The sequence below is a fragment of the Odontesthes bonariensis genome, chromosome 16 (genome assembly GCF_027942865.1).
Source record: "Odontesthes bonariensis isolate fOdoBon6 chromosome 16, fOdoBon6.hap1, whole genome shotgun sequence".
Lineage (NCBI taxonomy): Eukaryota > Metazoa > Chordata > Actinopteri > Atheriniformes > Atherinopsidae > Odontesthes > Odontesthes bonariensis.
The window spans coordinates 25,819,437-25,963,615 of NC_134521.1; the positions used below are offsets into that span (position 1 = coordinate 25,819,437).

At 40.2% G+C, this 144,179-nt stretch overlaps 1 protein-coding gene across 4 annotated transcripts; it reads left to right on the forward strand.

Annotated features, from left to right (window-relative positions):
- Window positions 1-16,044: 16,044 nt before the first annotated feature.
- Window positions 16,045-79,129, forward strand: gabrg2 (gamma-aminobutyric acid type A receptor subunit gamma2). Of its 4 annotated transcripts, none has more exons than XM_075486702.1 (10): window positions 16,045-16,489; window positions 27,381-27,520; window positions 33,104-33,171; window positions 36,073-36,293; window positions 40,102-40,184; window positions 44,253-44,390; window positions 63,670-63,822; window positions 66,490-66,695; window positions 72,208-72,231; window positions 75,318-79,129. In XM_075486702.1, the coding sequence occupies exons 1-10, from the start codon at window positions 16,374-16,376 to the stop codon at window positions 75,597-75,599; spliced, it is 1,431 nt and encodes a 476-aa protein (XP_075342817.1). In that variant the 5' UTR covers window positions 16,045-16,373; the 3' UTR covers window positions 75,600-79,129. The 4 variants fall into 4 exon arrangements, with proteins under 4 accessions (XP_075342817.1, XP_075342818.1, XP_075342819.1 ...); XM_075486703.1 differs by having other exon boundaries at window positions 75,321-79,129; XM_075486704.1 differs by lacking the exon at window positions 72,208-72,231.
- The last annotated feature ends 65,050 nt before the right edge of the window (window positions 79,130-144,179 follow it).

Here is a 144,179-nt window from a genome sequence, read left to right on the forward strand (position 1 = left end):
TGGGCCTCATATATTAAAAAACACTGCCCTAAACCAAATACTGGATGCGTCCCCAAACAAAATGCCAGAATTAGATCGCTTTCTGTTGACTCTTTTGGTGTTTTTTTCTTTATGAGGGGCTCAAGAATTTGAACACAAAGAGACAAACCAGGTTCATATGGCAAGCATGGCCGGATCCTGGGCTACCACCAAGGGTTTAGAGACTGCTAAGCAGATGAGGAACACCAAGGAATAAGTATCCACGTAGTCCCAACTGACTACTATTTCATTCACTTCAGAGTGAGTCTCCCGAGAAGACCCTCTGCTTCCACCCCTATGGTTTCCATCCGCCGCAACCTGTCGCCCACCCGCTTCTCCTACATTGTAGCCTCCGCTCTTCCAACCAATGATGCCATTGAGTACCTCTGCTCTACTACATTGACAAGATTCACAGTAGTACTGACTCCCAAAAACTTTTTTCCACCTTCAGAACTCTACTTAACCCTCCGTCTCCGCGACCTGCTACCAATCTGACAGTAGACATCTTTGCCTCATTCTTTACCGACAAAGGGGCAGCTATAAGCAAACAGTTTACCGAACTGCCCACACCCGAACCTTGTGCAACAAACTCGGCAGGTCCTACTTTTCTTAATTCACCCCTCTCGCTGAGAGCTGTGTATCTAAACTTAACCCTGAACCCTGTTCCTACTAATCTATTCCAATCCATCGCTCCTACTGTAACTACGGCAATCACACATGTGATTAATGCTTCACTGACATCGGGCAAATTTCCTACCACATTCAAGCAAGCTTGGGTTACACCGCTGTTCAAGAAACCTTCCCTTCCTCCAACTCATGTGTAGAACTAGGCCAGTCTCTCTCCTCCCGTTTCTGTCCACCAAGGCTCAGTACTGGGATCTCTTTGCCATATACACCTCCCATATTTGCCTGCCTTCATATCAATGTGTTCAGTCACCTGCCGATAGCATAGATTGCGGTGTTTACTGCTCGGAAGCAGGGAACTGCTCGGTCTGCACTGCAGTCTGCAAGGTTTACACAGCCCGTAGTGATACGAAGGTAAGAGAAATAGCGCCAAGCGATTGTGAGGTCTGACTTTTTCTGGACGGATGATTTTGTGATGCGAATGTATTACTCTTTTGAACGCATATTGTTTTGAGAAGCAAAACACTTTATTTTCGGGACCCCAGCCAACTAGCCGGACTACCTTCATCAACGCCAAAACGAGGCTGGAACTCGGCTCACAGGACGCAGCCGGGGGTAAGTCAATGTTCATAAATGATATTGCTAATATGGGATGTCAAACAGCCTCATGTCAAAAGAGGTGAACTATCCTTTTAATTTTTAGTGGCTCTGGAAACACATCTGACATTAAGGACAAGTTCATGATCAGTAACAGGTCTGACTCCAAAATCTTTGAGACCCTTTTGAAAAAACCTGTTGGCAGGATGTCTCAACAGCAAGAGGAGTTCAGCTGACGTAAGATGTCCTCTAGGTCTTTGCTTATAATGGGTTGAAACTGTGCAATGGTGTTTAAACCGGTTTTCGGTGGACACGGTACATATGCTGAACCTGCTGCTGATGTACCAACTGCTTGACTGCGGAGACAGAACATGATGGTGTGGAGGGACATGGGGGCTGGGCGCCCGCGCTTCGGCTGCTCTGGTAGGGGTGGGGCTTGGCGGCGGCGGGACAAAAAGTGATTGGGCTGGGGGGTTGATCTGAGCCCATCGTTGACCCACTCCATCATCTGCTCAGTGAATTTCAGGTGAGAGGAGGAGGGAGAAAGGGAGGGTGAGGAGCGTGATGACCTGTCAGGGGTTTGGGGGGCTGGGGAAGGTCCTGGTCCCTTGTCCTGGTCATTGGTGCTGTTGAGAGGGTCGGGGGGAAATAAGTACCCCTCTTCTTGCCTCTGATGTCTCTCCTTTCCGAAGCTCTTCTCGGGTGGGGGCAGATGGAGTTCCTCTTCAAAATTTCTGCTGGGCTTTGTTTGTTCTTCTCCATGAGATAACTCCTCGTTTATCTCAGCCTTGGCACTGAGTGCAGATGGATGACGTAGGAAATAAAATATGTTGGAGGTGAACAGTTTCACCCCTGACTTGTTAAAATGAAATCCACTTGCCTTAAAAAGATGCCTGTGTTCCCAATTTTTTTTTTTAAATTATTAATTAAATGCACTGAGTGGTCAGCACATGCCAATAAAAGCCATTTATTCAGTGCCAACACCCTGCTGAATCTTTCCTCTCCTCCTCTGACGGGTGGTACAGGTCCACTGATGAATACAGCTGCATTCAGCGAGCTCACTGTGTTTAATAATCCAATAAAGTCCCGTTTCAGAACCTCAGATTGTTTCTTGGACACATCGTTTGACCCTGTATGCAGAATGATGTTTGTCAAAGTTGGATATTCATCTGCAATTTCAAGAATTCTCTCCTTCAGATTGTTGACCATATCCAGGAAAGCAGAGGACTTTACCGCACATCCTTTGTACATCCTTTATGGCAGAGTCACCCACAATCAGAGTTTCAGGCCCAGCCTTTAGCTTTCCCTGTGGCCTTTTACCTTTTGACAGGTTTTCAGTCCTTGCCTTGCTGCTTTGGGATGGATGGTCATCCAACAGAGATCCAGAGTCCTTCGATAGTGGAGACAATCTGTTCTGCAGTTTCACACTCGGTTGTTTTGGAGGTTTGTTGTTAACCTGCCCATTCACGGATGTCCAGTCCTGTTTCCTCCCATGGACAGGGGTAGAAGAGCTCCTCTGTCTCGTAGGAAGTGAAGGCCAGTCGGTTTCACATATTTCAGCTCGCTCTGCCCTGCCTTTGATACGTCCTCCCACTTCCAGGAGACATGATTTACTTTTTGGTTTTTCACCAAGACAGTTCCAGGGAGGATTATTATCCAATGATTTATATAGTTGTGTGTCAGCTTGCTCATCTCCACTGATTTGAATCAATGTCAAGGTAGTTTCATTTCCACACAGTCCATTTACCTCCACATTTACTTCTAAGCAATTAGTTTTCGTCTCCAGTTCTGCAATCTTCTGCAGGAGGCTGTAGTAGTCATCTGTGGAGAAGGGAGGCATCTTGATGCTAGTTAGCCTAACGGTTAGCACCTTTCCAGGCTATTTAGCTTTAGCTGAGTGCTAGGTGCCCAGACACTGTAAATCAGGCTTCAGCTGTGTGTAGGAGCTGAAGATAAAACTATAAAAAAAAATTGCGTTTTCTGTTAAAAACACTTTAATCCCAGATATTAATAAGTGTCCAGAAGCTATCTGTCAAGGTTTGACAATGGAGACGAATGAGGAGGAGGAGGACCCACATGCAGACACGGGACGGTACCCAGAAGGAAACTTAAAGGGGTCTATTATGAATAAATGAAAATCACAGCAACCACTGGAGAACCATAAAACTAAACTAGAAAAACAACAACACCTAAAGAAGAAACAAAAACCAGACTGTAAATTATGCAGGACCAAGACAGACGGGGAAAAACCATGGGAATAACGATGGGAAAAATCATGGGCAGTTTGACGGAGGATCTGACAATGACTGAAAGGAACTGGGAGACTAAATACTGTAGGGAGAGTGATTAGTGAATGGGTACAGCTGAGGACGATTGATTCAGGTGAAGGGAGTGGAGCTGATGATCGGCAGGAGGGAACTGAAGGAAGGTGAGGAAATGGGAAGGCTAAATTAATAGGGAAACTAAACAGACAAACCAGAAAAACACACAAAAAATGACATGGATCGTGACACTATCGCAGGTAGGCTCACATGGAAAAAAGGGAAAAAAAATCAGCATAAAATCATTAAAATGAGCAGAGGAAGCGTCCACAGCACTGCCCTTAGCCTCAGAAAGCTGAGATCAGATAACCCAGATGTTCGATGTCCAATCCTGATTACATGCTGGGTGGGGCAACTTAGGGCAGTCTAAAGGGCGGATTATAGTTCTGCGTCTATCGTCTTGACGTGTTGCTTTGCTCTGGTTGCGAACCACTTTTCATGTTATGGTTCTGCAACCTCGGTCTGGAATTTCTCGGGACGCACAGCAGTTTCCCCTTGCGAGAATTTCGGTGGGCGGTGACGAGAACTTCGGGGGCGCCGGCGGAAGTGTTTATCTTTCAAAAAAAAAAAAAGTGTATGCAAGATATGGATCTGGAGTTGCTCGACATCGAAGAAGAACAGCTTCTTTTATTGGAGTTGGCGAAAATGCAAAGGAGGTAGCCACACAGACAACCGGAAAGGCACACCGAGGACCAATCACAGCCGCTTTTGTCTGCGCACTTCCGTTGGTGGTCTGCGTGCGTCCGACGTGTAGTCAGGATTTTTCTGAGGTGCACGACAACGCGTGCAGAGCCTCTGCGTGGGGGATTGGTCAAGATTTTGACGCTCGCAGAGGCTCTGCGTCCGAGCGTCAGAGGCTTTGCGTCTGAAGCATAAATCAGGCTTAACTCCAGTGAGGGTTGAGTGTAATAGCATGAAATCCAATTCTGTAAGCCTCAATGACTTATCCAAAGATGTTAAACTACAGCAAAAGTGGATTGAGTTTATTTGGAGACATTGCAGTCTTCCATCATAAATATAGGACAGGACACAGGTATGCAATCTTAATTTTTTTAAAAGCAGATTCACAAATTAATCCATAAAGCGTAGGGGTTTGCAACTAAACTAACTATAAAGTGTGATGATGTTCTGAACATTTATCGGAAAGAAACTAAATACGAAGAGAAACGTTCAATACGTGCATGCTTTTTTCATGTATTTTCTCATCAGACATTTGGGCAGAAAGTCCTCCACTAAAAGAGGTTCTCCTCTGCGGCCACTAGTTCTAGCTGACTGGAGCAAACTTTCTCTCTCAGAAGAAGAAAGAGACAGTTCTCTTGCAGACAGTAACTCCTTTCCCCCCATATCTTTTGACCCAAATAACAACTGGATGTCCCACTCAACATACTATGAAAACTGATGCCATTGGAGGCATTTATCAAGAGAAACTGCAAGTGTAAGAGGCCATGCCATCAAGTTTATTATTTTTTTCTAGTGTGTTTTGTTTCTGTCCCATTCTCGTTTTCCACAAGCAGCACAATAGCAGCCCACCCCCAATCTGGCTCTATTTCCATGCTGTGTCTATTCACACAACTGCCTTGTGAGAAATGAGATCCAAGCATATTGTCTCTATTCCCAGCAAAAAATGAAATCATTGTACCATGTACAATGTAGCTGAAGCCAAAAAATGAACTAAGTGGTTGTTGCTTGTCATGATAAACCTATGATTCTAGCTTAATGAATAAGTGTTAGCAGCTCTGATAATTTTTTGTTGTTGTCTGTTCTTTACAATATGAAGGTAGCAGAATGAGTCTTGCGGAGTTTTAGGAGACTATAGCCCCTTTCACACTGCCGAATAACCCGCGTTTAATTCACGAATTTAGCGTGTCCGCTGTTGCGTTCACACTGCCGACCCGGGCTGCCGCGTAATCTCGACTCGCCTTTCGACCCGCGTCGGACCCTAGTCTTTTTGCCGAGCCGAGTTTGGTGTGAACGCAATCGACGCGGGTCGGACGTGGGCTTGGCGTGACGTGAGGAGTTTAAAAGACAGAATGGACAGCTGATTCAGAACAACAGCGACAGATGAGGACAAGTTTCACTTTGTTTTAGCCTACATCAAGTTGGAGACATTTTTTAATATGGCCAACTGGGGAGACAAGGAGGTCCGCGAGCTCCTCAGCCTCCGAGCAGAGGACGTTATTTAGCGCCACATGTCGGGGACAGTGAAGGATGGACATCTGCTGGAAGGGCTGGCGAGAAAGATGGGAGAGCACGGTTTCCCACGCACCGTAAAGTAACATCTCCATGAACTGCATCGTTTGTTTGAAAAATTTGATGCAGACAGGTGTATTTAACCCTACCTCCAACGCATGGCTTGTGCCTACGTCATTGTACACGCCCAGCATTTTATGTGTTTCTTGTGGCGCTCTGCCACTAGGCAACGCCCCCTGAACTCGGCTTCAGGCGACACGGGTCACCAACGCGCCAAGCGTTCACAATGCTCGACGCGGGTCGAAGGTGCAATTTGGACTCGCTAAGGTAGCGGGTCGCAGTGTGAAAGGGGCTTTTGATGAAGGTGTGAGAGCTGGAGTTGAGGGTGGAACTCATGGTATGTCTATGAATCCCCACATACTGATTGTGGCATAAGTTTGACAGTCATGCCCTATGCAGTATTAGGGCAATTGTTTTTCACGGCAAAACCCTAAAAGTATACAATTTTCAGGGACAGATCAGTTGTTAGGCCATCAGGAACGGGTTGAGCAGAACTTTAACAAGGAAAAAATGTTTACAAGCTCCAGAAGATAGCTATTTCCTGTAAAACAAACTGGATTAACCAAGTCAATGTCATCCACCAAACAACACTGGGGAGCCATGGTTCAGTGGGAAGAGTGGTCAATGACATTTCCATTGGTAAGACACTGAACCCCTCTTTGCAACCAATGTGTGAATATAGACCAAAAAAATGCTGTACATATAGAGGACATACAAGTATATATCAAATAATAAGTGTTGCATGAGTGAATGGGTTGAAGAGAAATATTAATATTAAATAATATATTTTTTTGCTTTTTAATTGTTCAAATTTTGGAACAAACCCTAGGTGAACATGAAGAACTGTGCAAAAGCTATAAAAGCCACATGTTGACCTGTAGAGCTGGTGGATATCAAATTCTTACCCCAAGGTTTTTTTTTCAGTTCGGTTTGACAGATCCAGTTTTGGTTATTCCTCATGAAATCTATAAATAACCTAGTTAGTAGCACTAAAGTTGCAGCTTATAGTTTGCAAGCCATAGGTAGTGGTAAAAAATGCAGTGTCCTCCACTGTGAGCACAGCGCTGAGTAAATTATCAACTGTTGGTGTGAATAACCAATGTGCCAGGTTTGCACAATGGGGCAGAGTGCTATGGCCTTCGGTTGAACATGATGTTACATAAGCGTCCCAATGGAGACACGGTGAAGAGTGATGAGCATTGAATAAAGCCTTCTCCTACGCATTGAATTTAAATCAAAACCACTGAGGTAAGTGACGATGAGCTGCACTGATAAGGCGAGGTGTGCTCCATATTTATAAAGTCACATGATTAGGCTGAAATACAGAGACTCTCTTCTATTCCCATCTCTTGAATGTCATTGTGAAGTAAAGGTGATTCTCATCAATGCCATACTTATATATCCATGTTCATTTCAGGCAGGTCATATGATTAGTCATCACAGTATGTGTTAAGTAGCCCTGCTGTGAGTTCCAATAAAACATTTTTTTGTTGGTTGAAATCTTACTTTTGATAGAATTGTCTTTTCTTTTTCTTTTTATCCATGCACAATTTTTCTACTTTTACACCACAGAGTGGTCGCAATGCAAAATGACAACTAAATATATGTTTCTCGCATCTTTCATTAGTAGTTTGAGTCACAACCTCTGGCTAACACACAGTGTTATTAAGGTAAGATACAAAAATATTTTCTTGAGTCAAACCTCCTGCAGCTTTCTTAATGGCTTAGGTGGCAGGTGTTGCATGTAAAGAGGAAACAAAAAAGTAAATGGATAAAGTGGCTCTTTCTCTGGTTTTGGTCCTTGGATACCATTAACACAGAAAAAAAAGGATTTACGGCTGATATAATAAGTGAAGTGATCCTAGGGGACTGTCCATTTAATGAAAACAAGTTTTTTCTCTCCAACACATATAAGGATACATAAAGGCTTTATTTTCTATCTGGGATCAAACAAATATGTCTTTATTGCTGTTTTAATCTCAACGAAAAATGGACTGACAAGATGATATGGTTTCTAAAACTAAGCTTATGAATTGGGGAGAAAGTAAGGCCAGCTTGAATGTAAAAACACTGAATTTGATGTGGCAAACAATTTCATTGTAGAATCATTGAGCTGTGAGGAAGGTTATGATCCAAAAATTATTAGTTTTTTTACAAAAAAGTTTTGCTCTTAAGCAGTTAAAGGTTGCTGGAATTCTCAGGGACATTAGTATTCTGCCAGGGGAACAGCTAGTCTTGATGGGAACTGTTGTGTAATAATAGGCGATTTACATTTGAGAGAAAAAAACATCACACAGCACTGTAAGCTTATCTCAAAGCAGATAAATATTCTGGCATTTTACATGCACCAAAGAGGCTTTGGAAAACAATATGGACTAATTCCTAGGGGCCAAACATAGAAATTTTCTAAAAACAATCCACATACATTATTCCAGTATCCCTCTGAGTTAGTAGTATCCTGCCTGGAATTTGTACCCCTCATCCATTATGGATTTTTTTTCTCCCCTATTTGCATTCTACAGTATCTACATCAGTGACTTTGGGCTCACTCGTGGTTTGTGTTTTTAATACAACTGTGACCTGAAATGACCCTAAAACATCCGATATACAGTAATGCCAGAGCTGAAAGCAGAAACTCCATGTGATCTACCTTTGGGAGTAGAGATTATACCTGCTTAACGTCAAGGAGGCCAAATATCATATAAAGAGGCCATGAAATCAGCCAGCTAAATTTCCTCCTATAATCACAATGGAGAGGTTAAAAGCTAACAGACACTTCACAAACATCTGGTCAGGACCATTTGTGAAAGCTTCAGAGAAAGTAGATGACTAAGTAATGGATTTATGACAAAATTTCTAAATATTCCCTTGGATCGGTTGATTGGTTGACTCCATACACAATGAATGGTTTTGAGGATCAAAATAATTCAGACTGAGCATTTTAGTTTTTTTTTTCCATTTCACCAAAACAAGTTTGAAAATCTACACAGACCCTTAAGAACAATACATACATACATACTTTAAGAACAATACAATGAAAATAGATTATTAATGGAACAATTTACTTTGTTTCACTCCTTTAAATTATGTACTGAATCTTCCACAACTGATCAGAAATCTTATATTAACATGAAAATATTATATTGAATTTGTTCATTCACAGAGGTATTTCTTTTAAAGACACGTAAAAGAAAGTATAGTTTGCCAGATAAAATGCAAACAGCCTCAGAGTAAAAAGCTCTCTCATGCCTGTGTGTTCAGTGTGGATTGATTGTGGCATGAGGCAGCAGCTGCCTGATCGCTGTGATAGGGCTGTTACGGATACCAATACTTTTCTACAGGTATTGATCTCCATATTGATAACATGTAGTTGCTCAATTCCTCAGCTCTGAGGACAAAAACTACAGTGCTCAGCATAGATGAGTACACCCCACCAGATTTGTCAGAAAACCTTTAGTTTCCTTTCAGAATCAACATTTTCTATGGGATACTATACTACAAAATACTCCCACAGTTGATTGCATTGATTGCAAACAAGAAAAGTGATTGCAAAATGATTTTCCTAACGAATTCATTCAAGCCCATGTTGCAAAAATGGGCAGACCCCAATTAAAGTCTCAGGAGAAAAAACAATCTTTAGGGACACTAATAAAAGTCTCTACAACAGCCCGGTTGATCAAAGCAGATAAATCCTTGACAGTTGTGAGACAGTAATTTCTGGAGACATCCAGACGTGTGTCTCCCGGCCTCAAATTCCACTCGGAGCAACAAAGGCATTCCTCCTCTGTTGGCATAATTAAACATCGTCCACAAAAACACCACCAGTTAGCATTGATTCACGGATGTACAGCGGTCTGTTGTTCTCTTGCCAGCTGTTCCTCTCTCTGCTTCGGCAACCTCCTTTCCAGGAGCTCCTCATCAAACAAAAACAAACAAAAACACTAGGCATGGCATAGAATATATAAATACTTATCATGGGCAAAAACTGGTTGCATGGGTGAGTAGACAAGGCAGGCATGAATGGCAACAAAGCTCCGGCCAACAGAGAGGGGAGACTGGAGACTAAATAGGGAGTGAGAGTGATTGGGGAGTGAGTGCAGCTGAGGGAAAAAACACAGGTGAAGTGAGTGAAACTAATGAACTGGTAAGTGACGTGAGGGGAAACGCAATGGCAAAAACTAAAAACCAAGACATGAACACAAAAACGTAACCTAAAACATAAAACTAAAAATGAGAGTCCATGGGCGTGACAAATGCAATAGTACGCGTTCATTCATTCATTCATTCATTCATTCATTCATTCATTCGTCTTAAAGTATTGGTGAAATAAAGACAGATAATGCCTTATTTAGAGGTATTGTCTATGCCCTGTTCTCTCCCTTTATACGCAGATCTCGAGAAATGTAAATAGGGTCCGAAGGACGGCGACTTTCAACAAACTGTTATCGGTGAGTAGATGAACATATTTTATGCCAGAGATAAGGTCCAGGTTTAAAAAAAAAACAAAAAACTTCCTCTTTAAGAACTACAAAGGTCCACTTAACAAGAATATAACCTATCTATACTCTGGAGTGATGAGACAAAGATCACTGTTTTTGGAACTGAAGGCTTCAAAACTGTATGGGGTCGCAAAGAAGAAAATTTCAAAGTAAAATGCATGGTGTCTCCATTGAAACATGGTGGTGGCAGTGTCCTTATGTGGGGCTGCATGAGTGCTGCTGGTGTCGAGGAGCTGCATTTCATTGTTGGTATTGTGAACTCACAACACGATAATGATCCAAAACAAACATCTAAATCTACTGTTGCATTTCTGAAGAAGAACAGGGTGAAGGTGATGGCCAATATGTCTCCTGATCCATTCAAACACCTCTGGGGAATTCTGCAGAGACAAGTTGAGCATCACTCTCCATCCAGCATCCGGGCTCTAAAAGAAAAAAAAAAGACAGTTGTTGCATGTCACCAACTTGATGCTGTCCTTAAAAATCACGGCAGTCATACAAAATACTAGATGTTGTAGTTTTTGTGTCGGGGTTTATTAATTTTTGCTTCAACTAATTTGAGTAAAACTGAAGATTTTGTGATCTAAGTTTTCACGTTATGGAGTTACACAAGTGTTCTATAAAACTCAGCCTTGTGAAAATTTTTGAAATTATTCTTGTTTTTATTTGAGATATTGATTAAAATCTTTCTTTTCAAACGGGGTGTACTCATTTTTGCTGAGCATTGTATAATGTATGTTTCAGGTTTGGCATAACAATTTAAGAGGGCAAGATCTTTTCTTGTGTTGTGGAAGCAATAGTATCAAAGAAAAGCATCAGACCGTTATGTTTCTAAATTGTCGTCAGCATGAAAAGCAAACTGCAACAAAGGAAGAGCTGCAGAGATGTCACATTTAGTCCCAAAGTGTGTTATCTGTTTTTTTAGTTTCTTTATTTTCTTCTGTGGTTACATCACTTTGACTTAACGCCAGACTGTTTCTCATATCCAATAGTGCTTACAGGAGATCATTCTGCTCCCACAGCGTGATGCTAACCGAGTGGGGCTGTGACGGCATATGTGTGGGTAGTAAAACTGGAATGATAGTGGAACTGGGCATCTGTGCGTTTGATGTTGCCATTATAGAAGGCCTTACCTCCCCCAGCTCTTATCTAAAGATGACACAACATATTATCACAGCCAGACTTGTACATATCACTCACAGAGAAAATGAGTACCAGTATAGATGAGGTCATTATGGACATTTTCTAAACAGATATGTCCCTAAACTAAGCTTTCTGACACAAATGTTGTCACTTCCCATTATTGAATCTGTCTGATTATAGAAATTAAAATCCTGAATGCTTTTAAACAGGCTGCTATTTATATTAACCTGTGCTGGAATTATACTATTCAATACAATTCACATGAGACTAAAGTAAGATTCTCAGTTCTATTTACTATAATCCAACCACAAGTTTTGTGTTATACTACATGGCAGAACACTGACTTCATATATCAGTCAAGGGTGCAGTGATATAAGGATTATAATTTGATATCGATACTAGAACTACCTGTGTGCAAATTCATAATAGTATAAGCACACAGTGATGAATAGGTTTTTCGAGGCCGGTCAGTGCATGAGAGCCCAGGTGCACCTGGGATTTTGGGATGTGTCAATTTGGTACAAATTTCTGCTGTGACTACTGAACCAAGTCAATTGAAACTGACATCTTTGTCTGTTTGAGAGACAGTGTGAAAAGGAGAAGCAGGGATATTAACTGACTGCTGTATGTCGCTTAAAAAAGAGTCAACATAAGTCGTACATTGTTATTAAAACTAAAATATATATTTTTTGAGAGAAACCGAACTATTTATAGATAAATTTAAATAAATCAATAGTCCACTGTTTTGTTCCTTCGCCATTTCATCATTGATTTAATTATCAACCAAGTGTGAAGATCTTCTGTTCGTAAAACGTATCCACCTGCCTCTGTGTTGATCAAATCTTAAACTTTAGTGGCCATTAGGTATATAAACGTTTATCTTAATTACCTTTTCCATCTCAACTAGGTCAATACCTACTAAACTGCTCACCAGTATCTCTGCTGCTGCCGTTTACGGATGGAGCTGCATGGTCAGTCTACAGCTGCAGTGGCATGGCTACAGGGCAGAGGGGGATACCTGTCTCTGAGAGCCAAATGATGTTAAGATTAAGATTAAGATCCGATTTATTGGTCATGCATACATGCATACACATGAAATTTGTCCTCGACTTTTAACCCATCCAGGTTGGCACCTGTTAACACACACATACACATGCACATGCACAAACACTCGGAGACAAATGCTATTAAAGATAAAAATCCACATTGGAATAACTTAGCAGCACATTAAAGGGATAGTTCGCCTCTTTTGACATGAAGCTGTATGACATCCTATATTAGCAATATCATTTATGAACATTGACTTACCCCCCGCTGCGTCCTGTGAGCCGATATGTGTTCAAAAGAGTAATACATTTGCATCACAAAATCGTTCTCCAGGAAAAAGTCAGACCTCACATCGCTTGGCGCTATTTTTGCCTCCCTTGATATCAATGCGTCCAATGTAAACTGTGCAGACCGAAGAGCAGACTGAGCAGTCCCCTGCTTCCGAGCAGCAAACACTGTAACAGGTGTGGCCATTGCTAGGTGGCTGGACGCATTGATATCAAGGGAGGCAAAAATAGCGCCAAGCGATGCGAGGTCTGACTTTTTCCTGGAGAACGATTTTGTGATGCAAATGTATTACTCTTTTGAATGCATATTGTTTTGAGAAGCAAGACGCTTTATTTTTTTAGCCCCAGCCAACTAGCCGCACTACCTTCGTCAACGCCAAAACTCGGCTGGAACTCGGCTCACAGGATGCAGTGAGACACTGTCTCACTGCACGCGCTGACTACTACCACTACTAACACACACAAGACAGCGACAATGGCGACGAGCCAGGGAAGTTCAAAGGTAGCGTTCTGTAACTGGAATTACCGGCACTACTTCTCACTCGTGAAGATAAAAGGCAAGAATGTGTATGTAACATGCACGCTATGCCCAGGGAAAAAAACTTTATCCACGTCTGCCTCAAGTAACTCAAATCTAATGAAGCACCTTACATCAACCCATGCGAATATGAAGCACTTGTTGCTTCTGCAGCTGCTAACCCAACCCCAAGCCCAAATGCAGCTAGCGTTAGCCCCAACGAAGGAGACGGAGCCACTCGAAAACAAACAACACTCGATTTTTTGGGTCAGAATTTATTTATTAATCTATTTCCCTATGCATCATATGGCATGCTCCAATCTATTGAGTTCAAATAAATACTGAATGTTCTAAATTACTGTATGTAGTGTTTTTATTCTTCAATCAGTTAATATAAACATATTTGATGTTGAAGATGTTATAGAACGTAACAGCGTTATAGAACATAAAAAATAACGCCACAGTTACTTTGCTGAGTTACTAATTACTTTTACAATGTGGTAACTGAGTTACTAACTCACTAGTAACTATAACTAATTATTTTTAAAAGTAACTTGACCAACACTGGTTATGACTCTTTGAAGCTGTTATGGGAACACGATCTGGAGGTGGCGTTCAATCCTGTTGACTGGGACAAGATCTGTAGCGGGGTTTTCCCTAAATGCACCTCAATCTCTATACATGAACATAACTTTAAAAAATCTTTTAGAACCTATTACACACCTGTTCGCCTCCAGAAAATGTTTCCTGTTACCTCTAACCATTGTTATAAATATAAAATACATAAAGGGACATTTATTCATTTGTTTTGGTCATGTGACCATATCCAGACTTTCTGGAAGGGGGTACACTCCGTAATCCAGGAGGTCACTGGTAAAAAAATTTTGCTGACTTCTTCTTTCTGTCTCCTCAGTCATACCCCAGACAATCTCTTTGATGCAGATACCAAGTCTTTGTTGATAATTATTTTATTTCTGGCTAAAAAATGTATTTTGCTGAGGTGGTCAACTCCCCGGGTCCCTACCGTCGACATGTGGTTGACACAGATTTCTGCTCTTATTCCTCTTGAAGTTGACTCATGACCTTAACCATAAATCAGACAAGTTTTGGAGGATCTGGGAACCATTGAATTCCTTCTTAGATTAACTATAACTGATCATCTGTCCCTGGAAGAGGAGGGCTGACTGCTTTTCACTTTTGTTTCATTTTGTTTATTTCAAACACACGATTTACTCACCTGTGTCCTGTCATTTTGCTGATTTTGTACGTGTATGTATGTGTATATATTGGTGTATGCATGGATATATATTTATTATATATATGTAGAGATACATATTGCAGCGCTCGTGTTAGTTTGGGGTGGGATTTTATTTTTTTGTTTTTTGTTTTGTATGTTTTGTTGTCGGTTTTGTTTTTCTAATGTTTGTACACTTACAACTGAAAAAACAATAAAAAGAGTGTTAATAACAAAGTTAACCAGTTAAAACCAGTTAAATATGTCCCAAAGAGATAAGAAACATGGAGGTCAACCACGCTGTGTTTCTTTTTTTTTCTTTGTACATTCAAGAAGATTTAAGACTTTTCATTTTTAGCAATGTGTATGTGTAATCAGATGCCAACTGTCTGACATAGTGAGGGATGTTACTAAGTACAACATGACTACCAACTCAGTGTAAGATCCAGAGAGAAGCCACGATTTTCTATTTCAGATTCTAAACACATATTTTCCCTTCAAACTTCTTCTCCAAGGAGTCCTTGAGAAGAAGTTACACCCTCCCAAGACAGGTACATTAGCATACTTATATAAGGATATTGAAATGGACAATGGAGCACTTTACCAATGGCAACAAAAAACTACAGGGTACGACCTGGATTGGTTTCAAAATATGACAAAATTCTTGGAAAACAACATACATCATTGAACAGTTGTGCACACTGCCAAAATAAATCCCCTGGCATGGACTGCATTCATATAGCACCTCATTCACTCAAACAATAAGTAATCAATGCACAATATAAACTGCATAGTATAGTAATCAGATTCTTAGAGTCCATTTTGCAAATTGCAGTATTTATTTATTTATTTGCTCAATAAACTTGACCATCGGAGCCAGTATTCTTCTCGATTGAGTAGCAAATTCCGAGATGGAGCTGTCCTTGTTACTGACCGTTGGTTTAAACATAGAGGAAACTAATGTAGCTGTCCGAGGTGCTGAAACAGTGACTGGCCTGGACTCCTGCCTGTGTGTGGCCTTGTAAAGGGTTTAAATGTAATAGGTAACACAGAGATTGGAAATCTTTGTTTTTTTTTTGTTTGTTTCAGTCCTGTTGCTTCAGTTGGAAAAAGCCATCATTTTCTTTTCAAGTTTTCTTTTTTTCTTCTTTTTTGGAAAAACATCCTCAAATAAATAATTACACAATGTAATCAATAAATAATGTAATGTAATAAATCTAAAACACACACACACACAATTATACATAGAATGTATATATATATATATATATATATATATATATATATATATATATATGTGTGTGTGTGTGTATATACATAGAATGTATATATATATATATATATATATATATATATATATATATATATATATATATATATATATATACATTTCTTTTTTTATATGTATGTATATATCATCTTATATTTAGGTGCTTCCGCTGAGTGAAACCGCGCATGTGTTGATCCGTGCTGCAGCAACGTGCATCAGTTCCTCTCTGACCCCAGTGTTAATCTGCATTCAGGCTGAGGCTCCAATGGTTTTCTCAGCTGCTCGATATCGGAGAAGCTTATGACTTGGGGCTTCGCTGTTTGTGGCAGTTTTGTAGGCCCCTGCTAGGCTGTCGAATCGGCAACAGACACGCAAAAAAAAGACGTGTTTAGACTAAATCAAGCTTTCGACAGGCATCGATTTAGTTTTGCCCAATTTCACTCCAACGCACGTCCGTCTCGGGTGTAGATTTGCAGAACCGCTTCTGCTAACGTGCGTAATGTATCGTAAAGAGGGAACACAGTGAATAGACGGACACGTCCATCTGCAGGAAAGAGGAAAGGAAGATGGTGATGACGGCTTCTCCTAAATCAGCCTTCAGATGCTCGATAGCAATGGCGAAGCCTTCCCTCCCCCTGAAGCCGCTACTCTGGGTGTTTATTGTCATTAATCTTTCTACAAGGTAAGATATTAATGCAAATTTTCCTCTTTACAGAATGACTCAGTGTTGGCACCGTGGAGATTTCTTATTTTAACAGATAATAATGCGGTGCCTCCCGTGTAATGCCATTCTAGGCGATTGGGAGGTTGATAAGGGGGGAGTTTTAGTATGAAACCTGGCCGCTCAATGTGTATACATTACAGCTGTGGCTCGATATTGAGATGGGATAATATTTTCTAAAAAGCACAGTGACACATGCAAGCTCGAGTAAGATTCCGTGCACCACTCGTGTGTTGTCACTCAATAGATATTTTAGAAGAAGCGACAAACCGCTTCACACCGCCATAATGCTTAGCTCTGGGTAGTAGATGACTTAATATTATTAGCAGACTTCTTCAGTTTCTCTCTCAGTCTATCCCGTGTTAGAAATAGCATAGTGGCAGGCTAAGTTAAGTGAAGCTAAGGCTACAGTGTCTCTGCTAAGCCGTCTTCAAGGATCAATTAGTCTATTCCAAGAGTCAAAGCCTCTTTAATGATCGCATGTGTCGAATGAGGCCGCGCTGGAAAACAGCCCTTTTTAGGAGAAAAAGGCGCTTTGTATTAAAGACAACTTGATTGTTAATGAGAAATCGCTTCGTCCCACGTTTTTTGAAAGGAAAAAAAAAAGCATTTCAAAATGGCAGACAATCACAAAGAGAGAACACAAGTGTGAAGCACATAAGGGCAAGGACAACATCCACGGAGTGATGCTTGACGCGCACACGTTCAGAGGACTGCTGTGTCTGTTTTAAGCGCGGCGCAGGTGTGCGTTTGTTCAAAGAAGCTCGTTCTCCCTGTGAGGGCTTCGTGCTCTGATTGAAGCTGAGAGGAAGCGGATGGTTGGGCTCCTCGCATCGTTTTTTTCTTCGTGTGTTTTGTGGAGGGTGAAAAATGGAGGCAGATAAATCAGCCGACGTTCAGTCACCATCATGCAGATCACAACCTCGGGGTTCCTTGCCCAGCCCTGCACCGTCAGGCTTGTGTACTTCTAATTGTATGCACAACAAGTGTTCACGATACACTGGAGTAAACAGCACACCCTTTCCATTCAGATCTGACATGTATTGATGGAGTTGACACATTGGGTATGAGTAATTTAATCACAAAGTACTGAGAACTGAGACAGATCAAAATAAGTGGTATTCTGATTTATCTTAAAGAGTCATGGAATGGCAATATGTACCTCTTGTAGGTACACCTGTGGGTACTCTTTTGGTAACTTAGCTCAAACGAACAACATGCTGTATGTTTCTCTTTTCTAACAGGATATAAGCAGGCCGTGCTTAATGATTAGATTGGAGCTGTTTATTTGTAAGCAGGTGTTCTGGAAGTAAATTATGATTCATGTATGGAAACTCTTAGATAAGTGATTTTTCAAGGTCTTTGCATGCTTTCAGTGATCTATGCCGCTTTGTAACGAACATCTAGAGCACTGTGTGAAGTGATGACAAACTGTATCACGATACATTAACCACAGTACACACTCAATTAGTGATTTGGAAGCCTGGATGCTGCAGCCCAGGCTCAGTGCACAGTCTAAAAAGAGATAGTCCCAAAATGTTGCAGCAAATGGTTATTCCTTCAGTTTCATCAGTCTGACTGAAAGTTTGACTTTAGAGAAAGGCCCAGGCTTCACTGGAGGAGTTTGACGTCGTGGATTATGGGAACGGGGCCTTGACAGGAAGAAGGGATGTCACAACAAACCAGATGTGGTGGTGCTCAGATGTTCCATTATCCCATGTCATGTTTGCTGTTTTGCAAACTCATCTCAAGTGTCTCAGGTGGTTCACCATATAACACTAATTATCAAATCAATTTCTTTTCATTTTTAGCTTTCTAACCTTGTGTAAACTGGTGCCTTTAACTTTCATATTCACCACCAGAGGTACTAAGGTCATAGCCTGGGAATTCCCATGCTGCTTTGCACGCAATTTCATTCTCACTGCAAAGTCAGCCTGGAAACCACCGCCCTTAATTTTGCTTGAGTTTGGGAACCAATCACAGACCGGGGGGGGGGCAGCAAGATGATGATGACGTCTATGCGCTACACCGAAGCTTGTAGAGTGTTAATCCAACATGGCAGCGGACACAACGTTACCGTTCAATGCAGCCTTAGAAAGTGTTTTAAGCAGCTTAGAACCCAAGTTTACTTTTATTTTACTTTGTTTTCTTCTTCTTCCTCGTCGAATTTCTGTCGTCATCTGGTATAAGTGATACAATTGGCTATGAATCGCGCGCAAAGCAGCATGGGAAGAACCAGATGCCATTTGCTAGACATTCGTAGCGCCCAATAAACGGCTCTAGGCATTCATAAACCACGCCTCAAATACGAGAAAATGCACACTTAGTTCCCATCTCATCGAGATTGTGGACGCGTCAGCCAGGCTACTAAGGTCATACATTTCACATAGAATTCAGAAGGTTTGAATCAAAGTAAATGACTGGTGGCATTCACCTCAACAAAGTACATGTTTTTCAACAACCCACATTATGTTTCACTGATGTCACTGAAACACCTGATACCATAAAGAAATAAAATAATTATTGCAATGTCTGCCAACGAATCATATATTTTTAAAATCAAATTACATAAATCATAAAAATAAAACTGCAAAGTATTTTGTTGTGGCAGCCGAATGGTCCATCAATATGATACAGTAGGTATATATATAAACTAGGGCTGGGAAACGATTAAAATTTTTAATCTAATTAATCACATGATTTCCCTGATTAATCACGATTAATGACATTTGTATGCAAAATCCAAAAATGAATTCAAAAGTAGTGCATAGCTTTTAGCATTTAGTTTTTATTTTAAATGTGCTGCCATATGAATGAAAGTGCCATAACATTTGTTGTGCAAACACACTTAACATCAGCATCTTTCTGTAGTTTTATGTAGAAGCCTCGCTCCACTGTCTGTTTCCTTGAATGACTTGCTGCTATCAGTTGTGTGTTTTGCCTTTAAGTGACATTTTAGACTGGAACCACTACGGTGAGAAGACAATTCAACTTGGCAGAGTTTACAGATGACTTTGGTTCTGTCGACTCCGCCGTCTGGAAGAACTTTAAAATGAAATTGGCCGAGTAAAAGTTCCGTACCCTTCTCCATGTTTGGTGGATCCGCCGATTACTTTCTTTTCCGGTTCCGCAGCAGACAGCAACAGACTTTTACAATAATAAAATAAATGGTAAAACAGGGGTGGTCCGTGGCTTAGTGGTTGAGCAGGCGCCCCATGTACAAGAGGCTAAAGTCCTCGCTGCAGCTGGGCCTAATTCGAGTCCCGCATCGGGCGGCCCTGTGCTGTGTGTCGTTCCCCCTCTCTCTGCTCTCTGCTTCCTGTCCCTTTGAACTTTCCTAGCCATTAAAGGCACAAAATCCCCAAAAAATAATAATATATATATATTTTTTTGAATAAATAAAGTAAAATAAAACCTGCGTTAATGCACGCTAATTTTTTTTTATCAACGTTAAATAATTAACGAGTTAATTCGCGATAATAAAGAGTAATAAAAATAAAAAATAATAAAAATAACGCGATAATAAAGAGTTAACTCGCCCAGCCCCAATATAAACATTCTAAAAAAAATTGAGATGTGAATAAAATTTCAGTGTTGAGTAAAACATTGTGTATCCTACAATTATCCATTATTTAGAGAATAACAAAATGCTGCATGTAGCTTCGGCTCAGAAGAGATAGGCCTACCCTACAGTTACTGTAAATCTGAAAATCCTTTTGCAAAACACACTTCACAAAGAGGCATGCTATCTTGCTAAGAGCATGTACACCTACACAATTATCTGCTGCTGGGATAGAGTTTTAAAACATCTGCATACAGTAAATAATAATAATTACTGTAACCAAAATCCGATTAGAAGTATATCTTAAGAAAAGGGGCACATAATAAACAAGTGGGTTTGTGGTCCTTTAGCCTTTAGCCTTTGCTGTATACCAGTTACCCCCACTCTCTACCTCTGATCAACTTACCAATGTTTACATTTGTAGTTAAACTCATCTTGCAGACATTTATTAAATTCATAAAAACACATACCTGTTCATTAAAACTACATATTAAGGCATTTCTTCCTGAGGATATAATCTTTATTCTTTACAATGTAAAAGATCACCTTTTTTTTTTTTTCATTTGACATGCACAAATGTATGAATATGCAAATTTGCCCCGCCTTGTTGTCAGCAGCTTATCTGGTTGCGGCTGCTCTCACCAGACCTCATTCATTCTCTCCATTCTCCACTTTGAGTACACCAGCAAACAGCTTATAATTGTGTTGCTAGTGTCAGACAAATCTGGTTACCAGATACCAGTCACCAGCTCTGATAAACTGATGAGATTGTTTAATCTGAGATTTTGAAATGGTCATTGGTGTGCTGCAGTTCCAAGGTGGAAATGAGCCTCTGGACCATAAAAAACATAATATGGATGTCTTAGTTTAAAAACTTGTTTTCCACCTGGAGGTGGTCTTTGAAATTGAATCCTTTTAAATGTGAAGCCCATAGTGAACTGCACTCAATCAAACTGGAAACAGAATATATGCCTCTTCTCAACTGGAAAAGGTCGGGATGTTTCACCAGCTGTCATGTATCCAATGATAAGGATCTTCTGCGTCTGCACGAGTGTGTGTGTGTGTCTCAAGGTTTCTCAAATGGACTTTAAAACATCCAGATGTCAGCCCTCAGTTGCCAATGATAAAATAGGTTTGACAGGATGTAGAGGATGACAGAAAAAGCTAGTAGCACCCTATTGATTGCAAATGTGTCAGAGCCATTTCAGTGTGAGATGGGAGGGTTTACTAAATTATTATTTCAATTTTCTCAGCCAAATAAGTACCACAATAAGCCTGAAGATGTCATGACAACAGGAATGTTACGTGATTGTTATCAATAGCTAAGTGCTCCATCTTCAATCTTGTCAATAGCCGCTTTCGGACAGAGCAGTTCTAAGAACGGTCCTTCTCGAATTTCGTTCTGATAACTGCCCTTCCCCAGCGGAACTGTTTCAGTCTGCATTCGCACATGAGTCGGACCAGGTCGGGACTGATGCGGCATGGTTGTCAATTGGGTATGGCACGGTATGGCAGCTGCCACACCTTGGCTCCAGGGGAAAATGTAAATGTTCGTTTTTCTTTTTTTCTTTAAAAAAAAAAAAAAAATTAATTTATGGAATTACTCTGTGTCAATTTGTATTGATTATTCTATTATTTAATACATATAAATGAACTATAAATGAAATTCTGAACAACATAATCAATTTATCTAAGTATCATCTTCCCCAACACTTGTATCACCTTTTGAAATGTGGTGTCTCCCAGCCTCCCCTCCCTCCCACGAGATGACGGATCCTGGAGGTCAAAGCTGATGTTATTAGTAATTAATGTAAAATATGAAAAGAAAGCAGAAAACTTTAGATTTATTTATCACCAAAAAAAAAGGGCAGGTGATGATGGGTCCAATGTTGCCCCAGCGGCGGAGGAAGGAGGACCAGGTAGTGAAGGCTGTCCACTTCAGCACCTCCACCGCTAATGCTAATGCTAATGCTAACAGGGAGACGGAGACCAAGTCCATTGTTATATTAGCGGCTATGTGAGTGAGAATGCATTTGCACACATATAAGCTACATAGCAGACTTTTGTGGGGATTATTGTATATTTATTGATTTATTGATACTGTAGTCATGTGACTGACTATAGTGACCTTACCATACCTTAGCTTTGGCTGAATTGATGCCGTTGTGATGCGGCGCAGCCATCTGCGTCTGTGACGTGTTACTTTAGCGCCACATTCAACAACAAAACAAAACAAAACAAAACCCGCGAAAAGTAAGGAGAGAAGAAAAAAACACCTCGAAGAAGCTAATATGGAGAGCAGGGAGGCCACCGTGTTCATGGTCTGCATGATGGTGATATTAATCATGGACGATCACATCGGGCATCTAACATGGAGGCTGGAAGAGCTCACAGAGAGTCAGGAGACGAAGGGTCGAGCGCAGGTGATACTTCTTCGTTTCATGAAGTAAGAAAGGAGAGCAGAGCGCCGCAGACAAAGGAGACAAAGTGTAAGTTTAACTAATTAAACACGCAGGTTGTGTCCGTGTCGTATGAGTAAACATTTCAGCCGTGAAAGCATGATATGGGGCGTAGCTACCGACCACCAAACACCTCCATCAGATGTGTTGCGTTGCTATAGAACCCAGAAAAGACCCAGCTGAGGAGAAGGAGCTGAAAGGGTTACAGGAACTGAGGGCGATGGTCCCGAGTTCCTGTATGTGCGAATGTGGGAGAAAACGGCCCCGCGGATTAAAAGGTTATTAGAACTGCCAAAGGTTCCTACAGTCCGAATGCGGCTATTATAGCTATCCTTGCTGTCTCAGCCCCAATGGATCTGTCCAGCCAATGTTTTGTTTACTTTGTGTACCAAATGCTTTTGTACAAATGGAACAGCTTGTGGCTAATATTCAGGGTTGAATTAGTTTTGTACTGACCTGCCATATTCCTGTTGTTTTACAGCTTAAAAAAAATAAAAACATTGTTGTTTGATTCAAATAAAAAGTAGAAGTCACTGTTGAAGTTTTAACACAGAATGTATTGGTGTGCTTTCTTAGGTGAAGATTTCACCACAAATAATTAGTTTTTTTGCAGGACACACTGTGTGTCATGCATTTAAGAAACTTGGGTGGAATGTAATTCTTCTACCTACTGATTAAAGCAGCTGCAGTTTGACTGGTGTTTGTCTTTCTGAGCACGGCCATGACAACAGCTGGAGGACACACCAGGCAAACCAGGTTTCAGATGATATAAAACATGTTTCTGAATCATGATCAAAGATATTTCAACCATCCTTCCACCCTGGTTATGTCTTTAAAACGTCAGTTTATACAGCTTTACTACCAAGTACCAACTTACCAAGTAGCTTGTGAAAACTGATAATTCATGGAGAATTTATACTCCTGTTAGGGTTTGTTTACATGCAAGCATTTCACAGTTGTATAAACTTTATTTTAATTTGTCCAACACTCAACAATAATTGAGCATTTAACTTTAGGCACAGCACTGGCACAATTAGAGACTGGCATTAAGTTACATTGTACTTAATTGCTGACAGAAAGAAGTCAGCCTTGCTTGCTGATGTAAGTTAATCTATCTGATCTGGTTAACACTGGAATGAGTTGAGTCTGCAAATAGACTCGTATCTCTGAGCCAGAAGTCAGTTAAGTAGAGCAGAGTGACAAAATTATGGTAATTGGTTGTTAATAGTCCTGTATGTGAATTTCATGGCTGCAGATGTTCATTATTGCAAACTGACAATCTTACCGATAAAGCAGAGAAACACTTTAGGTCCATTTCAAAGTTTGTTTTTTTCTTTTTTAATGATTTTTTTCCAGTCTCTATAAAGGGGGGTCTTATTAAAAATGTAAATATTTATAAATAAAAGAGTAATTGAAAAGTAAAGGTAGAGCTAGTTAAAGAAGAATTGCCGCTACACTTGTGTGTGTGAAAGCGTTTTGTTATATTGTTGCCAAAGGTGCAAGACCAATTCAATGTGTAGTAATACCGAGCATGTTCATTAAATTTGTCTTTTTAATTAGCAATAGCTGAAAGCAATGTGAGCCATTTTTATTTTCTTCTCAATTCTTTTGGCTGATGTTAACCTGAGTCACTGACTTACACACGCGTGAATATAAACACATACGCACACGTACAGCATAGTGTGCAGTCAGATGGTATGGTGCTACTCTGTGGACCTTCAGGTACTGAATTAGTAGTCAAACCCTTAGTTCCCCTCGTTCCCAACACAATTTTTGATTGGCTCATGTTGGGAACATTTCCATATATATGCAGGGGCACTCTGTGAGATGAATAGAGATGATAAAATTGTAGTAACCTGAAAAACTGCAGATTTTTTACTTCTCGCAACCTTCTCTGTCTCCTCCATCTGTCAGACTGTGTGTCCTTATCTGAGTAAAGGTATAAAGATTTAAAGGCTTAGGCACTCATGTTATGGTTGAGATGGATGGCACTTAATAGCTTTTAATGCAGTCTAAGGAAGACATCAGGTCAACACATTATCTGTCACAGTCAGCCTAAGAACACGAGAAAGCCATCAGGGCCTCTATCTTTGTGTTTTACCATAGAAACATTCTTTTCTCAACATTTCTGATTTTTTTTTTCATTTTTTCATCTTGAAGTCTCTTTTGCTCTCATTGCTTTAAAACCTTGCTGAAAGCGCACACCTATTTCAAGGTTGCTATTAAGTGTTGTTGGCTGTCTGCTGGATCTGATCCAGTGGTTAGAGGAGCACACAAGTGATCCACATCTGCCATGGCTTAGGGATAAGACACATTAGAACCAAACTTTCATTGATGAAATATTTTTCTTTCTATTGATCTGCTCATGTACTTTTATAGCCTTCTTTTGGATCTGGCTTGTTTCTCATGCTGTATTATGTAGCTATATGAACTTGTCTTTCTTTCCAAAATGTTTCTCAGGCAAAACATGAATGGAAATAGTAAACAAGGCCTTGTGTCAATTCAAAAGAAGAATTTGATGAAAATAAGTATGAATGAGGCATATTAACAATGCTCTCACATTTTTATTCATATAAAAATGATAATTCCCTGACATTTTGAGATAATATCTTCAGTCAGTTACAGTTGTCACATGAAGAAGATTTAATAAAAAAAAAAAAGATTACAGCATGTCCCCTCTATGCTTGAATGGCTCTTCTCTGCGTACTCTCACTTTCCCTGGCGGTCCAAAGACATACCTGGAAATGGATGCAGGTCCAAAGATGTGAATGAAAATGTGCCAATTTGATTTAATAAAATACTATAACAAACAGGGTATCTTAGAGCCTCAGCCACTTAATACTGTATTGAAGGACATTCCGTAGCGCTGACTGCATGATGAAAATCTATCTTTGAGAATACCACACTCAAAGCATTGAGAATCTGTTTTGTGACACAAATTGAATAAAAAGAACCGCAGAAACTCAATATGTGCTCTATGTACAAAAGTCTTGCCCCTACATTCTGTCTGCTATTCTCTTTCCACCATACACTTACGTGCATACATATCATTCTCCAGTTTCATTGCCTACTGGCAGTACAAACTTCCCTTAATATTCCACACAGCATTAAAAAGTGCTGGGTGCTTTTGACTAAGTCATACTCTGTGGCATCATGTTGTCGGCTATCCCATTCTGATTTCCACAGCTGCAAACTGTACACCAAGTTACACAGAACAAGCAGAAATTAGCTGATTAGCTCTGATTTACTGTTTGCTTGGGTGCAGACAGCAAGTTCATGTTGGATTCAGGAAAGGGTTATTGATTAGCTTTAAATACATCGTTACACTGTTTACCTTGCACATTTAAGGAAAAAAAACTCCATCTGCTATTTCGACCTCAAGCCCAAAAACTATTCACTATGACAGTGACGAAGCTGTCGTATTTCAGACATATAATTTACAGGTATTATACCTGTGTGAGAGAGCAGGGAATCAACTACACCTTTGATGTGGTGGTATTTAAAGTTTTTTTTCAATATTAAGAACTATCATTATTTTTTAATGTTGGAGATGTCTCCACATGGAAGTAAACTTCACACTTACAGAAGTTTGGGGGCCCTGATACAGCAAACATCAAGCTTCTTAACTCTGCTGTCTTGGAGTTGTTTCATCGTTTTTTGCAGAGTTGATAATTATAGCATATCTTTAGCTGTCACTGAACTGAAGTCATAAGGTTGTCATTCAAACTGAAAATCAGAGAGCTTAAACTCACCGAAATTATATGTGGAAAAGGGTTGTAGGTTGAGTAGGGAAAGAAGTTTAATTTCATAGATTGATAGTACTTTTGAGCCTCGTTGTCATTTATTTTGTCCCTCAGCACATGACTGCCTCTTCTGCTCGTCAACACTTGACCTTTGTATTATAGTTGGTGCTAGGTGGTTACTTTGAAATCAACAGAAGGTTTGACTTTGGAATACTTAAATATGTGTCTGTGTAGCCATTTGCTTTACACGAGGCCTAAAGGAGGTTACTTTGAGTGACTTGATGGGATGCGCATTTTATCAAACTGGCCCAAAGACTGTCTTTCTCCCTTGAGAAGCTAAAGTATGTCAAGAAGATTTTTTTGGGGGGAAGCTGACCATCTGGATCGAATAAAAGATTCTCAACATCACCTCACTTTGAATCAGTGAAAGTCATCAACATGAAAATATAGCATGGATCTGCTCCAGTGGCACCTTAAGGTTATATTTAACTTACAGCTGACTGAGGTTTCTAATTGTGTAATCGCGTGACTTTAAACATCAGCATCGCCTGATGACAAGGGGAAAAAAGAGAGCGCAAAGCTTACTGGAGGCCAAATTTAATGATGAATAAAGTCGTGTGTTGAATAGTGTAATTAGAAGTGGCTCTCGTGTGCTCATGCTATGACCTGAAATATGCACATTCTCTGTCCATGAGCCGTGGCTTTTAGTGCTACAGTCAGTTTTCAATCTCACACGTCCAATACACATTCAGGGGGTTTATGACGAAAACCCAGATGTTACATTCTGAAGATATGATAAGAACATTAGTCTGAGAGATACAATTTGGCAAACAAGATGCCTCGCAGCATTAATGTAGACAGTGAGACAGATTACAGTTTTTTTTTTTGTTTCTTTCTCTCACTGATGCCACGACTTTGTTCCACAAATCATAACAGAAACAAGACAGAAGGCAAGATTTTCAGAGATCTTGTACAGGCTTTTTCTCTCTTATTCCTTTTTCAAATCAAACGCAGAGCAAAAATACTAAAGAAATTTTAAGGAAATTGTTAATTGCATGGGATTTCTTTTTCCTCTCTCCTCCCTGTAGCTCCCTCCAGAACGATGATGATGATGAGGTGACCAACAAGACGTGGGTGCTGACTCCCAAAGTGTATGAGAGTGACGTCACGCACATCCTCAACAGTCTACTAGATGGATATGACAACAAACTCAGACCTGACATCGGAGGTGGGCACTGAATTTTCGCACATGATCCATTTAGAACCACAGAGGAAAATATGGACAAATGGATACACCAAGGAGCAAAAAACATTAAAACCACTAGAAAATGATAAAACAGGTCACATCTGGCCGTGAAACAGCTGTGCAGAAAGCTTTCCAATTATTTTAAATATCTGAAACAAATCTATCATTCTTTAATGGTCCTTTTTTTTTCAAATCACTTGTGAAGGTGTTCAGAAAAAAAATTGTTACCGTCCAGATATTATGGATCTGGTTGTATTCAAACTGTAAAATAATAAAAATGTGAAAGACTTTAGATTATCATTATCCCATCATGATGAGCCGTGCAGCATTTCTGTGTGTGTATGCGTTGACAGGAAGAGAGGCTATTTATACCGCATGTCTGCCTGTGTTTATGTAGATGCATGCTTTATGGTCAGGGAAGATGTCTGTCACGGTCCTGTAAACCTGCAGACAACTAGCTTACTCCCTTCACTTTGACAGACAGCTGAGCAGGACTCCCTTGTCTGCATGAGCCCATCACGTCCATCTGGAAGAGCAGAACAGGGAGATGCTCAGTACCCTTGAATACTTGATTCATGGGTCAGTATTCCCGGGAACAAAGTCAGAAGCTGTCACATACTGTCACAAAAGTATAAAGCTGTGCAAATTCATATGCTAGCAGTGAACTGCATGCCCCTGCTCTGTAACATTCATGCCAGATGAGGTCTACTGACTGATGCCGTGAGCTGAAATTTATTTTTTTCTTTTTGTAATTTTCCGCCTTTTTTCTTTTCTTTTTTTTTGTAACAGCTTCCTCAAAGTTCTCCTTCCCAAATTCCATCCATTTCTTTAAAGGAGCTAAAAACTAAACGTTTCATGAAAAAGAACACAACCCGTCATTGTGTCCCCACTGAAGTGGAGGTAATTTGTGCAACCTGAGAGATATTATCATGATTCAATGTGATGCTAAACGTGATGGGTGGATCGGCTATGAAATGACATCTGCTGCGTAACACTGCTGTATATCATGAATCCTTCACACCAGTCGACATACTGTACTATACACTGTTGTGTATTTTGTGGTACATTTCTTGAAAGGCAACCATTTTATCCTTGAACCTTTGAAGAAGAGGGCCTGCGCTATGAGCTGATTAGCAGCTAAGATCTGCTTTGTGGTGCAGCTTCAACCAAGTGAGCCGTTGCATAGCTGGGAGGCTGGCTGCCGCCGTCTTAAGCATCATCTTCAAATGTGTTTAGATCTGGCCCTCTCAACGTTGGTCTTCCAGTTGCTACCAAGTTACAGATCCTCACAGGGGATATAATTAGCTGGTTATACTGTCATCTGAGCCAGCAACCAACCAACCAACCAACCAAAGCCTGGCAGAGAGGGATTTTTCCACCACTCCGCAGAGTGCTGTGGATTCAGATTAATCACAGACTGTGCCACTGGTTCTCTTTGAAGTCCACTGTGATGCTCATTTCATTTTTAACACCCCTGGAGTGTGCCGTATATGTGAAAACTGAGAGGCAAAAAACAAGAATTCTTAATTTGTAATGTATCCATGGCATTGATCGAAGATCACTTTTACTTTGGAAGATGAAGATTAGCAAATGTGCATTGCAGCAGCATTAGATGGAAGTATGGTGATGGTCAGAGTCTGTAAGCAAAATCAATCAGCCTATTATCACAATGTGGTGGGCGTCTTGGCATGTCTTACAATGTCTCTGGCGGCAAGTTTGAGATTCTAGCATAGTCATTTAATGTTCACTGGCATCGTTTTTTTTAATATGGCACCTATTTCTATTTTCAAGAAATTGGCCCATTTTCCATCCGGCTGTACAAAATAGAATATATTTTGCTTCTATGTGTTAATTGTGTGTATTTATGCTCCTGTAAGCTCAAAACTTAAAGGTGGGGTAGGGGATCTTTTTCTGGAACATTTTTTTATATATTGCTTGAAATACTCTTCACACCCCCATTGCAACCAATTAATTAAAAGTTTTGACACAAATATGAAAAGTTTACTGTTAAAGGATAAGACCGTTTTTTTGACATTGGGCCCTTGATTTCACATTATAACATGATGTTCTACTCACCCCTGCTTGTTGTTGAACATTTGGAGCTGTTCCGAAGATATTCGAGAGGCGTCTGGCTGCTCTCTTGAGATATTCGGCCATGAAACGGTTTCCTATGGGCAAGCTTATACAGGCACAAACTATGCTGTTTATAATTTATTAATTACTCTACACTAGCACTGATAACGTGCAGGTGCGTCGCTTACTTAAAAAAATCCGGGTTAATAATTTTGAATTTTAGCCGAATGAATAAATAGGCAGCAGGTCTGTGGGCTGTCTGTGGCAGTAGCACGACGATGACGTCAGTAACACCCACTTTACGACAAAAAAATCAAAATTACAATAAACCGGATTTTTTTAAGTAAGCGACGCACCTCCACGTTATCAGTGCTAGTGTAGAGTAATTAATAAATTATAAACAGCATAGTTTGTGCCTGTATGAGCTTGCCCATAGGAAACCGTTTCATGGCCGAATATCTCAAGAGAGCAGCCAGACGCCTCGCGAATATCTTCGGAACAGCTCCAAATGTTCAACAACAAGCAGGGGTGAGTAGAACATCATGTTATAATGTGGAATCAAGGGCCCAATGTCAAAAAACCGGTCTTATCCTTTAACAATGATTGGATTCTGATGCCGTCTATCAAACTGCAATGTGCTCCTCCCTCCCCCTCCTTCTCCCTGTGCGCGTATCCTGCTCCGTGAACGAATTACGCGTCCAGAAGCTTGGCAGGAAGCTAAACTAGAGCCAGCTTGGCTAGCACCTAGCATTATTAAACGTATAGTTAGCATATGCTAAATACTAAATACTAAATACGGCAACGATCGATGCTTGCTGTCAGAACAGTGCTCGTGCACCTTCGTGCTCGTACGCTTCCATGTACTCTAGAGGCGTGCCTTCGAGGGGAAAGTGAAGAAAAGGGTTGGGACTCTTTACCTGTGTATATTCAAAATGCAGCTTCGCTGGACTCAAAATCCAGGATCTCCTACCCTACCTTTAATACTTTTGTAAAAAAAAAAAAAAAAAGCTCTAAATATACAGAAGATATCTGGTCAAAATCCAGATTCATTTATTTATGCTGAAAAAAATATGTGAGATCGAGTCCAAGCCATGAAGAGCTTTGTCTATTTGTTCATGCTTAGGCAAGTGATGTCTCTGAGCCATAAGCACAATTCATATATATGTTGGCATGTGAGTGATGTGAAAAATGCATGCCTGCACAAACTCCCTCAGTACGTCTCAGACAGCCACTCTAGCACAATCTTGACGCTCAGTCATCCATAAGCATCAAACTGCAAGGTGTAGAGACGGAGCACGAATGTTCATTTGACACCAACCTGGCCAATTTCCTCCGCAATACTTTGACTGAATACTGGCCTGTCTGTCTGTCTATCTCATTAAACCAGCATAGAAATCTGAAACCAAGATATGTAACATAAAGTGGTGGCCATAAGGTTCACTGGTCAAAAAGCAGACTGAATCATATTAAAATGGAATGAAATAGTTGAATGTGATGTCTGACAGATGATGAGCAACCCCAGATTCAAGAAAAAATAAATAAGTTACAGAGCAGGAGAAGAGGTAATACAACAAGAGTAGCCCATGATTTCTGTTACTGAAGTTGAAAACTTTTGTCTGAGATTTAAGTTGTAAGTTTCAAAGAAAGAAAGCTCAGAAGATAGAAAAACGCACCAAGAGGGAAATATATTCTGAGCCTGCATTAGTTAGTTTTTTTTATTTGTTTGTTTGTTTGTTTACCTAGATAATGGGAATTGTGAGGTTTTTGCTCAGTCTGTTAAAGAATGTACACTCGAAAAATAAGTAAAAAGACCAACAAATACAAGACGTTTTTGCTTGAAATAAGCAAAAAAATCTGCCAATGAAACTAGTGAAAATCGGCTTGTCAAGATTTCTTCAAATAAGATGTGATATTTAGGACTTTTGAGTTAAAAGTGATTTTGAAATTAGCTTAAAAACCTCTTCAAATGAAAAAAAAAGCTTGTTTCATGTGAAATATGACTCAAAACAAGATGTTTTCAAGACTTTTTCACTTAACAAGATATTCCAGATGTATTAAAACAAGTCCCTATATCTTGCTGAAATGGTACTTGTTAGGCAATTGTTTCTTATATCAAGTGTAATGAGATACTCAATGAGACAAATATACTTGGTAAGATTTAGATTTTTTCCAGTGTATCTGCTGCTTCAGCGTGACGTCCAGTGTCTAAAAACTTTAAAAACTGTTTCTTTATTCATGGGTTTATTTATTTTTCTGCAACCACATGGTTTCACTTTGATTGGCTGGCACAGCTTCACCATTGACATCAATGCTTGCCATGTCTTATGTCTGCTGTTGGTGACCTGATTACCATTAACAATAACTATACATGCTGTAACAATTCTCCAGATCAATGCCAATATTTTTCTCTTGTTAACACACATTTGATATTTCATTAAACCATGACGAATTTTCAGATCACTGCGTACTGAAGATATCCCTCAAACACTATTTCTCAGCTCATATAGTAAAAGCCTAAGCAGATGCACCGCTTAACTTAACATCATCGCAGCGTTTGGCCTGTCGAAGTATCCGTCAGTAGAGGAGGACACATGGTAATGTGGTGAAAAGTTTAGAGCCCCAGCATTAAAGATAGACTGAATTTTTAGTTTGGCACTAACATAGTCTTCTCTTTGGTTTCGTTACCACACCGAATGTAAGATGGGATTCGATTAAAGAAAGTTACTGTACAAGTTTAAATTGAAAGAAACTGCATGTAATCTGTTCGTCGTGAAATTTTCAAACCTAATTTACCTGTTCTTTTTCTTTAACTGTGATTGGCTCTGCCTTCATAAGAAAAACTCTAAAATATTATAAGAAAATTGGAACGTTTCTTATCACCTTTATAGGAACATCTCCTTAATTTTGTATCACACGTTGATCCCATTCCATTTTCATATGTATTCATTTTATAATATAGTTTTTCCATAATAGAATATTTGATTTTATTAAGATCCGATTTATTGGTCATGCATACACATGAAATTTGTCCTCTGCTTTTAACCCATCCAGGTTGGCACATGTTGACACACATGCACAGGGTCATACACTCAGAGACAGATGCCAACCTGGAGCGGTGGGCAGCCATTCAGCACCTGGGGTTACGGTGCCTTGCTCAAGGGCACCTCAGCCACGAGGTGGACTGACATCCTTCCAGCTATCAGTTCAACCAATCTTTTTTGAATGGTGAGAGTGGGAATCGAACCACCAACCTTCCGGTTATTGGACAACCGACTCCAACCACTGGGGCACGGCCAATTATATCAACTGTTGGGTGTTCCTTTGCTTTCTTTTGATTGGCTGCCACATTTAGTGACTGAAACAAAAAAGGGGATGCTTGAGAAAGTTTCCCAGCAGCTTTCTGTTCACAATTTCACTTACCCTGTTCCTCACTGATGATAAGTATAAAGACTACTGTCATTCACAAGTCTCTTTTTCTGTGCTTCTTTGCAGTCAAGCCAACAGTGATCCACACAGACATGTTTGTCAACAGCATCGGCCCAGTAAATGCCATCAATATGGTAAGTGATACTGGTTTATTTTGTGACTGTGTCACCAGAAAGCTGCCTGAGCCTGCATTTGTTACTAAGAGGGGGGATTTGTGATTGGCGTCCTTCCACAATGTTCAGAGAAGGAGCACCAGACCAGATTTTCAGGGTTTTTGTGCCTGTTGTTATTTTTGTCTTTATATATTTTCTGTTAATACTATTTCAATAAGAAGCGAGCAGTTTTTCTCAATACTTGTTATAGAGATTACATTTGGTAGTTTATAGCCGCTTTCGGACTGTAGGAACCTTTGGCAGTTCTAATAACCTTTTAATCCGCGGGGCCGTTTTCTCCCTTGTTCGGACATACAGAACTCGGGGCTTTCTCCCTTAGTTCCTATAACTATTTAGCTCCTTCTCCGAGGTCGGGTCTTTTCATAGTTCTATAGAACTATTCTAACGGAGGTGTGTGGTGGTCGGTAGCTACGCCCCATGTCATGCTGTCACGGCTGAAATGTCTCCTCAGATGACACAGACACAACCGGCGGGTGTATAATAAGTTAAACTTACACTGGTCTTATTTGTCTGCAGCGCTCTGCTCTCCTTTCTTCCATCATGAAATAAAAAAGTATCTCCTGACTCTCTCTGTGAGCTTTTCCAGCCTCGATATTAGACGCCTGATGTGATCGTCCATGATTAATATCACCATCATGCAGACCATAAACACAGTGGCCTCCCCGCTCTCCATATTAGCTTCTTGGTGGTGTTTTTTTTACTCTCATTACTTTTACCGTTTTGTTTTGTGTTTGAATGTAGCGCTGAACGGCTAACGGCTAACACGTCACTGAAGCAGACGGCTGCGCGCGGCGTATCAGTCCCTATCAGGTCCCGACTCATGTGCGAATGCAGACTGAAACAGTTCCGCTGGGGAAGGATAGTTATCAGAACGAAATTCGAGGAGGGTAGTTCTGATAACTACTCTCTTAGAACGGTCTGTCCGAAAGCGGCTTATGTGATTCTTTTGAAATTGAGCTCTCTCTGAGCATGAAAATGTAGAATAATGAGACTCAAATGGTGCTATTTTTTTTACTTGCCATGCCAAGTTTATCCAGCGTCTTACATCTTACACAAGTGCAGATTCCATTCAGCCAATCTGTGTGGGAGAAGTGCTGATTCAAATCATATTCCAAAAATTATTTCAATGTAGCTACTCCAATTAGCAAGTCAAAATTTAAGCAGTGAAAAAGCTCCATTTTTGCTGATGCGTGCAAAACAACCTCTTTCCATGTTGCCATCTGATTACCATTGGTAATGTTGGGTGATAAAAATTCTGTATGCAACAGCATAATGTAGAGGTGACAAAAAAATTAGAAGGACAGAGTTAGAAAAAGAACGTAATTTGAAATTCAGCTTTATTTATTTATTTATTTTGCATTCTCTTGCTGAGAACCAGCGTCTGTTGTTTTCCTGCAGAGCGTCCATCTCTACATGGCGATGATGTTCCATTTCACTTAGTCTTAGCTAAAACACCCACTCTCTCAGTCACTGCAGTGAGAAGCATTGATGGGATCAGTTAGAGAATGTGTGTTTGTGCTCACATTAGGGAGCCAGTGTGCATTTATGGCTGCGAGTGTGTGTGTGACGGGGGCATTTTGCTGACATGAAAGGTTGACTGATGGCTTCACATCCATATGTAATGCGTGTGGTTGGGAGAGTGCATTCACACTATGACATGACAAATGTGGTGAGGCTGCTAGTTTTCCCGAGGAGAGAGTAGACGGATGGTGTGGGGGTGTGCATCTCCAGTAAGAATTAACGCAATTGTTATGTCTTAATTATGAATTGGGAATCTTTGCGAGATTACAATGTTACAACTCGTGAGCGTTGCAGACTAACGGAGAGAAGTCGATGTTTGATGAAGAAAAAGAATGATAAATTTCTGCTTTGTTGCCGTCAGAGCCGAGCCTTTCTAGCTGCTCTCAGATATGAGCAACAGTTTGAATTGGAAGAAGCGTTGTCCTTGAATCACCCCAGAGCATATATGTACAGCAGGTTAAAGAAAAACGTAGAGGCTTAACCTGCTCACAGGGGGCCACATGGAGATCCTCACTGGATTTGAACTGCCAGTCTGTCCTATGTGAAAGAAAAATATGGGAATTTTGCCTTGTGAAAATATTTTTCAAATCTCGTTTGGAACTCTTTGGCATGGATTTAGACTTCATTGTTGGGCTAAGCTTTGTCAGGAAGTTAATACCTCTATGCCCTCTTGCACACAAATCCCCAGGTTTTCCTTTCTTTTCCTTATGCTGTATTTCCCTTTCAACCTCAGAGCTCAACCAGTCCAAATAACAAAATATATAGCAAAGCTCCCACTGTTTCACTGCCTCTCCATTCCCTCTCATTTTAGACCATATCTCACATTTTTTTCTCAGCTCTCCAACTCCTCCTGTGCCTGTGTCTCCCACGGGCCCACCGTGTATGTTCCAACACAGCTTTCACAATGACTGAATAGGAGACTAAGCTCGGGACAAAGTGCTGCCAAAGCAGCAGGTTATGAGGTTTGGTAATGCTTCAGTCAAACAATGAGAGATATTAATTGCCCCATTGAACATTTAATTTTCAGGTTGAAGGCGTCAAGATGGTCCTTTTCAGTCGTGCTCTTTTGAGGACTAAAGGGCATCTTGGCTCGAACAGACACCATCTGATCAAAGCAAAAGGCTCTTGAAAATGTGTTCCAGCGTCGTCTTCACGAGCACAAAGAAGTTCCTTTCACACAGAGAGCAGACAAGCGCCTTTTGAGCACTTTTTGATTTGTTCTTAGTGCATCCTAAAGCTGGAAAAGCACATTCCTGACAGAGCAAGATGTAGGCAGTTCAGCTATAAACCGCTTTAAACATGACAATTAAAGTGAAAAAACATTGTGTTTTATGTTGTCAGGAATACACCATCGACATCTTTTTCGCTCAGACCTGGTACGACAGAAGGTTAAGATTCAACAGCACGATGAAGGTTCTTCGCCTCAACAGCAACATGGTGGGAAAGATCTGGATCCCAGACACTTTCTTTCGCAATTCAAAGAAGGCTGACGCTCACTGGATCACCACACCCAATCGTATGCTTAGAATCTGGAACGATGGGAGAATACTCTACACCCTCAGGTAAGATGTCAGGGCTGCCTGAGGTCAGATATAAAAATGATAAATTGTTTTTCTTTCTTGGAATAATTGCTAAATAGATGTGGTTTTAGTTCTCGCACCATTAGGTGTCTGGGTGGGGAAGCTGCAGAGGACCTGTTGCTTTTGTTGGGTGTGAGCTTTATCAGCGTCTCTGTCTAAGTTTTCTTCAGCCAGGTTTGCTGTTTTTGATTTGCATTTAGAAGACGTGACTTCAGAAACATGTCGTGGTCTGTGGTTCCTGTGTTGGGATTCCTCTGGTTTTAGAGCTCTTTGCTTTTGTCTTCATGTTCTTCTTTTGCTTCTTGGTTTCTGCTCTCCCCACATACCTGACCCTTGTTTCGAATTACGAGTCCTGCATTGCTTTAGACAAGTTTAGCTTGGTTCCTGCCACATTTTGATTCAGACTTTGGATCTATGTTTCTTGACTCCCTGCTAATGCGGCTCCATTTATTTAGTGAAATAAAAGACATTTATTTTCGTCTTTACCTGTCTCTTTAGTTTCAGTCTGCTTTTGGACCTCTTGCTCACACGTATCATAACAATAAGGTTAATGCAAGTGGTGACCACTGGAAAAAAAAAAAAAAAGTAATTTATTGATCAAAACTATTGTTTTTTTGCACTTGATCAATGTGTTTATTGGCTGTGTTGAACAAGACTTGATTTCCACGGGGGGGGGCATCTTCACAAATCGCATCTGACTTGGGAAAGATTGAAAGTGACTCACCAGCTATTTCTGGTCTGATTTGCCGTTTAACCCTTTAAGTCACATGACTGAAACAATTTGCCCAGATGTGATATGATACTGCAGATATTCTTGGAAATGAAAGAAATTCTTGAAGAGGTTTCTCCATTTTGCTTACTGCAGTTTTTCCTCCTGTTGTTGTTTATGTCTAAACCAGTTTCTCCATTAAAATCAAGAGTAACATAACCAGTATTGCCACCTTTTGCGGCCCACTTCATTCCCCTCAAGCCAGTCAACTGAGACGTGTCTAATTTATATTCATATTTTGTGGATTTAAAAAAATTCTCTTCAGGTCAGCTTTGCTAGTGAATGGAAACCTTGCCATTCAGACGATACCAAAATCAATACAGGTGTAGAAGCTAAGCCAATGCTTTAAGCCACTGAGGTATTTGGATATAAAACCTAGTTGACGTGCTTGGATCATACTATGACGGATGAATGAGAATCCAGGTGTGTTTGAGTTTTGATGCAAACAACTCCATTTATTTTGCATCTCATGCTCTGAATTACTTATCTCATGAATACATCCGCACGGAGCTCAAAGTGATGCTGCACAGCGGTCAAAAAGTGTTTGTTATTCCAGAAACACCTGACGAGCCCCCAAAGATACATGCAATATATAGGCCGACCCGCCAATCACAATCCGACAATGACAAGCAACAATTAACATAGATCTGCTCTTACAAATGGGTATACTTTGAATTATAGATATCACATGTTTCAAAAGGTGTTCAGATATGATGGTGAGTTCATGGTGACGCTGTCATTGTGTAACTGTCTCATCAAAACACACTAAAATATTGAATAATATATAAACTGACTACAACAAAATGACGATGCTACTGAACAAATTGTGTCAGAAAGTCACACTCTGTACAACTGCAAATGTTTAAACTCCTCGCTGGCTAATCTCTGCTTGCCAACAGCAAAACAGTTTATGGATTTAAGGATGCGCTGACCCTGAGCATCGTCACTTGTGGCTAGGGATGGGAATCGAATACCGGTTCTTGTTGAGAACCGGTTCCCAGTGTTTCAATTCCTTGGAATCGTTTGGCGATTTTGCAAACGATTCCCTTTTCGATTCCAGTGGGCGCGAATGACGTCACCACGCAACGTTGTGTGGCGAGGCCAGCGCAGCCAGCAGTAAACATGGCGCCCAAGCGGTACAAATGCTCGAAAGTTTGGTTACACATCCCTAAAAAAGACGACAACAGGGCAACTTGCAAAGTGAATATTTCACCAAAGGGAGGAAATACTTACCTGACTCCCGCCCTCTGGTATTCGCATACCATCTGGGACGAGCCCACAACCGACATGATTTCAAATGGGGCTATTTTTTCTAAAACTCGTGCATGTGATTGGATGAAGAATCTGTCCGTCATCTTGACTGACACGCCACTTCAGCTACTCCCAATGACTCAACCCGTGACTGGGCGGCCATAACGCGGCCATAACGCGGCCATAACGCCGCCCATTCATCCAAAGTCCCACCCAGCGATTAATGATTGGCTCTGATTATTTTCTAATCGGACGAAACACATATGACTCCCAGGCTCCTCAGATGGTTGTGTGAGGAAAGCAACGTAAGCATGTCCTCGGCTAACACTGCAGGTAACTAACTAACTAACAAACACTGCCTATCATGTTAGCGTCATTTGCCTCATTGTAAAACCTGCTGTTAGTAACGGTTAAGGTTAAATGAATGCCTTCTCAGGCATTACATTTAGATGAAATCATGAGAGACAGAGCCTGACTGGCTCAGAGCCAGAGGCTGGTGGTACTACCCCCAGTTCACCTCCACCTCCAGCTTCTCCTTTCACCAGAGCAGGGAAGAGTTAAATTACCCAGGCCAGGATAGACGAATGTGGACCTCACCGTTGTTGGGTTTGTAAGATCATGACTCGTGTTACTTCTAAACTAAACAAAGTTGATGCTAATCGACTGGTTTGTTGTCCTTTTTCTCGAAATGAGAATCGATAAGGGAACCGATAAAGAACCGAATCGTTAACCAGAAGCGAAAATGGAATTGGAATCGTAAAAATGTTATCAATTCCCATTCCTACTTGTGGCTATGTTTTTATTGCTATTAGTTTGATTTTACTTTGTAGCTATTAGGGTGCTGCCTGCTCTGCTCTGACTCCATGCAACAAACAACATGTGTGCTATAAAAAGCATTCTGAGGAGCCAAACCAGCTCTACATAACTCTTCATTGTACTGATTATTTTGAACAAGCCCTGGGAAAATGTAACACTAAGCATTATAAGTGTTATAATAATTCATGTGTATAAAATCAGTCTTCACAGAATAAGTCTATAAATTGTTATATGGCAAAAGAACATGAACTACACTAAACTGATGGGGTCCTCTGGTTTAGGGTTTATAGTTTGACATTTTTAGTGCCTGAATTATGAAAGATAATATTATTAAGGAGAATTAATGATATATCATCTGTGAAATGACTGGATGCCCAATGACAACACTGAGGACATAACTTACAATATAATATTTCTTGAAGAAAGAAACGTGTGACATGCCAAACGGTAAGAGGAAAAATTGAGTGGGCTTATTATTATGCTTGTCCAGCATCATAAATGCAGTGGACATTTCCAGTGACACCACAATACATCACCAATGATAACAGAGAGATAGAGATAGAGAGGGAGAGAGTGAAGTCTTCTGAACTCCATCAAACCGTGATGGATGCTCTCCTGAGCAGAACTCTACCCCTCCACTTCATTAATTTGTTGAGGAACGTAAGCGCTGGTTAATTAGGATGGCCGCTGTGAATGTGAGCACAATGATACATGACAATAGTCAGAGCATGGCTGGGTGAAGTCATTTAAGGTCATTCTCTCATTAAGAATAAGTTTAATGACTTTAACTTTCTCAAGTGTAAAAAAGAAAAGAGAGACAAGTGAGCTTCTGTGAATAACAGTGAAGAACATCAGTTTAGTTTTTCTTTCTTTTTTTTGACATGAGTGATGAGGATAGATTACGTATGCATGTATGCAGTCGGTCAATTCAAGCAATGATTCGTGTCTCTGCAGGTTGACCATTGATGCCGAGTGCCAACTTAAACTGAACAACTTCCCAATGGATGAGCACTCCTGTCCCCTGGAGTTCTCAAGCTGTAAGTTTGGCCATACGCTGCCACCCTGCTGCTTTACCCCTCCCTGTCCATTTCTCACTCATTTCAAACGCACACATTGTACTCACAAACATGCAGCATATGAGCAAAGATCCTATTTATGGAATAACTATGCAACAGAGCAATATAGTAATTCAAGTTGCAACAGAGATTTTTCCAAAGACCTGGAAAGCAGATAAGTCATGTGCATGTATGTACTGCATATGTCTTTTTACTGATTTATCAGTTAAAAAAATGCCTAATACTGATAGAAAGCAACGCCAGCGAGTCAATGGATAACATTCTTTACCAGACAACTGCCCTTCTTCTCTGCTAAATACTGTTTTGGTTTTTAAGGTGCTCTGTAATACCAGATCAAATCTGCAAATATCTATATGAATGTGATATATATGGCAATTTATCAGATTGGTAATTCATTATTAGTACGACTGATGCCCACGAAAGAAATTTAACATGTTTCTCATTGCCAAATCAGCCAGAGGCACTGCTAATTGCTTTTCTGCAATTATCAATACAGTTCGAAAATACATTTCAAAAGGTGACAGTCCAGATTACTCAGTACTTCCATGTAAGGAGGGTACGGGGGTTAAGATATGCTAATGAGGCTGCTATGGATGTACAGAGAGATGCATCATGAGATGTTCTCCAGGGAGAATGCTTCCCAAATAGCTCCAGAGCACAAGAAAGAGACACCGTGGGTGTTAGCAAGCCTAAAAATGGAACAGAAGCATTCATTTAAATTTGATGAGAGCTGTGGATGTTTTCAGAAATTGCTTGATGTACAGCGCGTGAGCTCAGTCTCAGAAGTTGCAGGCAGAGCAGCGTGCAGCTACTTATCACGTGGCAAATTATCTCAGCACGTGCCACCAAAACAAAATAGCGCGGTGAGTGCAGCCTCTTCTGCAGCGGTTTTCTTTGAACCAGATCAGACCCCACAATTTACAGTCACACATGACACGGTTTGTTTCAGCAGCACAAAATTGCATTTTCAGTATTTATCATTACAACAGCTTTGACAGAAAGGGAATTCATGGCATTGAGCTTTAGGGAGCGCTCTTGTCCGAGCTGCCCAGAAGGACAAAGAGTTTATAATTCCTCCTGGATGCATTACAGACGAAGGTAGCAAACTGCCTGCTCGGATGGCTATAATGTGGGGAAGCGGGCAGCCCCTCTCATCCCCTGCTACTATGGACCCAGCATTACTGGATGTCTGAAAGCACTTAAGTGATAAAATCATTTAAAGTTTGCACTGAAGAAGTTCAGGTGCATTATTCTAGCCACAGCTCATCTCCAGACAGAAGACTGTGGTATACTGATATTTGAGAACCTTAGAGCCAGACTACTAAACCTGTGCAGGGGAATATTTAGCCACCTGAAAAGAGGATTATTATATCTTTTGCTTTTCTGGATACCACACAGAAATGTGATACATGATTTGATTACAATGATGCAATGGCTCATCTAAACAAATTGGTTTTAGGCAAGAAAGATTATTAGTGTGATTCTTACAACCAGAGAGCATGAATGGGGAATGATGAAATGACTGAAAACCCATTTTTTTGTGGTCTTGGATCAATGATATTTATTATTATTTTAAAGCCGGCTTAGTATTTTAGTGAGAAAGAAGCTGGAGTTGAGATTTACTCATCAAATGCAGGAGTTTGTCATAAAATGATTCCTTAATGAAATGGTTTATTTGCATGTAAGCTGACTCTGTAGTTATGATTTGCTCTAAAATCAAACACACTAAACCTTATTTTGAACAGTGAGGCCCCCAATGGGATATATGTCACAGTCTTTAAAAACATTGGGCCTCATGCAACAACCATCCGTACGAACAGATTTGTTCTAAAGTCGTGCATACGAATGATTTAAGAAAATTTGCGCATTCACCAATTTTTTTTGTATTTTACGTTTTCTTTCAGGTACGAACAGAATTTACGAGTGATCCAGAGCTGTCGTAGAAGTTTCCTAAAATAGTCAGCTGTTATTCGAATCAAGTTTGCTTGATTAATGGATTGTATATTTAATTACTTTGAAGCAATCATAAATGAATACATTATACCCCATAATGATGCTGACATTATTCTGTTTGACTTAAATTATGCACTAATTGAAGGTTAATTTGACTCAGTATATAACAAGGTCAATGAGAAGTGTCACCAGCGGCTGACTTGCTACTTTTGGATGCCTTAGTGCGTCAGGCTCTTGGAAGAGACCGTGTACATATCCTTGCGGAGACAGACGATTAAGATTTCCAAGGACTATGCTGCTACAAATATGCCGCTTGCTAGAGCCACAACTCCAGAGAGAAACACGCGATCAAACCCAATTCCACCACACGCCCAGGTCCTCACCACCCTTGGATTTTTGGTCACTGGAACCTTTCAGAGGGAGATTGGAGACAGATCGGGGGTGTCCCAGTTCTGTGTGAGTCGTGCGCTCCCCTTGGTCAATCAATCAATCAATCTTTATTTATATAGCGCATTTCATACCACAGGCAACTCAATGAATGTGGTCATCAAAACTCTCATCAGTTTATCACCCATGGTACATCAAATTCCCATACAACACTGTCCAACAAGTACAAATTAAGAGGGACTATCATGCCGTGGCTGGACTGCCAATCATAATCGGAGCTTGAGACACATATATGCATCAAAGCACTCGTCCCGTTATGGAGCGCACTGAGCTGAAGGCCAGGTGGGTGTGTCTCGATACAGCGGGGGGCAAACTGCTCTATAGCCCAGAGAAGGCATGCCAGATTTGTGCAATATTTACATGAACGAGGGTCTCCCACTACCTTAAGCCTGATTTACAGGCTACAGAGAGCCACGGAGCTCTCCGTGGACGGAAACCGTCCCGGAGACGCTCTCCGTCGCTTGCTTGCGTCGGCCAAAATTCCTATCTATCAGTCGAGGAGACGGAGACTCGCGGAGACCGCAAGGGTTGTGATTGGTCGGCTAACAACATAATTTCCGTAATCACTTTTCCGGTTTAGCTCCTTCCTCTTACAACAACAACACCGCCATTTTTGAAAGAGTTTACTGTGTGCCGGTCAACATTTGGTCATAATTATTTGCATTTCAATTTCAACAAGCTCCAACTCCAACAACAGTCTTTCTCTCTCGGTCGCCATCGTTCACTGTGAGGAGTGGAACGGAGCCGGAAGGTAAATAATCAATCAACGACTTTCACGACAGACGTCGCCAGATTGGGTCGTCTAACGTAGCGACGCCTACTGATCGGGAGGTGAATTGCCTTGCGTATCCGACATCCCGACGGAGAACTTTGAAAGGATTAATAGCCTATGCGTGACTACGGAGTCTGATTGGCCGATAGCTACGGAGTAGCATACCGAGGCCTCACATCAGCCCAGGCAGACAACATGCCAGAAGACCCCCCTCATGGACCGCTCCATCAAAGTGCCATCATAATAAGGCAACAACTGATTGCACAGCTTTTGTTGCAGTCATTGAGCGCCTGGCCATGACGAGACATTTTTTTTTTTTTTTGTTAAGCCATTTTCATATCAAACCATTTCTTCTTTATTTCAGTGACATGCGAACTACAGGTGACACGGAATAAACAACACTCCTAATTGCTTCCCATTTCTTCGATTTAGCAGGTCCCATTATTCCACTGCTGACACTGCTAAAAATGATAGATTTTCCTTTTTGGATCTCTGAAAGCAGAGCCAAAAAGTTGTTCTTTTTGCGCCTTGATGCCATTCTCACGACTCAACACTCAACACTCAACACTTCCTGGCACAGGAGATAGGAGGCGTAGCCTTATATGGTATAATTTTGGGCGTGGAGTATGCAAATCTACTATCCTCATGCACATGCACTTAAATACGCACGGGTGGCATTCATAATTTACGCAGGTCGTTTACACACTTGAGCGTTTGTTGAATCTGACATGGCGTGTTCGTACGAGACCTTACAAAAAAGTGAGAGAAATTTAGAACAGAAATACAAAAATGTTCTTGCATTTTTGCAGAGACTTGCTGCTCCTCCATGAGAATCTTACTGTTCTCTCTTCATTCAGATGGCTACCCCAGGGAGGAGATTGTGTACAAGTGGAAAAGGAGCTCAGTAGAGGTTGGGGACATCCGCTCATGGAGGCTCTACCAGTTCTCCTTTGTGGGCCTGAGGAACACCTCCGAGATAGTTCGAACCGTCTCAGGTAAGACAACAGCCTATTCTTTTTCCCATCAAAAAGAACACATTGTCTTTATTCAGTAAGAGTTGAATGAATTTCTTATTTCTTTGCCAGCTACACCGCTTTGAAATTGAACTGTTGCAATGTCTACACCATGGGGTTGAAAAACAAAGGGATCTCTATTCCTGCTACCTGACACAGCTTTCATGTTGAGCTTGATGTATTTACTATCATGCATCATCATGCAGATAGATCTCACTGTGATTCTTATGCCCACGCCTGCATGCTAATCTATACCAAACACTAAATATATTAAGTTAAAGACTCTTGCTATCTGACTCCATCAAAACTGCCACGCATCTTCCTTTACTGCTGAACCATAGACTAATCTGGTTTGTACCTGTTGCTATGGGTTACAGCAGATTGAGAAACAGAGACATGATCCATTTTGTTTCTTATTCACTTTTAGCTCCCACTGCCTTGTCTTTTCTCGCCTACATCTCTTTCCGGAGTCCACTGTTCTTCCTGCATTTTCCACTAAAACGGGTGGAGGAATTCTTCAGACTTTTCTTTTCCATATTTGCTCACACTAGGAAGGAAAATGTACACCATTGCAGTGTTTTTTTAATGGTGTAGTGACTGGATTCTACTCAGATAAGAAGCAAGAATATGGATGTTTGCTGGAAAGAAAATGGCAGCCTTCCCATATATTGCAACTTTGGAAATATACTTGTAAAAATGCTTCCCACTAACAATGTCAGAGTAACAGTGTTTTCTTTTAAACCTTAGCTCAGTCCTTTTTGTAATGAAATATTAAATCAGTTCAAGTGCCTATTTTCAGCTATCAAATCATTAGGGTCCTCATTTGTGCCACTGTTTGGCGATACTACGTGTTCTATCTTCTCTTTATAAAGCACATTACTTCACTTTGAATTACCTTTGTACCAAAAAAACAACAACACACTATTACACTACACTACTACATTGCAGGAAACCTCTCCTTTTTGGACATGACCTTAAATTTACTGCCAACAATAAATAAGTTGAACTGCCCGAAGATGTTGGAACTCTCTTTTTTCTGATATGAAGTTAAATTCAACATTGAAGTTTATTTGTATTGCTTGGGAGTGTTTTCTGGAGATGTAAAAGTGTTTTATTTATTTTTTTAATGACAAATAAAACTGTTACGAAACACCAATAACTAGGGCTGTAGCGATACACTAATCTCACGATACGATATGATACACGATATTCAGCCAAAGATACGATTCTATACAATTCTATACGATTCAATACACTTACATCATTTTCTGGGGGGAAAAAAGGGACAGTGTGATTTGACATGAATTGTCGCTGATTGGACTGGTGGTCCAAACTTTGAACCGGAAGGACAACACAGCCAGACATACAGAAACAAACGAACATGTCACAAACGTGAGAGCTATGCGCTTTATATAACATTTTTATGAACTAATTTATCACTGTGGCATTGTATTGTATTACCCTAATTTTCTGTGTTTTCACTAATTGTAACGTCTGACTTTTCAATAAAGTTTGCTTTAAAAAAAAAAAAAAGATTTAAAAAAATTAATTAATTAATTAATCGATACTCACGGCTGAAAAATCGGGAAAATCGGTAAACAAAATATCGATATATATCGCTGTATCGATAAAATTGCTCAGCCCTACCAATAACCAACAGATTTTTGTTGTTTTTTCTAATGACAGTACAGCTCTTATTAAGTTCCATAGTTACATCAATGACAATGGTTTTTTTTTTAATCCATAAATATTATGCAGGAACTTGCATGCAATCCTAAGGAGCATCAAATGAAAGAACCCCATTCATCCAGCCATTCTGTTATTTGAAACAGCTAAACAGAGGGTCAGTGCAACATGAGACGTGTACACACTCGTATGCACACAAAGAGACAGATTATTTTGCTTTATATGGCTCATGGGTGTTGCAACAGCAATTGCTTGAATCGCAGTGCTGCAGGTGGATTATAAAAGTAAAAACTACTTGCAATTTTTATTTTGTCGGTTTGGTCAAAGCAATTTTCAAGTGACAGCATGAAAAGGGAATTTGTGTAAGAGGATGAGCAGTACTGAAGAATTTGCAGAGTTCCTCAGATTCTCTCTCTCTCTTTGATCTGGTTTGTTATTTCCACAAACCGCCATCTGCTCTCTTGTCAGAGCGGAGAACCTCAACTGGTGGCTGTGAGACCTCTTGTCTCATTTTGAAGTCAGTTTGGGAGGTGACCTGCTTCAAGATTTGTGAACACAACATCTGTCTCAAAGAACAGTCAGTCAGGGCATCATAAATACGATGTCATCTTAAGTACTCACTATGCATTGAAGAATGCTCCTGGAATTATAGGACCATGTTACTTATGTTTTATCACTGTTGGGGTTGTCACAGTAACTGGAAATGTGTTACAATGTTTGTGGCGTGGATAGACCAACTCAACTGGATGCCAAGCATCCGCCTCTGCTGAAATGTTCATATCATTTCTTCTTTCATGATTCAATGCATATGTTCTGAATGTTGAATAAATGCTAAATAAAATCAATAGTATTAAATCTTGACATTGGACATCAAGCGACAGAGCTTGCTGGCTGGACGCTGGATGGAACATGCTGAGAATCTGTCCCGTCCTGCTCTTTGTTGCTTGTTAGTCTCCTAGCTCCATCCACCCACCCTCCATCTGTCTCTCTGGGTTCAGTGCAGGGTCTCTCAAGATGCATGCATTGGAAAATGACCCGTTCCTCTTCGTCCACCACAGCAGGTCGTTCGTTACCTATGTCTGTTGCCTTTGTGAGAGGAGCTCCCCGTGGTCAAAGCACCATTCTAATCCTTGTGTTCTAATCCCTCTGTTCTACTCTGAGGGCTCAACAGACTTTATGTCAGTGTGCCTGTGGAGATCTGGTGCAGATCCCTGTCCAATGACCCCCGGTCCCAGTCTGCCCTAAGGAAAAGGTTAAAGTCTTGGAAATAATTGGAATTGAGTGGTGTGAGGAGCTTACTGTGATCTCCCTTATAGAAAGAAGTGGGGGAAATGTTAAGGGTAAAGGTCTGTTTGGTCAACTTAAGTGAACCATACACTAGGGTTAGGTAAAGGTAAGAATCATCGAAGAAGAGTAAGACCAAGAGTAAGTTCTTCGAGATTCACATCATTTCTTAAAGTATTTATTTATACATCACAACTTATATTGTCATCACAAAATTTGACAATGCTCTCGCATGTTTTCCTAATATTATGCAGCCTTACAGCGATTATGGAGACTTATGGAGATGTTGACATCTTCATTATGACTCTGACGTATTTTATGGCCTTCCATGTCTTTAATTATTTTCCTTTTATTTAATTATTGACATGTATTTCTCTAACATTTCCCCTTAACATCTTCTCTCCTATGCATTTCCCATTTAGCCCATTGAATTATGTTTCCCTTTTACATCTTCGTTGTAAATTTCTGTAAGCATTTCTGCTTTAGTATGCAAATGAAGTGGGCTGTCTTTCAGAGAAATTTTTTATGGCTCCTCATCTATTGGTTGATATTCTGAGTGCAGAGATCCTCTTTACAAAGTGGTGCCAGTTTTTTGTCCTGGCAGTTTATACTGTTGTCAGTTTCATTTGCTCTTTTTAAAACATCCTTCGTATTTGATTTAGAGTAATATGCTGAATCTGTAAAATGTAGTTAAAATAGGTAAGATGGGGCAGTGATTGTCTGATCCAGATACTGATGCTTGACTGAAAAATAAATAAATAACCAAAGCCATTTTGTTAGACAAGATAATTTCTCCTCGGCTAAATGTCTTATATTTACAATGGCAGAAAAAAAGATAATCATATGTGGTGCATTATTATATATAAAAAAAAAAGTATTTATTTGTCAAAGCTTTTTATAAAGGCTATGTCTGTTTTTATTTAGTTTCTCTTCCCTTCCTTAGTGTCCAAAGGCTTTGTGTCTAAACATGTCATTTCACATCAGGGCTGGCTGGACTGCCTGCAAGCCTATACCTGCGATTCACAAACACAGAAACAAGCATCTGCACATTCACAAACACACACTTGCAAGCCTAGAATTACTCCCAAAAAATTACAAGCAAGGACAAAAGTATTCAGTATAGAGAAAAGCGAAGAGATAAAGAGGATTTAAATGTTGGACAACTGAGGCACGAGATATGCAGCTGATGATGTTAAACTCGAAAAATAAACCCCTCGGTTACTGGGTTAAGCTATATTCTCTCACCCGTCTGCCAGGGATGATCAGAAACATTATAATATAGACAAACCAAGTGAGAAAGGAAAGCTGCAGAAAGAGGAAACACAAGTGAAAGCAGGGAGGGATGAAATAGAATCCATGATATGCATATCTATGAAGGTCAGATTCATGTATTGTGGAGGGGTGAGTGAAAGATTTGGATTTTTTTCATATTTTTTATATCTCTGTAACAAAAAACAAAAAACACATCTTGCAAGCTATTCAACCTATTCTAAACATATGACTTTTTAGAGCTTTGATGTAGTTCCACTCAAAATGTATCTGTTTTGCCGTGTGATCAGGTATTATACACACAATCTTTGTGGTGACTTTTTACATTCTCAGAAGTTGACTAAACTAATAGCGCCTTTACAATAGATTGTGCATTTTGGGAGACCAATTAACATCCAACAACAACAGTGTGGGTGCATTAAGACATTACAGATACAGGAGCTAAATAGATTAAATGGAGTTAAAGGAAGATGTACTATGGGAGAACCAGGAGGAACATGTGATTTGTTGTTATCTATAAAAGTGTTTGGCCTGTTCCACTGAGGGATGTAGTCAGAATGGTGCATAGACATTAACTGTGGTCTTCTACATTAGGGGGATGAATTAGCACAAAAAAAGCATCACTTAAATGAACAAGAGGCTTTTCCCTCTAAGCATAAATGGGGAATCAATGCCATTTGCTGTCTTTCTCTGTTTGCTTCGCAACTAGTATCAGTTTCCTCAGCAGTGAACTATGGGATGGTTTGGACACGATGTAGTTAATAATCTGTCCTTTTAACTGAGCACAAATGTACCCTCTGTGCATCTGCCAGCCTATCTGTCTGTGTGTGTTTGACAGTATGAGTGCTCCGGACTGTGCCTGTGTCCATGAATTATTGCATGTTTTAATGTCCATTTGCGTGCATGCACATTTCAGTGTGTGCATTCCACTGGATATGAGCCTTTTTTTCTGTATTGGAAGCTATTCTTAGAGTGACCTTCCAAAAGCCGTGCCACACAGCCCTGTTGTCTGTGTGCAGCTGCCTATGTGATTCAGCTGAGAAGAGAAAGCCCAGGGACACATCAGTGGCCGTTTACTGAGCTGCTGCGTCTCTACATGATTCTTTGATGGGGCAAATCTGGAGGCACTGCGGCTGAAAAAACAAGCATGCACAAAGTATATGTCTATAAATGCACTCAAGTAAGCACAGTCACCCTGTGAGATACTAGAATTTCCTCCACATAGCATTGCAAAGTGCACCGTTGTTCTATCTTTGGTCCCATAGTGCAGTAAATAAGGACCTAAACAACAATTTTTCAAATATACAAACATGCTCACACACACACACACACACACACACACACACACAACTAGAAAAGCTGATACTGATGCAGTTCTGCTGCAAAACAACCATTCAGTCCTGAATATGGTGCTCTCACAATAGCATTGTTCATTCATTTCCTACCCAGTTATTTATTTTTACGTGGTCATATATCATGTAAAGGCTTCCTGGTTGTAGAAGATATTTGTCACAGAATCTTAAGAAAGAATTTGAGCTATATGTCAGGAGTACACAACGTTTAGCTGGGTGTCAAGGCTGTATGTGTGCTTCCTGTTAGACTGCCAAACAGAAAAAAAAAGAAACTTTTTTTGAGGGTAATCCATTTAGAAAAGAGACAGGATAAAAAATTTGGCAATACCATCTTGGGGACAGAAAGGGTGTAAAATGGTAATGATCATGCCACATCCAAGTTAAACAACACGAATCCAAAGCAAATCAATGGGAACACGTTATCAAATTCCCTCCCAGTAAATGACGCCACAGAGACAGGAGTGTTTGTCACTGCTTGCCTAGCTTAATCAACAAAAGATGGAAGGAGACAAAAGCAATAACCAAAACGCCAATGATTTTTTTTTTTTTTATTGTTACTGAGATACGGAATCCCTGATCAAATAACATGCGTGAGCTCCAGCATATTGTGTGAAGTTATTTTACTTTCCAATGGATAAATCAACTTAATCCTCAGAATAATTTACAAAAAGTGAGAGCCAGCACTATGAGATCAAATAATATGTAAATACAAATGTAACTGCACCATGTTCAAACATTGCTCTATAGCTTTACTGTATGTCTGCTGTGAGGTTCATGTCATGAACAGTGACATGATTATGCTTGTGTTGAATTTTCTCACAGGGTAGAGTTGAAAATGCCAGTCGAACTGACAAGGATAGAAGTTACATATGATATCCACTCTTGTTACTGAAACAAAGCAATTTTAATTCCAGTTTGTTATGTTAATTTTTGCCCCTGTTACAGGGTGAAGTCCCATCAGTTTAGGCTGAATCTGAACTAATAAAAAAATTATATTTAAGTTTATACATCCTTTTTTTTTTTTACTTTTTATTATTTATTTTTTCCACCAACAAGCTTAGCCAGTGAATTGAACTTTTGTTGAGCAACTATTTGTGTTAGTAGTCAGGTTGTCAGTTGCTCTACTATATTGGTTTAAGGGTATCGGTAGCAGATCAGTCATGGTTAAATATACAATATCAATCTTAATATATCCGTGAAAAACTTGCATCAATGTTGTGCAAGTTCACACTTGACAAGAATTAGTTCAAAGTTCAGTTCAGATTGAATAAATCTGAACAAGTTAATGTATACAGTTGACCATTTCAAATGATGTACTAGGTTTACATTCCCAAAGTGAAGTAGTTCACGTTCATGTCTCATTTTTATGACCTCCTCTGAACTCTCCTCCTTAAATGGACAGTACTTAGTGTTATGGAGTGCTATGGAGTGCATGTAAACGGTCCCTAAGGCCATCTGAGCAGATTCAGGCACAGCTCTGCATTTATCTATTTCATTCATAATCATTAAGATACTCGAAAGCAAACAGTGATAACAAGTGAAAGATTGATTTTAGTGCATAGCCTACTTTGTTTGATCATTTTCACACGACTGAAATCATGTTAGTCAGCAGAGTCCCTATGACAAACGCTTCAGTCTTACTATAAACATCATACTTACTTAAGGTAACTTCAGCAAAAGGAGCACGACGTCAGATTAAATGATGCTTAGCGGCAGTGCAGGACACAGGTGAGGACAGAGGCTGTGGGTACCAAGGCCAAAACAAAAGTTCAACTTACATTACAGCTACTCTCCTTTGGCTCTATGTCAAGCAAAGTCATCTATTCCATTCTTTGGATTCAGCTGGCATTCCTCACTCTTTTTTCAGTCATTTATATCTCTCTTCTGAAACCTCCATTTGTGTTGATTTTTGTTTTGTAAGTTTCTGTCATGCTGTCTTCTGTGGGAACGTTGCTGCGTACTGTAGTTTTACTTGCTTTTATAACTAAACAAGTCTGTAATTATCCTAATGCAGTTGGATTAGTGGAATATACAGTATTTCTAACTGGTGCAAAATTTATTGCAAGGACTATGGCTTCCACCAGGGCATGCTCTTGCGGAATGTGTGCTGGTACAATTTAGCACGACCCATTAATTGTCAACAAGAACCTTCAGTGGTGAGAGAGACAGCTGTGCCCACTTCATGTTCGCCGGTTGAAAACGGCTTTGTTCTGTTCAGAATTTCCCAAAAAAATATGAGCGCCACTTATGAACGTGTTAAGAATATTTTAACATCTTCATGTGCAGCAATTAGCATGGTTCCATGTACAGTTGAGTTGTGTGGGGGGGGGGCAGATTTTTCCTGGATGCATTAGCATCTTTATCTATGAGTTTCATCTCTACATTTTCTTGTTTTTGTGATACAGTTTGTTCTGATCTTAAATGGCTGATTATGTTATTTTTGCAACTTAATATTATGATATAGTCGATATACATCAACTCATATAACCATTTAGGATAGCACTCTTTTTCTTTACTTCCCCATCATCATTTTAATAGAGGTAAGACAGTAATATTCTGTCAAAATACATTTTAATTTACCTACTTTTTGCTGTAGTATGTAGTTCACACAAGTAATTTACCTTCAAATACCTTCATATTAAAGTGTTTAAGCGAACATGAGAGAAAATAAGGAATTTCTATTTCTATTCTAGTTAACAACTTACTAAAAACTATTCTTGACTTTATGTCATATATGAAAACAGTAATTTAACCACAGTGAAAATATGAGGTTTAGCACTTCTTAAATTCAGGGACCTAAAAAGACTCAACAACCTGATAAGGAAGGCTGGTTCTGTTCTGGGGACGACTGTGGAACCTCTGGAGACAATAATGCAAAGAAGGATTTTGCATAAAATCAAGAGAATTATGGACAACCCTGAACATCCTCTCCATGAGACTGTTATCGGAAAACAGAGTCTCTTCAGTCAAAGGCTTCTTCAGTTAGGATGCAAAACGGACCGCTACAGGAAATCTTTCCTGCCCACAGCCATCAGCATCTATAATAACTCCTTGATTTAATTGAGTTACATCAACATTTAATTTCCCTCTGGGATACATAAAGTATTTTTGAATTTGAATTTGAATTGAATTGGAAAATGTGAAAAAGTGCTGAAACAATCCATTAGCCATGGTGTGATTCTACTGGTATAATAGATGTTTCCTCTAATCTCCCTCTCTAGCTCTCAGCAAGGTCTCCCATAGCTTCTAGGTGATAGCTGTGATGGGCATTAGTGGGAGGCAAAATGCTCTGACTCAGCCAAAATCTTTCTTTAGCGCAGTTAAATACCAATTTGCACTCTTCTCCATTTCCCCTTTCCATAGACATGTACACCTTAACCTGCCACATACATACTAAAAATATTTACATCTGCAAGTGTTGAACCCCCCCAACACACACACACCATTATTTTTTCAGTCTATTAAGATAGTAATTAACACCTGAAACTAGGGAATGCTGATAGGCCTTTTATATGAGATTGTTTTTGGTGTGTATCTATCGGGAACAAATTTAGAGAATGTGATTATTTTGGGGTATGTCAGCTTTTCAGTCTACTTGGTATTCTGTTATCTCCTTTACAAGGACAGACCATGAAACCAAATTATCTGCAATTTACTGAAATCATAACCTGATAACTTAAAGTAATATTCTGATTTTCAGTCTTTTTATTCCTTAAGTAGGGGGAAGTTAGTTTCTTTCCTGGGATTGACAGTGCTCAGAAAGCGAAAAGAAGCGAGGAGGATGCTGATGAGCAAGCAAAGCAAACAGCTACTCAGAACTGGGGACACCGGTAAATCAAAGGGGCACAATCTAGAAATAACTCAAATCTCTGCTGCTTTTGGTGGATTTTACACCACATCAGTTGCAATGTGTGTAACGTGGCCCATTTTGTAACTTTGCATTACATGGTCCATGTAACTGTCTGATGAAAAAGTAACCTGGTGTAAAAATCCTTAATACAGAGTTAGCTCAAGGTGCTTAGAAAATTTTGAGGTCTGAGTTGTTTTACATGGTGAAAACTTACTCCTTTGAATTTCCCCCATTAGGGGATGAATGAAGTATTTTTCTATTCTATTCTATTCTTTTTTTTTTTTTTAAATCTTTTTATTGAGAAAAAGAAACAAGAGTAGTGACAATGACTTATTGGCAAAGTTACATAAGATTTATCTTTTTCTTTTTTCTTTTTTTTTGAACACACAGAACACCCCCAACCTCCCACCCACCCACCCCGACTGGACCAAAATAAGAATAAGAATGATAAGAAGGTTTTAGTAACAGGTAACTATAAATAGATACACGTGCATACAATTAAGACACAAATAAATTAATAGGATTTCTATGAGGGATAGCATGACTACAGAGCTCTGCATGCCGGGGCCAAGTGTGCTATAGTGCGGGCTCAAGCCACAAGACTCTAAAGACTACTGACATCTTCTAGCTTAGTCTATCAGTGTGTTGGAAGTTCTTGAAGATTACTAAAGTATGACAGAATAGGTTCCCAGACTGACTGAAATTTGTCTGAGCCTCTTACTGCAAATTTAATCTTCTCCAAATGTAAAAATAACATAACATCTTTTAGCCATTGTGCTGCAGTGGGTGGGATATTTGATTTCCAATTAAATAATATTAGTCTTCGCGCATGCAAAGAAACAAATGCTGTGATGTTGAGTTGCTTCTTAGTCAATTAATTGACTAGTAAGTTCATTTCCTCATTTGGTACACCGAATAATGCAATCATTGCACAAGGTTGTAAAGTAACTCCAAGGACATTAGACAGTGCATCAAATATGGCAGACCAGTACCCAGATAGCTTATGGCAAGACCAAAACATACTATTCTATTCTATTCTATTCTATTCTATTCTATTCTATTCTATTCTATTCTCTATTGATCCTGGTCTGAAGAAAGGTTATCTTTATGCAACCATCATAAATTCTTTCTGATTCTCCAAAGTAAGAGTACTGAGGTTTCTGTCTACTGCAGGTCTCATAACTACTGATAAGTGCTTCACATCACCCTACTTATACTTTCAGTGTTTTGATATAAGAGTTCCTGTTTCTTCTTTTTAAGCTCCTTTAGTGACATTTTTCCAAAGTACAACTTTGGTTGCAACATGAGGCTCAGAGTGGTAACTAGGACACTGGAATGCATGGACAACAAAATTAAAGTAAATTAGTGAATTTTAAGTTCCTGTTTTTCTAATGAAATGCTTTGAGGCAGAGATGGAGGTCATGAGGTAACAGAGATGCATACCGGTAGTTTAAAAGGGATTCTGAACGTTTAAAGAAAAAGAAAAAAAAAAAAAAAAAGATTGATAGATTTAAAAAAGGATGCCGAGCCAATACCAAAAAGCTGTTGGGGGTGTTTGAGTCCATTTTTTCCTTCTTGATTTCTGCAGGTGCAGGTATCCTTCAAAAACATAACTGTCGCCATAAAATTCTAAACTGCAGAAAGGTCAGGCTTAATGGGTTAATGCAGTTGCTTTCAGATTTCATCAGTCTGATGGCATACTGGTGAAAAATGATTACACATGCTGTGCTTAATGTTAAAAAGTTGTTTTTTTGTTATGCTTTCAGCAATGTCGTTTATTCTGCTGAAAACACAACTGGCTTTACTGTTGCTGCTACTACTATTACTAATGCTTTCCCCACATCTGAGATTGGGACTGGTTTATAATTATATTTTCTTTTTCTTCTAATGCCATTATTTATAGTACTATTGCATTTGTGGTACATTGGTAATTCATCAGTTCAGGAGCAGTACTAACCACATTGTGCCTGTTTTCATTTGAAATCTCGTAAATCGATTTAGTCTACATTCCACCATAAAAACAACATAATATAAGTCTAGTAGCACTGCTCATGCAGTTAGAAAAAACAAATGTGTGTATGTATTGGTAGATGTGCATGCACTACTATTAAAAAAACATTTTTTTGGTCTTATCTTGCCACCCTGTTGAGATGAACAGAGCTGGTTTAGAACCGTAAAGCAGTTAACAGTTGATGCTACTCTGCGGAGCAATTGCTCCAAGCCGAGCCCTCATTTCTCAATAAACTTTTATGAAGGCTCATGCTAGAGCCCAGGATATTTGTAGCAGTCAGCTTATTAGCCTGCAACTCGGGGTTCAAGGTAATTAGCCATAAGGAAAGAGTTTTTGTGGACTACTACGTTCTGGTTGGGTAATGAATATCATGAGGGGATGAAAATCCCATGAAAACAGAATAAGCATTCTACCATGAAGTATTATCATAGGACATTACTGTATTCTACAGAAGAACTTACTATACAGCCTCTTCTCTGATGCCAAAGTAACTCTTCAACACCGATATTTTCATGTATATATTATAATATATCATAGTATATTATTATTAGAACGAAGCACACCATTTATCATCTGTACATATGATGCTAATACTGCCATAGGTAGTCGAATGCATCAAAGGTTTATTATGGGGTATTTTGATAAAGGCAGCAGTGAAATTATGTTTCAAGTTACTGAAGCTTAGACTCTCTTTACTAAGAGGATTAACCTTCCTTCACCCAAATGTGTAACCTTCAATTAATATGTGTGATGGGAAGCATTCTTGATATACATGTAAGATAACTGTAATCATGTGCTGTATAAACCTGTCCGTATTTGCTAATAAGGCTTACTTCACTTACTAATAAAATACTTAAAAATTCTTTATAATCACAATCATTTTTTGAGCAATACAGTCAGCATATTGAATAGAATTAATTAGATTTCAATGCTTAGAACCAGCCATTCAAAATCATTATCTGTAATGGCACAATTAAATGGGAACTGTTCGTCTTGTCTGAAACTGTTTGGCTGAGTTTGTCGATCCAATTTAGGTTTGACTTGTTTTAACAACAAAAGACAAGTAAACTTTAACATTTTTTTTGTTTTTGTTTTTTTCCCAAACAGCAAAGCCATTTTCCATTGTAAGTAATAACAGAAGCTCCTTTCCTTAGCATTTAGAGAATTTAAATTCTATTCTAGAATTCAAACAGCACTTACCATGGTTGCTACATGGATATGTAGGTTCCAGGTCATGTCATTCAATTAGGAACGCTTCTAAGCAAAACATACAATTCAGTTGAACCCATGGGCTCCTTTAAGCTGCTGCTTAGCATTCTGAAGATTAAAATAACCGATCCTCACGATGCAGGAAAGAGCGAGGCATTTTCAGTTTCCAAAATGTTTAAATGATCTAAAAAATATCAGTCATCTGAAATGGTGGAGGTCCAGTTGAGATATGGACCTGCAAAAAATGGTTCTAGAGAGAAATGCTTATAGGAAGAGTTGAAGAGTTAGTATGAATCAAAAAGAAAATGAGAAAAAAAACCTACATGTAGATTCAGTGGTCGACACAATTAACAAAAATGTTTGGTGAAACAGAGGCTGCAGAATTAAATATTAAATATAAAAGTAAATACAAATTAATTCAAGAAGCAAGGTTACTGAAAAAAAAAATGCTGACGATTAAACGAGGATGACTTCTGCAAAAGATTTTCACTCCTAAAGACTCCTCAAATTCGTAATGTAATACTGTGCCTTAAAAGGTGAACATGCAACAGTTTTTGTCCGTGGCCTTACTGCACACAAGAAATCTCAGGATTGTCACATAACTAAAGGTTTTTGCAAGAGGAGCGTGGTGACATTAAATGTTTACGAGGTTATTTGTTCCAAAATGGAGGTTGCTAATACAGAACTACTTTCTTTTCCTCCTTTTCTCAGTCTATAAAAGATGTAATTGAAGCTTTGTTTAAAACATAAAAAGAAATGTGTCATCTTTAACTTGCCTTTCACCTATAGCTTTTTGTCCATTGGGTCAGTTACAGTTTGCTTTAAGAAAGGAATTTTGAAAAGCTGTCCCTCTGCTTTTGTAAATCAACTGCAGGTGCTGATCACTTTCTCAGAGGTAATCTAGATTAAAATAATCTGTTCTAAAAAGTCTTTTTTTATATCCTCACTCCTTACTATGATCTGTGAAAATGCTAAGTACCATCTGCTGATAATAATGCTGGACAGAGGAACTTTAGCATTTGCTAAATTTAGGCAGTGGCGGAATTTTAAAAAAGCAGAATTTATTCAGTGTTCACTGTACTGCTCATTGTCATTGCTGTCTCTGTTTTCCTCAGGAAAAGGGTCACATAATAGGGACAAGAATCAGGGAATGATGCCTACCAAGTCAACATCCTTGTTTTCAAAGTGTCTTTTTTTTTTTGCCCAATTAGACTAAAATGCAGTATCTGAGTACTCAAAACCAAAGAACAAAGACAGGAAAAGCTCTGTATTTTATAAATGAAAACCTATTTATCTGGATGTACTCTTAATAGTCTTATCTAATTCAAAATCTATATTTGTACTTTTTCATTTTTGTCACCAGCATTGTTGTTTCTGCTGTAACTCATAACCTATAGGACAGAAATAAATAGAAAAACATCTCTGCTACGACATCACACTTTTCCCAGATTACTTGGGTTTATATTGAATTGCAGCTTATCTCGTTGTTTCGAAGAAGCACAAATGGGACGAATAAGTCAAGTCATCAGTGTTGTCGCTGTATAGTGAGGATTAATCCTGTCACCTGGCCAAACGATTACAGCCGAAGATAAGACCCGGGATAAAAAGAGGGGATATATTAAACATGGGAGGAGAGGAGCGCGGTGGTTTAATTTTAGAACTTCAAGCTCATCTAATGGGTGTGAACCGCATTTCTTCTCTGTGTGTGAATATGAAATAATGAAGCTTTTGTAGACAATGTAAGCTGGAAGAAAAAAAAAGAAAGGGAAACTGAGAGAGAAGCGGTTTGTGAATGTCTCGGTCGTGTTTTCAGTTGCATGATGTGGAAATAAACTTTCTCCTAAAATTCTGCTTTCTTTAGACAGAAATGAGACAATTTAGGTGATGATAGAAATCAATCAAGATTGTTGAGGTGGGCAGATGCATTAGTTTTGTTTTTTCCTAGAATGTGGGCAGGACAGGCAACTCTCCCAGTGATTGTGTGGTAATTACTTTGTGGGGATTTGATTAATTATAAATAAGTGTGTTAACATGGCAGAAAAAAGCATAATTAAAACAGGCCTATAATGTTGCAACTGCATTTTCCTCCAGCTTGGGGGCTTGTTTTTGTTTTAAGGAGGTCCTTCATTGAATTTAGGTATATAATCTTCATTACTTTGTGTTTAGATAAATCATTTCGAAAACAGAAAAAGAAGCCATTGTAGTATTCCAGCTTAGAAATATTGCTATACACAATTTGTTCACCCACTCACTGTCATAACCCTACAAACAGCCTTGCTCTCAATGCTGTGACAGCTATAAGTCTTTCAGAAAGAAGGATAATCATCTGTTCCCGTCACAGAAAACACAATGTTAACAACAAGGCAATCAAACTCCGTAGACTGCCGTTTGGTTTTTAATCATGCTGCTGTGTTGCCGCAGTTACTCACCGTGACAGTGCTGCTCCTCTTTTTTTTTTTTTTTTTTTTTTCCTGTGATGTCATCTTGCCAACCACCATTTGGTAGGAATAGCTGCAATAGCCTGTGGGGGCAAAATACAAAGCAATGGCGACTGGTTAATCACTCACACACAGCCTGTGGTAACGTCAGAGAAAGTGATGAGTTATATTCTGTTAGTGTTGTTGATCCTGGAAACAAGCTGTTAGCAAATCTTTTTTTTTTTTTTTGGTCACACACACACACACACACACATACACACATATATATGCACAATAACAGCCGCTGTCGCCTCTCATATACATGATCCCAGACGGGAGAGGAGATCTGTGAGACAGCCTGTCAGCAGCTCTGCAATGTATCTAGCTTGTCTACCTTCATTGGATGGCCAGCATGTGCCCCAGGTCTCCCCTGCCCATCCATATCCACAGGAATTTTCAGCCTGGCTGCCAGCAGAATGACACTTTCATATGACTTTTATTCTCCTGGTCAGAACTCCTGAATTTCCATGTTTCCCTGTCATGAACTCCTGTGGGGCTACTTTGTATTTTGTACAGCCAAACTTAGATCAGCAGCCCTTCTAGCAGCTTCAGCACTCATAATGCCATTCCAATAACTATTTTCTAATCATTCTGATCATAAATATACCTGATTGGTGTAGTGCTACAACAGCAGAGGATTCTTGCTGGAAGAATGCTCTCTGTCTCCTGCTTTGGCTGTGTGTGTGTCTTATTCTTTCTAATGTGTTGTCACTGCGGCTTTAAATAGTCATGCAACACTGTTTTCTGATGGATGATCATGTCCACCACGTTTTTATTGCTTTCTGTAGATTATATCAAGTCATAGTAAATCCCTTTAGCCAAGAAAATGTGTGATCCTAATAAAAATGCTTCAACCCGTATCTTTATACAAACAATGGTTTTCAGTTGTTGTTTATCTTTCACACAGCTAACATCAGCATTCTTCAATCATGAATTATAGAAAGAAAGGACTGGGTTGAATTGATTGCTCAGTAATTATGGCAATAAGATTGACAAAATTGGAAGTTTTTGTCACTAATAAACTGAGACAAAGAAACGCACCAACAGCCACATCGCTTCCCTCTATGGAGAGCTGTGGTTTCTGCAGAAATCAGCATGTGATGTGAATTATTACAAAGAAACTAAAACTGACTCTACCTGTAGACATGAGGTGAAGATACGCTTTGAGGGCTCGAGTAAGGGCACAAAGACTTGTATGCTTGACAGCCCAGCTGCACTCTGGAGGACTTTTTGTCTGGCTCTCACAGGCGTAAAGGAGCGAAGAGCATTGCCTGCAGGTTGAACATGTACAAAGTGCCTAAATGTCAAAACAGGAAAATTTGAAGTTGAATTCAAAGCAGCGTCATGGCTCCTCAGTTTTGTTTGTACTTATATTCTGGTTTTTTGGTCTTGTCGTTTTTTTCAACTTGTACAATTGTTTGTACCTCCTCACTTTGTCCCCCACCTGTGATGCAAGTGGAGGAGGCAAGGAGGAGACAGCAGACATCCTCTCCTGTGAGGCATCATGTTACAAATGTAATTGATTATGTTAACCCTAGGTCAATTAAACACAACATGTGATTAATCATCTGCTGTTTTTTTTTTTTTTTGTTACAGCTTACTGCTGTATTCTATGATCTCTTTTGGAGCGTTAACAGTATTCATGACAATATTTTACTTTTTATTCAGCATAAAGTGTGAAACAATGCATTGTGTCACTTTTATACATCAGAGATGCCAAGAAAGATGTCCACAAAGGTACACCTGTGTTCCCTGGTTTAAAGTTTCTCTGACAGCCTCCTTCCCTCCTCACTCAAAAATAAAGAAAGCAGAGGGGCCTCCTGTCTGCTATATTTATGGCCGAGTCCTTCTCCTTTTCAGTTGGGAGGTTGTTTCAGTCAGTTTCTTGGTCTGAATTTGTTCCTGCATTTGATTGTTGTTTGCTTTTGGCTTATTCATCGGTAAGTTTTGTTCATATGTATTATGATATTATTTATTTCTACTTGGATTTGTTCAAAGTTTTGTTCCTTGTTTGTCAACAAGGGCAAAACCCCATGTAATATCATCATATCTGTGTCAGAGATGGTGATACTGGGACAATTTTATGAATTGCCTGGAGGCGAAATGATATGATGATTTAAAGCAGTTATGTATGGGATTTGAAACATTTGACTTGTGACAGCTGTGATGCTAATGCGCACTGACATGCTGCTATATCCACAGCTAGCCCAATCACTTTACTCTGTAAAATCATCTCCACATAAAACAAATCTGTGTAATTTAATGTGTTCACACAGTCTACTAATTGTGTTGGGACTGTTTATCTGGAGCACAAACCAATTTTCTCCCCAAATGGTCATGTTGTGAAATCCCTGCCAAACATTTAAGCCAGTGAGGAAACCATTTTGTTTTGAGTGGGATCAGGAAGTCATTAACAAACTGATGCATTACAACTGGGCTGTAATAGCATGCAATCTGATACACATGCATTTTCCTGACAGGGTGGAGGGCATTAGTCGATAACATCCACTCAAAGTGTCTTCTTGGAAAATGCCGTGGCCTGCAATGGAACTGGCAAACAGATGAAGAGAAACGTAGGCAGACGAGTCTTACGCGAACTGGCATCACCCCTGTGGTGGAAAGTCCATTATTGCTGCGAGTCTGAGGAAATGTGAGGGAGGCTTTGTGCTGCTGACCCAGCTGGAATTAGTGTAGTCACATGCAGTTTCTCAGGTGTCAGGGGTCTCAGTGTTGTTAATAAAAACCAAATAGTGGGTTGCGGGACTCCTGAGAGCAGCCTCCATGTGTCTGCTGTGCTCCTGCACACGGCAGTGCACTGTAATATCCCGTGCACCTGCCTGCATCAGCACAAAACGCACATGTTGATGTGAACACTTGTTTTTCTTTTTCTTTTTCTTTTTTTTGTTTATGATACTATCGGTGGGAAATGAAAAAGGGGTGCAAGCTGGGAGGAATAACAAAGACTTGGACCGGGCACAGACATTACGGAGAAGGCCCTGACGCAGTGTGCACATCATTTCTGACAAAACAAAAACACTGTCCTCTCTTTCTATGTGTCTCCCATTAAAACACAAACACACACATCCTGTACACGTGGCTGTTCTTCAGTGAGTTCTGTTTGCTCTTTTCCACGAGGAAAAGTTTTGGTCAAATGCTCATTCCCCAACTGCAGAAACTACTTCACCACACAGAGGAGAGATGGTGCGATTGTGCCCGAAGGTTAGGAGGCATAGTGAGAGGCCAGGGGAGGTTTCTGACACCGTTAATTGTCTGATGTTAATCAATTAGCAGACATCTGACTTAGCTGCAGGCCAGCAGTGAACTGACACCAAGCACACTGAGACAGACAGGTACATTGGTAGACAGCTTAAAAGGACAGTAACTATTGGCAAGCAGTTACACTGTCAAGCTGGCAAGGAGAGCACTGAAGTGAGTGTGTGTGATTGTTTCCTTTATTAGAGACACCCGTCTCTCTGTTTAATTCAGGTCAACTTCCTTGCAAGATGTAAAAAAAACGCATTTGATCAAATGTGTGCAACAGTGCACACGTGTGTATTTAAGGGTGCGAGTTTGCTTGGCATTCGTGCTTATGATGCAGTTTAAACAGGCGGGGCAAATGATCCGTATTGTCAGGGTCAGGTCTTCCTGGGCTCAGCTACCCTCAACCTCTTAACACCCAACATCTGCTTGGGTCAGCCAGCCAGTGCAGGGATGGATCATCATCAGCTGGCTGCTTGTGCTCATGTTCCAGCTAACTACTGGCAGGAGACACGGGTTTGTGTGTGCATCCAAGCAAGTTCAGCTCCAGCTCACTGAATCACTCTCTTTCATTTTAAATCTCAGGTTGCCTTGGGCTACCATGCAGGAAGGATTTTGGTTACATAACGTCATGTACTGAAGATTTGACAGTTGTTTTATCTCTGCTTGGTGTTTCTATGTTGACAGCCATCTTTGACCATTGTAGATCGTGTGAAATGGTTTCATAATCCGATAATAAGTCACTTCTGTACTTTTTACAACACATAACACAGTGAATTTGCTGCCACATGTGTACTTTATACCCCCGATTTGTCATTATCCATTCCACATTCCATTTTTTTTTCTCCTCTTTGTCTCTGTCCAGGTGACTATGTGGTGCTGACTGTCTTCTTTGACCTGAGCAGGAGGATGGGCTACTTCACCATCCAGACCTACATCCCATGCACACTTATTGTTGTTCTCTCTTGGGTCTCTTTCTGGATCAACAAGGATGCAGTCCCTGCAAGGACGTCATTAGGTATCAAACCAAGTTAATTCTACCACTGATACATAGTAGGACATACTGGTATCAGTTTAAAGTTTGTTTTTTTATTAATTTACTTTTCAAGGCCTCTAATACTTCTATCCAGTGAAAACTCACCTAGCTCTGTCAAAATCTCGGCTTAAATCTTTTTTGTTGTGTTCCACCCAACCCAAACAGACTGTTGATGTTGTGAGATTCATTAAAGCCATACCAGGCCATAAAGCACATCAAGAGCCCTGTATTACTTGTACACCACCTCATATTATAAAGAAACCTGTTTTAGCTCCCTCTTTCCTGCTGTTTTCTCTCCTTTCCTTGTCTTCTTCAAACGTCTCTCTCCTCCCCCTTTTCCCCTCTGAGACGGGGCAGCTGCTTAGGAATCTAGTGCATCTTGAGGAGATGAGCGCTTCCTGGCACATATGTTTGTATGCGTGCCTTAATGAGACATTAATTATGCAATACAGCAGGGAAGGTGCTGAGATGCTGCTTCAGCACAATAATAATGCAGGTGGCCTCTTCACGGAATGTAAAAAAGGGACACAGGGTGAAAAACAAAAAAAGGTGGAAAGTGAGAATTTCAGGGAAATTTGTCAGCTTTTAAACTTGCCCTTGACATTCTCAGAGGTTCTCTCATCATTCCGTTGCATATGCTTTCCTTTGTCAGCACTCCCTTTGGTTTCTTGAGGCTCTAAAATCCGACCTCAAGTTCATGTGTTGTGATTATTAGAGAGAATAACTCCATGCCAAGCAGTCCCTGCAAGTAGAAACCCTCTCCCTACCTTGCTCCCATCATTACATTGTCTTTCATTAGTCTCTTTAAAAATAGCTTGTTTATTTTCTTCTGTCTCTGCAGTGATTGCAGCCGCAGTAATAACACTATTAATTCCCTGCTAAAATTGTACCGAGAGTCAAATGTCTTCATTTCCTCTTTGACAGATGATACAGGAAGTATTTGCAGTCTAGTGGTTAGGAAGCAGATTATTTTAGATTACATAATTCTTAATCCTTCAGTGCTATCTAGAAATATATCAGTTCACTTACAGTACAACAGTGGTAATGTTGATACAGACTAATATCATTCAATTCACATACTTTCACATGACTTATCTACAACATACAAAGTGAGTCCCCTTAAACATGGTGAGTTTAAAGGAAGAAGGCGGTCTTGCTTGTTTTTGTTGGTGTTTGGGAGCTGTAATGTTGGTAATCTGCTGTATTTCAGTACTTGCACATTTACTCGCCATCCGTCTGCATCCATCTACATTATTGTTTGAGACAAACAGAGTGAGGAAAAACTGTTCCAAAAGAAGGTTACCAGATGGTAGAAGTAGGAATGCAGTATGTCAGTGTTGTGGTCAATGGCAGTTCAGCTGTAAAATATGTGGATGAAGGGGACAGCAGAACAGCTGCTCACCATCCCCTCATGGCCGCCCAACTGTTAAGAGTTTGCAATTAAACCAAAGCCAAAATCACTTCATTAATATGTATCAGTTACGCAACTGAGTACCCTTACACTATACTGTTAGTATGGTACAAAGATTCAACGCCTCTTATTTATTACTTCTTTGTTTTGTTGTTGAGATGATTTTAAACTGTCTTGAATTTTTGTTTTGTAGCTGATTTGTTTCAGCCATTACTTTTCAAGTAAAACCTACAACCTCCATAGCTTTTACTCATGCACCACGTACACACATATTCATTCTCCCTATTGTAAACACTTTGTAACATCACGATATCAGGTAAGTATTGTGCGCCTTTTCTCTTAGCCACGATAACTGTGTTATGTCAAACTGTGGCACAATGATTCTTTTTTCCTTGTCATCTAAACAGCATCTGTTTTCTTGTTTGTAAAAGATGTAAAAGTTTTAAAAAATGTACATGAGTATATTCATTACAATGTAAAAAAAAAAGTGAAAATCATCACATAAAGAATCGAAAAGAGAAACTAGTACAAATTCTCTGCAAATTACTGAAAGCTCTTTGCCAGTTTTTAAACTTTTTAAAGATTTTTTGCAACTGAGACTGTGTAGAGATAAACTATCAACAACAATTGCAATTATTTATTATAATTTCTTCAAAACTTTACATAGAGCCTAAAGACTCTTTATCATCCTGTTTAATTCCATGAAAAATTTAACAACATATTAGGTACTGCAACACATGATATTTTTTATCCCCGCTATAATGCACTATAATGGACTAGACTGTATAAAGCTTCTAACACATGCCTTTCAGTTGATATATGTCTCTGAGGTGGTGAGGGGAGTTTGTAACAGAGGCCTGCCTTAGTCAACATCCCGGAAGTCTCCACTCGTACCAACGGTGCTGTTGAAACTCAACTGATTCCGCAACGCCAGCTTGCTGCATTTAGGCACACACTAATGTGAAGCTGAGGCGTTTGCATGTGTGAATTACATAGGAGATGAGAACAAAGATGTCCTTGTTTTGCTGATGAGGCACAACCACTATGTGAAAACGGCTTATGTAAGACAGTATTAGCATACTCTTCCAATATATAACAACTGAAAGCTTTTTCAGGAGTAATCAAAGTTTAGAATGTTCAGGTAATATGGACCACCGAGGTCCAGGTAAAAGCTGTTGTTTTTTTTTACCTATCTTTATACAAATCTAATGTTTCCCATTTTCTAATTTCTTTACCAGGCATCACTACTGTGCTGACCATGACCACACTGAGTACCATTGCCAGAAAATCTCTCCCAAAAGTATCATATGTGACCGCCATGGACCTGTTTGTGTCTGTCTGCTTCATCTTTGTCTTCGCCGCACTTATAGAGTATGGCACGCTGCACTACTTTGTCAGCAACAGGAAGCCCAGTGCCAAAAAGGACAAGAAGAAGAAAAACCCGGTGAGTCCCCCCCCAAACAAACTAACACTTTTTTTTAATTGTTCCTACTTATTGCTTTAGGTTTTAGATTTTTCCTAAAAGGGTTTCTTCAGTTTAAGAATCCAGTGACAAAGTAAACATCCATCCATCCATTTTCTATACCTATTCCAAGCCTATTCCAGCTGCCAATGGGTACACCCTGGACAGGTTGACAGTCCATCACAATGCCAACACAGAGACAACCAAGACAAACTATTATTCAGTCACACTCGCTCCTACGGTCAATTTCAGAATCTCCATTTAACCTAAGAAACATGTTAAGAATCCAGCCGGGATCCTAACCAGGAATATTTTTGCTGTGAGGTGATAGTACTAACCACTACACCAGTGGCGTAAGAAGCTGGCCGCGGGCCCCGGTGCGACATGCAAAATACGGGCCCCCTAGTGGTCATAGTGACATTTAAGGGAGGACTTAACATAAGGGTGCCTAATCCTCAAGGATCAAAGATAATAAAAACATACTCCACAACATTCAAGTCAATAATATGGGAAAACTTTACAAATCATTTTTATTAATAGGCCTATACGGTAATCAAATATATACAGCATTGACATTAGCGCATGCCATGGAAGTAGGCTCAAAGCACTGAAACCTCGCCTTCTGCTGAAACAGCAAGCTCTTACAGTATGGTTGCCCTAAACATGAACTGCGCAGAAACTGAACTTGGGCTTTACAACTGTGCAGAAACAAAGAAAAAATCATACGACCATCACTGTACATTAATCATCACTAGAATGCCATTCTACGAGCCTTGCGTTGTGCAAAATCATCAACGATGTCACCTATATTTAATGCTCTGTCTCTCCTGTTTTCAATGGATAGTGCGCAATCTCTGATTTGAAACACGACCTAAATGAGAGGAGTTGACTTGGAAACGTTGGTGCGATGTCCCTGGCATAATAATCAGATAAACGCTTCACTTTTGCAAACAGGTCATCATCACCTGCGAGCTGAAGGGTGGTAGGACGCAAAGCTTCAAACAAACGACACGTTTCCCGCATACTTTTAAATCTTTGTGAGAGTTGGGCATTTATTATGTCCAGAGTGCCATTAAATATATGCACTCTGAAGTAACTCTCTGCGTCGGTAAAACGCTCATCTTCAGACAGTTCGTCAAAGTGACGCTTCACTCTCTTTGCTCTAACATTTTCAAATGCGCTCTGAACCCCCCATTTACTTGCGAGCGTCTGCGCTGTAGTCTTGGCCTGGTCAAATGCACCCCGGTACTCAGAGAGGACTTGTATCGAGTTTTCTAGTAATTGAATTGCGGTCTGCAACTCTGTGTCTGTCTTTTGAAGTGTTTTTGACACAGCATTGACAGTCTCCAACACTTTTGTCTGCACGACGAGCAAAAAAATTAAACTAAAATTTTCCATCAATTTCGTAAGCCCAGCGGCTTCGTTACGCTCATCCCTTTTGTCACTTGTCAGAGCTATTTTTGTCAGCACCCGCATTACATCCACATACCTGTACCGTATAACACTGAGGGAATCGAATCTGGAGGACCAGCGAGTGGGGCATAATCGCTTCAGAGTCACATTTGGGTGATCTGAGCCATCTTGCTATTATTATGCCACTGAACATGTTCCATCTTTTAATGCTGTTCCCAAAGAATGTGTAGATGTGTTCTATGGTGTCATAAAACCGGCCAATCTCTGGGATGTTTTTCACTGCATCATTCAAAACCAAATTCAAATTGTGCGCTGCACAGTGAACATATGTCGCAAGCGGCTCACTCTCCCGTATTCTGGCCTGCACCCCTGAGTAAATGCCACTCATATTTGCGGATCCGTCGTAACCCTGCCCACGGCATTTTGACAAGTCAAGACCGTTGCGCGTGATGCTGTCCAATACATTAACTGCCAACTCACCTGCGGATGTATCGATGGTCTCCACAAATCCCAGAAACGACTCCATTATTTTTACATCGACAGCTTTGTCCATCGCATTTCGAACTATTGTTACATATCTGTATACTTGGCTGAGTTGGTCGTGCTTGGACAGATCCTGTGTGCTATCCATTATGATGGAAAAAAACGGAGCTTAATTAATATCAGGTGTGATTGCGTGCTGAACTCTCAAGGATAGTATGTGAATTAGCTCGTTTTGGATAGCTGGACTTGGGTATTTAATGGAACCCTGTGGTCGGCTTATGAGCTCTTTCAGTACAGGGTCGTAACCCGCGAGCAGCTCAATTATAGAAAGAAAATTCCCACTATTGGGCTGTCCCAGTACCTCCCGATGAGCCCTGAATGCAAGGTTACAAGACGCCAGAGTAAGTGTAACATTGACTATGCTCTCCAGCACTCCTCGCCAAAAAAGTGCGGCATTACGCACATCCCTCTCCAAATCTTTGTCAATGGTACCATGGAGCTTCCATTGCTCAAACACAACACAGGCTGCTACATGTGCCTGAGAGGACTCGTGACATTCAATTTTTTGCGACAAATGGCCCCAATCATTTACTCCATTCACCCATGCGTTATTATAATGCGATGAACGGCGATCTCCAAATAGCCAGCATGGTTCACAGTAAGCGCAATCTAATTTTGGTGAATAGCAAAGCCACATCCGTGGCAATTTGACACCTGCCTTTGCTTGGTATGATAAAACACATCAGAAAAAGAGCGATTGTGTTTATTTTTAGGAAAAGGGCCGCTAGGTTTACATGAACCCATTGTTAAAATTTAGTTTTTAATAGAGTTAACATAGTTACGCGTCCAAGACATGTTCTTGAAAGTGTCCCCTGTCTGTAGGATAACGTTCTTCCCCTGCTCCTGTCCTGTCCAGCTCCTGTTCTGTACTGTCACTGCCTGACGCCTGTTTACTACTAGCAGTTTCGTCTGCAGACAGGTCACCTGCGCCACGGACTTCATCGCTAGTTTCTGGTTCTTTCTGTTGAGAGCTGCAACAAAGATCATACAAATCAAAATTTAGAATGAGCATGCAGTTTATTATAGGTCTAGGCTAACAAGCGCTAGTGTAATGGATGCCAACTACCAACTAGAGTTCGGCGTAGAACGTGAGTAAACCTCCCTCCAGAAGCCTCATACAGTAGTTCTATCGGTACACTGTAACATGCTAACGTTCAAATAGCTAACACTTAGCTTATCTTGTGATTCTACTAGCAGCGATCATATGTCAGATCTGTGTGATTATATGTATCTCAGTGGATTCTACGTTCTGCAATGAATACCCTTTCTATGTTGTTGTAGCCTAGGTAAAAATCCAACATGTTTGATCATGAGCTCAAACCTGTTGCATGGTTCTTCACAGTCGCTAGGTGTAGATGTTGTTCTGTTCTTCTCACTGCTCTTGGTGGTAAACCCGAATTTGTCCAGTTTTGGCAGTTTTGCCACCCTGTCCTGTTCCTCTCTGCGCTCCTGTCGCTTCTGGGAGCCGCTTTTGTGTTTGAAGGGCATTGTTTCGCTCGCAACGATAACGGAGATGCAGCCATCAAAGACCGGCTACCGAGATCAGCAGCATAGATACCCAGAATTCTTTGTAATCTCCATAGAAACAACACTTTTTCGCGCACTTTTGGGAAAGAGAATGACAACAATTTCATTTTATTTCACCGGTTCACCATCTGAAATTTGGATAAACACGTAGGCCTATGCTTACATCTTCGTTCTCATAGAGAACAGCCCGGCGGCAGCCGGCTTCTTGTGATCGTGCTGTTCTCGCGAAGAGAGCCGTCCGAGCGGCTGACCGATCATGAAGTGCTGCACGGGGTCCCCGGGACGTGCGGAGGGGCATTCGAGAAGCTTGAGATTTGCTTGCGACGGGCAAGGTGACCGTCGCTGGCCACGGTACTGAAGTGCCACAGAGCTCAGCGGATGACGGGTGAGCGTAGAATAAATCCTGCATCGTGAATTAGGGGCGTGCCGAATTTCGTTGCGCTGAAATTCCACCGAATGACAGCTCAGTGGAGAATAAATGCGGAGTGATTAGCGCGTCACATTTCATTAAGCTTCTCCTGAACTTTAATTTTTAACTAAACGTGCATTTCGGGTTTGTTTGATGTTTTTTTTAAAGGCGAGGTTTTTTAAAGGTGGCGGTGGGGGGCGCAACGGGCCCTGCAACGGCCACGGGCCCCGGTGCGGCTGAACCTGCCGAACCTGCTATAGTTACGCGCCTGCACTACACCACTGTGCAACCCTACAAAGTGCATCATACCTTAAAAATAAATGTAGAAGATATGTTATACTCCATCATTTTGTAGGTTGGATAATCCCCACAAATGCTCCATCCCCCATTGTGTTACAGAAGTATATGGACTGAGCTGTGGAAAAAAACAAGCTATTCAGTACCTACACGTAGTATCCCTGAGGAAGCATCTTCTCATGGGGCAGCACCTAGAATTACTAGATGAGTGAGGCATACAGCTCTAACCTTTTTACATCCATGACACATCTGTTACAATTGTACTTTAGACCCGCGTCACATGACAGAAGGATTGGACTCACATGAACCCTAAATCCCTCAAGAGATCATAGCAGCTCAGTTTAAGGGTCATGAGCTCTCACCAAATATCCTCGCATTTACTACGTATCCTGTTCACCAAGAGTGCGGCTGCTATCTAATCAGCTGGAACAGGCTTGTGGTTCTAGAAATCCTTTTTTTAATTAAAATTAGTTCAGATCTACTTGTGATTTCCTTAGTAGAAATGGGTTTCAGATAATTCAATCAAGCTGTAGAACAGTTGAAAAGGTATAGTATAATTAAGTAGGTAAGTATAGGTTACTGAAAACCAATGTTTAGATGAAGAAGGGTATTGAGCTGGAACATGGTGGGGAAAGTAGGCAAACAGGTTTTACACAATCTAACTGGATAAATAAAAAAATAAAGGGTCAAGGTGAAATGCCAGTTTGCCATTTCAAATGAGCTTCTCCAGGTTCTCTGCAAAGGTTGACCAAAATGTTGAGAAAGGAAAGTATATGCAAGCAAAGCAGGTCTGTCACAGAAATCATTTTTCTGTCCTTAAAAAGTGAAACCCGTCTTTGGAATATGGTTTTGGACTTAAATTTATTTTCAGTTTGAGGTTTATGTTGTGAATTTCTCCATTAGCTGTACGTAATGACATAAGAAATCTTAGCTGAAGAGGCATAAGTAACGCAGATGAAAATGTTTTGTCACACAGTTGGACTGTCTGTACTTAATCTTTCCAGTTTTTGCAGTAATGTTTTTCCTGAGGTGATGCTGGTGTAAGAAGCATGTGAGATAGACATATCCCAACATGCATTTCCCCTGTGTCTGTTTGTAATGGGTTTGTCTCTCTACAGTGTATTTCCTCTTTCCATTTTGACATAGAAACTACAGCGGTTGTAATTCACACACATTATCTTTGTGTCCTTGTTTGTTTTTCTGACTATTGATTTTAACTTTCTTTGTTTACATCTGTTCTTTGTCTTTTTGTTTTGTGACTCTCTTTCAATTCCACATTTTCTTTTTCTCTTGTCTGGACAAAAGCTCCTCCGGCTCTTTTCCTCAAAGGTATATTGCCTGTGTCTGACTGCATGTGTCTGCTGCATTTTGGCTCTCTGAGCCCCCAGCACCTCACTGCTTTTCTCTCTGCTCAACAGCAGATACGCCTTTCTCTTTTACCTCTATCTACCTGCATTCTTACTGTACTCCTCCTCAGTTACTAAATGGCTATCAGAGATTACATTAAACGCGGCTCTCTGCAGTGCACAGTGCGGAGGCAGCCAGCCAGACATACTTATGCAGTTTATCAAAATTCTAATAGGCATCCCACACATCCCATGTCCAGAGGAATGTAATAGTCCAGGCCCAGTGTGGACTCATCTGGCTCCCTCTGTCCTGTTTCACTCTTTGTTGTTGTTACCACAGTGAAAAAGCAGCCGCTACAACAGCTTCCTCTTCTTTTCCTTTTTCTGTCAGTAAATCTATACCTGTGTGTTTGTTGGGCTTCTTGACCTGACGCTTCCTACAGTCAGCAGAGCTTTAACAGACTGAAACAGACAACCCATGCACTGAGTAAAATCTAATAGGATCTGGAGGTCCTTCCAGATAATTAAGACATTATAATCTATAAAAAGCAAAAAAAAAAAAACACCCAGAGTGGGTGAAAGCTAGCAAAGATCTAAATTTTACCCAACACAAAATCTGCATTTAATATGACGATCAACATTAATATTTAAGAGAAAGTCTGATATATTGAATTTTCAGCTTTGATATGTGTCCAGATTTATGGTTCAAAATTCACCGTAATTTTGGAAACACTGACTTCAGATATTCATCTTAATTATAGAAATATGTACTGATGACCCGAATGAAATCCTTGTTTTTTTCTTCCACAAGCAGTTGTCGACTTTCAGCCAGTTAAAGCTGCCAATGCCGCTGTGCTGGTTCTTTGGTTTTTGTTTATTTACGTTCTGCTAGCACCAGCTCAGCATAGCCCAGCTTGACGGGATGCCGTCAATGCTCCTTCTGCTTAAGCTTCCACTTCGCTTCCTTTAGTGCAACCAATCCCCTTTGAGAACTGAGGCATAACCTTCTCTGCTAATCCCCTCATTAACTTAACATATGGTCTGTTAATAAGGACAAAAAAATGCCCAAACTAACCCATATGTTGTTTTGTTGTGGTTATGTATCGTTTTCAAAGGGACAATAGGTTTGTGCACTCGTGCTGGTAAGATGAGAAGTTGAAGGGAATTGATATTATGTTGAACAGCAGTTTAAGCTTGTTTTAGTATGCATGCTTACAGCAGATGACATGTTTCGAACTAAAACTACAATGACCTATTTCTCTGAATTATTTTTTTAAGCAAGCATGCTTCTGTAGATGGAACAAATGATCTTTAAACTGTTCACTGAGGCGGATGAATAAACTGCTGTTCTGTGGTGTTTGTTACAAACAAGAACTTCAAAATAACTTGTATTCGCACAACATGAAGTACAACTACGTGCCGGACATTATATTTTGTGCCTCAGTACAGTCCAACATTATGACCAAAAATTCATAAGGAATGATCTGAATGTTAATCACTAGCACTTTCTAGACCTTGTCCTTTGGGTGCATTCTACTCACTGTCTTTTTTTAATGATGAGCTTGACAACCTAGTTTATCAGCAAGGTCAAAGAACCATGCATTTATGCCAAAAGGAGGAGTTGAGGGGGGGGGGGGGGGGGGTTAATCTGCAAAACAGCCAGAATTCTAATTTGTGCAATGGTGGCATTTCAAGATAAAAAGGTGATGAAAACAGTCTATTTGAATACTAATTGTCTCCCTTTAGAATGACAGGGCTGCAGAGTCACTGATGTCACTGTCCTATTTTAAGAATCTTCACAAATGAAAGGCATGTGCCCTCCAGTGGTGAGCGCAGCTTGAAAAAGAACTTTAACCCATTTAGGGACAGAAATGGTGGGCTGGAGAAGTATTGAGCTGTGTGCTGCACATCTGTCAACACACGCTTCTCCCTAAGCTTGGCTTTATGATGCATCATAAGCATTATCTTATATGTGAAATTCAGAGAAGTCACTTAGAAATATTCATTCTGGTTCAAATTATTCTGGACATGTTGTTGATACACTGGCCTTTTCACAGCATTTCTGAATGTAGAGTAATCAGAATAAGCAGTGGACAGGCATTCACCAGCTGCTAAATTAAGAAATTTGTGATCAAAGTATTATGATTATCTCAGCCACAAGCTATACCCCACCCAAAAGGGATCATTTCCATCTTGCGTTCTTGCGTCTGCTTGAATTTTCTTACATTAAAATGGGTCCACTGGCAAATCCTGGTTGCAAAATTACATCCGGCCCATTAATGACTATAGATGAAATGTGAGATATAAGTAGCGGCTCAACCTGGGTCCACTGTTAAAAGGATAGTTTGCCTCTTTTGACATGAAGCTGTATGACATCCCATATTAGCAATATCATTCATGAACATTGACTTACCCCCCGCTGTGTCCTGTGAGCCGAGTCCCAGCTGAGTTTTGGCGCTGACGAAGGTAGTGCGGCTAGTTGGCTGGGGCTTAAAAAATAAAGCATCTTGCTTCTCAAAACAATATGCGTTCAAAAGAGTGATACATTTGCATCACAAAATCGTTGTGCAGGAAAAAGTCAGACCTCACATCGCTTGGCGCTATTTTTGCCTCCCTTGATATCAATGCGTCCAATGTAAGCTGTGCAGACCGAAGAGCAGACCGAGCAGGAAACACTGTAACAGGTGCGGCTATCGCTAGGTGGCTGGACGCATTGATATCAAGGGAGGCAAAAATAGCGCCAAGCGATTGTGAGGTCTGACTTTTTCCTGCACAACGATTTTGTGATGCAAATGTATCACTCTTTTGAACGCATATTGTTTTGAGAAGCAAGATGCTTTATTTTTTTAGCCCCAGCCAACTAGCCGGACTACCTTCGTCAACACCAAAACTCGGCTGGAACTCGGCTCACAGGACGCAGCGGGGGGTAAGTCAATGTTCATAAATGATATTGCTGATATGGGATGTCATACAGCTTCATGTCAAAAGAGGCGAACTGTCCCTTTAAGTCAGTAAGGTTTTCATTACAGTGTTATTGTGGCTGACTGTGTCATGTTATCCTGTCAAAAGCAGACACCAACGGTGGACATCCGTCCCCGCTCAGCCACCGCCATTCAGATGAACAACGCCACGCACATGCAGGAGCGAGACGAGGAGTACGGTTATGAGTGTCTAGATGGAAAGGACTGCACCGGCTTCTTCTGCTGTTTCGAAGACTGCCGCTCTGGAGCCTGGCGGCATGGCAGGTTGCACATCCGCGTCGCCAAGATAGACTCGTATGCACGCATCTTCTTCCCCACTGCGTTTGGTCTCTTCAACCTGGTCTACTGGGTCTCCTATCTCTATCTCTAGGTGCAGGTGTATATCCAGCCTTATCCTACAGTCCATCACATTCAACATATGCTCTGCGCCAGCAAGTGACATTTCAAAGGAGGGGACCCACTGAAATACCCAAAAATTTGATTTTCTTACATTTCTCTTGTTTAAATCCCTTTAAATTTTAGTTACCTTTTCAGATAACTTTGATGAACACTGCAAATGTTGTAGCATTACATTTAACTGGTGTGAGGAGGTTTAAAGTTGTGTTGTAAAAAAAACTTGATTGTGTGAGAGATGAACGTATTCCTAAGTTTTGCTTTTATGTCATTTTGGAAATTTCAGAGGAAACTGAAGTCTTCTCGAAGAGAGTTTTGCCTGTTGTACTTATTTTTAGATCAGTCACAATCGTTCAAAAATAAGGACTGAAAGTAAGATGTAATTTAGATCTTATCAAACATGTCAAGTACTTGTGCAATTAGTATGAAAAACCCAAACACAATGCAAACAGCCTACGGGAAGATAGAATGAGGACATCATCTGATTGATGATTGCATTTAAATCAAATTAAAGCAGTGACAAATGAGTGGATGTGATTCAACCTAAAAAAAACATAAACCACCATAGCAGAGAGAACAAATATATTTTAAACTAAAGTTTCAAAAAAGAGCGTGAGCTTATCTTTATTATAACTTTCAACTCTTAATTATCTAAACTGCATTAACTATATTTATTTATTTATTGTTACGTTTTCTTTTCCACTTCCTAAAACACAAAATCTGAAGCACTTTAAACGAGCGACTTTAAATCATGACGCCGACATTCATTTTGACAACAGACGTTTATTTCCAGTTTCTTCAGGGCGTATTCGTACAACTACACATTGCATTTTTCACGTGAGGTCAGAGTATGATGATGCTGTTTATGAGCAACGTTCAGCTGTACAGACACTGTATATATTTTATTATTACATCGTGGTTTACATTTATTGCATGCACCTTTCAGGCCAAAAACCAACATATTTTATGGTCTTCTACTGTTGGCTCTGGAAACTAATAAAAAAAATAATAACAGCACTCTTGATTACCATTCAGGTGTTAATTAGACCTTTTCTAGGAAAACTGGAAAATGAAATGTTGAAATGGGCCCAGTACTTCCTTCTAAATTGAGGAGTCATCTTTGCACACAGGTGGGCGAGATTCACAGTATTTCAGGCCAGACGACTGGTTTAATTGTTTTCTTGCAAACATTAGTTTACAGCATAGTAGGTACTGACCCTTCGTGGCCTCCATTTGCTCTTAAAAACACACATTTACCTAATAATAAATAGCTATTGTATTTTGGTTATGCAAGCCTTTACAAGCAAACTGGACTGAGAAAACAAGGTGTTATGAAAACTAATCATTTGCTCGCCCTTTACAAAACCAAATTGATAATTGCAGCTGCACAACCAGAGGCTGAGTTTCACCTTCTGATTGAGGAGGTGAAACCACACTGCACGTCAGTGCAAATGCCAGTACAGATAGCTGAAAGGTATTTTAAAGTATCTGCAGTCAAGCAGAGCTAATCCTACATCTCATTCTTCTAAAAAAGAAGCAAAACAATAATCGATATATTTGAGATTATCATGTGAAAAAGCATTTGCTTGTGCCAAGAACAGATGCGTAAGCCACATTACCAAGTGTCTCACCTCCCGTCTTTTAGAAAAGATTGACACACACATTGAGGATGTAATTCATCCCATGCAGGGGCGAGGAAACTGATTTGCAACGCTCTGCAGAGGTCCATTGTTGTTTTGTCTGTCTGTACTTGTTTTAAATTTTTCTTGAATGCGTGAGGACAGCAAATTCATCTCAACTGTAAATGTTGTAGATGACAGCATGTAATACACGTCAACAAAAACTTCTGACGGATCAGTTTTGATAGACACCAGTATGCAACTGTCTGTGCTGCAGTATGATGCGTACACTCACAAGAAATGGGTGATAAACACATTGTTTATGTACAGAAATTATAAATGGAAGAAAACACTTGTCAAGCCCTTGGCATTTTTTTTTAAAGGGTAAATATTTTTTTGTAATCTTATCATTGTTACAGTATATCATTATACGCTATAATATACTTATTGTATTATGCTGGACTGACAATGCAGAATACTTGAGGGGGGGGGATATTTATTTATTTATCTGTTAATGGTATTTATTTAATTTATTAAAAGAAATGCATTTTAAGCTCATATAGCCCCTGAAAAAAACCCACAGAATGCTGTCATTTCTATCAAAGATACATCTTAATTTAACACTTCAGTGAAACTTAAGCATATTTATCTTGTGTTTTCTATGTTGTGATAAATGTACACTACTCTCACAAAGGCCTGTCAAACTGTTACATTTGTTCAGTGACCTGCAACATTACCTGTTGCGCAGCTTCTGAGGACTAGACTTCATGTGAATGAATTTCTTGAAAATGCACAACAAAAAAACAAAGGTTCCTAAGCCACCAGAAGAAGAACATTTACGTGTCCGATGACTATTAATTATTTTCACTTTTCCCATGACCACAAGGGTTTGCTTCGGTCTTGACTTTTACCATGAATAACGCATCAGTGAAGAAATAAACATACATTTACCGGATGATCTCCTGTTTCCAGAGTTCTCTCCAGTTTGTGTTTAATGGTGGTCCTGCTGTGTTCCAAAGCTGCCACATTGTCGTCTGAACCTGTCTTCAGTGTACACAAATGCTATTTCTAACATCTTTAGGAGTGTAAGAGTGTCAGTAGCAATGTAGACTGGTCACAAACCGTGTTAAGTAGTTGAAAACTGTAACAGGGTGATTACATCTTAAAATGTGCCAAACTGACACACATGCAATAGAGAATATCAAATGTATTTTGTGAACCACCTCTACTGCTTTCGAGTGGAAAGTGCATAAAGTATTTGAAGATGCCCTGGAATTGTATTTCTTCTGTCATTTTATCTTTGTTTATTTATTCTTTTTTAAATTTGCATTCAATCCGTGCACCCAACTTAAATGCAGAGGTATAAAGCTGTGCGGGGGGTACTGTAGCGTGCATGCTGAATGTCTATTCTGTCAACAAAAACTAAAAAAAACAAAGGGAAAAATGTTTTGAAGAATTGGGCCTCATTCATCTGCTCTAATCTTTTGCCTGCGTTGACATGAACATTTGCGGTTTTTTGACAGTGTGAATTGTTTTTATTTGTTCTGGGACCCATAAATGAGATGTATACAGTACATAAACAGCACATGTAGATATTTTCTATTGTTATGTATTTTGTCAGACTGCAGACAACAAAATAAGAAGCACTGGAAATAAAAGAGGTTAGTAAAAGGTATCTGAGAGAAAATAAATTTCATATGATTTTCATCCATACAGTATGTTAGTTGTTTGCCATCTACTGTATGTATATTTGATTATTGCATAAAAAGGGGCACCAATCATTTCTGATAGTCAGTAAAATATATTATAAATGTTATGAGAAAAGTCCTTTTCATAAGGAACCTGCACATAGCTGTGGAATTTTACAATAAAATGGTTGCATTTGTCAGTTTGTATCAGTTCATTCTTATTCATTATTCCATGACACTCGATACAAACATTTGTATACAACACAACTTGAAACCAACCAGCAAATGAAACTTGATGAGTTTGTGTGTTTTTACATTGTTTCTGGGTTAAGAATGTCAATTTCAACGGCGTCGCAGCAGCTGTCATCTCAGGCATAATTAGAGCGAAAACATCACAACTCGGGAGGAGAATCATGCAAACATTTGCTTGAAACCTGAAATCCAGCTCAGATTTTCATGTGGAAAATCTTAGATTTTCTAGTTAGGGGCCTGAGTTGATGACTCAAGGCCATTCCAGGAACAAGAAAGGAAACCACACTTTAACGTAACAGAAGGAATAGCACGCTTCTCCAAAATGGTCTTGTACTTCAAAGAATACAAAATTCTTGTCATGTGGTCAAAATCTGCAGCTCGCCTTAGATTAGGATGTCTTTTTGGTTATGTTGGCCTTGTCTTTCTCAGGGCTAGCATATTGTTTATGAAGGAATTCAAACTATAAAACCTCGTCTCATCACTATTGTGAAGTCCACAAGCCATATTAGCTCATGTGAAGTTCATCTTATTGTGTGGCAGAGCTTTTACTGTATCAGCTGATAAAGGCTTTGAATTCAAATATCCAGATATCAGCATATTAGATACCATCAAAACTAAGTTAGTTGAAGTAGTTTCCTACTGTGTACATAATGTACATCCAAAAAAAATGTTGCTTTTTCTGTACAGACTCACTTCTATGTTTTTGACTTCTATGTCATGAAAAGATAAGGATGTTGCTGTTTCATGAACGTGAAGTGTTAGGGCATTTAAAAAAAAAAATTCAATGAAATCATGTACTTTTTTAGGAGTAATAAAATTAATTAATGACTTAGTTATTAAAAATCTGTATTAATTTCAACAAGGTAGGTTTAAAAACTAGTAGATGCTCAAAATCAACATGACCTTGTGCACTTTGTGGACTAATAACTAATATCTTTATGGGTCATTTCTTGTTTTTCTCTGCATCGATCAGCCAAAATGCACTTATTTGCAGTAGTGGATCATTCCTGAATCCAAGTTTTACAAAAGCAGATGGTGCATGTTCGTTTTTAGTTTAAAATTTTAAAAATATTTATATCCATATGAATGTGAAAAAAAAGATATATTAGACTTACAGTGTGATAATAACTTTTGAAGCTTTTTGAGGAAACAGAATTAAACTAAGGCTGTTTTACTGACCTGCTTTTGTTGGGAAACCTAAGGAGATTCGTTTAGGCATTACATAACCCAACCAAAATCACATTTTCTTTTTATGAGACAATTGTACTTATGTAGGGAGAGGAGAGCACAGTGTGGTTGAGTCCAATAACTCTCTTCCTTCCAGGGAAGTGCACTTGGAACAGAGAAGCAGTTGGCTGATGGACCCCTGTGCTGGCACCTCTCCCTCCACTGGGCAGGGTGGCAGCTGCAAAGGACAGCGACCAAATCCCTCTGATTATTACACAACCTTCTGCAGAGCACCACAGCACCGTGCCATCACAGCAAGCTCTTTCATCAGCTGAGGTACAAGCTCTTTGGTGAATGCAGAGTTGGGAGTGCAGGGAGGCCTGGCTGAATAATGCAGTATGCGCATGGCTCACTGTTAAGTGATGCATTCATTACTGAGATGAATTAATTAACCATTTGTTTTTAACAAAGCAGAATTTAACTGCAATGTCGTCTAGTCTGGACGATCTTTTGTAATCTCATGATCCGTTTTTTTACAGAACCCAAAATAACAGATGGTTTCATGACAACACTGACTTGAGCATTGTTTAATTGTTATTTTGATTATTTCTCTTAACAATGATACATTCAGTTAAATTCCAAATTCCAAAATGGGCTGTTTCTTGAAGTATTTTCTATGTATTCAAAGCCTGACAGGATTTTTGTGACACATATCACTTTGCCTTACAAAACCCTATCAGCTGACTACACAGATGTTTTCTCATTGTCATTAAATATAGACCAGTGTGGGTTATTTGAGTTATTAGCATACAGCATCATCTTTCTGCCATAAATCCTTAATGATGCACATCATGAGTACTAATTTAATGAAATTCACTTTAACCCCTTCCTTATTGGGATTTGCTGGACGACTCACTGACGACTGCACGGCGGTTAGCACCTTACAGCAAGAGGGTTCCTGGTTTGAATCCCAACTGGAGCCTTTCTGTGTGGTGCTTGCAAAAATAACAACTGCGGAGGACATCTCCAAGACAGACATGTAGAGAGTTCTTCTTCAGGAATGACTTTAATGGGATTCATTTATTGTTTGACGGCTCAGACCAGAAACAGCTAGTGACTCGAGTTATTTCAGTGACATCAGACGCAATTCCGAAAGTGATTTCCGTTCCCCTAATGTGCATCAAATCTTTTCCAGAACAGGTATAAAACACCTGAAGTAAGCAAATGAACTTTTAGTAGCATTTTTTTTTTTCAATTTTCAGTTTCCCTTTCACACCTTATTAGGAATGGAAATTGATAAGATTTTTACCATTCCAATTCCATTTTCGATTCTGCTTAACGATTCGGTTCTTTATCGATTCCCTTATCAGTTCTCATTGGGAGAAAAAGGACAACAAACCGGATGATTAGCATCAACTATGTTTTTTAGTTTAGAACTAACAGGAGTCATGACCTTACAAACCCAACAACGGTAAAGTCCACATTCATCTATCCTGGCCTGGGTAATTTAACTCTTCCCTGCTCTGGTGAAAGGAGAAGCTGGAGGTAGACGTGAACTGGGGGTAGTACCACCAGCCTCTGGCTCTGAGCCAGTCAGGCTCTGTCTCTCATGATTTCATCTAAATGTAATGCCTGAGAAGGCATTCATTTAACCTTAACCGTTACTAACAGCAGGTTTTACAATGAGGCAAATGGCGCTAACATGATAGGCAGTGTTTGTTTGTTAGTTAGTTACCTGCAGTGTTAGCCGAGGACATGCTAACGTTGCTGGATTCAGATTCACCAACGTTAGTCCGGAGCAGATCGAAAACGCGACATTCATTCATAGTTATTGCATGTTGGTAGTATTTCCTCCCTTTGGTGAAATATTCACTTTGCAAGTTGCCCTGTTGTCGTCTTTTTTAGGGATGTTTAACCAAACTTTTGAGCATTTGTACCGCTTGGGCGCCATGTTTACTGCTGGCTGCGCTGGCCTCGCCACGCAACGTTGCGTGGTGACGTCATTCGCGCCCACTGGAATCGATAAGGGAATCGTTTGCAAAATCGCCATAAGCGATTCCAAGGAATTGAAACACTGGGAACCGGTTCTCAACAAGAACCGGTTTTCGATTCCCATCCCTACATCTTATAAATGTGAGTGTGCCCACTGTATGTCAAACTAAAGCAAAGCAAGTAAAAACGTCTCCATACAATGAGCTCTGTAGGGAAACTGCAGAATGTTTTGTCACATGATAAAACTGACTGGGTGAATGCAAAACTAACTCAAAAGACATGTTAAAGTAAAGGGACGAAAATGGTTGCACAGACAAGCTGTCGGTCAAAATGATTAGTTCATGTCATGTGTCTTCTTGTCTGCCACTCATCAACTGTAATCTGCAAGTTAATAAAAAGAGAAAGAGAGAAAAAGAATAGTCAGTAGTATCAATCTACAGGACCTTTTTTGCCTTGTCCTCGTGGTACAAAAACACTTTGTTTCATAAATACTTACAGACTTATAGAGTTGAATGTCATGTCCAGGTACGCTTTCAGAGAGTCTGAAGATCAGACTGCTGAACTTCAATTAGATAACAACCTGCTCCAGCTGCAGCCATTCCAGTCATCTGCACTTATCCCTTCACAGAGAGAAATTTGATGTCTGTTGTACCTATGATAGTGACCTCTTTTGAAAACACTGTTTGAAAGGTCATACTGCTGAATATAACACCCTGTTATTTCAATACACCAAAGACTTCATTAGACATGACATTTAATGACTTTTGAACCACTCAGTCATGTAAGATTGGATGTAAAATGTCAGCTAGAAAATTATATGACCTTTTACATGAATTTAGTCTCTTTCTTATCTGTAAATTTAGGTCATGTGGCCTCCAGTGCTTACATGTAATGAAATGACATAATGCCCATGTTTTGGACTTGTATTTATATGTGTGTATTAACTGCATTCATATTTCTGCCTGGTTTTCTGCTCTCCTCATTAACAGCTTAAATTTAATCTGCTTGGGCTTCAGTGACCCTGTGGGCTGGGTAATAGTGAGATGATTGCATAACTTCTTCCTTTAGCCAAAACACTCAGTATAAACTGGGATTAATTACCAAGCCTGACAGTCAAGATACTCGAGTCCACAATCACAGGCAGATCATGAAAAAAGGCCTAAAAGCTTCAGAGCTACAGAGTAAACAAACATACACAAACACACATTTTGTCATTTCTGACACGAACGAAAGATGTACAACATTGATTTTATTTGTTCACCACTGAAGTCCCAAAGGTTTAAAGATTTTATCATAGAGCGTAAAATCATTGTCCCAGTGTAAAGTCCCACATTTCACTCTCTAACCTCAAATGGCCAAAGAGAAAAACCTGTGAGATTGAGGGGAAAGTAGGAGACAAACAAGAGATTAAAGATTTGTTCTTTCTTTTTTAGATTTCAGTAATTAGCAGAGACTTTAAAGCCTTGAGAGACCTCTGACAGTCATGCTTTTTAAATTAAGAAGCAGCCTTAGTCCATGCAGATCCCACTGCCTATGGCCTCCTCCATAACAGCACCAAGTCAGCTGGGATGGTGTTTGGTAATGACAGATCCTGGGGATATTCATCCGTGCTTTCTATATACTCTCTCAGTAATTTAGTCACACTTTTGTGGCTTTTGTCCCACTTCATTTTATAAGGGCACCAGTCTGACTTGAAAGTAGTCCTCCTGTTTTTAGTTTTATTCTATTTTAACTGTAATCATATATTATTTGAAACACCGGAGAAATCGAGATATTGTCTGAATGTGTGTGGGTGAGAAAACTGATTGAGGTGGAGCGCTAATGCAAAGTTTTATCATCATCCTTACCAGTGATATTTAAACAAACTATTTGTTACTTTGGGAAAACTACAATCCCAAAAATCCAATGGGGACAGTTCAGATGGGTAATTAGCACATATTCACAATTAGAAAAAGGAGAAAAAACTTCTCTTTCTGGCATGAAATGATGTCACAGATTACATGGCTGAGATGTTGCAAAGAGAGGAACTCTATGTATTAGATGTACTGCTCACAATTTGAGCCGACTCAACTGCAGCACTTAGAAAGCAAAAACACCCTGAAGAACAAACAATGCAGAGTCGGATAAACCGATGGACTCGCGGAACATCTCCCAGGAGAATTTTGGAGGGTGACAATAAACTAATAGGACTGAGATCAAACAAAATCAATAGGACATACTGACTTGCACAGTAGTCCAACCATGTTTTTTATCTCTGATGATTACACTGATATCTCAACATCTTAAACTAAAAGTGAAGCATAATGCAACACATCCTTATTTGTCCCATCTTTAAATGGATGCTAATAAAAACGACTTACTGATGTGCTGACAGGAAAGGGGAAAATCAAAAGATGTATATAGCAAGTGTCCCGATTTAACAAACACATTTCACTTTTTTCTCTTTCGGCACTGTTTTACTAAGTAAAGTTTTTAATTTAACTAAAACAGTTCACTGCTTCTGTCACTTATCTATGTAATAGCAAACATTGAATCATTAACACAGTGAAGCAGAAGAAAAAACAAATGCAGGATTTGCATTTGATTCAACCAGCAAGATGGTGAATGTAAAGTTTGGCGAAATGCTAAAGTTTGGACGACATATCAAGATGTTTATTGAGCCCTTAGACAAATTTAATGATATAAGTAATGCATATTTGAGCTCTTTTAGTACCTCTCATAATTTAACTAATATAAAAGAAAAAGCTGAGATCAAGACTGACTATTAATGCAGCAACAAGAAGAGAGAAAGAAAAGAACAGTGAAAACTTGGGATGCCGCGGATTAGGTCAGTTCTGTCTGACTTGTCTTGGCCTTCTAATGGACTAGCGACCTGTCCAGGGTGAACTCTGACTGTCACTTGATGAAAACTGAAATAGGCTCCAGCCCCCTGCGACCCTGAATTGGTTGAGGCTGAAATGGAAAACAAATGAATAGAAATGATAAATACATCAGGTTGCTACTTGTAAACATATTGTTTTAAATAAATGGTCTGCACCCTTACTTTAGGTTCTCCAAAATTCTTCATAATTTCATAATAAAGTGTAATTTTTTTTTTTTTGGCAAACATTTGAAAGATGTCCTTTGGTAACGTAATGAACTAGACTTGAAGTAGTGTCACACAGAGACACACAAGACAAACAATCACATAGGGACAATTAAGAGACACCGATTAACCTAACATGCATGTTTATGGGTGGTGGGAGGAAGCCAGAGTACCCGGAGAGAACCCCCGCATCCAAAATCCAAGGATGGTGATGACCTGGTCGTGTGGTGGAATTGGGTTTGATTAGTGCGTTTCTCTCTGGAGTTGTGGCTCTAGCAAGCTGCATATTTGCAGCAGCACAGTTCTTGGCAGTCTAAATCGCGATGTCAGCCATTCGTCTGTCTCGGCAAGGATATCTACGCACTCTCTTCTAAGAGCCTGACGCCCAAAGCATCCAAAAGTAGCAAGTCAGCCGCTGGTTACGCTTCCCATTGACCTTGCCATATACAGAGTCAAATTAACCTTCAATTAGTGCATCATTTAAGTCAAACAGAATAATGTCAGCATCATTATGGGGTATAATGTATATATTTATTTATGTTTGCTTCAAAGTAATTAAATATACAATCCATTTGTAAAGCAAACTTGATTGGAATAACAGCGGACTATTTTACGAAACTCCTACGACAGCTCTGGATCACACGTAAATTCTGTTCGTACCTGAAAGAAAACGGAAAATACGAAAAGACTGGTGAATGCGCAAATTCTTTTAAATCACTCGTACGCACGACTTAAGAACAAATCTGTGCGTACGAATGCTTGTTGCATGAGGCCCAATGATCATTAAACAAATGTAATCGCACTTGTGGATTTAAGCATGGTGAATTAAAGACATTAACAAATTTACCTGCAGTGTCAGCATTAAGAATGCCAGTGCATCTCCTGCTGCTAGCAGTACAGACAGACTGATGAAAAGGCAGGTCAAGGATAACAGCTTTGAGGTTGGTGACAGGTAAATCCAGTACCTTAAGTGAATTAAGGACGAAACCAGGTCACACCAGGTCTAAGGTGTGTATAGCCACTTTCATAGATTGACTGAGGTTAAAAGAGTCGATAAAACCTGAGAAATTAGAGGTTTGGAATTGAGAGGGACAACCTTCTTGAAAATGAAATTCACCAAGAATAAGCATCCTTTCAAACTTATCATTACAATGGATAAAAGTTATGAAAACTCTCTGATAAAAGTAATTGATTAAGTAGAGGGAAAATAGATTTAGATGCATGGTAGTCCAATCACCCAAAGTAATAGAATGGCACAGAAGACAAAGCTTATGATAGACGGCTAGGCAATCCCTTCCTCTGGAAGCCCTGGGCAAATGAAAACATGAAAAATCAGGAGTGATAATTTCAATAAGGGCAACGGTGACCATATAAACACCAAGATTGGTATTTGATCACAAAATACTTGATAGTAGTAATATTATGTAACTGTAACTGAACTTTTTTTGCTACAACCTTGGACAAGGTTACACGCAAACTGAGCCAATACTATATGGTGATGTCACTGCAGAGTGCTGATTGGTCAGAGACAATTATCAGCAGTGAACACAAACCAACATACTTTTTTCTTTGAAGTTGTTTGAGTGTTAAGAAGAAAATTTAGACCAGAAATCACAGATATCTAATGTTTGAGCAGGGATTGCATATTGGGTGCAAGACTAATGAGTACATAAGAATCTTTACAAATTCAATGTATAAGTATTTGACATTCCAGACTTGTAAGTTGCTTAGTTGTGTGCCTCGTCTATCATCGCAGCTTCACACTTGCTTTGATGACGGCTGACCCCACATTAAAGGTAGGGTAGGAGATCCTGGATTTTGAGTCCAGCGAAGCTGCATTTTGAAAATACACAGGTCAAAAGTCCCTTTTCTTCACTTTCCCCCCGAAGCCACGCCTCTAGAGTACATGAACGCGCACAAGCTCGAAGGTGCACGAGCACTGTTCTGACAGCAAGCATCGATTGTTGCCGTATTTAGTATATGCTAACTATACGTTTAATAATGCTAGGTGCTAGCCAAGCTGGCTCTAGTTTAGCTTCCTGCCAAGCTTCTGGACACACGTAATTCGTTCACGGAGCAGGGTACGCGCACAGGGGGAAGGAGGGGGAGGGAGGAACAGATTGCAGTTTGATAGACGGCATCAGAATCCAATCATTGTTAACGGTCCGTTCAGTATGATTGGATAGTGTTTTTCCTAGATTGTACGTTCTAGAGGCCACTAAAACTTTTCATATTTGTGTCAAAACTTATGTGCACCACACATATTCTTGCTATGACATTGGATCTTGTTTGTAAAATAAAAGCAATTGCAAAAAATCAAAGGTAAAAAAAGAGACTTTTGACTGACCACAGACAGCACACATGGATAGGGAGAGACCAAAGGCAGATTGGACCACATTGTGTCACATCACAGACAAAATGAAAAAGGTGACAAACAACCGCAAAGACTGCCTTAGTGATTAATGAGGATCACCAGATACAACTCAGGTCATAACAAGGTAAACAACTCTTTTCACAGATGGAAAATAAAATGTTCATAACCCTTCTTAAGCTGAAAGAATAAAGAATAAGGCCGCTTGAGTTAAATTTCTAGAAGGAAAGGCAGACAGAAAGGTTTTTTGGAAAATCTGTTGAAGGATGTCAAACTAAACTTGCTCACTGTGATCTTACCAGTTGGTTAAACAACTGACATCTAAATCTAGTATAATGGAAGATGAAAGCAGCCTGGGCAGAGTTGCAAACAAAGAAAATTTACCAGAGCTGAGTCTAATAGGCTGAAAAAGCAGCAGTCAAGCTCCGAAAAGCACCAATGTAAGTGTCGGAAGTTCAAAGAGAATCCCTGTTGTGTTTTCAGGTTTGAAGAGCACTTTATTTTCAGCAGTTAATTAAGCCTCTAGTGACTCAGACTAAAGAAAAACAAGCCATATTGGAGGTACCTCTAAAAAGCAAGGGAAACATCTGAAGAATATGGCAGTTGATGCAGATTCAAAAGTACATCACAAATGTAAAGAGTTCAGAATAACATAACTTGAATATATATTTGCCCATTTTCTGAGCAAAATCCGACTCACATAAAAAGCCTTAAACTTTCTCCTCTTTAATGTGAGATTTGACACAGTGTGACAATCTATTACAATGTTTTTTTTTTTTTATACAAGGTACATTTAACAGAAACTGAAAGCATCATAAAGCAGACTTTATGGGCAACTTAGAATCAACGATCCTTGATGCTTAGGGCTGCACATTGTAAGCTTTCTGTAGTTTCAAGGTAAAGTTACCCTTTATTCTAGTTTGATCCTTGTGAAGCTTTTGGGAAGTTTTTAAAAACAGAAGGCATGTGATGTTTTAATGAACACTACAGTATCAATGCAGGCTATGCTAAATCATGCTCTATTGCACCTGATGGAATAGATTTTGATCAGAGATTTTAAGCCCTTTTGTGTTGGTAGTGTATGATCAGTGTTTATTAACTCCTGTTCACTGAAAAAAAAGACACAATAAAATAGCAGCCTCTGAAGTTCTCAATATTATTAAGATTCTTTGTTAAAACAAGCATCCAAATACTTAAGAAGTGAACCACTTGGAATGGTTAGTGACTGGGGTCATTATGAAGACATCATGTTAGACATGTTAAGACATTAAAATTTTTCATGGCACCATTATGACCTGCAACAGTCAATATCCAAAAGTCATTCATGTCCAAAATTTGCCATCACTTACACAGTAAAAGATTAGTAGGCCTTTACATAGTCCTTCATCTCCATTTGTTGTGAATAATCCCACTTTACTGACAACCCTTAAAACTTCATGGACCATATGCATTTAGTCTGTTCCTTATTTGCATGCAAGCCCCTTAGGGTAGAGAAGGCTGCAGGTGTGTTTAGACCTCTAATCTCTCACACTGACTGGCTGCTTCAATGTGACTAAATCTGTGAAATTAGAACACTCTGTTGCTTTGGGTTACTCTGAAGATAAGAGTACGCTCGGGCTGATGTTGACTTGAAAAAGCATAGAAAAGTTTTCAGCCACTCACCATCAAGCAAGGACTTTGCATTCCATCTAAAAAGGCATTTTTAAGCTATAATAAAAGATTTAGAAGCTTGTGATTTCAAATGATTTCCTCCTCAGTTGCAGCACAGATACGGTTGCTCTGAGTCTTCCTGTGGGGCAGCCACCTTTTGTTTCGTGTCATCTGCTCACTCTAGTCTGGCATGTAACCCCACACTTTTTGCTCTTTTTGTTTTTTTTTCCAAGCAGCTCCATGTTTACTCGAACATGACTTGAGGACAGTCACTTGAAGCAATAACATTACCAGCATCATCTCACAGTTGGTTTCAAGTTAGGGATATGAGCTTATGGCGCTTTTCCACTAGCTTGCTTCGGCTTGGCGCGCTATTGCATGTTTCCACTAGCACGCCGTACCTGCAACCGGGACGATTTTCCGTATCACCTCAGTGGTCAATAGGACGAAATGATCCCGTCCGCATGTCCTCGAGGCTATTTAACCAGGTTACACAAAATGTATTCCTTGATGCTATGTGTGTAGATCCCAATTCCAAATTGCTGCTTTTCCTTGATATTATAGGTCCCACCGCTTAACTCTTGTGTATCACTTTCAACATCACACAAGCCTGAACTACATGCAGTCATATTTGCATAAGGGCGCACATGTGGTGATTTATAACTTGGCTTACGATCTGCTTTCCAGAAGAATAGGAGAGGTTGTATTATCAAATAAATAACTCCCCCTAGGGTTTTTCATACAATGATTATCTGCAGCAACAAAGATTTAAACAAACAAACAAAAAAACTTCCCTGAACATTCTCCACTGTGCTTTGGATTCCGCTGCAGTCACATAATTTGCTCCCTTTCTGTAAAATGCAAGTGGACACACAAGCACACAGTGGAGCTGAAGTCTTTGACCACAGATGAAGAGACAGGTCACATTTTTCTGACTACATTCATAGTGTAAGTTAAGTAAAGACCCTGTAAGAAAGCATCCAGTCCTTTATCACATCACCAGCTCAATAAGCTTAAACTGATCCCATCCACTTTTGGCATGTTTAACATAACAACATTGGGATTGCATGGCAATTATATTCCATGAAAGCATTAGAATTCACTTGATAAGCTGTTTAACCTTGTGGGAATGGCATATATTGTGCAAATATCACCACTGTCACTGATGTGGGTATATATCTGAAGAGGGTAGTGATGAACACCGCTAGAAATGTGAGCAATGTCTGAATGGCTGAATGCTGTCACTAACAGATTAATGAAGCTTTTAACCCTCTGGAGTCTAAGGCCTTTTCAGAGACTTTGAGGCAGTTGTCACCACCTTGACATTTTCAAGTATTTCAACTAACTGTAAACATCTATGCAAAGGTGACACATATGGTTGTATTCTGAAAAGCCTAACAAAAAACAATATGAGAGTGAAGTGAATGCAATACAAACAAGTTTTATTTCTGTCAGAACCACTCTCGTCAAAACGAGACGAGAAACAGAGATGAATTTCAGAAGCTTATTCTAAATGCATACAATTATGTTTAGCGGTATGGCTCTGTTCGGAGGAAGTTCCCGACTTTTCCATGAGCTCCATGGAAGCCAAGACAGGGAACAGCAGCATCCTCAGGTGGAGTGCCTTCCATTTGCTGTAAAGGCAACAAACCCCCTAGAACAGAGCAAGCAACAATGAACAACAGTATGACATTGTTTGGCAATGAGAAGTCGGTGGAGCAGGGGAGGTGGTGGGTGCAAGCAGAGAGCAAAAAAAAGCAGTGACAGCAAACCAAGTTTAAATGAAGTGCCCCAAATGCCAGCATCCAATTGCGAGCAGCAGCTGATTACCCGTTAAGCGCAGCTGGCCATAAGGGTTGGGTCGGCGTCAGCCAATAGGCAAAGGGCGCGTTGACTACGTGGTCTGCCAGAACTAACGCGATGCTCCATTTCTGTCAGAACCACTCTCGTCAAAACGAGACGAGAAACAGAGATGAATTTCAGAAGCTTATTCTGAATGCATACAATTATGTTTGGCGGTATGGCTCTGTTCGGAGGAAGTTCCCGACTTTTCCATGAGCTCCATGGAAGCCAAGACAGGGAACAGCAGCATCCTCAGGTGGAGTGCCTTCCATTTGCCGTAAAGGCAACAAACCCCCCCAACAGACCATACCGGAACGCAGCCAGCCAATTGGATTGTTGGACCAGGGTGTCCTACAACCCCCCAACTGACCATACCGGAACGCAGACCAGCCAATTGATTAGTTGGAACCAGGGTATCCTACCCCCCGACGAATTATTAGCTACCAATTTTATTGGGGCAAGCATTGACCTCAACCACTTAGGTACACCATAAAAAATATGGTCAGTCTCCACAGCAGCGACAGCGCTTTGCAGCAGGGCAAAGCAGGCAAGATCCAAGCAGAGCAAGATCCGATCCAAAAACGCAAACGAGATCCAAGCAAAGCAGAGCAACATCCAAGCCAAGCAGAGCAACATCCAAGCCAAGCAGAGCAACATCCAAGCCAAGCAGAGCAACATCCAAGCAAAGCAGAGCAACATCCAAGCCAAGCAGAGCAACATCCAAGCCAAGCAGAGCAACATCCAAGCCAAGCAGAGCAACATCCAAGCAAAGCAGAGCAACATCCAAGCCAAGCAGAGCAACATCCAAGCCAAGCAGAGCAACATCCAAGCCAAGCAGAGCAACATCCAAGCAAAGCAGAGCTTTTAACACACTTCACCTGACCCACCTAGGAAGTTAAAATCACCGTGAGCTTGCATTTTTTTATTTTTTTTTCTATCCACACAATTAAACAAGCCATAAAGCATAACACAAATGACCTCTGTCATTGCTGTTCATGCCATCAATTCCGGAAGCGGTTTTAATGATTTGACTTCATCCCAAATTATTTTCGATCTTAATCAGTATTTTTCATGCAAGTTAAGCCCTACCAGTGGCTGTTTTATTTAAACAGAGGCACAGCTGCACAATGTCTTTTTTTTAATTTTATTTTTTTTTTATTAAAACCGAGCCACCTAAAAATGTATCCACTGTTTAAAAAATTATAATTCCCAGAGCTCATTTACCAGTTGAATAAATAAAGGTAGTTCAGTCAGCCAAGTACACTTAGGCTCCATTACCAATAACAATACAAAACATGAATATCAACTGATTGCTATACAGAATCAAATTACAGAAGCTGTATGCAATGATTGCTGTGCAGCAAATCTCCTAACAACTTATCCAAATCTAAATTTTTGCACGTTTAGACTCAATACTGAGAATTGCTAAACCTGTGAGTCTGTTCTCTGACATAGTTGAACGCAGGTGATTTTGATGAGTTTAAGAGCTGAACTCCTCTGTATGGTTCCAACACAGTTCTGCTAGCCTTAGCCACCACTAGTATACTAGCCAACGCAAACTAGCAGACTTTTTAGAACGGTTCATAGAACAACAATGATATGAAATGCCACACTTCAATTGGTTCAGTTCAAGATGTCAAAGGCTAGCCAGTAGCTAGCTAGTTCAATGTTTCCAGTTAGGTAGCGCCAGCTATCTGTTACCGAACTGGCTTGCAAAGCTATCTTGTGGCTACCGTGACATGAGGTACCCCATAGGCACAAACACGACACGACAGGTGCGCCGCACCCATCAGACTGTAATGCATACATACCACAGCCGTGTGTAGCACCTGTTGCACCTTAGAAGCATCACCGCGAGGATCCAAACGGACCAATCGGGAGGATGGTTTGTAATCCAAATGTGCCGGCATAAGACCCGCGCCACACAGCTACAGTCACGCAAAATCATGTGAAATCGGTGTAAGATATCCGCGTGTCTTACCGCGGCTGCCCTGCCACGTACAGGAGCCCGCCGCGGCCTACCTTGACTCTGACCGCAGCGTGCTGTGACAGCTCGCCCGATGTCGCGTCTTGGCTCGGCTGGATGTCCTCCACGCGTCCATCTCAGCCGAATCTCTGACTCCGCCGGCAGCGGGGATCCATGCCGGACGACAGGGTAAGCAGCACAATAATAATACTAGCATCGGCGCGTATGCTAATTGGAGCTACGTCTTGTAAGCAGAAGCAAAACTTTTTGCCCCTACGCGGGGAGCTGCTGTGGAAGGCTGCAAGCAGAGAGCAAAAAAAACCAGTGACAGCAAACCAAGTTTAAATGAAGTGCCCCAAATGCCAGCATCCAATTGCGAGCTGCAGCTGATTACCCATTGAGCGCAGCTAGCCATAAGGGTTGGGTCGGCGTCAGCCAATAGGCAAAGGGCGCGTTGACTACGTGGTCTGCCAGAACTAACGCGATGCTCCATTTAAATTGAGGGGAAACACAACTGTAAAAAAAAAAACAAGTTTTAGAGGTCTTCAAACAGTTCAAGAAAACACACTGTAAATATATCTAGCCAAGACTTTTGAAGGTTGAACCTTGTAAACAAAAGTGTTGGCTGCATAAAAGTAAAAAGTGCAGTCAGAAATGTTTTTTTGTTTTCACACAAACTGTAAAAAAGTAATTGTAACTCCAGGCAGTGTCTCTGAGAGTTGAATACTAATTAGATGGGTGTGTAACACCCCTGATTTCACCCCCCGTCCCCATCACTCTCCATGTGGTAATTGTCTGTCACTGGCAGGACATTACTGCCTTCCCCCACATGCTGGCTGAATGGGGCGTGTTCTCACCTGTGAATAGCCACTCAATCACCTGGTACTTTCCATGTGAATAGCGATAGGTGTGGCCTAGGAAGCTGCTGCAGTCAGACTACAGAAAATCCAAAGATTTCTGTTCACTCTCTTTAAAAAGGGCCAGCTATATAATATTTGACAACTAGAAGTTTCAAGGTTTTTAATGGTGTCACTTATATGTTTGAATGGCAAAAACTCACAGTTACAAATGTGTTTTTGGACAAGTGTCAAAAAAGACTCCAGAGTGTTAAAGGGATAATCCGGAGTAAAATGCACTTTAGATCACTTTACGGGATGTTGGGAGTACATACGTTGAGTTGACATCAAAATCATGTCATTCGGATGTGTTTTGAGAATTTCGATTTGACCGTTTTTAGCCAAAAGTGTTAGCCTGGAGGTGACGGGGGCATATCATGTCACTGCTACAAAACGCTATTTTTATACCTCTTCTACAGCTCCAAACAACATAACACTTACGTGGTAGTGAGTAGAGGGTCCCTAAAGCCAAACCGAAGAGTCCCGAGGTCTTCATGTGGTCGGATATAGAGTCCAGAATGAATTTAATCAAGCCAGTACCTGCTCTCAATCAGAGCCTCTTCCGTCAACAGGAGACTATCTCACGCGAGACATCACGTCACGTGACATTTCAAAATTTCAACCTGTTAGTAAGGTAGGCTTTGCTGTTGCATACAACTTCATTTCACTTTTGAAAGAAATACTGGACTATGTTTGTAAAAAAAACGGCAACGAAATTGTGACTTTCCAGAGCGAGTTACTCCACACTCGGCAATCAACTACGGACTCACATGACGTGATGTCTCGCGTGAGATAGCCTCCTGTTGACGGAAGAGGCTCTGATTAAGAGCAGGTACTGGCTTGATTAAATTCATTCTGGACTCTATATCCGACCACATGAAGACCTTGGGACACTTCGGTTTGGCTTTAGGGACCCTCTACTCACTACCACGTAAGTGTTATGTTGTTTGGAGCTATAGAAGAGGTATAAAAATAGCGTTTTGTAGCGGTGACATGATATGCCCCTCTGACTTCCAGGCTAACGACTTTTGGCTAAAAACGGTCAAATCAAAATTCTCAAAACACATCCGAATGACATGATTTTGATGTCAACTCAACGTATGTACTCCCAACATCCCGTAAAGTGATCTAAAGTGCATTTCACTCCGGATTTAGTTTTTTCTCTCCTATGCGTCCATACTTAGACCTTAAAAATTAAATGAATACCACGCTGAAGTCTGGATCTTGAGGGATCAAAGCAATAGTATATCATCATCCCTAGATTCTCTCTTTTTATTTAATATATTGACATTCTCTAACAACCTAACAGCAATCTAACAAGTCGGAAGCATAATGCTTTAGCTTTACATAAACCATTAAAATCAAACCACAGGAGACAAGAAAATTTGATATCAAAGAGGTCAAATGAAAGTCAATAAAGGGAAAGCTTTATCATGACAGCTGCTGGGCAGTAAATGTTTTGGTTTGTGTTGTGGGAAATTTGTTGTAATTATTATTATTATACAGGTAGAGCAAATATATGTAACTGCATTGTGTGTTAGCAAATGACTGTATTTCAAACTCTGGTGTTAGCCCATGCCTAAAATTGTCAGTGCTGTCGTGTGCTTGATTGGGAGATGTGGGCATGAGTCATTGGAAGTCTGAAAGCACCAATCTCCACTGCACCACAATTTTCTCTCGCTGCTCTTCCAGCTGACTGGAGCAGTGCACACGTTTTAGAGGTATGGTTTTGGGAGGAGTTGGGAGGTTTTTAGATGTGAAGTTTCAAAATCCAGCTTTCTCTCGCTGTGGGAATGCAAAGTCCACTGCGGCTTTAACTGCGAGCAGTTGATAATGAACCTGACTTCAAAAGCTGAATATGAAATAGATTTTGCAGGATGACTTGTCGACTCCGTAACCCCCAAATAGCTACAAAGCGTAAGAGCATTGATATGACATGACACACTATTCAACCCAAATGGTCCTTTATTATTCAGATATGTTCAAAGTCAACCTGCAAATGCATGGCTCCTAATACAGAGCCAGACAAATACTGCAATCATTTGGAGACCTTCAAATACAAACTAACAGAAATAATAAAATGTGAATACAAACACTGGCATGCTGTGAGAATTAAATGTTGTCATGTCATGTTGAGAGGGGCATGAAAGATAAGTTAAAACACAAACACACTTAAAGTACTGATTGGCTGATTGAAATGTATCGTCTGTGCTGATGAGCTATTCTGTCTTTTCTCGTTTACCTTTAAATGTCATTGTGCATTTGAAAAACATTGCTTTTGTTGAAAGACTAATTTAACAAACCGCTCGTAATCATGATTTAACTTCTCAAAATATGAGCCAGTGAGGGCTTGTCTTGTCTTCAGTGAACCGATAGTCAGTCAGAGTTCATGAAAGAACATTAGCCAGGCATAGCCTGAAAACTCTGTCACTGCAGAGCAGCAACTAAGACCGTTAAATCAGTCGTCTATGTGGGAAGCAAAGCAGTGTGACAGAGAGGTAAATCACGTGTGGTGGTGGTGTCCCAGCTGTCTGTACTTATGTATGCACAGATGGCTGATGAGGCAGTTTGTTGACCATACTGTCCTTTACACAACCTTTCCCCACATCAAAGGCTTCCTAAGGTTATGTCACTCCAGTGTCAGACCTGTCTAGTCAAGAAAACTGGATCTCTTTTTCTGCCCTTCAAAGCTGAAGGCCCATGGATGTGCTTCCCTCAGATCTCTCCTCCACAGGCTGTTTACCCCCAAGGTTGCAGTGAATCAGCCAAGCAATCAAGCTTGAGATACACCCATAAAGGAAACTCAGACAAGGCCCAGAACACAGTGCATTGCATATAGAATTGATATATTTAGAAGAGTTTTTTTTTTTTAACCAACATGAGTTTACAGAAAATTGTGTGCATATCCACTCATTAGCCTCAAAACTAAAGCTGACAAGATTATTTCTTAAAATGAGTATAATTTCACTTGATAAGCTTATCATCAGACCCCTGGTCTTCATGTGGATGTTTCCTTGACAAGAATACTATCGCCTACCATCCAAAGAAACCCAAGGCGTTCACCCTGCCTCCAAATTCCCATGATTGAGTATCTGCAATATGCATTAAAAAAAAAAAAAAAAAAAGCCCCAAACCAACAAGATTCAAATATTGTACTTCCAACAACTTATTGTCAAACACAATCCCAGGCTGGTGTGCATGCCGTGACAGTCCAGAACTGTTTTGATGGCAGGTTGATTTAAGCCTAAATGTCCTCTTCAGGGGCTGTGGTGGTTAGTACTGTCGCCTCACAGTAAGAGGGTTCGTGCTTTGAATCCCGGCTGGGGCCTTTCTCTGTGGAGTTTGCATGTTCTCCCTGTACATGCGTGGGTTCTCTCCAGATACTCCAGCAACTGTCCAAAAACATGCCTTTTTTGGTTAACTGGTTATTCTAAATTGACTCTAGGTTTGAGTGTGCGCGTGCATTGTTTTCTGTCTCATTTGTCTTTGTGTGGCCCTGTATTGGACTGGCAACCTATCCAGTGTTTACCCTTCCTCTCGACCCAGTGGCAGCTGGGATAGGCTCCAGGAACCGTACAACCCTGCATTTAATTAAGCGGGTACAGAAAATGGATGGATAAATATCCTCTTCAGACACTCCAACAGCACACGGCTCCCAATTTCATGCTCTCTTGATATCTCCACAAGGACCCGTCTGGGAGGTATCCTGACCAAAAAGCAAGTATGTTGACTCCTTTCTATTCATCAAAGCATCACTTCTACTCCAAGCACACTACAAATCTTTGAGCTTCTTACAATATGAAATGAATAATTTCAGCCTAGTTCCATTCCTCCCAAAAGGGTTTGAGAACAGGTTTGGGCCCTTTTTAGGTTCCCTGGTTTCTGCTTTACCAGAGCAATGTGATATGACATAAAATACCATATCTAAGGGTTTTTACTGTAGCACCTCTTCAACTCTTGGACTGAAGCGAGGATTTCTTTTTGTCCCACTGCTTAAGAATATTCCCAACAAAAATAAACCCACCACTTGGTTTTTGAGTTGCCAGTACAGCAGACACCACTGACCTTCGTACCTAATCACCACCTCCATGTGTTCCGATCACTACCCACGAGTCTTCCAGCAGAGAGACTCTTTTAAAGTCCATCTATTGTCCCCAGGGAGGAAAATTGCCGTTTGGAAAACTGGGAAAAAAACATCCATTTACAATACCAAATGACTGACGTCCAGCTGCAGGCTCATAACCATCACGATTAAGGAAGAGAGACCAGTCTCCTCAGATTGCTGACAGCAGTCGGTTTTGATATGATACATGAACAAAAGATCAACACACTTGGACAATTGTGTGCCTTTTCTGTCATATTAAGTTAATAATCTAGACATCCATAGAAATAATTACTGTTAGTATAGAGCTTGCAGGGGACGTATAATGTCTATTTTGAACGAGGTCATGTAAATCTGATGACATGTTGACATGTGTGTTGGCTTGTTCATTTCTTCATGCTTGTAATAACATTCATCTAAGTCCAGTCCCAAAGTATCCTTTCAGTGTCCACAGCTTTAACCTTGTAGCACCCAAGCATATGAATAATCATTGAAAAAAATCATTTTGGCTCTTCTTGCATCTTTTTGGTTGGGAATAAACCAATATTTTTGGAATTTTTGGAATTGGGCTATTTTTGATCATTTTAGGCAATGTTGCATATTTGCAACTGTGGGCTTTCCTGATTAATTTTGTTCACAAAACCAAGTCATTCTCTGCAGATCGTTTGGCAAAAAAGGTATTGTGAAAGTTCACCAGTAACTGCTGCCACCACAATAAAATGTATATAATAGACCTTTATTGAACATTCTTAATACAAGGTGCGGAACGCAACCATCATAAACTTTCCATTCAACAACAAATCAAACAGATTTCACAGATCTTTGTTGTGAAAAAGTGAAGCACATATGTAATGTAAATAAAAATGTAATGTAAATAAAAAATGTGCACATGAAGCTAATAAAAAAATGCAAAAAAATAATCATACTAATACAATTTGGAGACCTGACCTCCCATAAACGCTGTGAAAGGTGGACAAAGCAGACCACACCAAACGAGACCAGAACGAACTAGAACAGACCAACGCAAAGCAGAGTGTAATTCACTGAGCCAAGAAAATGATTGCTGTGACAACTGTCGGCATATTACACATGAATGTAAATAATGTATGTAAATATAAAAAAATCAAATAATGTAATGTAAATAATGTATGTACATTTAAAAAATCAAATAATGTAATGTAAATAAAAATATAAATTAAGATATAATGTAAATAAATAATGTAAATAAATAAAAAGCTTGTTGCATATCTGCAACTGTGGGTGCTACAAGGTTAACTCAAACTGAGCTGCTGCTGACCGCTCACCTAAAGAACAGTTCAGTAACAACAAGACAAAGGGAGATGCACACCACATGCAGATGGCTTCAGGGAAGTCTGTAAATGTAAATTCACAAATACATGTAGCCAAACTCATAGCCATTGTCTTTCATTTTTGTTCATGATGGTTTTGTCACAGGACATTGTAGCAATATAATCGAAATGTTAAAAATGCAGATCGGCAGCTGGATGAATGGCTTGTGAGTGGTAGCAGGTCACCCTGTAGTTATTGGGTTGTGTTTGTCAGTCTTGTTCTTTTGTCTGACAAATAGAAAATTAGGTATTTCAAATCCACTTTGTAGGGAACATGGCTATAGGAAAATGTATGCGTGAGCACGTAGGAGATGGTGTGTAAACAGATGTAATGGGGTGGCATAAACCAAGCCAAGCTGAGGTTGCACTGGAGCACAAAAGATGCTTCAAATCATTGTTATAGTTTCTCCAAGTTCTGGTTGTCCCTCAGCATTTCAACGTAGCACTGGCCTTTACATGCATTTCAAAGCATTAGTCTGACACATCATGAGCTAACACTAAACATCGAAGGATTTTTCTGTCATTGTGGGAAGACTCCCCGCCACCAGCAAAGCAAGTTGCATGTTTTACTCTTAGCTGTGCCATTATACAGTTCCATATTCAAAAATCTACTCCAGCTGGGAATTACAAATGGTGTGTTTGTTTTTTAATTTACAACGGCAGGTCTGTGCTCCTTACGCAGATGATTTTGCCTTTAGATGTCCTAAATTGCTGCAAAGCTAAATAGCTCATTCTGAGACATTCTGGAGGTTAGGGGATGAAAGGTAAGAGAGAAGGGGGTGGGCTTTTCTCAAATTCTGTGAGACGCAAGACAAAGTATGGAAACCTAATTACAAATGTACAGAGAACAGTGGATTTTACGTAATATGCCCCCTTTCAGGGAATAAATATTTAAAAAAAGCAATCCTCCTTGAACAGCCTAACACTGTGTGTATTTGTGTACATTTATACATGTGGTTTACCTGATTTTTCTTTAACATCCAAATTGCTTTTGTGTCTTTGTAGACAAAGTGAAATCTGAATGAGACACCACCAAGGTCAAAAAGTCACTTGTTATTTCCTTTCACTTTAATCAGCATTATACTGAGACTGTTATCACAGCAATAAGTAAAATAGATGTTTATAATTTGATCTAAAGGTCCCACAGACGTAAATGTAAATGTCACAGCGGAAGTTGGGATGAGCACAATTATTGAATTCAAATAACTGTCAAGTCAAAGTATTAACTATATGCAGTGACAAGAAGGTCAGAGCTTAAATGAATCCAAGCAGTCCTTTGGCATATAGCCTTTAGAAGTACGTCCAGGAAGACGGCATTGATTGATGAGATTCCTCTATATGCTAATTCGAGTTTAATCAGATTTGGTTCGATCCGCTTCTTGGTATTTTGGTTGTACTGTATGCTTGGCAGTGGCAGTATCAAATAGCATGACATTCTCTTAAATGTTTCTGAGACTCGTTTGGGAAAAAATAAATGAAAAAAATCGGTTACAAAAAGTGATGGCAAAAAACTGTTCAAACTGTGTATTTATGGTGCAGTTTATAAACTTAATCTGCGTTATACCTCACACCTGAAAGATGGAAATGCCAAATGTTAACAAGCATTGCACCACTTAAAAAACAGTAATTCATACATGACTTGATGCATGAGTTTAGTGCTTCAGTTTGCCCTATTACTCTTTATTATGATCCTGAGTAGAGTGCAGACCTAGAAAATCATAGAAGCATGCAAAAAAGATTAGTTTTTTATTCTAAAACTTTGAAGCAGCTGCCCTTTCAAATCAAAACACGCCTGATGAGAAAATATAGCCTGAGTAAGCCTAAAAATTAAAAAGTAAATCAGGAGACAACTAAAGTTTGATGAAAATTGAATGAGCCAGCTGTTAAAGCCTTTTTTTGTCATGCACAATGAACAAGCGTTAAACGTCAGCTGGCATTTGCATAGCTTGAAAAAAGTGAAATGAATATTATAGCCCATATTATGTGAGCAAGGACAACATGATTCTGCTTAAGTCATTGAAGGTTGACTGAGCATGCTTGCTCTTCTGCCCACTCCATTTAAATCCATCCGGGTTCACATTCACACCTGGAAGCTGCCAGTACAGATAGTTTTCGACAGCCAAAAAGTGAACATCTCCCTCAGCATCAGCTATTTGGCAAACAGTGGAGTGGGTAATGTTTCACTTTTTCCTGCTGTACCTTTTTGATCAAATCCACATTTTTATCTTTGAATTAAAGAAATCAACATTTCTCTGACTTTGTTCAGAATGATAATACAATTGCAGCTGTACAATTCCCATCATACCCTTAAGAGAGTAGTACTTTTAACCTTTCAAGATCTCCTGCACCAACCTATTTAATTGGCTTATTAAAATGACCTAAAATAAACATTTGAACACAAAATGTTACTCACAAACTAAACTTTTTAAACCACTTTGAATTTCTATATACAAAATATTCGATGTTAGTCCTTAATTCAACTCTGCAGCACCTGCTTACTGTGGCTCAGCTGCGTTCAGTGAGTGGGAAAGAAGAGACACTATACACAACAGGCAGACTGTGAAAAGAGCATTGTGTAACTGTAGCATTTGTTTTGAAACATCTGTGACTCCATTTGTTATAATCATTTTTTTCCTGCTGAGGATCATTGGATGAGATTAGGAGTTGAGAGGTGCAGTGCACCCTGGACAGGTTCCCAGTATATACAGTAAGACGGCCACCTTAAGGGGGACAGACCATGCAGTTCACCCCTACAGCTATTTAATTTCCTTTTAAATATATCCAGACTGCAGGAAGAAGCTGGGGAACACTTACAGAGGAGACTGTGCTTCTCCACAATACATGCCCGCGTGGAGGTCTGTTGACTTATTGACCTCCAGTGATGCTCCAGCGATCAGAGAGCAACTGAACATGAAAATGGCGTCCATGATGTTGACGGTTACATTGCTCAGGAAGAGACTATAATTTTTATTCCACCTGCCTGCCTCCTGCCTGTACTTAGGTCCTCAGCTTAAATCTTCTTGTTTTTATTACCTCCGAAACAAGGTTTTACCACGGACACCACATGTCTCCATCCTTGACCGTCGGCCATGTTACACTGCAATGCTTGTAATAAAGCCAAGAGGACACTAAACAAACAATGGTTATAAAGAGAAGGTCTTTCACATTTTTAAGGGAAACTGTAGTCATGGGATAGGTGGAGGATGTTTGTGTTACCAAATGCTAATGAATCTCACACATTGGACCTTTAATTAACATACCTGATTTGTGAGATGACTGATTACAGAGTAAGGTGTAGTGTTGATGTAAGGCAGAGGTCTTCAACAGGGGGTCCGCGACCCCCAGGGCGTCCGTGGAGGTAACACAATTGTATGCCATATAAATAGTAGGGGGGGTCCCTGCTCCAACTCTCCATCAGTTTTTTTGCAAGTCTCCACAATGGCATAAGCTCTCTAGCTCTTCAGTGTAGTACTGTGCCATGACTTGGGTATGAAAAGTTAGGTGAGGAAATTACTATTTTCTTCACACAAATGCCCGACTGTACTTTGAGCAATTAAGTCAATCATTCTATGGTCAGCATATACAAACTATGACATTACACAATATGCTAATTAAATGTGATGATGAACAGCACCATTTCAGACTCTGTGTGAGATCAAACATTTGTCCTGCTGCAATGGTTCTTTAATAAAAGCATCACACCATCCCCGCAGCAAGTTGAGATGATGTAAAAGTCATTGAACTGTTACGCTATTCTTCCTTTTATCTTTTCGTCTCGCTCTGTCAAAGTGAAACTTTGTGGTAACGACAGGCTCTGGCCCTACAGGTAAATGCTGAGAGAGACCATTTTAATCCTCCCTGCACTGCACTCATCTTTTGTCAAATCTCCTTAACCTGCCTTGGGTAGTTTTAAGTTGAACAGATTTCTCTTCTCTTTATTTCAAAATGTCCAAGTATCTTTAAAGTTCGCTTGATCCCCTGTAAAGTGACCCTTCAGCTTACTATTTTAACAACCTGTGTTAAGAAAATAATGCAAGCAGCCTCTGTTTCAGCATCATTTTAGGGATATATTTAGGATATAAGAACCCTTCTTTTTTATTAACAACTTCCATACACACGGTGAATAAAAATGAGTCACAGCAAAAACTCTTGAGAAATAAGTACATTCGTCTTAGCATTACACGAATATTAAGCACAGAGTGTATTAAAATGGGAGAAACAACTGCTTTGCAGACCAATATGTTACACCGGGATAACAGCAGTTGAAAAAAGAATGTAAAAAAAAAAGGAAATTTTTTTGTGAATAAGATTAAAGCCTGGTTTATAGTCGGCAATGCAAGACGCAACGCAAGACGCAACGCAAGACGCAACGCAAGCCCATGCGCGGTGGCAAGCCCCCCTTGCATGCTTGCTTGTGTCACCTCAATTTTCTAAACTTCACGCAAGACGCAAGACGCAAGACGCAAGCAGGGCTATAGAGTAGCCACTCTGGACGCGAGCACAAGCCACTATCTACATCACATCCGGCGGCGTGTTCATCTTCCGGTTTCATCCCCTAATAAAAGGCCGCTGTTTTCAAACGCCAAGGTAGAAAGCGAAGAAGAAGAAGAAGCATAAATCCCATAATATATATAATATATTATGTCTATGATGAATCCATTCGAAGAGAGACTTGCCTAAGAGGTCCTGGCGGTGAATTTCCTTTCATCGTAGTAGACTTGTCATTGAAAAAATCCGCTACTCCACCTACTGTCCTGGCGGTGAATCGCCACGCAGCACACGCAAACGCCGACAAAGCTAAATGAAGCATAAACGTCTCGAGCCATTAACACAAGCACAAGACGCAAGCGCAAGGGCAGTTAAAAGAAGTACAACTCAGCCTTAAGACTTGCTCATCTTGATGTCTTCTTCTTTTAACAAAAGAAGAAGACATCAAGATGAGTAAGTCATATGAAAGCGAGTCATATTAAAAAATTGAAAATCTATCATTGTGAGGTGATTCCTTTTTTTAGGCAGGTTAATGTTTTTTAATATTATTGTAGAAAAGCCATCAATATAAGGTACTGAAAAGATGTTAAAAGAGATGATAAGCACCACATTTAAGAATAAAAAGAAAAGACCGTTTAATTGCATTTAAAACCTCTATAGCCTTTTGTGTATTTCACTGCTGTTTGTCGTCCAGATTGCTTTCAAGCTTTACTTCAGCTTTCATTCTTTCACTCTACATGACAGATCTCTCATGTTGAGAAGGAGGACCCTCCTGCCATGAGATGAAGGTGATGTACATTTATTTCTCAAACTCAAATTCTCCAGATTGAGGGAGTGTAACTGATGATTTACAAAAAGCCAGGGATTTAGTACTTTGTGTGTTTGACTTTGGCCCAATCCCAATTCACCCCTTGGCCCTACCCTTTACCCTCCGTTTTGCGCGTTCACGTGAAGGGGTAGTGTTGTCCCAATACTCTTCCAAAGCCCTTCCCCTTAACCCTACCCCTCCGTTGTAGCCCTTGAAACGGAAGGCTTCGGCCAGGCAGACTCCGTTTGAAGGGGTATGATATATTTCCCAGAGTACAACGCGACTACTGGGAGATCGTGAGTCTTTTTAAAAATGGCAGAAGCAAGAGCACCACACAAATGTAAGTTCTTCTATCTTTTTGCCATAATTTAACTGTTTTAATCGTTTTAGGTTGTGATAACTGGTGTATTGTGTGAGTTTAACATGGTGGCAATGTGTAGTTATTTTCTGTTATAAACGCACATGGGAAAAGTCGCTATTTTACATGAGTAATCGGTCAATGCATGTGAAGGTGTTGCGAAAGAGTTGTTTTTTTAAATCGTAACATGAGTATTTACAAGCAATGTAGTTGGTTAACCATAGAGAAGTTCCTTTTGAGTGACATGAGCGTCATTTCGCTACCTATTATCACAAGTATTCATATACGTGACTGATTCACAGGGACTCAAGCACAAACAAAGAGCCTGATCAGGTTTAGCGCCGAAAACGAAGATCTGTTTCTAAAGTCATCCCCATCCCCAAAAAGAAGTAGGAAGTCCAATCCCATAATGGATTACCTGATACAGGAGAGCCTGAAGGAGCAGAAGCACCACGAGCAGAAAACGGAGCGCTTTTTAGCTCGGTTTGAGCGCATGATAGACAAACTTTACGGTGAGTTGATGCGCCATGCACCTATTGTACACACAGTCACCACTACCGCATTCTGAAACACCTTTTTTTAATTTTTTACAATGGATGAAAGTACATGCTATAATGTCATGTCTTGTTCCCCCAGAACGTCACTGAGCCCATGCAGCACCTCCGATGCGCCTTCGCTGTTCCTGCTCCAGTCATCTCGTTCTTGATGATTGCATTGTTGCCCGTTTATATTCATACTGTTTATATTCATACTGTTTATTGTCCATATTTGCAGCAGACACTTTACAGCAGACACTTTAAGCTGTTATTTCTGAAAACAAGCTGCCTTACCAGTCTGTAATTTGAGCCTAATAAAAGAAATTAAGGACAAAAGGTTTGTGAGCATGATTATCACATCAACATCATATTAACGACTGGAACGAATATTGGTATGAAGAGATTTATTATACAAGGGATAACAAAAAAATTGGGGTACATGTTGTGGTCCAATGGGCAATAATTTGTAGGACGACCTGTCTGCTGGAAAGAAAAACATGGAAAGATCAGGCTTTCATCCTCCCAAACCAACACATTGATAGCACACACAATGCAGTGCATTTATTTAAGTCATCAAATCTGAACCTGGTACAAAGAAAACCGCTTCAAAAACGCATGAGCTGCATGTTTATTCCAAACGGAACGAGGCGAGTAACAAAGGCTAAACGTTAGCTTATGCTTTCAGCTAGGTTAGCCAGGTTAGGATACTACTCCAATCAATAAATCAGCAAATCCAACGAGACAAGCAAATTGTTTCTATATTACACGATATCACAGATGTACAGTTAGAAGCACTTTCATATAGCCTACACACACAAATACATTATCATATGCACACGCCGGCTCTGGAAGCTACCAGCTGCTCACTCACACACGTTATTTAAATTAATTTATCATTCTACATACCGTAACAAGATCCAGCAATGCTCCCAGATGTCGAAGACGCCTTCGCCTGATGGCACTCCGTCGATTCGACGCAGATATTTCTAAAAATATCCGAATAGCCCAGGACAGCGCGAACACCACAGCACCGGTCATGTTTGTTTACTTCTGGCTAAAGCTGTCGCTTTTGGTTACGTAACAACTGACGGCGCGGACTTATTACGTTCGTGAGTGTGAAGTGCTGTCCCAATTCGAAGGGGTGACATTCTTAGCCCTTCGCCTACCCCTACGTTTGAAGGGGCGAGGGGTAGGGGCGAGGTGTAGACGAGGGGGTAGAAAATAGAATTGGGATTGGGCCTTTTTGTGACTTTACAAACTCCTTACATGTTGAGAAGCCATTAAGTTGTGCTGTTATGATTGTAGACTGTTTTTTCTCCTCACTTGAAATAATAATCACTAGTGGTGGCAAGAGTAGTCCATTTATACTTGCAATGTGCTTTTCCCCATGCTGAATATTAATAGGGCTTGGTATATTTTATTTGGTGGTGGTTTGCTGCTGTTGATCACAGAAATAGCCAGAAGGTTGTTTCACAAAAAATGTTGAGGTTCAGCATTCCATTTATCCTGGCGGAATTTATCCACAACTCAGTTGCATGAAAGCAGTGCTATATGAGTTACCATATCCAGTAATCTATGCAGCTAATAGCAAGGCTTAATGGATCATAGTGATTTATCTGTTCAGTCAGCAGTCAGCCTGATCAGAAACAAATGTGTTTCTTTACATTTATTCCATGTTCTCTCTTTGCTAGCCAAAAACAAAACATTAACACATTGCAATTCAGGTACACCAGAACACTGCACTGTTGAGTAGAAGGTGAACTTTGCTTGGAAATTTGAATGAATACAACTAGTGTGTCCCACCCTCTTCCTCTCTGCTGTGCTTCAGCTCTCTCCTCAAAAGCCCCTCCCTCAACAAGAGGCTCTCATACACAGGCTAGTTAAGATGGCAGCTTTAGGAGTGTCAGTGACGGACACTGGTTGGAGACACCTCCTGGCTCTGACGGGGGTTTTTTATTCAGGCAAAGTGGAATATTTCCATGTGTGTTTGAAGCTAAGGAGCATTTTAGTGACAGTTTAAACAAATACGACAAACTCTTATTTAAGTCTTTAATTCAGTATACATGTATGTAATCTGTGGTGGAGCAACGGGTGAGGAGGAAATTGTATTCTGTTTTGGAGAACAATAAACATCCTCTCCACAGCATCCTGGTAGGACAGAGGTGCAGCTGCAGTGAGAGGCTCATTTCTCTGCGCTGCAGGGATTTTTTTTGAGCTAATAGTAATAATAATAATAATAATAATAATAATAATAACTTGGACTTATATAGCGCCTTTCAGGGTACCCAAGGTCGCTTAACAAGAGAAAAGAAGGGGGGAAGGGTAGGGCCGGAGGGTTGGGTTTAAGAAGAGTAGGACTTGGAGAAGAGATGTGATTTTAGATTCTTTTTGAACTGTAGTAGAGAGGGGGCAGAACAGTTGTGAAGTGGCAGATTGTTCCATAGGGTAGGGGCTAGGGATGCACCGATACCGATACTGGTATCGGGTATCGGGCCGATACTATTCTAACATACTCGTACTCGTACTCGTTAAAGTTAGCCGATACCATGAACCGATACCATGAAGACCGGGATCAGAGGGTGTCCAAGTCCTGGTGTGCAATATACAACTACACAAAAATATATATATATTTTATTTACTATATCAGTACTTTGTATGTACATGTTTCATAATACAGAGGAAAACTCTATTCCTAAAAAGAATTAAAAAAAATAAAAATCCTCAGAGAACCCACATTTCGCTGTTAACGCAGTTGCACAGCGCAGGTGGGAATTATGAGACTGTGACACATCAAAGGCTGAAGGACAACATGAAAACAGAGAAAGAGGGAAAATGGAGCGCTTTCTGGTGTGGAGCAAACCACCAACCACCAGTGCAGAGACTGCTGACAACCCACCACCGATAGAAAAGAGGAAAAAAAACTGTCGAAAGTATCATGAAAGTTACCGTCTTATGGCTTCAGTTGGACCGGGGATGTCAACAATCCTCAGCCCGAGTGCTTCTTGTCGGGAGAAGTTAGCTAATGCTAACTGAACTGCTAGTTAGCTAATTCTTCTGCATCGGACTACCTAAGCATCTCCCACCACTCGATTGAGCAGTTTCTTCTTTCCCCGCTACCTGCCTGTGTGAGTTGGCGTTCTCTACTCTGGTTAAACATGAAGAACAACAGGAAGTCACGGCTCTCTGTTGAACAGGACTTGCGAGTGGTCCTCTGCTCAGTGTCACCGAGGGTTAAAGAAATCTGCACGCCCCGACAGGCACATGTATCTTCACTATTGTGTAAGTAGGCAAAATATTTACAATAGCACATGTTTCACTGATTGCTGAAATGTTGCAATGATAAATTGTAGTTTAGGACCATGGACAATGCAGCTTTCTAGCATTGACAGTTCTCTGTGCTAAATTTCTGCGTGCTGAGTTTCCTTTGCCTCCTTTTTAATTTTGTGACCTGTCTGGTTTAAATGACTGTTGCTGCTTTGATGAAGCCTAATTTTATAAAGTTTCAAATTAATTTTTGAAATATTTCGTTAATAAATATTTCATGAGTAATAGTTGTCTTGTCACATTGTATTTGACATTAGTAAATAGTTATGCACGTTTACAGATATTTTACATGATATGAATGATAACACGTGTTATAAGGACTATTTTGCACAATAGGTGTACCTTGAGATTTTTACTTGTCCTTTGGTGTGCCTTGGGCACAAAAAGTTTGGGAAACACTGGGCTAGTGAGACCCAAACCTGTCTTCCAATTCATTACATTTTTTTGTGGTAGAAGTATCGGCATCAGTACTCGGTATCGGCAAGTACTCAGATCCAAGTATCGGTATCGTATCGGTTTGACAAAAAGTGGTATCGGGGCATCCCTAGTAGGGGCAGTTGAACAGAAGGCCCTATCTCCATATGTTTTTAGTCTGGTTCGATGAACGGAAAGTAGGTCCTTGTCTGAGGAGCGCAGAAGTCTGGGAGTAGGGGTGGAGGAGATCAGAAATGTACTTAGGTGCAAGTGAGTGGAGAGATTTGTAGGTCAAGAGAAGGATTTTATAGTTGACGCGTGCTTTGACTGGGAGCCAGTGAAGTTGCTTTAGGATGGGGGTGATGTGCTGCCATCAGCTACTTGACTAATTTTAATTTCCTCCATTGGGGGATGAATAAAGTATTTTTCTATTCTATGTATCTAAATGCTTTGCACATTCTTAATCTAGTCACATCTCCTCAGGCTGGCATGGACTACATGACATACAGTATAAAGTCAGAATGCACTAAAGGGAATACTGAAAGCCACACTTTTCTGTTCCTGGATTTTTATAAATACTGCTATTTTTTAATTAGCTTAATGATATCTCAGTGCCTGGTATGGATATTCAAATACCTACACGTGCTTACTATAACCAATATTTTAAAAGAAAAGTCTACAAATAAATCATGCCAAATAGATTTTTCAACCATCAAATGAATATCACAATTAAGTTATTTCATCCAAATTATTTTTTAACGTTGTGTCTGTGTATAACTTAAAAACCTACAAACTCACTAAATTGCTACAATTAAAACATGGTTACTAACCTCTTGAACCTCGTTTATTTTTCTAGTCCCATTTTTTCTTTTTCTGCTCTCTATGGAGTCTCTTGAAATTCAAGGAATCAAAAAAGGCATCTTTGCTGCCCCTATCCCTTCCAAATATAGCTTTTCCCCTCAAATTCCTGATCATGTTTATCATGGTTTCATGAATATGGCAGCAATTAAGAGTGGAGATCTGAAGTCAAGTCAAGTCAAGTTAAATTTATTTATAAAACACATTTAAAACAACCACAATTGACCAAAGTGCTGTACAGAAGTAAAAGCAAATAAAACAAAACAACAATAAAAAAAACAACACAGGGAATAAAAACATACAGTGTACATTAACATTAAAAAGAAAATAGAAAGTAGGGAGATAGAGAGAAGGAGAGAGAGCCAAGAATCAAATGGTAGGGAATGCCAAAGAGTACACATGGGTTTTCAGACGCGTTTTAAAATGTTCCACCAACTCAGCAGCCCTAATGTGGGAAGGTAGGCCGTTCCACAGAGACGGAGCCACGACTGCGAAAGTTCGGTCCCCTCGAGTCGAGAGCCTAGATCCAGGTACCACCAGGAGCATCTGGTTTGCGGACCGAAGTGCCCTGGCAGGGTTGTGTAGCTGCAGAAGCTCAGATAAGTATGGTGGTGCCAACCCATTCATACATTTAAAAGCAATTAATAAAATTTTGAACTGAATCCTAAAATTAACTGGCAGCCAATGCAAAGAGGCAAGGATGGGCGTGATGTGCTCAAGCCTCCTCCTACCCGTGACAAAGCGGGCAGCAGCATTTTGCACAACCTGCAGGCGGCGCAGTGCTGCCTGGTCAAGGCCAACAAGCAGGGAGTTGCAGTAATCTAAGCGCGCTGTGATAAACGTGTGGATCAGCCTTTCCAGGACATTCCCCGGAAGGTAAGCTTTAGCTTTAGCCAGCAGCCACAATTGAAAGAAGCTTGCCTTGACTACATACGATATTTGTTTATCAAACTTAAAATTACTTTCTAGAATGACACCAAGATTCCTAGCAAAGGGACGACAATAAAACTTAAGGGAGCCAATGGCACTGTCATGGCCATCAAGGAGATTTTGCTGGCCAAGTAAAATGATTTCTGTTTTGCTTTTATTCAAGGACAGAAAATGTACCTCCATCCAGGTCCGGATATCATTAAGACAATCCAGCAAAGCCTGAACAGAGGTCCGCTCGTTCGTCTTTAGGGGCAAATAGATCAGAACATCATCAGCAAAACAGTGAAAGGAGATGTTATATTTTCTAAAAATTGACCCCAGTGGCAACATATATAACGAGAAGAGGAGGGGACCTAAAACAGAACCTTGTGGCACTCCACAGTTTAGTGGGGAAGTGGCCGAGGAGTACTGGCCCAGGTGGACAGAGAAGCTCCTGTCTGAGAGATAAGATTGAAACCATTTCAGTGCAGTGCCTCTAATGCCCACACAAGTGTTTAGCCAGAAGAATTTTATGGTCCACTGTATCAAAGGCCGCTGCAAGATCTAAAAGGACCAGGACAGCAGAGTTACCAGAGTCAGCTGTCAAAAGAAGGTCATTAAAAATCTTTAAAAGTGCTGTTTCAGTGCTATGGCGCGACTTGAACCCAGACTGGAACTTCTCGGAAATACCATTTTGCAGAATAAAGGACTGAAGTTGTACACAAACCACCTTCTCCAAGACCTTCGAAAGAAAAGGAAGCTTGGAAATGGGCCTAAAGTTTGACAGGATTGTTTGGTCTAGGTTATGCTTCTTAATGAGGGGCTGAACCACAGCATGTTTTAAAGCAGCCGGGACAGAGCCGGCCCTTAACGATGAATTAAAGCTATGGTAGGTAATCCTAGAGAGCTAGCAAGAAAGCTAGCAAGATTCGAAAGTGTCCCCTCCTCTAAGCTCCACCCCCCCCTCCCCATTCCGTCAGTGCTTCCTCCAAAGCCGGTAGAACCGCGTGCGCACATGGAGCAGGGAGCCGACAGAGGGGGGCGTAGGCAGAAAGCAGAGGCATCTGATTGGTTTTTTGTAGGCGACCAATCCGAGATCAGCGTCCCGCTGATCTCGGATTGGTCAGCTTTTTCTCAGTCCTGCAGCTGCCACAGAGGTCTGATTATTTTCGTCCTTTTTTCTAAATACATCTTGTATAGATTTCTCTCAGGATAGACGGACCATTTCACCCAGTATTACAAAATGTGTTTCTGAACAGGATTACCAACCATGTCTTTAATAAGAGTAACAACACATGGGCCAATGGTATGGAAAACCTCCTTAAAAAGACGGGGTGGGATGCTGTCAAGAGGACAGTGGGAGGGACTGAGGTGTTGCACGACATCAGTTAAAAATGGGAGGGAGACTTGCTCAAAGTTCTCAAACACAGCAGGGCATATAGAAGAGACTGCAGGATCAGTAGCAGGCGGCAGAAGAGAGGACCGGATATCAGAAATCTTATCAATAAAAAATTTCAAGAAATCCTCACACAGTTTGGATGAAGGAGCACTGGGAACACAGGGATTCAAGAGATTATCCAACGTATTAAACAGAAACTGAGGTTTAGGACTGTTGGCCGACACAAGATTGGCTAGAAACTGACTTTTAGCACATTTGACAGCTTTTTGATATTCAGCAAGAGTCAGTTAGAATATCCATGGAAACGTGTAGATGATCCTTCTTCCACTTCCTCTCGGCACGTCTACACGTTCGCCTAAAGCTGGGCATACACTGTGCGATTTTTTTTCAATCGCGGTATTCAGCTGCTGCTCATACTGTACGAGTGAATCGCAAGGGTTAAAACGTCACAGCTCACGATTCCTGTTCTCACACTGTACGACCCGATGGTCTGATGCGATCTGGCTGCTCACACTGCACGACACGTCGGACTCGGTCGCCGGTCGCTGCCATGCTGTTCTGTTGTCTTCTTCTTCTTCTGTTGACAATTTTCTCTTCCGTACCTATGTTTGCGCATGCGTAGTGTGACAGGATGAGGTCAATCGGCTCGTGAAACTGCTTCAACTGGGCGAGAGCCTCACGAGGGGCGACCAGGATTTCAAACAAGTTTGATTTTCATCCGATCGATCGGGAGGTGGTCGGGAGGGCTTAATCGTTTGTCGTTACCCCATGTATACTACACGATGCGAGACGCACGATTGAGCCAAAACTCGGCCCGATCTCCAAAATAGTCGCACGAGTGAAAATCTTGTCGACATCGGGCCAAAAATCGCACAGTGTATGCCCAGCTTAAGAGTGCGAGTGGTGTCATTAAGCCAGGGCTCCCCTTGGAGCGTTTGCACCTAAAGGGAGCCACTGCCTCTAATATGTCCGTACAGGTGCCATTAAACATGTCCAAGAGATGGTCAGTAGTTAGACTACAGTCGTGATCCTGCAGAGCAGAGTCACAAAAAGCCACGGAGAAATCATGTGCAGTTGAAGGGTTAATTGTGCGCACACAGCGCTCCGTAGTGGACAATTTAAGCAAGGAGCGGGGTAGAGTAACGTTGAACAAAGTGTACTTGTATCTGAATTCAAACATTGTAGACCCCTGGTGTTATCCTGTCTATTCAGCCAACTTTGCTGTTGCTGCTCGTAAAGATGCATATTATTCGCTTTGTTACTGCCAAAGGAAAAGGCATTTAGAGACATGATAATTAGCCTGTATGAAGTTGCCCTAACATTCTCCTGGTACAGTGACATAACAAGAATTGTAATTATCAATTGCCTTTAAACACTGTTAAGACCATCTTACAATGGGTGAGTCATTACAAGGACAAACGTGTGTACAACTGGAAAGTGTAAGTTCTTTTGAGATTAAAGACATCATATATCAGCGAGCTAAAATATACAGAGGCATGAGGTAAAGGCCTTCTGGTGTCCAAGTCTTCTGAGCACCTATGAGCCCAAGAATGACAGCAATTAGCAAATTTTTTCTTTATGGTAAACATGAAAGTTGAAAGAAGAAACATCAGAGCGAAAAGGGTTCCTGAACCCGGTTAAAATACAGACACACATATTCAAACACCATCTGTCTTGGCCTAAAGCCAGAGCCAAATTACACAAGCATACGGCTTGTTTAGTGAAGCTGTCAGAAGCTTTGCTCCACCCAACAGATGTGGAGGTGTGCAAGTGTGTGTGAGAGTGTTTGGATAAAAAAGCTGCAGGGGGCCCGTGTGCAGGAGCAGGAATGCTCAAGAAAGTTCAATCCTTTCACAGATATCAAAGTCAAGCTCCGGGCCCCAACAATCTGATGAGCAGCTGGATGACTGCCACTGCTCCCAGTGACCTGCTAAAAGTTTTCATTTGGACCAAGATAGATGACCCGATTTGGCCATCCTCTTTTCCAAAGGGGACATCGCTAAAGTACTATCTAGTGCAGTGAATTGTGGCTTCTCAGTGTAACAAGAAGTCCAAATGTCCAAGTAATGATCATGCAATAGGCATGACAGATATTATGAAATTTACATTTACAAAAGGTAAATTCATGCTATGGACAGATGTCGTTTCCACTAAAGACTTTGTACTTTCTCTCCATTGATAAGCCCCAACATTAAAGAAACTTGTTAATTGTTTTATTGTTGTAACTGACTGGGGCATACTGCATTATTAACTCTTATAAATAGCAATTAATGGAACATTAAAAAGATAAAATACTCATGTATGACTTGCATGCATTTTATTGGTCCCTATATGTGGTGGTGTGTGTACTTATTTAGTTGAAAGTCAATAATTCAAGTATTTCCATGTCTGCTGCTTTAAAAAGTATTTCTATGTGGATGATGCACTTTTTCTTATTAAACTCTTTTATCGTGGGCTTTGCTCTTCCCAAGCTTTTATTAATGATTTGTGTTCATAATTCTGTTGAAATCACTTAAGTATTTTTTTTCAAAAAGGATGAAAAAGCCCTGAAAGATTTGAGTGTTTTGGCTTCATTGCAAATGTCATGACCTAAAACTGCTTTTGTAAATACAGAACACTTTCTCAATGGCAATGTTTTTTTGTTTTTGTTTTTTTCAGATATCACTGTATGACTGTAAACCGATACCTGCAACAACCAGCAAAGTAAATGGGCCCACTTTACTTCTATATTGCTGCAAGGCTCCTCATAAAAGAACAATTTTTCCTTTCCTGTTCATCTTCCCCCGTGCCGACAAAAAAACAGGGCTATCTTGTCCTGGTCATAAGTGCTTGATATCATCCAATTTTGTAGTTTCTGAGGCTGTGGGATATCCACTATTTCATTTCTCCTTTGCAGAACAACCTTTCATAAATGTGACAAAGAGACCTGTGCCTACCAGGGAGTTTGATCTGTTCTAATGGAGCTTGTATGGCTTTACAGAAGCTTTCGATTTCTGAAAATATCCTGCTCAATGCCACTGACACTCCTGCTGGCCTTGTAGAGCAACTGCCAGTTCCACAGCGGACAGTGTGTCAAAAAGGTTAAAACAGAACTCTGTTTTTTTCGTGGCATTAGTAACACAGTTACTCTGAAAATCTTCCACATTTACACAAATGTTTAAATGACAAATATTGTCTTTCGAAGTGGGAGCACTCATGATAAGAGGGCCAGCCATACATTTTCTATCCTGCCTGACCCCCTATGATCTGTCAGACTAACAATGAGTCTTGTGTTTAATCTAATTCCTTCCTTATTCTCATGGAGGAAATGTTATCTCGTGTGATGTAATATTCTTTTCTCCAAATCCAGCTCGTTGAACAGGCAGACAATATTGAATTCTTTGTCATGTAACCAAATTGTTCTGTTTTTTTTTTTTCTTTCTTTTTTTCTCAAACCCCGAACCTCATAACTGAATTATCAATAAGAACTTCATGGGGACTCGTATTAGAGCACTGGAGGCAGTGTATGTGGTTGTGACAAAAATCCATTAAAATGGAAATAGCAGTGGCCTTCTGGCCATTTCAGCAGTAAGAAAATATTTTTTTAAAAGAGAACATACTAACATATGATACTGCAAGTGTGGTGACAATGGGCAGCTGTACTGTCATATATTTTTTGAAAGAAATGTATTAAATCTCAAAGGACTCTTGGCTCCAATCCCATCCCACATCTTTCCTCTACCATTTAGCTCCGTCCCTCTAATTTGAGTATTAATGCCAAGAGCTAATGTGTCCTGATATTTTTGAGACAGAGGACGACAAACTGACAGAGCTATCAACTGTATCTCCAAATTAAGTGGGAAAAGACATAATATAGATAAAATGTATATGATTTAATTTCAATAATTATATGATTCCTATTTCTCCTCTTTTTTGCCATCAACCACGCAATGATGGCTCCAGCCTATACGTGGGCGATGACAACAGCATCGGTTTACTTTATTGTATGTTGTGTTTGAAAGAGGAGTCTGCAACAACAGAACTTATCAGCTGTGAGAGCGTAAGGTTTAACCATGGGATGAAACCTTAGGGAGTGCAGAATGGCGGCATCCACTGAATTGTACAACCCAAAGAAACAAAACCCAGGACTCCAATATTGGCAGAGCTCTAATTTTATTCTTTTTTTTTTACTCACTATTTTTATTTTTTTTATAAAGTTTACAACATGCATAGATTCTTCATCCTCATCCCAATCTCCAAATCACCTTAGAGAGAGAGAGAGATTATAAGCAAACCAAAACATATACTGAAAACAAACACAATGTATTAACCAACTAAATAGGATCCATCTTTAGTGGATCAACACATCGACCGAAAAATCAATGAAACAAATAATTGGCAACAGGGTGTAAATACAACTTTAGTACAACTCAACCTAGGAACCTGCTTAGTGAGGAGGGGGAATCTACATCTCCCTCACAGAGAGATGTCCCCTTTTGAAGGTGGAATAACTCAACCACAACCCCTTGTACCTCACTTTTAAGGGTCATGAGGACACTTACTTAGGATGACTTTAAGAATATGAATGAGTGGGTCATTTATGAATCATTAATGACTTCTCAAAGGTTTTTTCCTAAAAGTGGCTGTACTTACATATTTTAGGACACTTCCACATTTGTGTTGTTACCAGTCACAACAGCATGGCTGGTACTGTCTTCATGTTGAAGGGTCTGCATGTGTCATTGTGATAAAATGTGGTCCTAGAGATATATACTGTAGCAGGTACTATTAGAAAAGCTGTTTGGTACGTGTCTGTCTATGGATCTATTTGATACCATCACAACTCTGCAAAATGATGTCATAAAACTTCATAGGTTTGCACTTGACATTAAATCGAAGACCAAATATGTGTCCAATCCTGTAGAAAGATGGTCCTCATTTCAATTTGTTAGTCTTTGTGTGTGTCATCATAACAAAATATGCTCCTGGAGGCACCTCCTGTGGGGAAAACTATAACAAAAAGGAGTTTGAGCGACATAGCTGGTATCTGTCTGTCTATATGAAGGCAAATGTGTCAACACAGCAGTGTTGCAACTGAGGAAACAAAACTTTACAGGTTCACATCAAACTGAATGATGAGTTTGACAATGGGTGGTATCGGGTTTTATTTTCTCAAGCATTTCCTTTAAAGGATAACTGCGGTATTTTCAACATTAAGCCTCTTTTCTGAGTCGCCTGCAATGTTTTAGAACCCCCCTCACCGCTTTTTTGAATTTTACTGCTGTCTCCGGTATTCGCCTAATTTTGATTCATCTCAACCTGCTTCAGAATGGCAAGTCATGTGCATGTCTTAAAAGGTCCGTAAAAGCACAATAAACGTCCGTTTTCAAAATCACCAACTCACCGGAGTGGTTACTGGTGTGCACTGGTAATCCATATCAAATTTCGTTGCGAAAAGTTGCTTCTGTCGTGTTTTATTTGACATTTTGTAAATCCCATTGAGTTCTATTGAAGACTGGATGTTCGTTGATATTACTCCGATTACGTGCCGAAGGACAATGAACAATCGCCATCAATGGCGCCATCAAGTGGTGTGGAGTATAGCAAGTCAGATTCAACTGCTGAGCGGAAGTTTATCCACGGCTGTGAGGTGGCTAAGAAAATAGTTTGAGCATGAACAAGCTGCCGAATAAAACACGACAGAAGCAACTTTTCGCAACGAAATTTGATATGGATTACCAGTGCACACCAGTAACCACTCCGGTGAGTTGATGATTTTGAAAACGGACGTTTATTGTGCTTTTACGGACCTTTTAAGACATGCACATGACTTGCCGTTCTGAAGCAGGTTGAGATGAATCAAAATTAGGCAAATACCGGAGACAGCAGTGAACATCAAAAAAGCAGTGAGGGGGGTTCTAAAACATTGCAGATGACTCATAAAAGAGGCTTAATGTTGAAAATACCACAGTTATACTTTAATCAAATGGTGAGATAAAGCAGGAAAGTAAAATAAGATAACACGGACCAATTCTTCTTCCAGTATGGTCCTTTCACATCTTCAAAGGATGCACTCACGCACAGCAGGTAACCTAGTTTTGGCAGAATTCAGAGCCCAGTAGACAATTAGTGTAGTTAAGGGTAAAATCCTGGAAAACATACTGAAAGCATAAAAATGCATTTGGCTGTGTAAAAAGTGAGCTGTTATCTCCTCAATGACACAGCCGGATCAAGTTAAGTGAAAGTGTGTTGGACATCAAACATGCACGAAATGGAAGACAGAAAAAGGCAGCTGAAACATTTTCTGTGCTTTCTGGCTGCCAAAAATCTGTGTCCTAAACTTTGGTTCATGTCCCTTTAGTCTCTTCAGCAGTGGACATCATGCAGAAATGTATCTCATATTGTGTAAACAGGGTGAAACTGTGCCAAAACTCCATTTGTGGCACTGTGAGATGAAGTCAATAACACGGCCTGTATAACCTGATAACATGAGTGCAATATAGTTTCCCACTTAGATACACTGGGTGTTCTTGTTGCAGTTGCAACAAGCATGTTCTTCAGCCTCTTATTTCTCCAAGGAATGAGATCTTTTTTTAGATGGATTGAGGGTACCCTAAAATGGATTAGGCCTACAGTACATGGCAGTGTCCTGTTTTCCAGAGGACAATAAGTTTCCAGCTCTATAAAAACATGTTTTACGCAATCTTTCTTCACATTTCTTAATAGAAATATTTTTATACAGTGACTTTTTCTCTGTAATTTCACATTAATGAGCATATGGGGAGGCAATGTAGAGTTTGGTGTCTTGCCCAAGGAGGCTTCCACATGTAGCGGGGGCTAGGAATCAAACCACAGAAAGATGGCCACTGGAGGCCCACAAAATATTTCAAGCTAAGGAAAACTGAGGTAAAGTATTTGCTATTATTGTTAATGTAAATCTATTGATGGATATTAACATAGGTGGCTGGAAGCTCTCTTTGTAAAAAAAAATAAAAATAAGCTATTAAACGGTTTGTTGGAAAGAACTCTCAGATAAATTCCAGAGAGAAATTAACAGGAAATAGACTAAACTAATTATAGTCTTAGTAAACAGGAAATCAACATAACGGATAATTTACAACTGGAAAACTCAAAGGATGTCCCTAAATGTTTAATTCTGAGTGATGTGGTTTTTAGTAGCTAGTAATAAATCAGTTAAGAATGACTCTTAGGAAAACCATGCTAAGTATTAACTTGCAAATGTACAAAGCTGCAGAAAGACAAATGCAAAAGCCTCTGCATGAAAAACAAAACACAGGGAAAATATGGAAAGATAGTGAGCTAAACACTGCAGGTTTTATAACTTAAACAATCTGACCCAATGTGAATTTTTAAAAGACGAATCATGTCACTTCACAGGCCGATGTTAAAACATCAATGATTTTTGCCTCTGGGCCTCTTTTTTTGACAGAAGCTGATTCAAGAAAAACTTATAAAACAGGAAACTAATCTGGGAGTAAAAAAATTCGGCCCCATTTTCAACATGGTATAACATTATGAGAGGTTGCAATGTTAATTTCATCATCACTAGGATAATGAAATAAACGATATCAGTCCTACAACACACACAGTCCCTTGACACCAATGAATGATAACGGAAGCATATTTTCTGGGGTGATCAGCATTTCTAAACATTTTCTTAGATTTCAAAAGCTTTTCTATTTTATCTGGTTCTATGTTGTCAAAGCTATTCCAGCTGTGTATTCACGTTGGTGCTTGAACACCCCACACAACCTCAACCCTACCCCGCCATTGCTTTCACAGGCCATCTTCAAGACATTACTCTGGCTGTTCCTAAACAGAACGCCAAAGGATCTCTAAAAGGGCTGCACCCAAAGCTTAGTTTTGATTCCACTTCAATTTGTTTTTGCCTGGTATTATGTGACATCCAGACACTTATATCCCCCCTTGCAAAGAGTAGTGGTGGCAGGAGGAGAAGTATCAAAATAATATCAAAATATCAAACAGTTCAACATGTAAAAATGGACAAGTCTTAATATTAGAGATAGCTTGAGAGAGCTTTTTTCTCCCACCTGGATGTATGACTGAGTGGAATATTAAAAGACAGATCAGGAGGCCTTCATTGTGAGCGTCTTCTGGAAATTTGCAGCATGAGACAGATTGGCAGGGCCAGATAGGAAAGACTGCTATCAAACTTTTAAATGCCACCTGTAAAAGAGAAAATTCTGTGTAAGCTTCATACGGCCTGGAAAAACATGGCATCTGAGACATCTAGTTTCCTCCAACTGATGTCTGGGGAAGCAAGCCCCTAAGTCTCCGGACGCCAATTATGGGAACACTTTCCCCAAGAAGTTAATGCACACAGCCATGCTTCCTGAAGCTAATGAAAGTCCTAATTATTTCAGACAAAGAATCCAGGATTGACACTGCAGATATCTGAGGGCATTGACTCCCCGTGTCTTCATGCCAAACTTCAGCAGCAGCTTGAGGAGAAATCGTTGAACGGATAGGTTCCCACAGGGTGGCTGAGGATGGGATGATTATGGACAGATAGATAGATGGATGGAAAAAGAATGAAAAAGAGAGAGAGGGAGGATGCGAATAAGGCAAGCTGTGGGCTGGAGGAAAGCCAGGATGAGCCTTCTGTCACTGGAAAAGAAATGCAATAGCAGGTAATCTGTAGTCACAAAGAGCTCTCTGCTGAGATGCACTGAGGGTCCCCAGGGAGCTGTCATGCTTTACCCGCAACTGCTCCTGCTTTCTAAAAGCTTAATGCTGAGGAAGAACTAAACCACAGAGTGTGTGTGTTTGTGTGAGTGTGTTGGTTGGAGAGTTGGATTTATTTAGTCATTGAGGGGAAAAAAGTAAACCCTCATTGAATTATAAGATTTTACACATAATCACATAATAAGGACAACAAAAAATGTTCTTTATCAGATATTAATCGGGTGCTGCTGGTCAAATGTACTTCATTAATCGATCATCAGCTGGTGTGAGCACATTTATAAAAGCAGAAGCTTTGGTATTTTGCTGGTTTGGAGCATTCAGGTGTGTGTTACCACAATGCCAAGGAGGAAAGACGTCAGTTATGATCGTAGAAAGACAATTGTTGCTGTTCATCAATGTGGGAAGGGTAATAGAAAATAACTTCTCAGGAGGTTGACCCCACGTCAGACCATGAGAGCTCTAAACACCAGGTAAAAAAGACCTTCTCTGCCTCATTATTATTCCTTTATTAGATTTGAGGACCTTACCAAAATTGTAACCCTTTATACAGTGTCTGCTCTCAGACAATCCCCCTCTGAGCAATGATTTGTCAACATAAGAGCAGGAAGGCTGCTGCTGCTGCACTGAGCAACGATTGCCACACCTATGCCTATCCTTTCACCACAAGTTAGGAGGAACAAGTAATAATTTCCAAAAATGCCTATCCAATAAGTGGCTCCACTGCTGCTTGTATTAGATCTATGAACTTACCTCTCAATTTCATTAGGTTTTGTTCTTGAAACCCAAGATTCCTTTTTGAAATTCTGCTTCTGTTCCTCTGTGAGTTCCTGCACACAATCAGAACCGCATGTCTTTTAAAATTGTTTAAAAAATTACCTGCGTATCCAAGAATCCTTAAGTAACAGTATTTTCTGCAATAAACACATTTCAGGGTTTACAATGTTGAAGCAAAGGTATCGAAGGAATGATGAATGAATTAAAAGCCTATCCTTTCATTGACTAGTCCAAGAGAAGTCTTCTGAGAAGTGGGCTTGCTTTTTCTCTAGTAAGGAGCGGAGTCAGTGAACTGACGATAATCTATATTCTGTAGATTCAGTTGAGAAAGCAGAACTTTGGTGCATGGGCAACACTCACTTGGCCTGAGGCAAAATAAATGTAAAGAAAATGGTCTTGTGGCACCGTATAGTTCAACTGCTTAAGCTGGCACACTATGTACAGAGGCTGTAGTTCCATGCAGCTGACACAGGTTTGAGTCCCAGCCTGGAGAACCACAGCATGGCTATTATTATTTACATTTAATAATACACTTATTATTTCTACATGGCTTTTATGGGTGTTGCAGCTTAAAGTTTCGGAAAACTTCTTCAGTGATGTAATCGGTATATACGTATATTTGTAATATAAGGAGTAATCATGCAAAAAATGATGCATTGCAAAGAGTGGCTGTTCGTTAAAAATGTACTCGTGACACATCCCGATGTGTTGGTGGCCTGAACACATGAACAAACCAGTTGTGTTCTGCAAGTGCATATCTAAAAGAAAAAAAAAAAAAAAAAAAAAAAAAAAAAAAAAAAAAAAAAAAAAAAAAATCAGAAAAAAATTTGCCCTTCACGAATCGATGCAATGTCACACATCAACAAAAAGTAGATTTTATTGAAACGTGTCAAGCCTTCTGCATTCACTGTCAGATACAGCTCACTTTCCCTTGAGTAAAATCTACCTCAGTGGCTCTTGGATTTCTCCTGATATTTCCCACTGGAGCACTTAACAGCTGACCTGACCAGTACTTAGCACTTGTTATGTGTGCATTGACTATGTGGGTGATTAATTAAGGGAATCTATCTGGAGCGTAACAAGGGAATTAAGATGCTGTTTGGAAGATCAGTGGCTGAAGACGCCTTAAGAAACTGATAGTCCTTAAGCTCCTCGGGGTAAATACTGTTCTGCCAGGAAAAAATGTTATACAGCATTACATTCAGAATTGTCATTTTCTAAAAATCATATTAATACTATGTATTTTCTTTTATCTTTTCAGTCTCTTTAAATTAATACATTTGACATGTGTAACACAAAGCAGTCAAAAGAAGCATATACATTCAACAAAAGACCACAAATGTGCCCGTTTGCAAGTTCTTTCATTATCAACAACCCACATACATATTAGACAGAGAACCACTTGTGGCAAAATCCTAGAAGCACATTTCAATTTGAATAATAGTCCATATGATGAGTGCATTGCCTTTATGTATTTGTTTAGGAAACTAGCTGACCAACGGGTTGGGTGACAAAAAGAAAATAACTCCATCAAGCCATCACAAAAGAGCTCATGATGATATATTTCTGTATTATAAAATAAGTCAGAAGAATGATAGGTTGAGAGGTTCAATGATTTTTTTTTTTTACCCATCTATTCTCCTCAGTTACTCATCCTACTACTTGATGTGCTCACTTGGCTATTTAAAATTTCAATCTAAAATTTGGCTGAAAATTCCTTAATAATTTGCAACTAGAACATGGTTTTGGTCAACAAGGTTCTGTTACAATTCCGGAAGGATAGTTCCCCAAGAAGTATTTGTACAGTTTAGCAACGCTCACAATGGCACTCAGTGGGTTACATGGCACTGAAAGGATCGGATAATTGGCTAAAGTACAATAAGACTGAGTTATTAAGTTCATGTAGACACCTTAATCTAACAAGAAATTGGATCAGATCGGATTAAGACCCCGAGATAACTCGGTTGAAAGTCAAAATAAATGTGCTTCTAGACGGTGAAGCACGTGGTGAATTAGACTTTGCGTTCTGCGCACGCTCGAGATTTTTTCCCAGGGTCGTGAACCGGAAGAGACGATATTACTGTTGTTGTCGCAGAAAGAAAACAATGCAATGGAGAATGCGCCGCTGTTCATCGCATTTGTGCAATAAGCAGCTCATCACAAACAAAATTGTCAATAGCGGGGTTGGCTGGACATAGATGCGGACTCCAGAGGTGAGAAGCAAACTTGGTTTATTCACAAAAAAACAAAAAGTCAAAACAAAGCCAGATGATGAAAACTAAGCTGTGAGACAAAACATGAATAAGACTGTGACAAAAAGCAAAACAAAAGACATGACATGACTCCACTTAGTTTAGATGTGGCGTGGCATGAGGGGTGAAAAACAGAGAAAGGATTTCACAAAACTAATGGGGAAACCTGGAAACTAAATACTGAACTGGGAGTGATTGGTGAATGGGTGCAGCTGGGGACAATGAATACAGGTGACGTGAATGAAACTAATGAGCAGAACATGGGGACTGAGGGAAAAACAATGGCAAAACCTAACTAAACATGAACTCAAAAAACCAAGACATGAAACAACCTAAATCATAAAACTAAAAACATGGGAAAACACCATGAACGTGACAAAAATGTAGAGGGACGCAGCTTAATCTTGCTGTTCGTTCGCCATTTTTTCGAATACCTGAGTTTGTTGTTGTTGCTGGTGGTGGTGAAGCGGTCAAACGGAAGTGGCTCTATTAGCAATAGTTGAAATGGGTACAGCGCCACCTATCGTATCGGAGTATGACGTGCTTTGTGCCTCTGATTCGATTCATTCACCGCCATATATCCAAGGATAATTACCCTTGCTCAAATAAGGAGCAACTCAGTCTCATTGTAATTTAGCCAATAATCCGATTCTCTCAGTACCATGTAACCCCACTGAGTGAGGTTGTGACTTTAGGACGGCCTGTCCAGTAGCCTAATTTTAGCCTGGCTTATCTTTTCCACAGCCAGTTCTGATGAGTGTTTTGGATCCTTGTCCTGTTACGACACCTTGCTGTGTCCAAGATTCAACTAATTGAGGGCTATAGATAAGATAACTCATTTTGAGGTTGTCCTCCAGCTTACTTATTTAGAAAACCAAAACAGCCCCAGAGCATGATGTGACCACCTCCATGACTAACAGCTGATACAATGCCACTCATTTAGTTTGTCAACTACATATCGGGCTATTGAGGTCACACAACTCAATATCAGCTGAAATTTTACTCTCTAAGTCTTTTCCTTTGTTTATGTGGTTAGCAGGAAACTTTAAGGAGTCAGAACTTTTTCTTGGGAGGCAGCCTTTCAGTCTATGGCACTGTAAAACTTACTGGACTCTACACAGTAGGATCTACGTCGGATCTGTACCGCTGTGGTCCGGAGGTTGTTCTTGACCCTCTAAAAGAATTCCCCCACAGCAGAGGTTGAGAATTATCATGGGGTCTGCAGTTTTTTTCTAATGACTCCTATAGACATTGAGGCTTTGTGAAACTTATGAATGTCTTTTAAGATCTACACTGAGTTCCTTGAAATTTTCCATTTGTACTATGTGCTGCAAAATAAAAAAATTAAGGTGCACCAAATTCACATGTTTTCATACTAAAGATGTTTGTTGTACAGTCATTCTGCCCCCATGAGCAAATAGTAATAGTTCAAAGAAATCTTTACAACATTCATGTCTATGATGAGTTTGTGTAAACTGAACAGAACTGAATAGTTATTGTAAAAACAGTTAGTGTGATCACAATGTCTTCTTGGAATCCATCTATGATAGATTTCAACAAAGTGGGGCTTTCATATGGTAGAAAATGTTATTCTGTGAACAGATTCCCCACACCATCCCACCACTGGTTTTTTGTTCCCACTTTCTCCGTCTAGCAGTACAAACTGTTTCAGAGTTAATTCTGTTCTTGAGTCCTTTCATCCATAATTAAAATAACAAGCAACTAATTACTTTTGAATAATGTCAGGGCAGTCAGGCGGGTTGCACAATCCTTCTCCATAATTAAAGTGCACCCAACAGTTCTGATGTGCATTGCCCTCATAGCCCCATCCCTTTGCACAGTTTCACTGAAGCAGTATACATGCTAACCTTTTGAAAAATACATCTAAGATCTGTGTCAGCTGGTTTTCACATGCTCTGGACCTGAGTTAATTAAGATGTGGAAACATAACATAACCCTTCTGAAACCTCCTGAAGGCAAAGAACATGACACAGAAGCTGCCTGTTTACGATTTGACTATCTGAGTATCCTCTTTAACTGTGTGTCAGCAAAAGAAATGGTACAAAAGTGACTGTGAATAAGCAGTGTAAGGCTGGCAGCCAACTGGGCTGAGTGATTTGAATTTGTACAATATGACTTCTTTTTGTAGAAGAACAGATTTTCTTTTGTTTGAGTCTGAGTCCTTCTCAGATTTAGCCTGGCTGACGCGTCCACAATCTCGATGAGATGGTGGTCTGGGAACTAGGTGTGCATTTTCTCGTATTTGAGGCGTGGTTTACGAATGCCTAGAGCCGTTTATTGGGTGCTACGAATGTCTATCAAATGGCGTCTGGTTCTTCCCATGCTGCTTTGCGCACGATTCATAGCCAATTGTATCACTTATACCAGATGACGACAGAAATTTGACGAGGAAGAAGAAGAAATAAAAGTCAAATAAAAGTAAACTTGCGTTCTAAGCTACTTAAAACACTTTCTAAGGCTGCATCGAACGGTAACGTTGTGTCCGCTGCCATGTTGGATTAACACTCTACAAGCTTCGGTGTTGCGCATAGACGTCGTCATCGTCTTGCTGCCCCCCCCCCCCCCCCCCCCCGTTCTGTGATTGGTTCCCAGACTCTGGCAAAAATAAGGGCGGTGGTTTCCAGGCTGACTTGGCAGTGAGAATGAAATCGCGCGCAAAGCAGCATGGGAATTCCCAGGCTATCTCAGATTTGCAATTTTTCATAATTCACCTTGAACAATAAAGAAAAAGTAAACCAACCAGTCACAAAATAGACCTATGCTGTTTACATAATTGACAATCATATTATATTCAGTTTTAACGACAACATGTGATTTAAGGCCTTACACCACATGATTAAATCCTATCATGCTTTTTATCCATTCTGGAAACAGATTGCCCCACTTTTACTACCGTCCAAAAATGCTGCAGCTCGAAAAAACATTGCTCCCAAACACCATAGGGAACACTCTGGTGTATAATCATGCCAGGAAGGGCAATTTATCAGACAATATTGCCTCTGTGTAGTGTGGGTATCCCTAAGCTCCTCCCCAGCAAGGACTATTGAGTTTGGACTTGAGGGTGAAAGTGGGGGAGGTCTCCTAACTGATCCGAGGTCTCCCACTATCAATCTTGGGAAGATCCCAGTGCTTTGGTGGACACAGATACACAGGGCCTAATGAAGGCCTCGTGTGGCGCACTGTCTGCTCCAACACAACATGTTTATCTCTGTCAGGGTGTGCTGGGTTTAAGATTAGAGGGGTGGATGGATACCTAGGATTATGCTATGTTTGTCTTCGTCTGCTGTTTTGATATTTACAACTTAGCAGATGATCTTTTATGTGAACTAATTTTTGTCCCCTCTCCATGACAGCTTGCTTTTCAGTGCAATGTACATCTATACAGATAAGGGCATATTTAATGACTAAATATGCACGTGGTGAAATCCACTTCCCATTCAAAACACGTATTACATAATTGATGCAACATCTGCCCAGTTTGTGCTACTCCACCACTATCATTGTGTCCTGCTGTCTGCTATTATTTACAATCTATATATTTGGAGAATGGTTCAATAATGCTAACAGTAGGTATATTCTACATTCAGAGGTTCTGTCATAATTGCCTTTTCACTGACTTGCTGTTTATTTCAACATGTCTCAAAATAAACTGCTACGACTACTGCAAATATGTTCTTCATTCTCTGACTAGCACAATAACATGTCAATTACTTGGTTATTGTGCTTTTATATTATTCAGTTGTTACCCTGTGATACATGCAGTTCAATGATCAATCGACCTTCACTTTCAGGTGATGATGGAAATTGTAGTAAAAAAATATTACAAACTTTGATGTATTTCTATGCTTTAGGTTGGCAATTATTCTCATTTGGAACTGTGACTCAGTATAAATTAAATTTTAGTGGCATTCATTTGTACTCAAAGGGATGGGATTACATCTTATATTGATGAATGTACATATAAATCTATGTATATAAATATATATAATTATAATACATATAAATCTTCTATGCCTGGACCAATAAGAACTGTTTGCTCCTGAGCACTACCAAGACCAAAGAGCTGGTGGTGGACTTCAGGAGATCTAAAACTCCATGCCAGTCAGTCTGCATTTATGGAGGGGAGATAGAGACTGTTCAGCCCTGCAAATACCTGGGGGTGGTCCTGACTAATAAACTGGAGTGGTCTTCCAACATAGAAGCAGTGTACAGGAGGGGCCAGAGCTGTCTCTTCTTCCAGAGACGGCTCAGGTCCTTCAATGTCTGCGGTGATATGATGTGCATGTTTTATCCCACTATCATTGAGAGTGCACTGTTCTATGCTGTTGTCTGCTGGGGAAGTTGCACTACAGACAGAAACTGTAGGCGCCTGGACAAACTTGTGAAAAAGGCTGGTTCTGTTGTAGGCAGAAGACTGGACCCTCTTAGTGCTGTGGTGGAGCAACGGATGAGGAGGAAATTGTATTCTGTTTAGGAGAACAATAAACATCCTCTCCACAGCATCCTGGCAGGACAGAGGAGCAGCTGCAGTGAGAGGCTCATCTCTCTGCGCTGCAGGACTGAGAGGTTCAGGAGGTCCTTTGTTCCCACAGCCATAAGGCTTTATAACAGTGACTGCTGAGTTCTGCTCAAATTGATTGATTGATTTATTTATTTAGTCATTTATTGTAATTATAATAATAATTATTATTATTATTATTTTGTGTTCTTTCTCATGTACAGCATTTAGTTTCAGCCACGGCTGTTTTAAAGGGCTTTATAAATAAAGTTGAGTTGAGTTGAGTGCTAGTATTTTTATTAGTATTGTTATTATCATTGTTGTTGTTTTTAATATATAATCATTGTAAATATTTATAATTTTTTGAGCTACTTCACTAATTTGAATTTCCCATTGGGGGACGAATAAAGTATTTTTCTATTTCTATTTTTTCTATTCTATAAATGTTCATATTTTTGTACTCTGTTTAATAGAATGGATCGACAAGACTTTTATTTGATACTAAAGTCCTATTTAAACAATGATGGCGTCAGAAATCTGTTGATATGCAATTTGACAAGACTGAACATTGCATCAGTTGAGGTATGACAACAAAGCCCTACCTTTTTTTAATACAACATTTCATATCACTGTAACAATTCATAGCATGCCAAGCGGGCTGTGGTTGTGTAAAACAAACCGGCAGTGAAAGTCAGTCAAACTTATCATTTAGCTTCTCTACATGTTAAACTATATCGAACCATCTGTGCTATAAACAACTTTGTTAGTTAGACAACGGTTTCTAGCATAATATATGTATATATAAATGGAATGGGAAGGATATTTGTACGCTTAAACTGGAGATAAATTATCCTAATGGATTCTTGAAAGGGGTTCAATTGCACTTTACAACAGCATGAGCAGTTATTGTGGATTCTCGAAGAAATTAGTCCTCTAATTATCTTGGCTTCACTGTCTCCACAGCAACTGTTACTATCCAGCTGCAAAAAAATTCAAATAAAAAAATAAAAAAATGGTGCTTTAGCTAATTATTGTTGGGAAAACCATGGTGACATAAAATCATGTATTTGCTTAATAACAGTAGCTGTTCAGTTCCTATAGGAAATGGATTGTTTCAAATTCAGACCCAAAGAGCAGGTTGTTTATGCTTCTTTAGGGAAGATTAACTTGGTGGCGAAAGAGAGCTCAACGCTTTTTAACTTGGGAAAACACATGTACAATGATGGCTGTGGTTCCTCTGACACCACATAACACATAACAAATGAAAACAGACAACCACGCTGCAAAAGCCAAAAACATGTTCATCAACTTGCCGTGTGTGTGTGGCAAAAAAGCACAACACGTGCAAATATTGCAAACGGCACAGATAACACAGTTAGTGTTTCTAGGGGACAGAGATGAAATAGAGCTAAAAGCAGTATAAAAAAATCAATAGATAAACTTCTTTATCACTGTTTTCTTTTTTTTTTTAGCATGCTGGTAATAAAAACAACGCACATTTGTACCCCTGTGAGGTCAACAAACATAGGAATGATGGCTTCAATAATTTCATACATTATGACTTTAGGGCATTATTAATCATAGGGTTTAAGAAGAAAAACGGGAGCTCAAAGAAAAAAGTACAGAGGACCGCATTTTACTGTTAAACCCGAGTCATATCGAACAGGAAAAGGTTTCAATGACGAGACTGACTCCTGTAAGATGTTAACAAAAGGCAAAGATCTATTTGTGGGTCCTTGATGTGAAAAAAAGTTGGAAGACTGCATTGAATAACAATGTCAGGTTGAAAAAGAAATCCCATGAGATTGGTGCTAACTGAAAACTTTTAACAGATGACATACCCTCTGAGAGAGTATAAACAGCCGGGGGAGAAGTGTCTAAGTGGTTTGCTGAGAGATGTCAGCTTTGCTGAAGGAAAGTAGGTTGACTTGCAAATGGTGATGGCACTGTGATGGGCAGATAGCTGCAGATTTTCGGGGGGAAGATTAAGAGAATTATGCGTATTGTGATATCAGCTGCTGTTTTAAAAAGGTCATTTGAAAACAATAACAGAAATACATATAAATATGTAGCTATACTCTTCATACCACTCAAAGTATGTCTATATTAAACAGGAGGGTAAGTGTTCCAAGCTGATATTTTATTATACTCTAAAATGTCTGACTTTATAGGGATGAGTAATTGCAGACATTAAGAACTACATTTCTTGTAATTTACTTTAGAAAAAGCTATCTCCCTTCAATCTAGGTAAAAAGCATCACAATTATAAAGAAAGGAAGCACCATCTCCTTTGTAGGCTTGTGAAAAGCTGAGGTAGATTGCTCACTTGCCCTGTGCTAATGACTGTCTGGTTCCTGTCACTTTATAATTGGTTTATGATGCTGATGCTTGCTAGTTGTATACAGTTTGTTTAAATGGAATCCCAGTAGTGCAATATCACAATTTATTTTGCCTGAATTCCTGAACAAATCTCTCTAATTTGTTGAGAAAGTTAGATAGACACCACTAGTCATTAATATTCTTAGATTATCAAAAGATCTTTAACTTTTCCTTTTTACATTGAACTACCTGGCCAAAAACCATTAAATAAAGTTAATGAAAAATGTCAAGGAACCTTAAAGTAAAACCATAACCAACTACCATGTTTGATTAATAAAGTCTCTTGGTTAAATCCTGCAACTTGATCTGACCCCTTACAGCTCCATGAGGTTGAAGTGGCTTTGTCCCTGTCTAAGTCCCATATACACTGCCCTATAATGGCTAAACAGACATGGGACTGAAGTAAGGACATTATTAAACCCTTCAGATCCTCGCTTGCAGTGTCCAAACCTATTAGATCACTGTGATACAAGGAAAGGAGGTTGAGTATTCTCTGTGGGACAGTCCCTATCTATATTTCTGGGATTTCTCCTTGGAGAGAGTGGGAGATAGAGAACGAGAGACACAAAGTGGGGAGTAAGTCCCAGAGTGGATTATTAACATGTGAAAATCCTGACCAACGGGCACTTTCAGTCCTTTGCATCATGACAAATGTTCTGAATATATAGTTCCGAGCTAAGCTAGTGGTTTCTTTCAAAAAGATGATTAATCTAAAACTTTGTTCACTGCTCATACTTCACTGTGCTTCAAATAGCCATTGAGTGTGATGTATTATTTTATAATTTGTATGAATAAAATGATAATTAGATTAGGCAAAGCCATGGAGCTGGTTGAGCAGCTTTCACCTCTTACTGTGATGCTCTTGACTACTTCTGTCAAAGTGCAAAGTGCTCTTGTTCTCCTTTTGTCACATATTAAGCTTGGTCACAACGCATTGACATAACATTGAAATGCACTTTTTTTTATTTTTAAATGCAGGGTACTCTTATAGACCTCAAGAGAAGTTCCTGGGAGAGACTATAGCCAGATGTTTTCTGGTATTGTTATGTCAAGGAATGCGTAATTGCCAGAACTCACAAACCGGAGTAGACAGTCCACACTAATGCTATAACAACCAGCCATATATGTCACCTGTAAGGGCTGCCAACTATATAACATTATTTATCTCCTTAAGCCATTCAGTAACGTCAAAGCAGAGGGTGTGCAGTATGGTTCAGAAAGAAGACAAACAGAGATTACAGTCCACTGTTTGCACCTGTGCACCTTCTCAGACACACAACCTCTCAGTCTTACAAACTGTAGTCTCTCTGTCAGGAAGTCAATAAATCCAGATTATGGAGGCATCCACCTCTACTTTCTGGAGCTTCTAACTAACAGTGCTGGCTGAATTATAATAAAAACACTCACCAGATGAGAGTGGGTTCAATGACGCAGGCAGATGATGGCATCTTCAACATCAGCCCTAAGATGATAAGCAAACTGTAATGGGTCTCAGTGTGTTCTGATGTATGGGGAAATGTTGGAGAAGATCCATGACTGGGGTGCAGGGTTATATCATGGTGGTTTGGCAGGGAGGATGTGGTGGTACAGGTAGGGTGGGAAGTCTGTGTTGCTGGCGGCAGGTGAGGAGCAAGCCGGGTGACTCTGAACTGAACCTATTGGAACAACATATTCAGCTCCGTCCAGACTTGTTTTACTCCGATTGTCCTTCGCCTTAAAGCCTGTGATCCTTTTCATAAATTTTGATGCCCTGCGGTGAATGGGTGGGTAGCTCTGCATGGTAAACTTGCACGGCGTACTGTTTATCTAGATGAATTAACCATTACACATTGCGTAACAGTATTGGGTTCAAATGTATAAATTCAAACACTTAGAATTCATAATTCATTTGGGTGTACATTGTTTCTAAGAATACTTTAGCAGTTAGCAATTGAAACAGACATAGCACTTTATTTAGGAAGCATTCTGAAAATTATTGTAATATGCTCACACAGTGTGTTCAGAAAGATGTTGGAGAAGCACAAAAGAGACACTGTCTGAAATTGGGTTTATCTGTAACTTGAGTTAGACTTTTCTGTCCTGACCAGTGTTGACAACATATTCACTGTTTGATTTCATATAAAAATATGACTTATGGCTACAGTTCTGAATATTCTTATCAGATATGTTGTAAGTGACATAACATTCTATTGTGATAAGTATATTTTTTAGACATAAAATGAATTCACAATAAAACTCAATCACTGTGACTCTCAAACTTGAGAGTTGTGATGGATGGAGACACAGATTTAATTTACTTTAAGATGAATCAAATACAATATCAGCAGAATAAATAACAGTTGTGTATCTGAATAAATGGAAAAATGTTCCATCAATTTAATTAGGAATAGCTTAACCTATCTTTTATTTAAAAAAAGGAAAGGTTAGATAAATACTTAATTAGAAACTTTGCAATCCTAGATGTATACAATGTGATTCTGTCCATTTTTTGTTTTTAGATTTATACTTCTTTGTAATATAATTGATTTTCTGCCTTTTCTCTCGTAATTGTTTCTCCTGTATTTTTCTTATATTCCTGTGCAGCGCTCTGGTTCATTATGCAACATTATTAACAAGGTGTTTGTATTGTAGCTCTTGTACCATTTTTGCCACTTTAGCTTCCGACAGCCATTTTCTGTAATGGGGTCTCTGCACCCTGATGATCAACCAATGGGTGAGAAGCTGACTTCATGACTTTCTGTGAAAGGGTCATTGAGTTTTACTTGTGTTCAAATTTAATTGCGTGTATAAGTGGAAATCTGTACATTCTTCTTACAAAACGCATTCCCCAAGGAAGATGAACTGGCTTCTATACCAACAGGTGTAAAGTGAGAATGTAAGGGCTGTTATTTTGACCAAAGCACATCACAGACATTTCATTAGAACCCCAAGAAACGGTCAACTTGTGAAACAATTTCTTTTTGCTTTGTCATATCTCTATCGGCTCAAGGACCTGCTTCCCACACCAATGTAATGGCTATAAATATCAATGTTTGTGAAGGCACACAGAGGTCGCCTTTATAAGATCTGCAAGCATCGTGTCAAGAAAATCTATGCCTTATTACATTTACTGAAATCTGTGCCCATTTATTCTTTAATCAAAAGGCAAACCCAAAGAGGCTTGCCCCTCTACTTGCATTAAAAGCGTTTTATCATGCAGTCAGTCATGTTTAATTCACAGCATATTTCAGTGTCAAAAGATACATTGCACAGTCATGAAATATTGAGAAGGCCCAGAGGGAAAGATCTCAAGCTTGCTCTCTCCAAAAGATCAAAAAAATGAGATAACACACCAGCGCACATCCAGGGCAGCGGTGCATCTTCTTGATCCTCTTAACCCATGCTGCAACAACATATTTCATCAACAGAGCATGACCACTATGGATGTTTAAAAGAACTAACGCTCACGACAGAGGTCACATAGGCATCTGCACTGACCAACCCATATGCACACGGGATGCTGCATTGGGGCTGGTCAGTATGTCAGAGCTACAAACAGCATTCATTTGTGCTTATTTGCAGTTATAGTCAAGTAACATCTGCTGGCACATGAAGAAATATGAATAGTATATGAGTTATAAAAACTACGGAACAGAAAAGAAATAACAGAACTAAACAGCATTCAGAATAATAAACCTTTGTCATACTCTGAAACAAAATTTTCCTTGAATTTGCACCATCATTCCTTCCAATCTTACCTATTTTCCACACCCTGTCACAGCATGATGCTGCCACCTCCATACTTAGAGTAGGCATGTCGACATACTTCATGTAAAGATCACGGGACACTTCGAAGTGTATCTGGCAAAAGGTGGTGAATACACACGCATGCATTGCTTTTTGAAACATATTCTCTCATAATTTCACACAACCATTTTGGACTATTTTGTATGAATTTATCACATATAATCTCAAAACATATCTATTTAAGTTAAATTAGTTTTAGCAAAAAAAACTGGAGAAAACACCAAGGGAAGAGAAAAATTTCACAATGCACCATAGTGGCAAATCATCTTGGTAACATCTAGACACTTCATCGTTTGTCTTCACCTCTATTTTAGAGAGAAGAGTTCCGCACAATCGACAAACATCAATGATCACACAGAGACATGTCTGGAGTGTATTAGAGGCATGCATAAAAATAAATGAACTGTTTCATCTCATAAGCAAATTGTTGAATGCAAAGGAAAAAAATTTCAAATATGTGAGGTGGTCAAAGAAATTATTCTTGTCTCACTGCTAAGTAATTTCACCCAAGCTGTGTTTTATCCATCATACCTCTTGTTATCCCCAGAGTTTATTAATTCAAAAGATAGCTCTCTGGTGAAGCCAATCTCCAAATGTTCTTGCTCTTTTCACAGAAACAAACTGAATTAAAAGCCAACTTCCCTCTTCCCTGACACCATGTGTGAAATTGTTTTCAGTCTACATAGTTATCGGTTCTTAAAACATTTTTGGAGGGTCTCCTGCACACATTATACTGTATCTCAACCTCTAACATGACTGAGAAATTAACGTATTGGACAAATTAACTGTACTATGCCATGACACTAAAACACTAAGAGAAAAAAGTAACATCTGAATAAGCTTGCCCCATCTTCTGTTTACAGGATTCTACTTTCAAACCCCGTCTGTAGCTTTAAGAAAATGCAATGAGACTGTGGTGGCAGAAGAAAGATTTCTAAAAGATTGCAGTGAAGGTCAGGAGAGCTTTTCATACAATCCCAGTTTATCAGTCATTTCCACCTGAGCTGAATGAAGTGGGAATATTTATCTTTTGAGCATTTCTAAACATAATAGAATATTTATGTAATAATTAATAACTGATTTTTAATAAATCAGTATATTTTGGTTTTTGTACACAATGTATTTTATTTTATTACAAAAAATATTATTGTTACATTTTTTTCATGGTTTGATGTTAAAGCATGCATTTTGCATTATGTAAAAAAAAATTGTAAATATTGAGAAATTTACAGTTCTTTTTCTAACTTCGTTCAGTCTTTCCCTATGGGAATCGCCTTGGCGTGACCAACTGCGGAAGCTCCAATGACACAACGTCTGTAAGAGACAGACAGGTCAAGCTATACTGGGGCTCCGCCCCCTCACACTATACAGCCGACCCGCCCCTCCAAACTCATTCTCGCTTTCTTCCCGTGAGGAACGAAACATCCACTTAACAGTTCTCAGACGACCCGTAAAGGGCTCACGTCTCCGAATGTGGCTCTAGGTTCGGTTTGGATTGGCCAAGTAAGTAGCTATTCACGGTCCTCCTGAGCTGTGTCCACGGGCTGCTCATTCGGCTACCCAGTATTAAGTTACGACTAGTATTTTATATAACATCAGGCTAACGCGTCAAGGCGAGCCACCACCTAACTACACCGTGTTAAAGTGTCACAACGAGCAAACCTCTCATGGTACGCGGCTAGCTTGGGCTAAACCCCAAGGGATGACGCTAATAACCGTCGGCTAACACGTTACGGCGAGTTTTACGGCTGTGTATTCATCAATATCCCCCTTTCCAGGCACCATGTCTAAGAACACGACCCCCGCCAAAGGGTCGGAGGCTGCCTCCCACCCATGCCCCGCGTCATGCGGAGTGTCCATCTCGGGCTGGGACCCTCATCCCATTTGCATCGCTTGCATTGGCGCTAAACACGCCCAAGCATCACTGGCCGACCTCCAGTCGTGCACCCACTGTGCGTCAATGTCAGAAAAGATCCTGGAAAGAAGGCTGAGAGTGGCGGTGGCTAGCAAACAGGATCCGTGCCTGTTAGCAGCCACCCCACAGACAGCAACCATCACCCATCAGCTGCGAGCAACAAAGTGCTGGGCCGACATGATGGAGGATGAATCCCTAGAATTGCCTCTCATATTCGAGGACATCCTCGAAGGGGAGCCTGGCGATGTGGACGCAGAGGGCGACGCCAACTCTGACCTCCTCGACTTGGGCGACATGGAGGAAGAGGAGAATGATTCCACCTTTCCTTTCCAACAGTCCAGACCTCCCAGCGCATCAGATACTGCTCCACCAGTGGACAGTAATCTGTATGAGGTCTGCAAACGGGCTAAATTGGGAGTGCAATGGCCAGCAGCCCAGGACGCTGAGGGGACAGAGAGAGATTTATATGATGGCGAAAGGCTCCCGCCAGCCCAGCCACCATCGGAGCAACTCCTGCCACCGGTACCAGCTTGCATGAAGGAAATGAGCCATTACTGGTCCAGCCCATTAAAGAGTAAGCTCCCAACCAAGGGCCACTCTAAGCTAGAGATCCATGGCATGGGTGAACTGGGGCTGGCCGAACCTCCAGCAGTGGAGCCTTCGGTAGCTTCTCACCTCCACCCCAACCGACGCTCTCTGACAGCCCCAGCCCCAGCCTCTCCCTCCCCCCTCCCATGAAGAAAAGAGGGGACTAATGGGTGAAGCAAATCCCTGGAGTTCAAGTTTCAGAGTCTCTGGCAGTTCCCTTCGGTCCAAAGGTCTCTCTGTTTCTCTCCCGTCATGTTCAAGTCGAGGAGGAGAGTCAGGGACAGCAGGTAACACAGTGTCCCCAAGCACTTTCACCCGGTTTAAAACAGTTAAAGTTCCTAACCTCGCTGCCAGGCTCCCAGCCAAGGGCGAGTTGCTTTCCCCAAAACAAAAAAAAACAAAACAACAAAACACTGTCATGCCCCCTCAATTGCCACAGGGGGAGCTCACGCTTCTCTGTTGGGAGACGGATCCCGCCAGGCCGGGCGGCTGTAGATCTATTCGCCTCGCAAGAAAATGCGCAATGTCCACTATTTTTCTCCCTATCGGACGCAAATGCACCTCTGGGTGTGGATGCTATGGCACACCCGTGGCCAGACGTACTGCTTTATGCATTTCCCCCGCTCAGACCGCATGGTGCTCTGAGCTTGGCCCGTGAGAGGTGGAATTTGAGTGCTGCAGGCCTGCCAGCACGGGTCATGGACACCATTCAGAATGCAAGAGCCTCCTCCACTCGCTCTCTTTACAGTGGTAAGTGGCGGGTTTTTGAGGAGATAAACCCGCATGGCAACATCTTTTAGTCTGTCGTTTTATGAAGGGTGCACGGAGCAAACTCCCAATTTCCCAATAGAACCCCTGGTTCCCCTGTGGGAGCTTTCCATGGTGCTGGATGCCCTCTCTCTCCACCCATTTGAGAACGCACTGTAAACAGCTTTGCTCTTGGCTTTAACTACAGCAAAGCGGGTGAATGACCTACAGGCTTTATCCATACGACCTTCCTGTCTACAGTTTACACCAGGGCTCACCAAAATCTGTTTGAGACCAAACCTAGCCTTTGTGCCTAAGGTGGTGGAGTCGGGTTACAGGTGTTCCACAGCAGAGCTGTAGACTTTTCACCCTCCTCCATTCTCCTCAGAAGAGGAGAAGAAGCTTAACACATTATGCCCAGTCAGGGCGCTTCATGTGTATCTGAGTAGGACAGTAGGGTTCAGGAAAGATGACCAGCTGCTTGTGTCCTAGGCCACTCCCCATAAGGGCAAGCCATTGTCTCGCCAGAGGTTGTCCCACTGGATTGTGGAGGCTATGTCTCTGGTTTATGGGTGTAAGGGTTTGGAGCCCCCCCCAGGGTTTGAGGGCTCATTCCACTAGGGGCATGGCCATATCATGGGCCCTGTTTAGGGGAGTGTCAGTGCAGGACATTTTTGCGGCAGCGAGCCGCACACATTCGTAAGGTTTTACAGGCTGGATGTCTCGGGGCCATCTGTAGCATGGGCCGTGCTAGAGGCGAATGGACCAGGGCCTGCATAGCAGCATCTGCTGGGCTTTAAATTGTTTAGAGCTTCGGTAGATTTACGCAATCCGGGAGTGGTCTATATCTCCCATAGTGAAATACCGAACGAAGTTAGAAAAAGAACGTAGGGTTACTTAACGTAATCCCTTGTTCTTTGATAACAGAGTGAGGTGTTTCACCATCACGTCCCTCCTCGCATAGACACGGGAAGAAACCGGTCTAGAATGAGTTTGAGGGGCGGGTCAGCTGTATAGTGTGAGGGGGCGGGGCCCCAGTACAGCTCGACGTTGTGTCATTGGAGCTTCCACAGTTGGTCAAGCCAAGGCGATTCCCATAGGGAAACACCTCACACTGTTATCAAAGAACCAGCGACTACATTAAGTAACCCTACGTTATGTGGTCAGCTGAAAAGTAAAACTCCAGATCTATTTAGTTTGATTATTTTTATGATGATTTGAGTTTGTTACGTTAGTTCGGAAGGAGAGAAGAGAAAAGAGGGGTCACAAGGCGTAAGGTGAGCTGAGCATGTCGTGCTTATGCATGGAGGACACATGCATTTGAGAAAAACCCTAAAGTGATAAAAGTTAAGTTGCCTGGGTAACTGTTCCTCACATCGTGGACTGCAGAGGAGTTTTGAACAACCCACGCCACGAGGGATTGAGTCAAGAAGATGGATGGATGGATTATAATTGGCTTGAATTGAGATGACGTTTTCTGTGACTTCAATTAAACTGATTTAAATATGAACATGAAAAATTAATTTTCAGTTGTCATATTTCATCTGTCAGTAATTGTCAATAATCTAAATACAGTATACAGCGCTGAAGCTCGAGTGAGAAGGTAAAATATATTATTCTTTTCTAAACTTTTTTTTCCGATAAAAGTTTTCTTCAGCAGGTGAAAATGTTGTATTTTTTCACAGAGTAATGTTCGCAAGCGAGAAGCAGCCACTATCTCAGAACAGACACTACCTAGAGTGAGAGTAGAGAGTAATATCTTATGACCTTACTGACACACATATGTATCTTGTGTTTGGAGCGCATGCAAAAATTCAACCTCAAGTGGGGGAAAACGCAAATGATTTTGATGCTATTTAGAATATCAGTAAGTAATTGCCTGGGTCTGGACCTTTGCCTGGCCGCTTAAAGGGACACTCCACCCATTTGCATTAGGCTTTGCATTGTTAGAAACCCAGTCATACTTTTGAATGGTCATGCAACACTCTCTCATTTCCCCCTGAGACGGGAGAAATCCGTATTCACCTCTTTACACTTCCTCCTACAATGACGCAAAAATCGTCATTTTGCGTCATTGTAGGAGGAAGAGTAAAAGGGGTGGATTTCTGTTGAGACTACAAGCGCTAGTTCCCACCCTTCAACACCGCCCATAGGGGGTTGGACCTAATGCGCTAACAGACCTATCACAGATCAGTGCCAGTGCTTTAGACTGGCAGAGAGCTGCAGCTAACTATGGGTATGTATAGATATAGGTATATATAATTGTCATGAGATCCACACTCCTTACCAGTTGGTGGCAGTAATGCTGCTTTAAGTTGTTTGCCAACCGCCAATAAAAAAAACGAAATAGAGAGAGAGAGAGAGAGAGAGAGAGAGAGCTGCAGCTAACACGGAGGACTGGGATTTTCAAGAAGATATGGCTCGAGCTGGGGCGAATTGGTGGCGTCCTGGAGACCTACTTTAGAATACCTAAAGTCAACTGGAAACGACAGCCAAAGCCTACAGTGCCAAATGGACGTCTTTCTGTAAAGTAAGTTTGTTTTCTTTGTTACTATGTCAAGGAGTACTCTTGCTAACACGCTAACGTGGCATGTTCATTGCACAAATAGCTTGCAGTTATGCAAGCTACTGTGGCACGTTAGGCTCAAATGCCATCACTCACTTTGTGATCAATGTTTTGTCTAGACAATTTCGTCTAACAGCCTACTGGCACTTTCTTGAGTGGGTCCTGCAAGGAGAGAGATTGGGCAGAGGGCGTCGTGTCGTGCAGGCTATCCGCTAGAACTACCCAGCTCCAGACGGCCAGTACTGCGGGCAAGTGGAGGACGCTCAGGAGGAGCTATAGTTTCCTTGTTTTATATTCATTCAACAGTTGTATTGTTTGAATAGTTATTTAATTAAATGGTTAAAATGTACGTTGTTGTGGTTCTTTCTTAGTAATGTTGCTCCAAGTGTATTCGAGTTATTGAACGACCAACATTTCAGAACTGGAACTACCTAGCTACTGTTACCTTAGATGACAAAACGACAGAATTGTGATCATAGCCTACCTATAATTACTATAAATTATGAAGCATTACAAGTATACATTACATTATAAGTTTGTTGCAAATCAGTTACCTCCTTCCAAGTTTATGATGCTATTCTAAACTTTGTTGAAGGCAGACAGGAGAGAAGGAGTGACATTTTGTTTTTTAATTCACAAAATAAGAATTGTCATGAACATAAAGACACACAAACAACATTATCCACACTATAAAAAAAGAGGTATTGACCCTGTGATTGAGTATACAGTAAGGTGCTGGAAGTGCAAACAGGTAAGGCAGTGACATGATTTCCAGGTAGCTTAGAGTCGGGTGGAGCTCGTACACTCTCGGGGGAGTGGCCTGCGGATCTTGAGCATTGCAATGCACTATGGGGATTGTTGTCTTTAATCCACAAGCACAAAAAAGTTATTTTCTGCCTTTTCTCGGTCAAGAAGGCACCAAATTAGAAATTTATGCTACTATTCTACTACATTTATGGCCCACTTTCAATACATATTCATGTCTCCACTGGTGGAATGTTCCTTTAAAGGTGCCATGGCATGAAAATAAATGGAGGCTTTTATATATTTTTATAGGCTTTAGTGGTTCCCTAATACTGTATCTTAGTTTTTTTCCCCAAAATTCTGACTTGGTGCAGAATTACAGCCAGTCCCAAAAATGAGCTTTCCTTAGGATCCTCAGAATGAGCTGTTTAGGGACTGCAGCTTTAAATCCAAAGCGGAGGGTGGGGGTGTGGCCTTAATTACGCCCGTGGTACCATGCGCAAATGTTTTGTGATTCGCTATGGCACGTAGATGGCACGGCAGCCCTATGCAGTAAAACTAGCGAAACCTGTTGAAATGAGCTTACTTTGACAGTATGACGAACTAGTTAGTGAACAACTCTCCTAACACAGTCAAACATCAAGCAAGTGCTACACAAGACACAGCAAAAAAGGCGTGCGTGAATGGGAAAGCAGGAGTGAGGATTTTGACTTTCTCATCTGATTGCTCTGGTTTGCAAAGAAGCACGTAGCGCTAGCGCTGGTGTAACGGAGTTAAGGTGTAGTGTGATTCCACATGCCATAAAACTCAACTCGCACACAAAATAAGTCCTATGGTACTTAAATGCAGCACCCCTGGAGATTAGGGTTGTGCACCCCGGGGTAAACAGCAGTCGGACCTTGCTGTCTCCCTGGTAGGTGCACAAGTTATGAGCTTAACTTTTGTTTTATATTAATTACTTTAATTTTATTACTAAGTTGTTGTTTAAGTTGTATTTTATAAAGCTATAGCTCCCAAACGGTTGAGCACGTTCTTTTTCATAAATGTTGACGGTATTTTTGTCTTTTTCTGTTTATAAAATGGCTAGTGCTGCATGTTGTTAGCTAACCTGGACTTTCGTTCACATTTTCAGATGTGTATACTGTGTGTGTGTGTGAGGAAACCGGGACTGATTGTCTTAATTCTCCACCAGGTATATTCCACTTTATTGACATGTACGTTCATTTTAATACTAAAAAGAGCAGTCGGACCTTGCTGTCTCCCTGATGTGTATACTGTGTGTGTGTGTGAGGAAACCGGGACTGATTGTCTTAATTCTCCACCAGGTATATTCCATTTTATTGACATAAATAAACGGCAAGTTGCCAACCGTGACCGTCTTCTGCTGTAAAAAAACACAACGCAAGAGAGAGTAAAAAGCCGCTACACTGGAACCATGAATGAATCATTATCCTGATGAAATGCACTGAATTTGCGGATTCATTCTTCTTCAGGAAGCTTGAAGTAGGGGGTTTTGGTCTAAAATGAGCGAGCTAACCATCTCATGGGCATGCAAACACCTCCAACAGGCCAGTTGGCAGAGATAAGAGCTTGCAGATGCTATTAGCTGCATAGCTAACGATACAAACCCTTTGTTGTGGTAACAAGCTATATAACTATACTGTACATACAGGAAAGCAACACAATTATAGAGCGTTAAATTACTTACTCTCGGGAATGAGATCCTTCCCCAAGTGAGAGACGAATGGAGCAGGAGATTGACAGGCGGATCGGTGCGGTGTCTGCAGTGATGCGGGCTCTGCATCGGCCCGTTGTAGTGAAAAAGGAGCTGAGCCAGAAGGCGAACCTCTTGATTTACAGGTCAATCTATGTTCCTACCCTCACCTATGGTCACGAGCTGTGGGTAGTGACCGAGAGAATGAGATCGCGAATACAAGCGGCTGAAATGAGTTTCCTCCGCAGGGTGTCTGGGCTCTCCCTTATTGGGCTCGGTATTGGCCCAAGTTCTGGAAACATTCGTCGGTGAAATGTTTGCCACACACATACACAAATCTAACAAACGGACACTAACCCTTCTGTCGTCACTTTCCCTGAAAAAACTAAATCTGTCCACTGGCTCTTTAGAGGTTCTGATGCAGGAGCTCTAAACAGATTTTTTACATCCATGTACAGCGCAATGAGCTGGCCAAAGAGCTGTGGGCGGGGAAAGGCAGTTTTGGCATAGCCATATATGGGTTCTGGGAGGAAACAACCTCCACGTCATAAGCGGCGGCTTTCCCGATCAGGCCATCTGCATGGTCACATTTCCAAAGGGGGAGAATAATTTCCATTGCATGGTATAGGTCTATCGTCATTTTTAGCCACTGGGGGACTGCAGGCAGGCTAGGATAACTCATATTAATGTTAAACAACCTTAAAAAGTGAAAATTTCATGCCATGTCTCCTTTAAGTTTGTCATATGTTTTAGACAGTAAAGACAACAGCCTGGTTGTGCGTAAATCAGTAAAT

Bases quoted from the DNA above. Each gene is read 5' to 3' on its own strand.
- gabrg2 (XM_075486702.1), top strand. From the start codon at position 16,374: ATGGTGATGACGGCTTCTCCTAAATCAGCCTTCAGATGCTCGATAGCA. The intron at 16,490-27,380 runs GTAAGATATTAA...TCCTCCCTGTAG, and splicing joins GTCATTAATCTTTCTACAAG to CTCCCTCCAGAACGATGATG. The intron at 36,294-40,101 runs GTAAGATGTCAG...GTGTCTCTGCAG, and splicing joins AGAATACTCTACACCCTCAG to GTTGACCATTGATGCCGAGT.